Source organism: Pan troglodytes, chromosome 13 (assembly GCF_028858775.2).
Source record: "Pan troglodytes isolate AG18354 chromosome 13, NHGRI_mPanTro3-v2.0_pri, whole genome shotgun sequence".
Taxonomy (NCBI): Eukaryota; Metazoa; Chordata; class Mammalia; order Primates; family Hominidae; genus Pan; species Pan troglodytes.
The window spans coordinates 101,891,592-102,035,770 of record NC_072411.2 but is presented as its reverse complement, the minus strand read 5'-3'; the positions used below and the strand labels follow the sequence as shown (position 1 = coordinate 102,035,770).

Genomic DNA, 144,179 nt, shown 5'->3' with positions numbered 1-144,179 from the left:
AATTACCCTACCTGGTCAGCGAAGCCACTAGTGAGGCCACTTTGACTAACACTGAGGGTCTGTGGAGGAGGCTAAGGAAGAAATAAGATTAGAAAGGTGGAGCAGGTCTAGCTTTTACTTCCAGGAAAGGTGATGAGGATCAAGGGAGAGATGTGATTACAGGTGTCCTTTAGAAAGGTAAATCAGGGCTGGGCACAGTGGCTCACTGTGAAACCAAGATGGTGAAACCCGGTCTCTACTAAAAATACAAAAATTAGCCTGGCGTCGGGGTGGGTGCCTGCAATCCCAGCTACTAGGAAGGCTGAGGCAGAGAATTGCTTGGACCCTGGAGGCAGAAGTTGCAGTGAGCTGAGATCACGCCACTGCACTCCAGCCTGGGCGACAAAGTGAGACTTCATCTCAAAGTGAGACGTGAGACTCACTTCACAAAGTGAGACTTCATCTCAGAAAAAAAAAAAAGAAAAGAAAAGAAAGATAAATCAGGCAGCAGCATGCAAAACTGGCTGGAGAAGAAATGGAGTATTGGCAACACAGGCAGAAGTGCATATTCACTATTAGTAAATCAGTAGTACATTTCCACATTACCCTTATGCTCTTAGTCTATCAGAAAGAAGTATTTGGAAGTTGAGTTCAATAATATGAAAGTCTTCTGAAAATTGAGGTGCTTTAAATATGTAATATTAATATTAATTATTCTCATTCATTCTATAGTATTATATTTAAATACTTAAAGTCTCTAAATCATGATCATAAATTGGTATCTACAATCCTTATCCTGTAGGTAATTGAAAGCTTTGAAGAACTTGATCAAAGTGAATTCTTTCACCAAAGATCTAAGAATAGCCAGAAGATGTTCAATTACAGAGGCAGTCCAGGCATATCTGCTTTTCCTCCCCTTTCTCTCTTTGCACTGTATCCCGCTCTACCCTATGCGGAGAGTTTGGATATGGAAATTTTGGAAGGGTCCTATTAGCTACAAGGACATAGCCTCCTATGGGAGAATCTGTCTTTTTCAGGATATGAAATCAGTTTTATAATTTTAAGGAAATTTTTGATACCTACATTTTTAAGGAAATGTCATTCTTGACTCTGCTTAGGCTATGCACAGGAGCAGGCCGGCGGAGAACAGATTTTCCTCGTTTTAGGAACTGTTGTTAGTAATGCACTCTCCCAATCACCTGCATCAATGAAGGGGAGCCAAAATGGAAATAATCCCAATGGTAGATCATCCAAAAACACATGGCTCTTTAGTTTGGAAGTACATTCAATTACTTTTTCTTGCAGCTAGGTCTTTCTAAATCTGTATTCCCTGGTTATTGCTAAAGTAATTTGCTATCCCTAACCACACACTAATTCATAATGGGAAGAATGGCCCAGGTGGGCTGGTTGGCAATGGTGCATCAGCCTGAGATTAACCATTTGCCACAGATAATTACAAATGAGTAATTCAGAGCCAGATAATTGAGAATTCTTATATACCATATATTTTGTCTCAGGAGGCCAACTGTAAAATTCCTGTGATTTCTATGATTCTATGTGCATGTGTGTGTGTATAAGAGAGAGAAAGAGAGAAATTAAGAAGAATTTATGATAATTTTATGGTAATCCTTTAGCACTAAAAGAGAATTACTAAGGCCTTGCTTTTAGGAATTGAAGTAACATCTTTAGCTGCTTTCTAACTTTGAAAATGTGAGGATTTTGATTTTTTTAAAAAAAAAATCAACCATAATCTTTAAGTAAATGACTTTAATGTCACATACCAGAAAGGGAACATATAAAGATGAAGCTTATCATTTCTCAACTAGTTTCATCAAGAATTATAATTTTCAATGGGTAAACTTTGAGAGAAACTATACTATTAATCGTTAAACTCAAGAGTTTTATCAAAGCCTCAAACATTATCACTGGCAACAAAAGACTGAATGTAAACATAGTTAATTATTTCTCTGGCTTTACCAAATACCATTCTGAGGTACTGAAGATACCTATTAAGATAGACATAATTATTATTGAAGGATATTATTTATTTATATATTTTCCATAATACCTATAAAATAAATAAGTTAGAGGAAATCATAATCAAAATGTGTATTAAAATAACATTGTCAATAGCTATTGATATTTGTCAATAGCAGTCAATAAATTAAATAATTACAAACTTGTCAAAATTTGGTATTGGAGATGATTGTCCTTTACCCAACTATCATTTCCTTGATGCCCATACCCCTTCTTAGAGAGCGTACCTGGCACTGCCTGGAAAGAGCACTAGAACACTGTGTCCTTGCCTATCTGAGAGTGTGAGCCCATCACACTGAAGCTGAGCCCATCACATTCTCTCTCCTGGTTTTGGATGTGCAGACTAGAAACACCATTTGTAATCAGAGGTGGGTGCTGCTCTTTTAGGAGCACTGGTAATGGGAGTTTTTCCAAAGACAAAAGAATGAAACAGGTGCAGCAGAGACAAGGAACCAGGGGCCAGAGGGACAGGAAGAAGAAGAAAGTGAGAGTAAAAGAATTTTACTGATAACCTTCTGGTTCTATAAAATTTTTTAGTTCTTGCTAAAACTGGACACCTTGAGATGCTGTATCCTTACAATAAACTTCTCTGTAATTAGCCGAGCTTAAGTGGATTTCTTCTGGCAACTATGCATATGAAACTGCTCTACCACTATGTTAATTTTCAAGTCTTCTAAAGATGGCAACAACTTAAATTTCCCTGCCAGAATTTTGGAGAGAGGCAAGCAAATCTGACATCAGAAATGTAGTTGTCTCACTTATGGTTTAAATCCTGAATCAGTTTAGGGAAGCAGTGGGTGAAGATTATTTTTAAACAGCCCACAGTCAACTTATCCTACTCAAAAGTATGACCAAAACACTGAGGAGGCAGAAGAGATAAAGAATTTTTATTTTCTGATAAGTAGTGGTTATTTTGACATAAAATAATTATTATATGAAAGTCCTTTGAACCACTGTGACTTGGATTGACAATTAGAGAAAGAGAGAGAGTGAGAGAGAGAATAGAGTGAGTGTACATGTGGCCTACTGCATGAAAGGTAAATCAGCAGATTCTTGAATCAACCGTCTATTCTATTTCTATGATTATGTATTGGTTTAAAAAAGACTCCTTCTTAGTAAAGGCAAGTGTTGACTAAGTTATGTGTGTCACAATAAAAGCCATACACCTTCTTTTTGGCCTGTTAAAACAAGGTTTAAGGAAAATGAGGAATAGTTCAAGCCAAGAACATCTGAGCAAATAATCAAATAAGAAAAACAATTAAAAGTTTGGGATGATATTAACAAACTGAGAAAAAAACACTGAGATAAGAATCTTGGGGGGAAATAGAAAGCACAGTAAAAAAATAAATAAATGGGGCGAGAGTTAAGATGTGAAAAGACTCAGAAGACCTTCATTCTTACAGTAACACAAGAAAAGTCATAATATAAAATTATACTTACATATGAGACAATAGAAAAGTGGTAGACCAAAGAAAACCTTGACAATCTAATTTTTAATAGATCAAAACCTTTCATGGGTCAGCAGAAAGTGACAACATCCTCTAGGGTAAGTTCTGTGTCTAGATATAGGCAGGCAGATGAGAAGACGTGCCATAAACTTGATAAGTGTATCAGGTAAGAAGAGGCCAGCTGATCTATTGGCAATGGTGAAGGAAGGCAGGATGGACTGAGGTATGGAAGACCCCTTAAATGCAGCATTTTTTCTTGGCATAATAATTCTCCCCATTCTCTTCCACAATTTGTTGAGAAAAGCTGGGCATGCTGTACTAGATAATAAGAACTCGGGTAAATAGTTTGTTAATTTTAGAGTTTATGGTAATCTAGCTAGAAATTAGACTTTTTAATGTTTGCTGTAGCTATAGATGCCAGAAGCTTCAAATTCCTCTGGCATCTTTGTTTTCATCTCCCTTTTTGACTTTCAGCTTCCCTAGGTATTCCTCCTCAAAAAGAGTTGTGTTGTACAGCTCTTTCAGCTGTAATCCACTGTTATAATACTGGAGCCCCGCTGGTGTGGTGGTAAGCCATGGCGGATAAGGAGCATTCTATACTCTTCTAATTAAATCTCTGTGTTTTATTGGGCCTGTGTCTTCTACAAGTTTTTCTCCGGTGGTAAAGACCTTTTTCCCTCTCTTGCCTCCACTCCTATCCCTGACTGCTCCAATCCCAATCTATTTTCTTAAAGCCTTGACCCTTGTTGACTATGTCTTTCCTCCTTACATGAGACAGGAAGACTGGAGGGAGCTTCAGTGGGAAGAATATCCTTCCCCCAATTGGGATAAAGTTCTGAAAGATTCTTTCCCCATGGAGCATAGGCCATTGTTAGGGAGAGGTCTCTGGGTATATTTCCTATTGGGATATTTCTGGGTATATTTCTCACTCTTCCTCTTCTCTTCCAGAGCTACCAGGGGATCTTCCTTCGCCCTTCACTGTGAGAACCTGCTGAGGTCCCTGAAAATACAGTCCGTGAAAGTGCAGGAGCCACCTAAGACTGTGATTCCCAGGAGTTTCTCATTCAAGTCCATACTCAGCCTCCAACAAAATTTATCAAATTTACTGTGTAAAGGTTCTGTCTACTTTATGGCTTGAGTACCTTCTGCTTCAGGTAAGAAGCTCTTGGCTATGTTTCTCTGGATGTCTCCCAGATTTTGGGGAGAAGGGTTGCCTATAACCTCAGTTCTCTGATGTGTCCAATAAGAGTCATTGATTTTCAGTTTTCCAGCTTCTTCTTCTTGTAAGGATGAGAGTGATGATTCAGGCTGTTAACACGTCAGAACTAAAACTGGAAATCACATTTATATATTTTCATCCAACAACTACAAAATACACTTTCATTTCTAGTACACATGGAAGATAGACCATGGCAGTACATTTAAAGGATTGAAATAATACAGAGTATTTTCTATGATCAAAATAGAATTAAGTTAGAAATCAATAATAAAAATTGATACATGAAAAATCTACAGTATTTGGAAACTAACATTAACTTCTGAATAACCCATAAGTCAAAGAAGAATCAAAGGGAAATGAGAAAATGTTCAAATTAAATTAAAATGACACAACATATCAAAATGCATGGAATAAAACAAAAGTAGGGCTAAGGGAGTGTATTAGTTAACTACTATTGTATAATAACTTTGCCAAAAATATAGCTATTTAAAACAATATATAGTTATTATCTCACAGTTTCTGTGGGTCAGCAGTGTGGGCATGACATAGCTGGCCTCTGCTCCAGGGTGTCACAAAGCAGCAATTAAGGTGTTAGCCATGGCTGCTGTCTCAGCTAAAGACTTGACTGGAGAATAATTTACTTCCAAACTCATGCAGTTTTTAGCAGGATTCAGGTCCTTCCCATAAAGAAAACTCAAGGCCCAGATGGCTTAACTGGTAAATTATATCTTTAAAGGGGAAATAATGCCAATCTTACATAAGTCCTTTCAGAAAATAGATGAGAAAACAATACTTCCCAACTTCGTTGTGAAGCCAGAATAACCCTAAAACCAAAACTGGCAAGTACATTACAAGAAAAGAAGTAACAGAGAAGTAAGTTTTAACAAAATATTAACAATATAACTCTAGCAATGTGCACATAGGGTAATACAGCACAACCAAGTGGGGTTTATCCCAGGGATTCAAGGTCAATTTAATGTAAAAGTGTAACTCATCGTGAGGTGCGGTGGTTCATGCCTGTACTCCCAGCACTTTTGGAGGCCAAGGCAGGAGGGTTGCTTGAGCCCAGGAGTTTGAGATCAGCTTGGGCAACATAGGGAGATCCTATCTCTACAAATAATTTAAAAATTAGCTGAGCATGGTGGCACACACCTGTAGTCTCAGCTACTCAGGAGGCTGAGGCAGGAGGAACACTTGAGCCCAGGAGTTCAAGGCTGCAGTGAGCCGTGATCTCACTACTGCACTCCAGCCTGGGCGACAGACCAAGACTCTGTCTCAAAAAAAAAAAAAAAAAAAGTTCATCACATTAACAGAATAAAGGAGAATCACCATGTAACCTTCTTCATAGATATAGAACAATAATTTAACAAAATTCAACTCCTTTGTAGTAAAATCTCTCAGGAAATATAAATAGAAGGAAACTTTAATAATCTGACATGAAAACTCTATGGCTACAAAAGACTTAATAGTGAAATTTTGGATACTATCCTTCTAAGTTCAGAAATAACAAAAAACAGTTTGTTCTTATCACTTGCATTCAGCATTGCACTGGAAGTCCCAGCCAATACTACAACATGGCAAGAGAATAAAATAAAATGCATAAATATTGGGAACAAATAAGTAAAACTCTTTATTCACAAATGATATGATTATATACCTAGAAAATGCAAAAGAATCTACAAAACTCTGCTAGGTCTCACAAGCGAAGTCAGCAGCAAACAACTGGAAGAGAACATTTTTTAAATGATGGATAGTAGCATCAAGAAACATAAAATACCTAGGAATAAATTTAATGACAGATATACATGTTTGCTAGACTGACGACTATAAAACATTGGTGAGAGAAAGAAAATCTAAATAAATGGAGAGCCATACCATTTTCACAGATTGAAAGATTCAATATTGTGAAGATATCAATTATCCCTTGTAGTAGTTTCTTATGGTTGTTTAATAATTTACCAAAAGTTTAGTCAGTTGAAATAATACAAACTCCTTATTTTACAGCTCGGTAGATCAAGGAGTCAGATGTGGGTCTCACTGGGCTAACATAAAGGTGTCAAGACTCTATTCCTTCTGGAGGCTCTGGGGAAGAATCCATTTCCTTGTCTTTTCCATCTTCTAGAGGCCACCCACTCTCCTTGGCTCATGGCCTCTTCCTCCGTTTTGAAACGTCAATAACAGCATGTCAAGTTTTTTTTGTATTGCATCATTCTGACTTCTTTTTCTGCACCCCTTTTCCATAGCTAAGGACTGCTGTGATCACATTGGCCCCATCCAGATAAGCCGGGATAGCCTCCCTATTTTAAGGTTAATTGGCTGGCAAACTTAACTACATCTGCAACCTTAATTTCCCTTTGCCACATAGCCTAACTTATTTACAAGTTCCAAGGATTAGAATATGAACGTCTTTGGCAGGGGGTGAGGGGAAGGGAAAAATTATTCTGCCTGCCATTTTCCTCAAATGATCTGTAAATTCAATACAATTCCAACAAAATACTGGCATACCCTTTTGTAGAAATTGACATGCTGATACTAAAATGTATGATGAATACTAAACAACTTAGAACACTTGACCCTTGTGCAACATGAGGGTTAGGGGCACCAACCCCCATGCACTTAAAAATTTGCATATAACTTTTGACTCTCAAAAAATTTAACTACTAACTGGAAGCCTTACTGATAATAGTCAATTAACACTTATTTTGTTTGTTATATGTACTATAAGAAACTGTATTCTTACAATAAAGTAAGCTAGAGAAAAAATGCTATTAAGAAAATCATAAGGAAGAGGTAATACATTTACAGTACACATGGTATTTATTGATACTGTAAGTTTGCATTGTCTGTTTACAGGATTGATTGTCTGTCTGAAATAGTGGGTGACCATAGCTGCAGACCTCAATCTATGGTACATATCAAGCAATTCGACTTTTTCTCGTAGTGTGATAATTTTTCTCTGCTTCTTGGGAGTGCTTCCAGCATCACTAGTGGCACTTTGTATGGGTCCCATGGTGTTACTCAAGGTCTATGCTGTTGCACTAAACTCATTGAAAAATATGCAAGAACTGAGAGAAATCACTTTCCACTGCAATTTGCAATATACTGAAGAGACAAACTGCTCATGTGGAGATGATTAGCATCACATGGCATTTTAAGCAGATACTTGCAACATTTGAGCTCATGGAAATAGCAACAGGAGGTAGCTATGAAATTATGACAGTAGTACAATATGTACAACAGTGAATTTTATGTAGTTGTGATTCAATACTGCATCTTTACATTTGTGTACATTTCTCCGGACTGTGAGTGGCACCATCTATGATCTGTAAATGCTTATATGCATAAGTTTTGATAAATTCTAACTTTCTATAAAAGATCTATGTGTATTTTATGGTAGTAAAGGATAAAATAGGTTAGTATCTATGTATGTTCTATGCCTTCATGACATATCTAACTTTTTCTTAATTTGGGGGGTATTTCTAGGCTACGTGGTTCTTCTGTAAGTTTTTTCAAATTGTCACAAATCTCCAAAAGAATTTTCAATATATTTATTGAAAACAAATTCATGTTTAGGTGTACCTGTGCAGTTTAAATCCATGTTGTTCAAGCATCAAAGGTACTAAACAATCTTGAAAAGGGTAACCAAATCTGGCAGGCATACACTACCTAATTGCAATATTGTCAGTAAAGCCACAGTGATTAAGAGAATGTAATACTGGTATCAGAATAGACTAATAGATCAATAACAAATGGTGCTGGAACATTTGGATATCCGTATGGGAAAAAGAAGGACCATGATGAATACCTTACATTCCCAAAAATTAACTCAAGATAGATTGCACACTTAAACTTAAAAGCTATACTATAAAGTCCCTAAAAGAAGACACAGGAAAATATCTTTGTGACCTTGTGATAGGCAAAGTTGTCTTAAAATGTGAAAAGACCTAATTCTAAAGGAAAAAAATTGATAAACTAATAAACTGGATACAATTTTTAAATTCTGCTTATCAAAAGACACTATAAAGAAAATGAAATCTGAATAATAAACTTGGAGGAATATTTGCAATACATGTATCTAACCATCATGAGTGCATGTTGCATCACCAAGACCCCTCTCTGAGACTAGAGGATTATGTAATGAGCTCCTTAGAAAATTGTTGGCTGACAGCTCTCAGTTGACAACTCTCTTCAAGAATTGCCTAGGCTGAAGATGTCACACCTCCTTTTGGGGGTAGTCCACGTCTAATATCTTATTGACTCAGGAGTGTAAATGTTTGGTCCTGCACTGCAACTTAGGAAAATTCTGAAGGCCCACCAGGTTCAGAATTTCCTATGTTGTGACTACACAGGTGGCCAATTTCTCCCTTTAACAATCTTCCTTTTTCCTACGGATGTTGATCCCAAGAGCACTCCCTAATACTTCTCATACATTTGCCTCTCCATCTGCTTCCTAAGAAACCCATTCTGAGAAGCATTGACAAAAAACATGTGTCCCTGATAGATAAGTTACTCCTACAAATCAATAATTTTAAAGTAAAACAACTAAAGTTTTAAAATGGGCAAAATACTTAAATAAATACTTCACAATAAGGGATACACAAATGGTTAATAAACTCATGAAAAGATTGTCAAGATTATTAATCAACAAGGAAATGCAAATCAAAACTACAATGAGAATACCCACACACCCATTAGAATAACTGAAAAATAAAAGTATTAACAATACCAAGTGTGGGAGATAACATGGAGCAACTGCATCTTTCATACATGGCTAATGGGATTGTGAATTGAGGCAATAACTTTGGAAAACTACTTGAATGTTTTACAATGTTTACAATATACCTACCTCATAATCCAGCAATTCCACACTTAGATATTTACCTACAAGAAATGAAAACATTTATCCATGAAAAGATTTAAACGAGAATGTTCATTACTGCTTCACTTATTAATTTAAAAATAACCAAATTAACCATCAACAAAAGAATAGATAAAGAAGTTGTGGCATTTTCATGCAATGGAATACCACATAGCAATAAAAAGAAGGAACTACTGATAGATGCAACAACATGAATGAATCTCAAAAACACTCTGTTAAGTGAAAGATGCTAGACTCCCCAGAATGACATACTGTGTGTTCAGTAACAGGCGAAATTAACATATGAAGGTAGAAATCAGAGCAGTGATTGCCTGAAGAGGAGGGGCTATAGACCTTGAAGAGAACTTTCCAGAGTAAGAATTTTCTAGGGTGATGGCAATGTTCTATAACTTAATTGGAATATTGATTTACAGGGTCATATATTTGTCAAAATTCATCAAACCATACACTTGAGATCTGTGCAGTTTACTATGAGAGGGAAGATACTGTTTGACAAAAGAATGTAAACAGAAAACTGCTAATAAAACATCAGTAAGACAGGAGAATAGTGGTGGGAGACATTCAGAGAAACATGCTCTGTTTCTTGGCCAGTTCCAAGGCTCCTAACATATCTGCTTTCCCTGGAGAGCCTGATAATAGATACTTGCTATGAAATTCAAGCACACATGAAAATTCAGAACGTGTTCATCTTTATCAACGGTAATAGTTTTGAGGGCAAAACATGCAGTCAAGTGTAGTGCTGCACTTAGAAGTGCCTACCCAGCCACAAAATGCAGGGTTGAAGCCCAGCTCTGCCTCTGTTTATGAGATCTAGACCAGTTAGTTATCCTCTCAGCTGTAAAATGGGGATAATGATAATAATTGCATCCACTTAGTGGGGCCACATTGAGGATTAAATGACTTAACACATGCAAGCCTCCTAAAAAGTGTTTGCCATATAATAAGTGCTTGATAACTGTTAATATCGTATGAATTCTAAAGTGCATCCTCCTGCATGGATTTGCTATTGTGCAAGTTTAAAGATATCCAAGCAGAAAAGGATATATAGATCTTTGAAAACTTGAATCTGCTTGTATATTTCTCTGAAAATGTCACTGGCACCATTGTGGCAACCCAGCAGTGATGGTTTCTATTCAGGGAAGAGGCGGTTCTGAATTCAATAAGGTTTTTTGCAGAGAATCAAGAGGCTGTGGGTTCTGGTCAAGGTTTCACTGTAGTGTCTACCAAAGTGGGGTGGTAAAGGACCTATTGTGTCTAAAATCATTTCTTCCCACACCAATGATTACAAAGTTAACAGCTACAGTTAACTGGCTGTAGCTGCAACTGTGGCTGCTTGCTTTCTTCAAATTATGTAAACTACAACCAGCCAGAATACTAGTGAAATATTGAATAGTACTTTTGCTTTTATTGGTTTATCCTTTATTCAATCAAAGTCTGTGAACATCTTCATTTCACTTCAGATTTTAGCAAAGATATCCATTAATTAGACCTCAAAATAACTACATTTCTACAAACTAAATTGCATTAGCCAGCTTATATTACCGGCAATAGTTTTTTAGTCTGAAATAAATATATGGTACCATCCCAAAAATCTGATGTAGTTTTCTTGAAAAAATTTCAATTTCCTAGTAGTATACAGCAATCCAGAGATGTTACTTACTGATATAGAGCTGCTGTATAATGTATCTTATTGAATCAGAATTATTTCCCAGTTGATTATTGGATGCATAAATCCAACCAAAATTATCACCTATCAACCTGAAAACATTAAACTTACAGAGCCAAATGGATCATCTGGCAAATCATAAATATGGCCATGGCATCCAAGTACACATCAGCACTCTGTTGTCTTGAGTCTAGACTTGGGGGAAACGTTAACTCTTTCAGGTGGCCAATAGAGTAGGGCAGCTGCATTCTCCTAGAAACAACTCCATGTAATTAGGTTTAGGAAGCCAAACTGCCCTTCACATCTGAAAAGGCACCCTTCCAAGCAGTACATGGCAAAAAGTCTCCTTCAATTTTCCTATCCTCTCTCCCCAGGAGCCAGTGACCTCCAGAACTGTAGACAAAGCAGCTTTTGCTGCATTTAAAACAAACAAATAGCACAGGAAGGTGACTCAGTGTGATCAAGAGAATATTAGGCTGTTCTCACTGATCATAAGAATGTAAAGTTGAAACCTCATTAATATGCTGTTCCTGCTTTCCTCCTGAGAGAAAGTTGAATTTGGGGTTACCAGAAGGCAGAGCCATTTCAGGGTGAAGCAAAGTGGGCTTTTGTTTCATTTTGTTTTTGTTTTAGAGTGGCTTGTTGAGTCCTCTATCATTCCTCTCCTCTCTATGCCCTATTGTGATTTTCTGTCCTGTACATACACTTACATAGAGAGTAACCAAACATCTTATGTATTTCTAGACACTTCTTTCAAATATGTTATTTCCTCCATAAGCATACTCATATCTATCAGATCATGTTGCCTACTTTTTAATTTGAAAACCAAGGTCACCAAGATGCCCATGATGAAAACACTGCCCCATTCTATACTGAGTGTCTGTCTTCATTCCCTTATCATTAAGCGTGGCAGACATTTTGCTACATTGGTATTCTCTGCCATTGTCTGCATGTTAGTTAACATTCTTTTGGTTCCAAGTGTTAGAAACAGTCTGGCTAAGTTAAGTTAAAAAGGTAACTTATTGAAAGGATGCAGAGGCAGCTCCCAAATCTGGGGATGAGGGGAACAGCCAAGTCTGCTGGCTGAAACCTCAGCAGCAGGAATCCGTGGACTTTCTCTCTAGAGTGCTGCCTTTGATGTGCTTCAGCTCTGAGTAATCCCATCTTTGTGAGTCTTGGTTCAAAATTCCAAACTGGAGATTCCAGAGAGAATCTGATTTGCTCAGCTCAGAACAGGTGTTCACCACTGTGTCAATCGGCTAGTGACAGAGGTGAAACCCCCTCAGTAAGATATGGCTGCTGAGGATCTCTCCTTTGCCTGTCTGGGGCAGGTCCCCTTCAAGCAAAGTGACACCAACAGGCATTTAAGCTCAGGAACCCCTCTTTGTATATTGCTTTGAATAGAACCATGCCTCGAAGCATTTCTTTAATACTTTGCCATAATACTTCCAACAATGGTTAGGAGTATTGTCTCTTCATCCCAAGAGAAAGGCATGTTTTTAAGTCTAAATATTCCCTTGGCTTTGAAAACATCATTTGGCTCATCTTGAAGTGGTAGAGAGAGTGCTGGGCTAACAATGGGTTACAATAGACCTACTGAGCATGCCTGACCAAGTTTTGAAAAAGAAAACTTCCATAATCAAGTAAGATACATCCATCTACCAAAAGACATAATTTAGGGTGGAAGAAAGAAGGGCTCTTTTAAAATGCCAACCGGTTAGTTTATGGCCTGTATCAGTGCTGCAGTGGTGGAAAAGGAAGGTGTCAAAAAAGTAAAATAGCTGATTTACTGTCTACAAAAGATTAACAGCTTGCTAGGCCTGGGTGAGTATGGAAGTAGAGGCGAGTGAAATGTTCCCATTGGAGACACACTGATGAAAAGGAGCTGGGTGAGCAGATTGACCAGCTTCTTTTTGTTGTGAGGAAAAAGTTGCCATCCATCATGATTGAACTCTTCATTCTAGGGAAGTGTTTGGAAATCCAGATTGTTTAAGGTTCATTTCCACAAACTGAGATAAACAAATTATTCTGGGACTAAATAATAAGCAAATTCCTACTTTCTGTCTAAAAGAGGGATATCACTGACCATCAGTCTCCTTTGAGGATTTATTCAAGTCGCCCTTTTTGGAGTAGGTGACACCAACATGCCCAGGAGGCTATAGTTTGGTAAAGGCAAGCCTCAGTAGAGTTGATATGGCCAAACTGTGGGTCAAACCAAGGAAACAAGATGTTGGCTGGGACTGGAGGAAAGCCAGTTTCAGAGCCAGAGTTACCTTTTCTGGGCCATCTGTCCGAATGCTGGGAGAGGCCATCTGGGAATTGCAGCTTCTTCTGGTTGGAAGCAAGAGGTTGAGAATCGGCATCTGGGACAAGACCACCATTCAACCCTCCCAACCAAGCCTAAGCCCAGAGCTGGAGCATGAGGCACTGAGCATAGGACAGTGTTTCCATATGTTCGGAACCCAAGGCCATTGACTGGAATAATCTGAGGAAGTCATAAATACGTAGATAAATTCTAGCACATGTCAAAATAAAAGCTAATAAGCAAATGTTTTTCTAAAGTCATGAAAAAGAAAATCACATTCTTTATTAGTGTGCTGTCAAAACCTGTCAGTCTCATCTGGTTTTTAAGCATATAAGATACAGAATCTATTTTCCAATATCGAATCCATCTTTCTTTTACCAATGACCCTGGGCATGAGTTCATGTAATGGTTTAGTCTTGCTCATGTTTAACCTGCACTCCTCTGGCCTCTGAAAAAATTCTATCCTGATAAGCTTGTATTAGGGCAGTGCTTCTAAACCCTATCAGACCTAATGTCCCCTTTTAGAGCACATATTGTACGATACCTTCTTTATTAACTTGAGATTAAAATCACAGATGATATATCTTACCTTCAAACATAATGTTTTAAAAATCAATATAATGCCATAACTGTAATTTAAATAAGAAATAAAAGGAACATAATGTATAATAAAATAACATATCAATATGGAGAAGCTCAGACATGGCTTCATTAGAAGACAGAATGAAGAAGTCAGATGTTTGTGCCTCTATGTAGAGTTACTATGATTGCAACAGCTAAAAATGCCAACAGACAGAGGTGCAGTGTTGGCAGCTCAAGTGCCCCAAGCAATATCGTTGCCAGTGATACAATTTTCTGAAGTGGCTAACAACACTTGGTTAAGTTCCCAACAAAGCAAAGTATAATCTTCCCTCCACTCACATGGTAGTTGCACTCATGGAAAATTCAGTATATATTTAAACTGTACCCAAGATAGTCTGTGTTTATATAAAAATCGAGTTAGGCTTTAAGCTTAGATAATTGCAAACAGGTTTTTCACCTACATTGCTGTCTTCTGGGACATCTAAAAGTCATGGCAATCATGCATCAATTATTCACTGTGCAAGATCATCCAGCACATTGCGGTACATAGAGAATCCTTGACACTTACCTAACTAATGGCAATTACAGCCCTCAAACACTGTGAAAATCAAAATGTCTCCCCCATATTTCCAAGTGGCCCTTAAGGGAAGGTGTATCCCTGACAGCCACTGTATTAGGGCATCTTACTACAACTGAAAATATAAGGATCATTTAATTAGCCCTTTTTGCAGTATGAAGATACTATATTGTTGAAAACCAAAGTCATGCACCAAACTATACAGGCCAAACCTACCAGGTTGTAATCAAAAGCTCAGGATGGAAAGTGTTCACACATTTTAGGTTGCCTCATCCACTGGAGAGATTACAAACATGGTTTCAAATCCTAATCTGCCCTATACCTGTAACCTTCTAGAATACTATGTGTCTGCAGAATAAGCATTTAATATTAACTATCTGTGACTTATGTATTATCTAAGTGTTAAGCCCTTTTCTAATGTATCTTGTATTTTGTCACAGGAACTCATATAAGACAATGGACTGTGAACTACTCCCAGGCAGTAGAACCATATCCTAATCAAGAACATTTGCTGCCTCCAGGCAAGGGGGTCTTGGCAACATGTGCCTAGTTAAATTTCAGAATTGCCATGACCCAGTGACTTCTCTTTGCCTCCTCTCTATAAATGAGAGTGTTGGTTTGGCTCATCCTTTCCCTGTATCACATTGAAGGAAGGTATTTATAAGTGGGGAGAGGGGATGGCGATAACTTGTCTTTTTAGTTTATAGGTTTCCAGATCAAGAGGAGTTGCACTTGAAGAGTGAAACCTCATCTGCAGTTGGACCTGATTTGGAGAATGAAATCATGGCCATCAAGTCTGCTGCCATAATAAGATGAGATTTTTGATGGACCTGAAAAGACTGCAGTAGATTTGCAAGGGGGGGAAAAAAAAGAAAAGAAAAGCCACAATTTCTTTGAATTTCCTCCCATTGCCATTTGGTCCTGTGACCTGCATTTGTCAATGGGACATTAGCAAATGTGATGCAAAGAGACATTTGAAACACGTGCACATTGGGATTCAGAATTGCTGCTTGGAAACTATGCAAGCAATCTTGAACTAGCCTCTTAGAAGAAAAGAAGATGTGGAAGCAGGCCATGGCCACCCATCCTGCCCTCAAGTGGATTGCAACCACATGAGTAAGCCTGGGTCAGACCAGCAGAACTGCCCATATGAGTACAGCCCAAAGGGCCAACTTACAGAATCATGAGCCAATCAATGATTATTTTAATCAGTACATTTTGGGGATTGGTTTGTTACACAGTATAAATTAACTGCTACCGTAACTCTACAGCACTTTAGGGATAGCAACCTCAGCACCATGAAGAGTCAGAGGGAAGTTCCTGGTGAGTCCTACAAAGACTTCATTATCTGACTCACTGGAGATATCAAAGATACCAGCTTATGAGAAGGAACACTGGCGACTCTGATTACTGACTTATTTTATACATCCAACATTTGCACATAAAGTTTCCAATCTTGCTAAGTTATCAGTTTCTGAAACTGCCTGAGAAAAAAGTAACTGCATGGTCCACTACACCTACCTGACATTTTTAGGCAGTTTTTCTCACTTTAATTTTACCTTTGGCTTATGAAATCTTATATAATGGATCAGTTGTGCTCCATAAAAGCCTTGGAATTTTATCAAATTGCATGTTGTTAGTTGACCCCTGTGCATCTCTCTCCATTATCCTGGCCCACTGCAAGGAACGTGCGATTAAATGTCATTAACCAACCAGAACTAAAGAAGCTTCATAAATAGACATGCTAACCTTTGACCAAACGCAGTTCATAAACTCTTTCAGGAAAGAAATGCTGGAGATTTCTTATAGCATTTCTGGTTCTGAGTTAAATTGGGACTATGTGGAGTGGAAAGGGTACTAAACTCGGAGTTAAAAGGCCTAGCTTCTTGTTTAGATCCTTCCTTCTCTTTACTGGGAGATCTTGGAGTTATTTAACCTCACTAAGCCTTGGTTTTCTCATCTGCTAATGGAAATGATGAAGCCTTCCCTGCCCACCCTCACAGGGTAGATGTGATGAATACATAAAGTAAATCCTTTGTTTGCACATATCAGCATCAGGTGCTGACTGGCCCACAGAGACTTTGCTTTTAAATATTTTTAATGATACTATTTCACCTATACACAGTACTGTAGGAGGAAGGTCATAGTGGCAGTGCTTACTGGAGAGAAGAGAACCCAGTCTGAAATGCTGTCAATGCAAAGCCCTCCAGTCCTTGGTGCTGACTGTTAAAAAGAGGCCTGGACCCTCCTGGTGTCTGGCCTCTGACCATGCTGTGGAAGGCCTTTCTGGCATGCGTGGCATTGACTCATTAGATCAGGACTGAAATCCCCATTGCTATGTCTGCAAAATGCACCTCTGCCAGAACGATCCCTGTGCTTCTTGCATACACACCCTAACATTTGTGGGAGCCAGAGGACAAATGAAAATCCATATGCCTGATACCTAAATATTTAAAAGGATCAAGGAATCTAACAGAGCACTTAAATAAAATATATTATATCCTCATATCTTGACAAATACACTTCACACTGACCTTGAAGGCTAGTTTTGAATTTAGAACTCCTCAGACTTCTCAGAGTCCCTTTCCAGGATATGGTGGGCCTTTCTTTTCCATCCCACAGTATGAGGGCCTCAAGATCTCACGTGTGGACACCCCTGTCTCCATGTCCAAGCTCCATCCACACTCCCTACAAGTGTCTGTTGTTTTGGCCACCGATCAGATTGAGGAGTACATTGGGGGAGCCTGTCCACACTCAGAAGGACAGACCTGTGCAGAGGCTCATGCAAGCCCTGAAAATTGGCTCAGGACATTTGGGCAGAGACTTCCGGGGTCTTGGCTACTGAGGCATGGTCTGGAAGGGGAGGCGTCCAGTGGCCAGGTTCCCTTGGTCCTGCAGATTCCTCAGCTATTACTGGAAATCCAGAGGCCTCTAGTTTTCAGGTCCACTACTCCTCTCTGTCCAACTTCAAAAGCAAGCCATGACCCGAGAAGAGAATGGGCTGGCAACCAAGGGTGACATTAAAAGATATTTTTAACCAGCATGGCATGAGTACCATCCAATCATCTAACCATTACACCAGCAAAAATAGACACGGATGATGAGAAATTGCTATGGCCATAGTTCTACTTAGAACTGGCATTGCTCTATATCTGACATTTATCCTTGGCCTTCTCCCTCTCCCTGCTACCTTGGCAAGGCCCACACAACTGATATTCTGCTTCGGTTGATTTCCTGGGCTGGAACCCTTTCCTGATCCTTAGTGTCTTTGACTGGGGCAGGCTCTGATACTCTTCCAAGTTCTTCCCATCTCCTTTCCCCAGGATGCTAAATCAAGAAGATGATCTTGATGCATAGTGTCATTACCTGCCTATGATAAAACTGCTGCCTGGATCCCACCGCTACCACCTACCCACTAGCAGGGGGACCATGGAATGCTGTGGTTATTCCTCCCCTTCACCCTATGGGCATTGGACAGCTGTTGAGACATACAGATTGAGTTTGACAAGATGCAAACACAGAACAATAGGGAACAAGGGTGTGGCTTAAGCAGGATCCTGTACTTCTGGTATCTGCCCTATTTCCAGCCTTGCTGATTCCTGGCTTCAGGTTCTGTGACCAGAGGCTCTTCTTCATCCCATGCCTCCAGCCTGGAATTTCTGCATCTGGCATCTCCTGCTCCACTCTCTTTCCACCCTAGTTGTCTCACCTGGTTTGCTCTTTCCACTCTTCACTTCTAGCAGAAGCTCTTTCCTGACTTCCTTTTGGCCTGTGCTCCAGCACTGTCTCTCTCTGAGTACCCGGCTAGTCGTCTCCCATCCCAAGCTCAGCTGGCATTCCTGATACCCTCCATGGGGCAAACAGGCCCTTTTGTCCCAGGAAGTGTCACATAGACACCCTGGCCCTCGGTAGAAGTACAAACAGAGGCCCACATACCATATGTCTAAATATTTTTAAGTTATACATTAAGCCAACCAACTGTTAAATAAAACATGTCCTATTCTCCTACTTTGACAAATATACCTTCACAGTGTCCTTGAGGTCCAGATGGAAATTTTAATTTCTGGGACTCCTCAGAGTTTTACGCCAGAACATAGAGACAGTGAGAACCAGCCCCCAGTCTTTGGCCCCACCCTGCTGCACAACTTCCTTTTCTTTCTGACCTGGATTTGCCCCACATGGTGAGGGGCCTTGCAAGGACAAGTGTGCACTTCCCAGCCTTCACAGCCAAACTCCACCCACATTCCCTGAAGAGAGCTGCTCCTGGCCCACCCTGTCCTCAGAGTGACCAGCCCTAGAAGTGGGCCTGAGACTATCAGGACAGGGAATTCTGGGGTCTTGGGTACCTGGAATATGGTCTCAAAAGGAGGATGTGGGCTTTGGGGTGGGGATGCTCCCTCAAGCTTCAGGCCTATGGCAGGAGCTCCTCTTTCCCTGGCCTAAGGGCTGTTCTGAGAGAGAGAATGAAGAAATTTGGGTTTAGATAAGTCAAGTTGGAGGAGCTGGTGAGAAACCTGTGTGGAGATGTCCTGCAGGCCTTTGGAAATGTCCATGTAAAGTTTGACCAAAGAACTACGCACAGTAGAAACCTGAACATCACTGAGCTGGAGAAATGGGATTGCGTGGGCTTTCCCACACCAGCTGATGATGGAATAGAGTTGTTTAAAGGCAGCACAGCTTCTCAGTGCCCGAAATCACTGCTCCTCACAATGCAAAGGTTGTTGCCTCTCCCTGTCTTGGTAAGGATGTTTTAGTGAGACATGTGGCTTTCCAGGGGTCATTAGGGACATGTGGAGGTGCCTAAGGTAGAGGTTGTATATAAGATAGATTAGAGTTGACAGTGAGTGCCAAAAGATATAAATGGCTTATAGTGGCAGTTCAGGCTGCAATCATGATGCTACAATCTCTAAGGATCCAGGCTCCCTGTATCTGAATAGTATTTTCCATCTATTCTGAATAATAATTTCCACCTCACTGTTCAAGGTAGTTGCTGAAGCTCCAGTCATCACTTCCACATTCCAGCCAGTGGGAAAGAAGAGCGAAATATACACCTCTCCCTTGTTAAAAGAAAAACTTTAGCCAAATGAAATTTAAAAGAATTTAATTGAGCAAAGAACAGTTCCTGAATTGGGCAGACTCCTGAGCCAGAGTAGGCTCAGAGACTCCAGTGCAGTGCAGCCACATGGTGGAGAAGATTTATGGACAGAAAAAGGAAAGTGATTTACAGAAAATAGAAGTACAGAAACAGCCAGATTGGTTACAGCTCAGAGTTTGCCTTATTTGAACATGGTTTGAACAGCTGACCACCTTTGATTGGCCAAAACTTGGTGATTGGCACAAGAGTAGGTTACATTCTGTTTACAACTTCATTTAGAGTACAGTTCACGATGTACAGAGAAACTTTTAGGCTGAACTTAAAATATGTAAGGAGGCACCCTTAGGCTAACCTTGATTTAATACCTCTTAAGGCCATTTCTCAGAAATTTTACATGGCAGTTCTATTTTCATCTCATTGTCTAGAACTTAGATACATGACTACATCCAACTGGAAGAGGCTGGGAAATACAGAGTTTATTTCAGCCAACGAGAATCCACCCCCCACCCCGGACATTCCTAGCTAAAAATTAGGGTTTCTATTACTAAAGAAGTAGATAATGGGAACTTAGGGACAATTATCTGGTTTTGCCACAGGTTGGAAGAGCAGAGATGACAGAAAGAATTGCCTTAGCAACATGCTGTTTCGCTTCTGATGCTCTGAAATCCTTGGTGGTATGGTCATCTTTAGGTCCTGGTCCTTCCACTGCTATTAGGAGGGTGTGGTCGAAGCCTCCCAGCTCCCTTAGTCCCATTTCTTTTTGGGTAAAGCCTGGAACAGCAGGCTACTATCTAGATGCTGGGTGAGAGTCACGTCTTAATTTGTCCTTGCACAGCTCATCAAAGGCTATTTCTCTCTTTGAATAAGCTGTAGCTGTAGCCATTATTATGCCCGGAAAGGCTGTGAAGTTCCACGGATCAGCAGTTTTGGTAGTTGACTCTGCCTGATCAGATGTAGAGCAAATCATAAACTATTCAACATGTAAACACTGGAGGATGTGCTCTGCATGGGTAATGCACATGAAGTTTGGTTTGGCTCAGTGGCTCCTGTGAGGGCTTTAACCCAGCCCAGCTGGGTGGAAGTGTGGTTTTAAAGCCTCTCAGCCCAATATGGCAAAGTTGGGGAGGGAGAGGATGTTGAAATGATGGGGGAAAGCAGACAAATAAATAGAAAGGGGTCTGTTTTTCATAGAGGAGTCTTCCCTTTGAGATTCTGTTCTCTTCCTTCCTGAAGCCCCTCAAACTCAAGGACTTCTGTGGAGTCCATTGAGGAAAGTCTTTGGAATGCTGTCACACAACAGTCTAGGGAAGAAAAGATGGCATTATGAATTCCTTGAAGAGGCAGCAAAGCCATCACTCCAGCCAAATCCTAGCACTAACTTGCCTCACCCACTATTTTACCAGAAGAACTTTCTAGTTGATCTGTTTTTTGACCTGTTACCACTCACCGGAGGCCCAGGAAGGGAGAACACCATTCTGGCCAATCCATGGGATTTGGAGTCAGGCAGATCCAGGCTAAAATTCTGCATCTGCTATTTACTAGTTATGTAGTTTTAAGCACATTAACTTTCTGAGCCTCCATTTGCCTACCTGTAAAATTAAAGGGGGAGAAAACTACCTCACAGGATTTCTGTGAGGCTTAAGTAATATCATATGCATAAAATCCTAGTTCAGTTCCAGCCCTTCAGGCACACAAGCTATAATTTCCTTCCATCTCCTCTGCTGGGAACACTGAATCACAAGTAGGACGTGCCATTAAAACCTTATATCTAAGAATCCTTGCCCACCCCCAGTCCCCTTCTCTACTTTCCCTTCTCTTGCTGTTCCTGACTCTCTGGTAGAACCCTACCCTTATCCAATTCTGTTCTCAGCAGTTACAGGATGTCCTTTAACAGCTGCCTGACCCTCGTCAATTTCCCCCTTCCACAGAGAGACTTATGGAGGAAGTCTTTAATTTCTCTTACCACAAAAAATTGCTTGCTAGCTAAATGCTACCTCAGCCCAGACAACCTGGGCTTGGCCAGTCCAGGGTGTCAGTCTATCCACAGTTGTAGATACATGCTGTCCTCAAGCCTCATTGTCCTCTGAGCCTGAGGGCCCTCTGGACCACTCCATGAAAGTCTAAACTACTGAATTGAAAATGACCAAAATCTTCTCCTGGATCAGAACAGGATGGTTAAATGGAGAGACCCGAACTTTCCTTCTTGGCTGTGGCTTCTGTTTACAGCTGAAACCCTCTCATTCCCTTCTCATCAGTCTCGGCCAATCACATCAGCAGGCACAGAGCAGCCCGGCTGCGCCGAGTTCAGTTAACATTGGAAGCCTTGCAGTGGCGGAAAGAAATCTTGCTTCCTCAGTAAGACAAATGTGGTAAGACCTACATCTGCCTATCTTCTTCTTCCTCCCACCGGAGCAGGAGGTGCCCCCAAAGGCAACTCTGCTTGGGCTCAAGTCTCAGTCCTTCATGCTGTCTCCCTAGTTATACCTTCTCCTTTTTCATTGCTTCCCTCTGGACTGAATCACTCCTGACATCATAGGTAAACATACTGTATTATTTCCCATTTAGGAAAACACCAAAACAAAAATAAAGACCCTCTCCTGACCCCACATTACCCTCCAACCGCTCTCCCATTTCTCAAAACCTCTTAGAAGGATTGTGAGCACACTGTCTCCACCTTCTCACTCCTGTTCACTCCACAGCACAATCCAATCCAGTTTCCATTCCCTTTGCTCTGCTGAAACTGTTCTAGTCAAGACCTCCAACCATCTCCATACTGACAATCCAGGGAATTCTTTGGACCAGATGATGTCATTGGTTTGCTTAAAATTCTTTAGTCTTCCCATTGGGCTTAAAAGGACATCCAAACTTCATTTCTTGGCCTTCAGAGCCTTTACTGGCCATGGTCTAACCCTTAAACCTCATCTCATGACCCTTCCCAACCTTCTCGTGAAGTTTTAGTCTTTAGTCATTGGCCTTCCATGGATTCCAGAGATTTTCCAGTCTCTTTCTGCCTCAGGGCCTTTGTGCCTGCTACGGCTTCTGCCGGGAGTGTTTTTCCCTTTGCTTGCTGTGTGGAGGATTCTTTCTAAGTCTTTAGGCCTTAAGAGTCACTTCCTCAAGAGACCTCAGTGACTACTCTACCTAAAATGACCCACTTTGGTATTTTTTATTACATCACCCCATTTTTAATATTGCATAAAATCTATCATTATTCTGACCATTTATGTATTTAAATGTTTATCATCTCTCCCCATTTTTCTCCCTACTCCCCCCTCACTAATGTAAACTCCATGAAGTCAGGGACTGTGGCCGTCTTGTTTGCCATCATATCTTGCTAGATCTGGTATGTAGAAGTGGCTCTATACTTATTGAATAATGAATGAATGGCTCAAATGTTCTCCACATATGAAGTAGCATGTGGATTCTTGAGATGTCTGGGCCTACTTTCACAGTCATTTGAATGTTAAGCAACTCAGATTATCAGCAGAGGTACCCGTTCTTTGCTATTTACATATAGTTGAGAAGAACTCCCTTTCCTGCAAAAGTGCAATACCCTCCTCAGGATGTTTGTGAATGCCTGGTGTCTTAAACTCTCATGAGCACTTGTGGTTTTAATTTGCTGCCCCTGTAAATTTTCAATCTCATTCACATCTCATCTCATCTCATGCAGCTGTTCTTAGCTTTCTGCTCCAACATGACCCAGATGAGTCTTTCTCTTTTTTATTGGCCCCAGATATCACCGATCAGACATTTGAGTATAGACCAGTCTTTCTTCAAGTGTTGGAGCATTGCTGGGGACAAAGAGGCAGCCAGGGGCCATAGTGTCTATACCACAACACTAGGAAATAAACAACTTTAAATTTTAATATTAAATATCTTAACAGTCCTTTTGGGCTGGGCTCAGTGGCTCACACCTGTAATCCCAACACTTTGGGAGGCCAAGGCAGGGGGATCACTTGAGGCTGGAATTTGAAACCAGCCTGGGCAACAAAGTGAGACCCCATCTCTACAAACAATTTTTTAAGAAATGAAGTGGGCATGGTGTCATGCACCTGTGGTCCCAGCTACTTGGGAGGCTGAAGCAGGAGGATCTCTGGAGCCCAGGAGTTTGAGGCTGCAGTGAGCTATGATCACAACACTGCACTCCAGCCTGGGTGACAGTGTGAGACCCTGTCTCAAAAAAAAAAAAAAAAAATTCCTTTAGTTACCACCCCCACTGCCCTCCCTCTGGTGACTTTTTGCTGGTGACATTTCTCAGCCCCTCTTCTCCTTCTCACTTGCTCTTCATCATTTCTTTTGGAGAGCAGTTTAGTTCTATGTTCCTGTTCTTTCAAATGAGAGAGGGTGATGAGATGGGAACAGGGAATAAGAGAAGAAAAGGAATATTTGCCTTTCGAATAATAGAAGGCAATCTACTCCTAGAGAAATAGTCCAGTCCCTTAGAAACAGAGCAGCTTCAGGCTGTTGTGATTTTAAAGAGCACTTTTTAAAACTCCACTTTACCAACACATTTTATGCCCCAAGTGAGGGAAGTATATTTATTGCTATATGTTGCTATATGTTCCTACGTTACAAGTCACACACACATACACACACAGAGATGCACAATCATGTGTTGCTTAATGTTGGGGATAGTATCTGAGGAATGTGTTGGTAGGTGATTTTGTCATCATGTGGACATGATAGAGTGTACTTATACAAACCTAGATGATATAGCCTACTACACACCTGGGCTATATGGGACAACAGCCTATTGCTCTTAAGCCACACACCTGTACAGCATGTTACTGTACTGAATACTGTAGGCAGTTATAGCACAATGGTGAGTATTTGTGTATCTAAACCTATCTAAACAGGAAAGGTATGTTAAGACAGTATTAGAATCCTATGGACCGCCATCATATCTGTGGTCCATCTGAAATGACTGAAAGGTCATTATGCAGCACACGACTGTGTGTGTGTGTGTGTCTGTGTGTGTGTGTGTTTATGTGTGTCTGTGTGTATGTGTGTGTTTATGTGTGTGTGTAATTTTGGTTGTTTTCCAAAAAAGCTCCTGTATAGGCCAGAACCTAGTGAACCCAATTCTCAGTCAGTCATACCTTCAGAGTCTGAGTAAAAATTCTTGATTGGGTCTGCCAGCCTCCCCACCCTCACCCCTTCATGCTGAGACCTGTTACACCTTGACTCAGGTAGACCAAGTAAAAAGCCTAGTAGGATGATCAGGGGAAAGGATTTAAAGACATCAACACATGTTCCAGTTAAGATCAGCCACAGAAGGTAAGAACATTTTTGTTTGGATTTAACGTGTGGAACACCAATAAGAATGGTCTGACTTGATTTCCAAAGAACAACTTTGAGCACCTAGAAAACCTCACACATCTTAGAAACAATAAAGACAATAATAAAAGGACTGTGCTACTCTGGTGAAAGAGATTGAAACCACTCTCTCTAGATAAAAGCATTTGGGAAAGTCATGTTTAGATTACCCAAGGGCCATAATAGCTGACTCGCCAGGGCTCAGAGCAAAGTACACTCTCAGACTCCAAGATTCTCTTTTGCTCTAAGTACAAGTTGATATGTTCTAGACCTTTCAGGCCAAAAAAACTTGGTCTCTGAATACCGATGAATTGATGCTTTAGAGAGAGCTCTGACCCATGCCAGCTTGCTTAACTTATCGAGAATGGAGTATAAATGGAAGCACCTAGCAGTCCCCAGCACCTAACTTAATGCCTGTTGTTAACAAACATTCACAAAATAAATGAATAAATGAGTTAAATATACACTGTCTGGCTAGAGTCTTTGTTTTCTGGTCGAAAGAAGTAGGTATAAGTAAATTAAGAAGGTAGCAAGGATTAATAGCAAATTTGGGCTCTGCACATGCAAACTCAGCCATTCAGATGCATAATCCTAAGGAAAGAGAGTTGAAAATATAGCTGTGTTCTCAAAAGATAATCTTTGATCATGGCCTGGACCCAGAGAAGAGATATCAGGGATCTGAGGATATAGATGTATTCTTACCACATTTAAGTACATCTAGAATCATTTGGTGGAGTACAAGGAGTTCTCAACTTTGGCACTACTGAAATTTTGGGCTGAATTTTTTTTGGTTGTGAGAGACAGTCATGTGCATTGTAGAATGTTTAACAGCATCTCTGGCCTCTTCCTACTAAATGCCAGTAGCACTCCTCCCCCAGCTGTAAACAACCAAAAATGTCTCCAGAAATTGCCACATTTCCCCTGGGGGCAAAATAGTCCCAGTTGAGAACCACTGGTCCATGTTCAGATGGATCGTATGATCTGAAAAGTCTTAGATGCCACAAAAGAAAGAAAGAAAGAAAACTACATTGGTAATAGGTTGCTTTATATTCCTGGCATGAGGACCAGCACAAAGTATTCAAAGGCCAGAATGTGTAATCAATCTAGCTTTAGCTTCAGAAATAGACAAAAGATCTACAGGATGAAGCCTGAAGCTCACTAGAGATTTCCAAAGGAAGAAGGAGGTGAATTAAATATGATTAGATAAAATAATTCATGCAACTGTGACAGGATTTAATTATGGGTGACTGCAGTCTATGCATGTGAATCAAGAAAGTGCCAAAAGCACATCGCGCAATGATGACTGAAATGATGCTCATCATAAATGACTGGCTCGTAAACTAGGGCTTGCTGGTTGGAGCATGTGGACCAAGCTGCATCTGGTAGCAGCCTTAATCAATAGGCAGCTCTAGGTAAGCAGTTCAGGAGTTGCTAAACTGATGGTGTCACTGGCCCATGGCACTGGGATGAGAGTGCTTTATAAATCATCTTGACATCCATCCAAGCACTAGAAAACCCAAACTGAGGTTTCGGATCTTAGGTTTAAAAGAATGTGGCAAGTGCTTAGATAAATGGAGTGAAGAGAAATGATAGGGATGAGACAGCAGTGGAATGTGCTCTGCCCATGTGAAATAAACTCCAACATTGTATTGCCAACATGCAAATTTAGACACCGTGAAGGAGTCAAAACAGTTAAGGAAATCAGCCTAGAAGGATCTTGGAGTGGGAAAATGATTACAATGCAGAGCCCTCCCAAGGAAAACAGGAAACACACTGCACTGCGGAAATAGCACAAAACCTTTCTCAGACAATCTTACATGCAAGTGGAAACTTGAAAGGAGACACAGAGCCACACACTCTCACACAAACACTCGGTAACCACATAACAGCTGTCTGATGCAGAGCAGGGTTTGTGAATATGTCTTTGAAATTATCAGTGGCAACAGCTGAAGAAGACAGATGCTGCGAAGGCTTCTTCTCTGTTAAGAGAGACTTTTAGAAAAGATCTGGGAGACCACGGACCTCATGATTTCAACAGCAGGGGGAAAGTGTTTTGAAGCTGTAAGCCACAGCTTGAACGTAAGAATCCTTAAAAAAAGTTATGTTTAATGACAAAGAAATCAGCACAAATTTTCAGTGGTGAAACTGTCCTGCAAACCTGTGAGGTTAAACTGCAAAAGAAAACATTAATGGATGAAGCAGCCTATCCAAATAATTTAAACACCCTTCCGGAAAGCATTTGACACCATTTTTCATAAAAAATCTAATCTGCAAAAATATATTCTGGCATTTACAAGGCAAGCTATTTTAACCACAATGAGAAAAAGAATCCCCCAAACCAATTTTGAGATAGGCTATCGTATTACAGTCAATACTGTGGCCTGGCAGGAAGAACACTGAAGCTCATTTGAAATACTGTGTGCAGCTCTGATAAGGACATAAATATGGAGAAGGTGGAGCAGAGAGCAACCAAGTGATAAAGAGACTCAAAGGAGACATACTTTACATTAGCACATATCTTGCAAAATCAGCAACTGCACAGCACTTGGTCAGCAAAGAAGGGGATTTATGAGAGAATTTCATTGAGATGTTAAGAAAAAATCTGAAAGGATTACAAATGATAAAGCAACAGGGCTGCTTGACTTTGAATATAAAATCAGGGTCTGCAAATTCAGGTGAATTGAAAAAAGGTTTTTAATGTTTTTTGTTTGTTTGTTGAGGAAGAGCTTGGAGTTGTTGACATGGGGAAAGGAGCCTTGAGCAGTGCTGAATGGGAAAGAGGGACAGCAGAATAATTGTCAGAACTGTGGAAAGGTTAAAGGAAGAAGAAAATAAATGTTATAGCATCTTTGACATGGCAGCATAGAATCGTCCCATCTTAGACTGGAGAAACAGATGCTTTCCTTCACAGATCCACCTCTGAGTTTTATAGAGAGAGATGTTGCTCTTCTTGGGTCCACCTCATACTGGTTTTGCGTAATTCTGATCTATGATGCAGAAAGTAACTTGTTTCATTGTGATGGAAAATCTAGATCCCATAGATCAACTTCTTAATGCTCTTTCTGGCTTTTCTCTTCCATTATTTCAAGTCCAAGCCACCATTCAAGGTTCAGTTCAAATTCCATCTCCTCTGTGACATCTTTGCCGATCTCCCCGGTGGAAGTGAACTCTTCCAGCATGTACACCTTTCATATTCATTTGGCACTTTTTAACTGCCAGGGAGGGGCCCCCACCCAGATTATAAGAAATTTAAGGGCAGGGACAATATCTTATTTGTTTGTATGTTTTCCCTTCATACTTCTCACGCACTTTTTGGTAAGGGGCTCAAAAATGAGTTAGGGCTTGGTTAGTAAAGGACATAGAAGCATCTTATTACTTATTAATAAGCATGCTTATTACTTATTAGTTCATTACACCTTATTATCCTAGGTCTTGGTTTTCAAAGACAGCCAGGCAGTGAGGATCGGTGTGATAATAATAGTGGCTACCATTTATTGTGCACCTACTGTGTACCTAGCATCAGTTATATCGAGAGAGAGAGAAAAAAAACAAGAATTGCAGGGAAAACATGCCCTTTTGAGTGGTGAAAAGAAGCAAGAATAGAGAGCTGAGATCCAATCTAAGATGTGAAAATGGAAGAAATCGGTTTTCTTAGAAAAGAGAAAAATATTTTAAAGTGCTAAAGTATAGTTACATTTATTTTAAATTATTTCATTATGTTTGTATTATGTGATCATACTCTACCATATATATATGTGTGTGTGTGTGTATATATGTGTGTGTGTATATATACATATATATCCATGTAAACATGTTTTTTAAAGTTCTAGAGGGACAGACACCTGCTGATAGCTGTGGTTTCCTCTAGGGAGTGGAGTAACTAAGTGACAGATACTCAAAGGAGACATAACTTACATGATCACGTTCAGTGTGCAGCAAGAAAAGGGGGTGATATCATTGAGGACTTTCTGTTGGCCTCTATTTATGTATTATTTTTATAAATGCATATTCATGTGTATACCAGTAAGAAGAAATACAGCACTTCGATTATTTTATCAGTGAGAATTAGAATTCAATATAAAGAATTTTTAGCTAGAGATTAAAGAATTGACAAGGCAAAAAAGGGGCCACTGAAATGTAGCAGAAATAGTAACTGCAGAAAGTAGTCACCACTTCAGGCTGGGGAACAAAGGGAGAAGGTTGGGCTTGTTAGGATCTCAGAGGACAGATTCTGATCTTTGATAAGCGGGTGTCCGCAGAGGCTGGGAAAACTGCGCACTGGAATCAACTGCCTTTGCTGGGGTGAAGGGCTATGGCTGGGAAACCCTAACAGGAACAGGAAGCAACTGGTTCTTTCTCTTCCTTCCACCATGCTGTCTCCCCTTGGCGCCCTCTAATGGAGACAAATGGCTGAGCTTCCTTCTAAGTCCCACGGGCATGTGTGTGGCTTATTGATGAACCTCCCAATTAAGCTGTGCTGCAAACTCTACCGATCTAGGTGGATGACATTAACAATTCAGCTCTATCATAGTCATAGGAGTCAGAAGTAGCCCTAAAGAAGTTAGAAATGAACCCGGCGCTTATGTATATAACTAGGTACGTTGGTTTGGTAGAGAATACACAGAAGACCCCAATTTTTTTTAATTCTATTTGTGGCCCTCTCCACTAATTAACTGGACAATTCTATATAAACCACATAATGTCTTTCAAAATAACCATAGTAAGAATTAATTCCAGTATAGCACTTAACGATGTGACAGACACTAAGTGTTTTATGTATGTTAACTAATTTAATCCTTGTGACAACTCTACAAGGAGCAGGACTGTTAAGTAACTCATCCAAGGTCACTAATAGTAAGGGGCAGTCCGGGAAGTGGGCCCGACCATCTGATATAGAGATTATCTCTTTATTATCAAGCTTTGCTGCCTCTCACTTACATTGGGCTTATCATATGCCAGGTATGGCTCTACTCCCTTAAAATATAGAACAATCCTCTAAGGTAGGAACCATCATCCCCATTTTACAGATGAGGGAAACAAAGCCTGAAGGGCTATGAAACCCTCTGGCCTCCATTTCTCTGGCTGTCAAGTAAGGAGGCTGGACCAGCAGAAGTAAAAAGCTGGTTCTGTTAGACACTAGGAAAGAGCCCAAGTGTCCTGGCTCAAACACAACTAGAAAGAAAGACTCCCTTTATGTCTTTATAGACCCCCTGACCTCAGAGGATTGATGATAAAACAGTCTTGTATATGAGTACTAAAATGGCCAACTCAACAGAGGTTTTTATTCCCCGCTGTCTATTCTCCTGCCAGGAATTAGATGGGAAATAAAAAAAAGGGAATTAACAGCTTTAAAAAAAATCATTTAGGAAAATCTGTTTCTTGCTGTTGGCAAGTAGCTCTCTGGTCATAGCTGCATCTGAGTATATTCAGACTCCCTTAACATTAAACGGGAGTGTGGGGGTGAGGGATAACACACCCTTTTTATTGCTTTGCTTTTTCCCATTTTTATTTTCTGCTTGACTTTAATAGTTTCAGTCTAACACCAGCCTTTGAAATGGGTTAGTATTGTCACAGTGGAAAGGCCCAGAGCCCAGGGAAGCTGAAGACCTTGCCTGAGGACACCCACCTGGTGAGAACTGAGCTGGGATTTGAACTTGTGATTTTTACCTAAAGTGACAGTATCAGGACTGCCAAGACAAAAATTGATCTTGTGTTAGAAATTCTGTTTTTTAAATAAAAACTTTCCTATCACTGTGTAAGCTTATAACTCCTGACAAGCCAAGGATAGGGACATTGTTAAACTGCCAGCCCCTCAGCCAAGTGAGCTGACATCATTGCATCCCTGACAGACTCATGATAGCAAGTCACAGGCCATCCACGCACCATGCTGATGCCATTTGAGGTCCATAGGTGTTTAACATCCCCAGGACATACACACCACATGAGGGAACGGGCATGTGGAATATGGCAGTACCTGCAAGAGCCACAGGAATGGAGTGATTTTATAAGGATGGACACCTGTTTTCTTCGAAATGTTCCTATGCAGCGGGGGAAGAAAGTCCTCCTGGGCAAAAGCAAGTCCTCTCTGTTCTCCACCAACAGATAACTTTACCACACTTTTATAATGCCATTTTGGGCTTATAAAAATGTTCCTAATATAATCTGCTGGGAAATTGATGGCTTATGGCAATGACAAGAAGCCTGCCTCAGAATGATCTTAATTCATCATTTTGAACATCTGTAGAACCCCCTAAATTAGCCTGGAGAGGAATGAAAGTGAAGGGAGGAGAGCAAACCTTCCCAGGGAATGGGACTGGTATGATGCAGATTCCTGCTAATTTACTCTAAGAGTTGTTAAGCAGAAACAGCGGAGAGAGCTGCTCCTATTTCAACCCTTCCCTTCTTCAGATAAGCCAGAAGGTCTTAGAGAATTCTACACTCCTCTACAACACAGCTACCAAGGGTATTATTCAATACCCCCTCAAACTTGAATATGAATTACTTTAATCAACAAAGTCAACAGTTAATTGAATCCAGCACTGTTGAAGGGAGATTGGAAGGAGGTGGGGTTACTTAGATCAGGGTTACAATCCCACAGCCCTCACTGGATATGCAAATCTTTGCAGGTATTACACATTTTGTCTGGGTTTCTTCATTGAACAAACAGGGGTAATAATGCCCATCTTATTGGCTGATGAAACTATTAGCCATGATGCTTGGCAGTGTGCAATTTACAACATCTGGATAAAATTTTAGTGTATTCAGAATTATGTTGACTGACTAAATTTTAGTGCATCTAGAAGGCATGGCTATTGGTTTCTTATGGATGTCTTAACAAAGTACCACAAACGTAAAACAATAAAAGTTCTAAAGCAACAGGAACTTTTTCTCTCATAGTTCTGGAGGCCGGAAGTCTGAAATCAAAGTATCAGCATGGCCATGTTCCCCCTAAAGGATCTAAGGAAGAATCCTTCTTTGTCTGTTACAAGGAGGCTCCAGGCACTCCTTGGCTTATGGGTGCTTAACGCCAATCTCTGCCTCTGTCTTCACATGGTCTTCTCTCTGTGTCTCTGTGCTCTATCCTCTTCTTAAAACATCACCAGTCATTGGATTTAGGGCCCACCCTACTCCACAGTGATTTCTTCTTGATCCTTAAGTAATTACTTCTGCAAAGGCCCAAATAAGGTCAAATTCTGAGTTGCCAGGTGAACATGAATCTTGGCAGACACCATCAACCCACAAGAGCTGATTAAAGGGGTTAAATGAGAAGGTGCAGTTGAAGTGCCACACATATTACCTGCACATTAGGGTTTTTAATAAATAAAGGGAGTGGCTTTTGTTTTGTTATTATTGCTGCTGCAGGGATCATGATTGTTTTTCCAGGGAATGGAAGGAAAAGGTTGGATTTGGGAGTGGAAAGGCAGGCCTGAGGAGTAGATGAGGAGGGAGCAGCATAAAGACCCAGCGGAGAGAAAGGAGGAGCCTGAGAAAGGGGGGAAGAAAGGGCTAAGGGGACAGTCCTTGCCTGGGCTTGCCCGGCTCCTGTGCCCTCAGATGCCAAGGCCTGGATAAGCAAGCAGGGTTGGTCAGGAAACCTGGACACCTCACCCTGGCGCAGTCTGGCACAGTCTGGTCCTGTCCCCATAGGGTGGTCCCACTTCCCTAAGAGAAAAGAAATAGGAATATGCAGAAAGAAACTATGTGTAAGTTTCCAATTCTTCCTCTCTGTCTGTAGATATTTCAGAGTTTTTCTTGAGGGAGTGGGAGAAGAGTAGATTCTAGAAGGAACACTCTCAGAATGCTAGACCTTCTTGCTGAAAAGCAATGAATCTCAGTGCTGAGCCTGCACAGAAACTCCTAGGCTTTCAGAAGATTCCCGAGCCCTGGAAGTCAATCAAGCATAACAAAAATTGTAAAAGCAGCTGGAAACGCTGGGCCTTTCCTTCCCAAGGCCAGGATGACAGGCATCCTGGATGTGCTAAAATTTAGTCAGTCAACATAATTCTGAATACACCAAAATTCTACCCTGATGTTGTAAATTGCACACTGCCAAGCATCATGGCTAATAGCTTTTGAAAATTTTTTATTTTTTGATTTCAGTAGGTTTAGGGGGAACAGGGAGTATTTGGTTCCATGAATAAATTATTTAGTGGTGATTTCTGAGCTTTTGGTGCACCCATCACCCCAGCAGTGTACACTGTATCCAGTGTGTAGTCTTTTATTCTTCAACATCCCTCATCCTTTCCCCAGAGTCCCCAAAGTCCAAGGTATCATTCTTATGCCTTTGAGTCCTCATAGCTTAGCTCCCACATATGAGTGAGAACATAACGATGTTTGGTTTTCCATTCCTGAGTTACTTCACTTAGAATATTAGTCTCCAATTCCATCCAGGTTGCTGCAAATGCCATTATTTCATTCCTTTTTATGGCTGAGTAGTATTCCATCATATATATATGTTGATATTTACTCGTTGATACATATGTGTGTGTGTATATATATATATATGTACATATATATATATATATATCAACGAGTACATAAAGACACTCTGGTATATACCAGAGTGTCTTTATGTACTCGTTGATTGATGGGCACTTGGGCTGGTTCCATATTTTGCAATTGCAAATTGTACTGCTGTAAACGTGTGTGCAAGTATCTTTTTATATAATGACTTATTTTCCTCTGGGTAGATACCTAGTAGTGGGATTGCTGAATTAAACGGTAGATCCACTTTTAGTTCTTTACAGAATCTCCACACTGTTTTCCATGGTGGTTGTACTAGTTTACAATCCCACCAACAGTGTAAAACTGTTCCCTTTTCACCACATCCACGCTAACATCTATTATTTTTTAATTATGGCCATTCTTGCAGAAGTAAAGTGGTATCACATTGTAGTTTCAATTTACATTTCCCTGATAATTAGTGATGTTGAGCATTTTTCCATATGCTTGTCGGCCATTTGTGTATCTTCTTTTGAGAATTGTCTATTTATGTCTTTATCCCACTTTTTGATGGGATTGTTTGGCTTTTTTCTTGCTGATTTGTTTGAATTATTTGTAGATTCTGGATACTAGTCCTTTGTCAGATATATAGATTGTGAGTATTTTCTCCCACTCTGTGGGTTGTCTGTGAACTCTGCTGTTTATTTATTTTGCTGTGCGGAAGGCTTTTTGCTTAATTAAGTTCCATTTATCTTTGTTTTTGTTACATTTGCTTTTGGGCTCTTGGTTGTGAAGTCTTTGTCTAAGCCAAAGTCTACGAGGGGTTAATAGTTTTAATATAAGTGTGGGACATGTTTATGTCACTGGAAAAGATGGAAGGGCAAGAATTGAGTCATGACTAAAATTATTGAGCACAAAGATTCCCTTTAAGACTGACTTCTTTTCTCCAGAATCCATCCTATTGGCCTCTCAGCCAGGTGTTAATTTTTTTTTTTTTTTTTTTTTTTTTGGTACCATGAGCCCTTTTGCCAGTCTGCGGAAATCCATGGGCTCCTTCTCAAAATAATGTCTTAAACTTAATAAAACTAAATACATAAGATTACAAGGCAAACCAATGATATCAAAAGACAGTTATTAAAATATCAACAACAAAAACAAATTTGTGATATAATTCTGTATGTGCTTTTTTATTAATACATTAAATGACAAGATCCAGCAGTAGTCCTATAGCTACTGTAATTTTGAAGTCATGAGATATAAATGGTATTTCAAGGTATCTGCAACAACCGTAGTGGAATCTGTAAATATCTGTAATTTGTTGCCTATATTCATAATTGAAGAAAATGCTAAATTTCAGTTGGAGCTTAGTGAAAATAAACATATAGCGTTTTTCCCATCCAAGTTCACAGAATTTTATCCATGGAGATTTGTGCGCACCAAATTTAGAACCCCTGCTCTAAGCAAACTTTTCAAAGGCATCCAATTTTTGATGGGGCTCTACCAGCTAGCCTGAGCACCAACAGATTTATGTTTGCAAAGGACGCCCCCTGCAGGCCAAAAGGCTTGGGCTATTCACCCGAAAATTCATTTAATTTGCCGCGTTAGAAAACAATAGGTCAGGCAATTAATTCACTGACTCACATCAAGAAATGGAGAAAGGAAGACTACTTGTCAGCGAGGCCCAGGGGCATCTAATCAGCATAGATTTAAAAGCCCCTTTTGGCTTAACGGGAAAGTGCTGATGACTTGTGCTGTTGGTTATTAGCACAGGAGAACAAGATTGCTAACCCGGCAGGCTATTGCTAAGGGGGCTGCTTTCCCTGCTTCTGGTCAACAGCAGGGCGGCTCCGCAGATTGCTGAAAGGTTAGATTTCCCAATGCGCTGTCTGACCAAGGTCTTTAGGATCTGCTTTCAGTGCTTGGAGCTTGGAGCCAAGAGGAAAGGAAGGAGAGAGGAAATGAATTCAGAACTTACTATGTGCCAGAAACCTGCTATTTTCGCTTAGGCTATTGCACTGAGTTCCTAAAGCAACTCTATATGGAATTTATTATTATTGTTACTACTATTTACAGAGGTAACTGAGGCTCAGAGAGGAAAGTCGTCACTTGCCCATGGTCACTCTGAGTAAACAACTGTGTGGGTTTGAGTGGGTAGGGAGCCCATTTGCTGTCCAGTCTCTGCCACCAGGGACACGGCAGTGAGAATCCCACAGCACTGCCCACTCCTGTTAGCATAGAGTTCTGGAGCCTGGTTTGAATTCCGGACTTCCCCACTTACTAACGGTGTGAACTTAAGCAAGTAATCATGTGCCTCAGTTTCCCAATCTGTAAAATGAGGATAATAGTAAAGACTAAATGTTTACTATTATTTTACTAAAGTTACTATTACTTTATTAAATAGTAAATACTAAATGTTAAGCCTGTAGAACAGTGCTCAATACCTGTAGGCATTCAACAAATGATAGCTATTACTGCTCTAAGACAATGTTGTCTCCTGACAACCATAGCAGCTACACAGCAGCTAACAGCCTAAACCAGTACCTCTCAACCACATGAAATTTTGTCTCCTAGGGAACTTTGACAGTATCTGGAGACATTTTGGTTGTCACCACCAAAAATGCATCTAATGAATAGAGGCCAGAGATATTGTTAAACATCCTAGAATGCACAGCATAGCCCCCCCACAGTGAAGATTTGTGTGGTCCCAAATGTCAGTAATCCAAGACAGAGAAAGCCTGCCCAAAACTGAACACCAGTGAAGTAGAGACTATTTTGCCAGACATAAGGAGGTGCTAAATTGAAACTCTAATTGAGGAGAAGGTGCAGACAATAAAAAATAAAAAATGAACTATTAGATGATAATAAATGCTGTAGTAAAAATAAAACAGGGTGGCAGGAGAGAGTAATGGATGTGGTTTCTTTGGATGGAATGGTCAGGAAAGTCTTCTTAGAGGAGGTGGCATTTAAACTATAACCTGACTGTCAGAAAGTGATCAGCCATTGAAGATCTGAGCAAAGAGCACAGCTGGCAGAGGGAGCAGTTCCTGCAAAAGTGTCAGGGGAAGGGCAACTTTGATATGACTGAGGAACAGAAAGAATAGGAAATTAGAGTAGTGGGAGGGAGGGAGAGAGTCAAATAAAATTCCGATAAGGCCTCAAAGAATGGCTTCCTTTGGACGAGGCTACTTCTTGGTGTATTCCCTCAGGAAAAAAAATGTCTCAAAGTAATTGACTATAACTAAAATATGTGATTTTTTAAATGTGGTATAATTTTACATTGGTTTTAAAGTTGTTTACTTTTTGTTTCTGTTTTGCTTTAAGGAGTAATAACAAGAAGTCTCTTTCCCAGCACTGAGTTAGTTAATATGGTCAATTATTGATTTGCTTACTTCTGGTTTGAGATAAAACCACATTATGTCTTTCTTTTCTCTGGAGTATAGGGGATTATTCAGATGTGGTATCATAAGAAAGGAGACAGAGCAGTTTCATTTTGCACTGTTGAAGCATTTCAGCTGCCCTGAGTCAGATGTAAGACTGCAATGCACATTTTGAAAACCAGTAATGCCAGGATGGGGGTGGTGGGAAGGGCAGGCAGGGTGTTCTCTTAAACCCATGAACTTTGTCCATAGCTACTCTGCACTTAAAAAGTCAGAAGCTAGGGGATGAGTCATAAAAGGAAATCACCATCTAATTCTTGCACTGGTCTTGGTGAATTTCTTTACATGAAGGTAAAAAGTACCACAGGATTCTTTGCCTACATCTCATCTAAGGTATTACTAGTAAGAGAGTAGAATAATAGTCACAGGATAACCATGCCTACATCTCACATAAAAGTGAGCCAGAGTTGCAATTTACTAAGCAAGTAAATTTTGATAGAATGTCCAATAAACTGATAGGTTTATAATAGGGAAGGAAGCGGGGAGGAGGTTACTTTTGAAGATGGGATAAACTGTATCCAGGGTCCTCTAGACAGGAACCTGTATGTGGTATAAACAACACGATGTGAGGGTCAGAGATCTGGACCTATCATTTGGAGCAACCCTTCAATGGCTCTAAAATCAAAAAGTTTTCTCTGGGTGCTCTACTTCATTTAAGTGTTTTAAATTACCTGGGAACAGACACATAGAGCAGTGAAACAGAATAGAGAACCCAGAGGTACGTCCACACATCTACAGTGAACTCATTTTTTGACAAAGGTGCCACGAACATACATTGAAGAAATGATAATTTCTTCAATAAATGGTGCTGGGAAAGGAGATACCCATATGCAAAAGAGTGAAACCAGACCCCTATCTCTCGCCACATACAAAAATCAAATCAAAATCAACTAAAGACTTAAACCCAAGACCTCGAACTATGAAACTACTACAATAAAACATTGGGGAAGCTCTCCAGGATATTGGTCTGGGCAATGATTTCTTATGTAATACCCCACAAGCACAGACAACCAAAGCGAACATGGACAAATGGGATCATTTCAAGTTAAATAACTTTTGCACAGCAAAGGATACAATCAACAAAGCAAAGAACAACCCACAGAATGGGAGAAAATGTCTGCAAACTACCTATCTAACAAGGAATTAATAACCAGAATATATTATATAAGGAGCCCAAACAACTCTGTAGGAAAAAAAAAAAAAACTAATAATCTGATTAAAAATGGGCAAAAGACCTGAATAGACATTTCTCAAAAGAAGACACACAAATGGCCAACAGGCATATGAAAAGGTGCTCAACATCATTAATCATCAGAGAAATGCAAATCAAAACTACAATTAGATACCATCTCACCCCAGTTAAAATGGCGTTTATCCAAAAGTCAGGCAATAACAAATGCTAGCAAGGATGTGGAGAAAAGAGAAGCCTTATACACTGTTGGTGGGACTGTATATTAGTACAACCACTATGGAGAACAGTTTGGAAGTTTTTCAAAAAACTAAAAATCCTACCATAGGATCCAGCAATCCCACCCATAGGTATATACCCAAAAGAAAGGAAATCAGTATATCAAAGAGATATCTGCACTTCCATATTTATTGCAGCAGTATTCACAATAGCCAAGATTTGGAAGCAACCTGTATCCACCAGCAGATGAACAGATAAAGAAAATATGGTACATATATACAATGGAGTACTATTCAGCCATAAAAAAGAATGAGATCCTGTCATTGGTAACAAGATGGATGGAACTAGAGGTCATTATGTTAAGTGAAATAAGCCAGGAACAGAGAAGTAAGTTTTGCATGTTCTCACTTATTTGTGGGAGCTAAAAATTAAAATAATTGAACTCATGGAGATAGAGAGTAGAAGGATGGTTACCAGAGTCTATGAAGGCGGAGATAGGAAAGTGGGGATGTGATAGGAAAGTGGGGATGGTTGGTGGGCACAAAAAAAATAGTTAGAAAGAATGAATAAGATCTAGTATTTGCTAGCACAACAAAATGACTAAAGTAAAAAATAATTTAATTGTACATTTTGAAAACACTAAAAGAGTATAATTGGATTATTTGTAACACAAAGGATAAATGCTTGAAATGATTGATACCTCATTTACCCTGATGTGATTATTATGCATTGCATGCCTGTGTCAAAATGTCTCATGTAATCCATATATTCACCTGCTATGTACCCACAAAAATTAAAAATAAATTAAAAACTTTATTTAAGAATTAGCTTAGCAAGGCCAGGCATGTTGGCTCACACCTGTAATCCCAGCATTTTGGGAGGCCAAGGTGGGCAGATTGCTTCAGTCCAGGAGTTACAGATTAGCCTGGGCAAAATGGTGAAATCCCATCTCTACAAAACAAAACAAAACAAAACAAAATGCAAACAATTAGCCAGGTGTGGTGGTGTGTGCCTGTGGTCCCAGCTACTCAGGAGGCTGAGGTGGGAGGATCACCTGAGCCTGGGAGATCACCTGAGCCTTGGTGAGCTGTGATTGCACCACTGTACTCCAGCCTCGGTGACAGAGTGAGACCCTATCTCAAAGAAAAAAAAAATAGCTAGGCAATATTTAGGGCTATTTCCAGACCGCAGTTAGAAGCCACCATGGTCTGTCAGTGAAGCTGGGGAAAGCAAGTCTGTCAGCTATTTGGCAGGGTCTGTGTGGCTTCATGACTCAAGTAACCCAATTAGGGCAAATTGCTAGAAGCCTACAGCCAATATTCATTCTCCCCCTCCTCCTCAGTTTTAGGACCTCTAGTTTTATTTGAGGCAACAAAATGTACCCAGCTAAACAACTGTATTTCTCAGCCTCACCTTCCCAATTACATGTGACCATATGACTAATTCCTGGCTGATGAAATTAAGTGGAAATGTTTTTTGTGCCTTCTGGGAAAGCATCTTAAAAGACAGCTGATGTATATACCCCTTGCCTGTTCTTTTCTTTCCTCCGTTCTGCTCCATGGAATATGGATATGAGAGCTGGAGCTCTACAAGCCATTTTTTAATAGAAGGACACATATCATGCCCTAAAGAAGATAGTTGTGACTAGAAGGAGCCTAGATCTCTGAGGACTCTGTGGAGTTGGCATACAAGCCCCAAAGCATCATATCTCTGAATCTCTATTAGTGTAAGAGGAAACAACTACTTCTATATTATTTAAGCCATAATATTTAAAAGTTTTTGTTTCGTGCAATTATTTAATAGAAGTAATCCTAAACAGTATGCCAATCATTTGCATAATCTGCCCACATTGTGAAATTAAAATGGCCAATATCAAGTACTCTTATAAGGTCTTATGTAAGTTTCTTAAAATTTATTTTGAGATAATGAACAATTTATAATAATATTGACATGACCAATTTTGTTGTTGTTGTTGTTTTAGAAACAAGGTCTCACTATGTTGCCCAGACTACTGCTAACCTCAAACTCCCACACTCAAGCAATCCTCCTGCCTCAGCCTTCAGAGTAGCTGGGATTACAGGCGTAAGCCACTGCTTCCTCCTAGGTGATCCCATTAATCTAATGAGTGTGTTAGCACACCTTAGCAGATCTCATCAAATGGAGATAATAGATTCAAGGGCTCTATAGCCTTTCTCACTTAAACTGGTTTAGACATCTGCAATCATTGTTACACTGAACGAGTGATTCTCATCTCCAGACCCCCATAGCAGAGTAGTCAATAATGCTCAGTTAATAATGTGTAACTAAAACACCTGGAAAGTCTCTCTCTTGCTCTCTGTGATGTAATACTGTGTGCTTTTTCTGCATGTGGTAATCATTATTGCATCTCACCAAATACTTCTTACCCTCTGCCTTCCAGGAACATGGCAGATTTGTACTTCCTGGGTCCCTATGGTTGAGTGAGACCATGTTCTGGCGAAATAATTGTATCACTTCCAGGTTCACCCTTCAGAGTTGTCTTTTCCATTTGCTATCATAGCCGGTAGTGGCTTCCCATCAGCCTGTGTCCGGGGAAGAAGATGAGCTGGCACTGAGCAGAGTCCCCAGGTGTCTCTTACTGAACATACAGTGTGAACAAGAAACAAACCTTTTTGTTTTGTTTTGTTTTGTTTCAATCCACTGAGATTGAGAAGCTGTTTGTTAATGCAGCATAATCTACATTATCCTGACTGATACACCACACAGTCTTCCCAGGATGGGCATAATTACAGAGGCACTGAATGATATAATCTGTGGTTCCAGCAGGGATATGGGTAAAATTTCCCTCCAATTTGACCCATGCAATTAACCACTTTTACATCAACAAATTATATTCATAAAATATTTTTGTGGAGCAATTTCCTAAAACACATCTATGTAGAAAAATCTGTCAATAAGCAAAGCAATCTTCCCCTTCCTTAGCGGCTTCAAATCCTACCAAACTACAGCCAATCCTGGCATTTAGATTTCATATACAGTTAGCTCCATCGTGTGGAATTTAGAAAGAATGACATTTGTTACAGGACCATGAAAGTGAGGTCAAACATCCAATAATACCATATACTCCTTGAGAGGGGTACTGTACATGATTTTAAAAATCACATCCAGCTTGCTAGGGTATCAAATCAAAAGCAAGAGGGAAAAAGTTCCTGCCATGTGAACTAGGAAGTTCAACAGAAGTGAGGCTCACTCTTATTTATCTGGTCAACTAATATTTACTGAGCTCCACTTTGTATGAGATATTGTTTCAGGGCCTGAAACAATATCTTTGTATGAGATATTGTTTCAGTAGTGAACAAGATAGGTAAAGTTCTTCCCTTAGTTCCAAAGACAATGGGAGAAATAAACAAACACATCCTACAATGTCTGATCGTGATAAGTGCTATAAGCCAAAATAAATCAGGGTTAGGGCATAGAGAGTGATGGGGAAAGAATTATTTTAAATAAGGTTGACAGAAATAAAGGCAAACAATCCACATTTAGCTTTCCCAAAGTTATTGTAGGTAAATGATCCAAAATCTCAAACATGTATAAACATTCTCTTACAGACATAAAATGAGAAAACACCTCAAAATGCTCAAATCTTGGTTTTCAAATTCATTGCCCTAAAAAAAAAAAAAAAAAGACTCCTTGGAGAAATGGCTGATTCCAGCTCTGAGGCAGGAAATGGACAAGAAGATCCTGAAATGTATTGTTACATTGGAAAACACAGGCGCACTCAAAGACTAACAACAGAGTCATGTTCATCTTTAATCTGTCACACAGACAGATTACAAGGACTCCTGCTGGCAAAACTGGGGCATATTTAGGCATCAACAAGAATAATAACTATAATTGATACTACATTGGATGAATAAAAATCCATGAGTTTAGGCTGGGTGTGGTGGCTCATGTCTGTAATACCAGCACTTTGGAAGACTGAGGTGGAAAGATCATTTGAGCACAGGGGTTCAAGGCTGCAGTGAATATGATCCTGCCACTGCACTCCAGCCTAGGTGACAGAATGAGACTTCATCTAAAAAATGAAAGAATTCATGAGTTTCTAGTGATATTTAAGAAAAATGAAGGGATAGGGCTCTGTTGTATCAAAGAATGCCAATAGGTATTATAGAATTAAAGAATAATCATTTGGCAAATTATAAGGTAACACTGATTCATATAAGGATCATCTTCTGTATTAATTTCTTGTTGCTTATGTAACAAACTACCACAATGTAGTGGCTTAAAACAACACAGATTTATTATTTTGCAGTTCTGGAGATCAAATGTCTAAAATGGGTCAGTGTGGCTGCGTTCCTTCTAGAGGCTCTGGGGAGAATCTGTTTCTTGCCATTTCTTGACTCTAGATGCTGTCCACATTCTATGGCTGTCATGGCCCCTCATAGTTCCAACCTCTGCTTCCATCATCACATGTCCTTCTCTCTGACGCTGACCCGCCTGCCTCCCTTTTATAAGGACATCTGTGATAATATTGGGTCCGCCCACATAATCCAGCATAACCTCCCATCACAAAATCCTGAATTTAATCATACCTGCAAAGTCCTATTTTGCCAACTAACCCCTGGAACACATGTTCACGTGTTCCAGGGGTTAGTATGTGGGCATCTTGTGAGCAGAATATTTACCAGGTATCAAAGTATCATCTCACAGATTACTTATTAACTATAAAGAGAAAAAAATGACTTTTACAACTGAGGGTTCTCATAATCACCACTCTAAACAATGGGACAATAAGAAATTAGGTACTGCCTGATGTTATATAATAGGAGGTCCGCAAATCACTTATATATTCTTGCCAAAAATGTTTCACCTGAATCTAATCAACTCTTTCGCCCTAATTTCCAGCTTACAGAAATGATGCCATAGAAAAACAAGCACATTCAAGATATGGGACATGCTGTGTGTCTACCATTCTAGACTTCTCCAAATTGCAGTGCCATAAATGAGGATGGGGATATTCTAAATTTTGAAACAAGGACTAAAGAGACATAACCAAATGCAATGGGTAAACCTTGACTGGATCTTGAATTAAAAAGTCATTTTAAAGACAACTGGTGAAATTTTAAATTTAAGTATTAGCTGATACTATGGAATTATTGCTAATGTACATGTGGTTATATAGGATAGTGTCCCTTATCCTTTGGAAACACATATTGAAATATTAGGGTTGAAATATTAATACATGATGTCTGAAGCTTACTTTCAAATGCTTTCAATGAAAATATTTGGTCAAACACTATTCTAGATGTTTCTGTGAAAGTAGTTTTTGATGAGATTAACATTTAAACCACCATACGAATGTTAAATTTCTCTATATATGTTTCCATAGATATCTATGTTTCTCTCTCTCTCCATAGATATGAGATAGATAAATATAAGTTTTGTTTCTCTGGGGAACTCTAATACAATACCCTTCTTTCAACTTTTCAGTATGTTTGAAATTTTTTCTAATGAAAAGTTAGGGAAAAAATGTAATTCAGATAATTTTTTAAAAACATTCAGGAGTTTTTAAAAACATTTTCCTGATCTAGCCAATGCTGACATTCAGGAGTTAAGTACGTTATTTTGTAGCTCATAGCTATTCTTCTAGGAGAGAAAATTAGTCTTAATGAAGAATAGTCTGAGGAGCCTAGCCAACTAAAAATAAACATCACCTGTTAGTTTGCAAATATTTTTGAGAATTTATTGTCTTAGTGGCTATGCTCAGTCCTGGGAAAAGAATGGTAAGCCACCCAGAAGTAGTCCTTTCTAACTTCTTCCTGTGTCACTATGTGTCCCATACTTGGCAAGCCAAGTTCATTTGGGTCAAAGTAGAATACATCTAACTAGTTCTTGATTTTAAGAGAATCTACAGGTTTTCTGATCAGGGAGCCTGTATTGATGATATAGCCACTTCAGTGAAAGCCAACAGTGACAGCTTCATATTTCAAAAGTCAGACAACTCCAGTGAACATGATATAAACTCTTTTCTTCCTCTGTAACCAACACAAAACACATTTAGAAAGCGTATTTAAAAACATGTCAAGTTCTCAGAGAGAGAAGAAGAATGGTTACCAGAGGCTGGGAAGGGAAATGGAGGTGGGGTGGGGGAGTGGGGATGGGGATGGTTAATGAGTACAAAAAAACTAGTTGGAAAGAATTAATAAGACTTACTATTTGATAGCACAACAGGGTGACTATAGTCAATAATAATTGTACATTTTAAATAACAAAAAGCACATGATTGGATTGTTTGTAACACAAAGAATAAATGCTTGAGGGGATGGGTACCCCATTCTCCATGATGTGATTATTACACATTGCATACTTATTTCAAAACATCCCATGTACGTGCACCCCATAAATATATAACCCTACTATGTACCCACAAAAATTAAAAATAAAAAAATTAAAAATAAGAAAATAAGTTCTGCTTTGGCCATAATAAACATTTATCCTGATGCCTTAAACACTAGACAACTCAGCAGATTACATGAAACTACTGTGCTCAAACACTGGACAGTAGGAAGCACAGTATTTTTATCTGTGAAAGAAGAGAAACGAACAAGGCAGGTCCTATGATAACCCAAATTTCTGTGTGGGGCACTTTCTAGACCACCCAGCCAGGGAAAAAAATCCCCAGCAGAACATGATAAACTTGCTGAATTGAGGAGACAGACATGGAAGGCTATGGAGTCTGAAGAGGCCAGAGGTGTAAGGCAAATGTTCAGACAGGAGCAAGCTATGCGGAACAAAACTTCAGAAGTTTGTATAGTAATTTCCTTGAGTTTTTAGTGAACTCTAAGCTATGAACAAAAGCTATAGAGTGAGACTCTATAAAGTCAAGCAAAGAGTGACTAGAAGCTGTGAAGTGAACAGTTCTCAGAGAGCCTATAGTGCTGGGAATTCATTTGGGTTCCCTAAGCCAGCATGGAGAGTGCTGTCCTGTTTGATAACTCAGGGCATCCAGTAGAGACCCCATAAATTACTCCATACAAATGGGGCTACACTCTTGGTAGAGTAAAAACTAGTCTAGATAAACCCTAACAAAGCTTAACAATAGCCTCAAAAAAATCAACCTGAACCCCAAATAACCTAACTGGCTACCTAAGAGAACACAGTTCAACATTCTTCTCAAGGCAAATACTACCCAATGATACCCAGATATTCCATGACAGAAAATTCATAAATTCAGCGTCCAATAAAAAATTACTAGACCAGGCCAGGCCTGGTGGCTCACACCTGTAATCCCAGCACTTTGGGAGGCCAAGGCAGGAGGATTGCTCGGTCCAAGAGTTCAAGACCAGTCTGGGCAAAATAGTGAGACCTTGTCCCTATTTATTTTTTAAAAATTACTAGACCAGCCAAAAGCAGGAAAATGTGGCCCATAACCAAAAGAAAAATCACTTACTAGAAAGAGATTTTAAAGAAAGACAACTTTAAAACAACTGTTGGGCCAGGCAGAGTGACTCACACCTGTAATCCCAGCACTTTGGGAGGCAGAGGCAGGCAGATCACTTTAGCTAGAAGTTTGAGGCCAGCCTGGGCAATATAAGGAGACCCCATCTCTACAAAATCTACAATAATTAGCTGGACATGGTGGCATGCACCTTAGTCCCAGCTACTTGGGAGGCTGAGGTCGGAGGATCACTTGAGCCTGGGAAGCAGAGGTTGCAGTGAGCCAAGATCACACCACTGCACTCCAGCCTAGGCAACAGAATGAAACCCTATCTCAAAACAAACAAACAAACAAAAAGCTGTTATAACTATGCCCAGCAAGTTAAAGGAAAACATGAACATAGAGAAGCTATGAGAAAGAATCAAATGGAACATGTAGACATGAAAACTAACACATCTGAAATAAAGCTGACACAATTCCACTCCCACCTTTCACTAACACAACACACTCTTCCTCAAAAATCCCTGTAAGATCAATGGTTTGCTCTGCTTGACAAGACTCCTCCCTTACTAAGGTAATAAATCAATTCAAATTTGGGGTTTTATATTGATTTTCAGTGGTGGTCTCATATTTTGACAATTATGAGGTTCCACCAAGGTTATTTTGATGACTCTAACTTAAAAATAAATAAAGGTGTCCTCATCAGGTCCCTTTGTGTCCAGATTTCATTTATCCTTTGGATTTGTTCCAAGTATATTTGTCTCAATATTGATCTGTACTCTGACTCTCAGTGAGCATGTATTGTTGAGTTTATTTTGTTAAATGAGGATTCCTATCAAAATAGTTCTTTGTAGATGGCATTGTCAATATTTTGGCCATTAATTTCATTATTCTTCAAGCGTGTGCTTGTTTTGCTTTAGTGCATCTACTAGTACAAAGTCTTGGCTCAGGACTTTTTTTTTTTCCTGTTTCTTTGTCTTTCATAGTCATTTTATTTCTTGGATATATAAGGGGGTTCTACATAGGGAATGAACAAAGGAATAAGTCCATTCAGCCTCCAATTCATTCCAAGTTGAGTCCAAGGACTATGAATTAGAGGTCCAGTAGACAATGACAAATTCATGATCAAACTTTGCCTTTTGTCCCCTAAACACCTTCATAGGGACACTTCCTCTTTTATCAATTAATGAAAGGCCATTTTGTTTAGTCCATATGCCAGGGTAAAAAATTGTCATGTCATTCATTGCATAGTCCCTTCTTAGCCCCAGTTGGTAGGTAACCCGAGAGGCTATTCTTTAGCATATATTTTTGTTTGACTATAATGGCTTCTTTCTTGTTTGTCATGAATTTTTCTAAATTAAAGTCATAACTTCTTACTGGCAGAACTACTTTTTATATGAATTCTCACTAAAATACTAACTCATGTGCTCACCCTAGTACAGCAAAAATATTTTTAACTCAAAGTAGCAATGATTATCTTGGGGGACATTCTGATAGTCAAAATTAATACATTTAAGCAGAGCTCTAGAAAAATGAGGAAAACTAATAATATTCACAATTCAGTAGTCAACTTCTTTGGTGTGTCGAGATCTCAAAACAAACAGTTGATGAGAAGATAGTCTCTTTCAAAGACTCTCTAATTTCCTATCATTCAAGCCTTCTGAAACTATGCTCCGTATATAGATGATATCGAATTCTCATCACTCAGTCATATTCTTTCAATTCCTTCTACTCCTGGCCTCCTAAATGTCTAAATGTGATACCCTTTCCTCAGGACTTTTCTCAGAAAAGGTCATTGTATAGTATTCTCCTTAGACTTGCTAGAACAGAAAGCAGGATCAATAGAAGCTGAATTTAAACCTTGGTCTAGAGCATCAGTAAGACTAACACAAATTCGCTGCAGAATTTGGAATTTTGTTAGATAGACATTATTTTGGACTATTTAATTTATATAGCTTGCTTAATTGCTAGTCTCTCAAACGGGAAAAATGGTTAAAAGCAGCAGGATGGGAAACACCAGGAGGAGATTTTCATCACTTAGCTGTGTATAAGTGAAGAAAATGGCTTTGAGAGGGAAAATAGATGTATATATAGTACACTATATAGGGACATGCAGTTTTTCCTTTACGGATAAGAACAGATTCAACATTGTAAGCAAAGTGAAGACAAATTAATACAAGACTTTAAAGATGGATTTTAGGAAAGTTTCAGTTTGAGTAGACAGTTGGAATAGCCCCAATATATGAAATGAAGGGAACCTTATCTGTCATTGTAATGGGCTGAGACTCAAAACAGGGGTCTTAAACAGCAATTGCACAATGGAATGGAAAATTGCCAGTTTAGGAGAGTTCCAACATGTAGCTGAACATTTTCAATGAGCTTTAAAAAGGAAACTAGCTGAAAATTAAACCAAACTTATCACCCTTCAGATAAAGTAACTGGCTCCAAGTTAAAAATAATACCAAAAGTCCTCTGTTCTTTAAAAATAAAGAGCCTATGGCTAGGAACACCTGTAGATGTTGTAAGCAGAAAAGCCAGTGAAGGAAACAATGGGCGATATTTTGAACAAAATATGAAAGAAACAGAGTTATCCAAGATTTGTCCAATTATGCTGCTGTAAGAGAAAACTCAGCACCCAGCAATTTTCTGTCATTCCTCTAAAGTCCCAAGGGGAATTGTCTATAAATACAGATGGACAACAATGCAGCTTTTATGTTACTAAACATGCCGCCTATCTATCATTAATTCTACTTCCGTAGAATATCAGATTGCTCAGAAAAACATTTTAAAGTTGAAGAGCCAGAGGAAAGATGAATTGACTTGTACTACAAGTTCAGAAGAGGGGAAAGGGAGTTTTGTCTTAAAGTGAAAATGTTTGGTTGTGCAATAATGTGAAAGAAAATAGTAACAAGCAAACTTGAGGGTGTATGTAAGTTGTAGAAGGCTTGATGAAAAGTGGACTTTACTTGGCCTTGTTTTACTAAAGCAATTCAGAAGTGGGACTTTCTATCAATCCCAAATCTTTTCACCAGACTCAATATTTAAATGTTACTTTGGGACTACTATGAGAACATTCCTTTCTTCTTTGTGACGTAAGTCCTATCTTACATGGAATTTCCAGATAAAATAAAGCAGAAGGGTTATTTTTAAGGCTCCCTAAAATTTTCCCTCATGTATACACTTACTAACTGGTCTATGCATTGGAAAACTTTCACTATATAAAATTCAAGAAATAACTACAGAATTATCTATGGTCCACAGATGAGGTCAGAATATTTGCAATAAAGGCCATAAGAATCCATTGACTCATTCAAGGTTATCATAAAAGTTCAGTTATATAGGTGTGTGAAAAGATAAAGCTCTTCTCCCTAGGGGCCATAACTCAACAGCATGAAAATTGTCAAAGAGCCATTGCATGTTCTCCTTGTTTCAAAGATATTGTAGTCTCAGCTAATTTTGTTAAAACCTTTTCAGATCATCTTTCCCAATCTGTGAACTGCCTTTTAATTATCTTACTGATGTCTTTCAAAAAGTTTTAATTTTAATAAATTCCAAGTTATAAATTTTTTTTGTTTCATGGTTCATGCATTCTATATCCTAAGAAAATCTTTGCTAATCTCAAGACAGCAAATGTCTATTTGTTTTTTTTTTCTAGAATTTCTAGGTTTAGCTTTTGCTTAGGTCTATCATCCATTTTAAAATCTAAATTTTGCACTAAAATTATGTATGTGATGTAAAAGTTGAGGTTCATTTCTCATATGAATATATACTTATTCCATTTGTTGAAAAGATGCTTTTCCTCTTTGCTTTGGTGCCTTTTTGTTTTCTTTTTAGACAGGGTCTCACCCTTTTGCCCAGACTGGAGTGCAATCACAGCTCAGTGCAGCCTCAACCTCTCCAGGCTCAGGTGATCCTCCCATCTCAGTCTCCCAAGCACGTGGGACTACAGGCACACACCACCACACACAGCTAATTGTGCCTTTGTCAAAAATCAATTGTCCATATATGCATGGGTCCATTTTTGAACTCTATTCTGTCCATTGGTCCTTAACATTTCTTATAAAACATGTCCATTGGCAATAAATTCTCTCATCTTTTCTCTGAGTCTTCTCACTTTTTGAAGATTTCTGCTGAATATCATCAAATTCTAGGTAAACCGGTTATTTTTTCAGCACTTTTAAGATGGCATGCCAAGGTCTCTAACTTGCTGTTTAAGAAAAATAGGTAGTTATTCTTATCTTGGTTTCTCTGCATGAATGTACCTTTATTTTTTTCCTCCAGCTGCTTTTACAACTTTCTCTGGTTTTCAACAATTTCATTATGATGTACCTTGATCAGACTGTTTTCTCTGTGTTACCTTGTTTGTTGAATTTCTTGTAATCTGTGGGCTTATAGTTTTCATCAACTAGGACACTTTTCAGCCATTATTTCTTAACATACTATTTTTGTTTCCACTACTCCAACTTCTAGGACACAAAATACAAGTATATTAGAATAGTTGATATTATCCCATAGGTGGCTAAGACACTGTCCTATTTTTTTCTCTCTCTTTGTATCTTAGCATGCTTTTAAATTCACTGATTTTCAGTTTTGTAGAGACCTATCTGCTATAATTTCATCTATTCCTTCTTACCTAGCTAGTGACCAAAGAGGCCAAATAGCAGCAGTGATTAAAAAATAAATGAATAAATCTTACACATACTTAAAATAAAGGTATAAGGCCAGGCACAGTGGCTCACGCCTGTAATCTCGGCACTTTGGGAGGCCGAGACAGGCGGATTGCCTGAGGTCAGGAGTTCGAGACCAGCCTGGCTAACATGGTGAAACCCTGTCTCTACTAAAAATACAAAAAAAAATTAGCTGGGCATGGTGGTGCACACCTGTAGTCCCAGCTACAAGGGAGGCTGAGGCAGGAGAATTGCTTCAACCCAGGAGGTGGAGGTTGCAGTGAACTGAGATCATACCACTATACTCCAGCCTGGGCAACAGAGGGAGACTCCGTCAAAAGAAAAAGTGTAAATGTATTAGCCACAAATAAAATATTTAAGAACTATTAATTTAGAAATGTGTAAGTAGGCTGGGTGCAGTGGCTCATGCCTATAATCCTAGCTCTTTGGGAGGCCGAGGCAGAACCACTTGAGGAGTTCAAGACCAGCTGGGCAACATAGTGAAATCTCTATAAAATTTTTTTAAAATTAGCCAGCCATGCTGGTGGATGCCTGTAGTCCCAGCTACTCTGAAGGCTGAGGCAGGGGGATCGCTCAAGCCCAGGAGCTCGACGTTACAGTGAACTATGATCATGCCACTGGACTTCATCCAGGGAGACAGAGCAAGACCCTGTTTCTCAAACAATTTAAAAAATATATAAAGAAATTTGTAAGTAGTTTTTTCAATACCTTCTTTATTATGTCTATAAAATTATATGTAGCATTGGAAATGTTATTGAATATGACACCAACAACGTGCTATTGTATTTTTTTAATTTTGACTTCTTTTAAAGAAGGTGATAACAATCTGTGGAAAATGCTTTTACTGTATCATGCCAATATACTGCAAGGAGTATTTCAAAATAATATAAAAGTAATTCACAGACTTAGATTAAGTGAAGATCAAATGACCCCAAAATTTTTCTTCCTTAGTTTTTCACAGCAACTGCTAAAGTCCATAAGCTGATTTTTCCAAGAAAATTATTCTAATAATTTTGAGTGTTCAATCCGTGCAATGGTCCAGTCAGGCTTTACTCCTTGTGTGAACTCCCTCTGAAACCTAGGAAAGACATTGCAAATAATGTAAATCTTACATCAGTCCAAGTATGTGTTAGATAACTATGTAATTTGCAAGTGTATATTTAGAAGAATTTTTGGCAACAAGCTAATGGTTAATATTAAATCAAAATCAAAACAAAAAAAAGTTTAACCTACCCATTCAATCACAATAAATATACCCACAAAATTGAAGTACATTCTCAAGTAATGTAAGTATTTTTAATGGACTAATCTATATTCAACGTCTACCAGCCCCTAAGAGAAACTTGGATATATGTGTTATATAAATAACACATATAGCTAGTATGTGTTAAATACTAGCTATAACACATGCCTAATATGAGGACAGATAAACTGGACTCTGGTGATGCAAACAGCACTTTAAATACATAACCTAGGATACAGGAAAAAAGCTATTTTTCAAATAGCACTGTTACCAATTTAGGAATAAATAGTGGAATTTAGTTTACATACATTAAATCAATCTTGAAAATAACAATGTTTATGAAGTACCCATAGTCTTAGTAAGAAACATCAGAAAAGATAAAGTTTAGTATTGACGACAGTGCTCTTTAAAAATTATTTCTTAACAGGCAATTCAGTAGATTTAAATTAAGTATTTAAATATATAGAATATTTTGGGTAATTACAAATAAAGCAAAATTTAAAAAAACACATTTAAGAAGAGCAAAAAAAAAAATGAGGATATAATTCTCTTTTACCTTAGTAAAACAGCATACATTTTATTTCTTAGGTCATTTTTGGGGTTTGTTATTTTGAAGCAGATTTGTGTAACTCTGGCAACATATCTTTTTAATAAATGTTAAATTATATCTTCACTGACTTGCTCCAGCAGTTCACTGTTCTAGATTTTATTCGCATAAAAATACAATATAATGTCTCTTTTACGTAAGTTGCTAACTTCCTACTATACAGTATGTGCTTAAGGGCAGTATCCCTTCAACTTTGTATCTGAACCTCTATCAGAGCATGTGGGCACACAGATGACCAACAGATGTCTAGTGAATAAATGGTTCATGTACCAATTATGGCAGATTTTATTTTCCAAAAATGGCCACAACCATATCTCCCCTCCCATGTGCTCTTCTGCTATGTGGCCTTGCTGGTTTTTGCCCCCAAAAATGGGGGAGTCTTTCTATACCCTTTAAACTATACAGATCCTTTGACTGCTTTGACAGGTAGACTATGGCAGAACTGATGTTCTAATTCTGGGCATAGCCCTTTACTGGTTTAGCAGCTTCCATTTTCTGCCTCCTAGAATTCAACCACTATGTGAAAGATATGACTAGTCTGAAACTACCACAAGTCCAAGCCACAAAGAGTGGCCCTGGAGAATACAGAGTCATGCAGAAGCCAAGGAGTACCAAGGTGCCACCCATGCGAGTTAAGAAGTCACTGTGGAAATGAATCCTCCAGCTCCTGCCACTCGTGTTGATGCCAGGTGAAGCAGAGAAAACCCCCTAACTGAGCCTATCCAAAATTTCTGAGCAGTGAAATAGCAGGCAAAGTCAATGGCTGTTTGAAGCCAATGAATTTGGGGGTAGTTTATTAAGCAGCAATAGACAGCTAAAACATCATTTAATTAAATTCAGCAACATTACCTCTTTCTAATTTCTTAACTCTCCTGTTTCATATCCAGTGTGTCTTTCTGACCTTTTCTCTTCATAAATAACTTGTCAAATTTCAATTCTTTTCTTCCTAAAGATCTCTTAGTTCTCATACCTTCACACTACCTTCCATTTTCTGAAGAAACAATGAAATCTGATTAAACTTACTCATAGCTTGCACTAAGAAGTTGTTTAGTTTCCACATTCTGATTCCCCAACTTAACCTGGAATACACTGGCTCCTCTTAAAGTTTCACTGGGGATGTTGGCACTGGTTAGATACCAAAAGCACATCAGGATGTTAACAAACTTCCTTCCTTAGAGAAAAAACATATACACACATACGAATACAAATCAAAATAATCTATCATCCATATAAACAAAATGAAATCAGAAATTGGCAGCAGTTATACAGTTGTTACAGGTCAAATTTTGTGCTTATTCTGATGTGACTTAAAATACTTGTATTGATACTATTTTATTTTTAGAAAACTGTCTTAGGGTTTATGGCATACTTGCCCTCTTCTCTGTATCTCAGTAATAAAACTACTACTTAACTGAGCACGTACTTTACTAAGTATACTACATGGATTATTTTCAATTAGTGGCATTTTCTTTTTCTTTCTCTTTTTTTGACAGAGTCTCACTCTGTCACCCAGGCTGGGGTGCAGTGGCGCAGTATCGGCTCACTGCAACTTCCGCCTCCCAGGCTCAAGCGATCCTCCCACCTCAGCCTCCTGAGTAGCTGGGACCACAGGCATGCACCACCATGCCCGGCTATTTTTTCATATTTTCAGTAGAGACTGGGTCTTGCCATGTTGCCCAGGCTGGTCTTGAACTCTTGAGCTCAAGTGATCCACCTGCCTCAGCCTCCCAAAGTGCTAGGATTACAAGTGTGAGCCACCGCATCTGGCCAGGCATTTTCTAAGATTATAATAATCTCCTGACAGATACCTGTTGTCAAACCAAAAATGAGGAGAAAAAAAAATATTTTTTGCTGCTCAGTAACTATCTTAACTTCAACTGCCAGAAAGAGTAAAGGCTTCCTATTCTACCCAATTCACCTTACTGTGCCTGGTGATTCTGACAAACTCCTGATGCAAAAATTAGTTAGTGACCATGGTGCTGAGATGCAATTTGAAATATTAGGGAAGAGGAAAATATTTATCACTAAAAATATCTTTACAAATATTTCAAAATAATGTGTGCATGAAAAATTTTATCATCACTAAGAGTCTTTTTCTTCCATCTTGGGAAGTGTATAAGCAGAGGCTACATTTCCTGTGTGGCTGGCACATAATACATATGCAAATAGAGTCATCCCTCGAAATCCACGGAGGATTGGTTCCAGGACCCCCCTGTGGATACCAAAATCCACAGATGCTCAAGTCCTTTATATAAAATGGTGTAGTATTTGCATAACACACATCCTCCAGTATACTTTAAATCATCTCTAGATTATTTATAATACCTAACACAATGTAAATGCTAATGTAAATAGTTGTTATACTGTATTATTGAGGAATAATGACAAGAAAAAAACTGCACATGTTCAAGTACAGATGCAACTATTTTTTTAAAATATTTTTTACCCTAGATTGGTTAAATCTGTGGATGCGAAACCCCCAGATACAGAGGGCCAACTTTGTATGTATCAGGAACAAACAGTGAATTATCAGGAATGCTATAGGGAAAATGTATGCCTCAGAGAAGAAGAACCAGATAACCACTAAATTTCCTACCAACTTTTTTCATTATTCTCAAATAGATCCAATTTGGGAGTTCTGCAGTTAATCTTTTCAAATCGTCTTTAGCTGACAGTATCTAATTTGATTTTCTTTTACCCCTCATTCCTTCCATATAAAGTGCAGCTTTAAAATACTCAATTGTTTCCTTCAAGTTAGGAAATCTGAAACATAAATATTTTCTATTTGAGACGTGGGAGCCGCTCAAACTATTTTCATCAATGTAAGTGATGATGTTCTCTACTGTGAATAAAATAGTAGCAGAAAAAAGTTCTAGATAGAAAGGCTTAAGAAATGATGACCATATCTCAACTCTTTCAGAAGTAGGTCTTTAAAGAATGGATATAACATTTTCTTTGAAGTTCTATAAATACTTGTCCTGACAAAACTCTACTATTTTGTGATTATCCACTAGTTTAGCTTATCTGGACAATTATGGATCATTTCAAGTTGACTATGCTCTGGCATTACCTTTCTCATCATAGTAAATGGAGATGTCTCCTGTTGATGTAAATACAATTTCATCTATGTTAGCAGCAAGGGCATTTTTATGGTTGTCAGGTAGTGAAGTAACCTTTTCTTTCAATGCATGTAGCACCTAAGTTTGAAAAAAGCAAGCCATTAGTTCACTGATACAATTTTTGAAAACTTTCAAAAAGTGATCTTTATCATGGAATACATTTTTCCAAACCTATTTTTAAATTTACTACCATATTTACTCATCCTCAAAAGCAAGGCTGAAATGTATCTCATTATTCAACTAGGTAATTCCTAACAGAACATTCCATATAAGAGCAATTGGAAGACATCATGATTACTTCATTATGCCTTAAGTAGCAGGAGTTATTCCATGCTTTTATATGACCCAAAGTACCCATAAGAACAGATACACAGACTCTACTTTGGATGCTGGCACACACACTATTTTTAAGCATAAATAAGGAAAATGTGCATCATTCTATTGCAAGAGAATAGCATTTATTTTTAAAGCAAAATGTAAAATATACTTTACCTCTTTGGCCACAAGTTCTTCCAACAGATCAAATTTACACTGTGACAGCAACTTGGATACATGAGCAAAAGCCTTGAAAAAAATATTAAGGGAAGTGTGGGGATTATTATTTCAAAATACCATACCATGTTCATATTTAAATGGCTAAGTGTAATACAGACTATTTTATGGTAATAGTGATAAACAACATCAAATATTAATTTATCAAGGCATGACTCTTGGTTGACTTTTCATATATGGCCTTCCCACATATATAGCAGTAAGTGACTTGACCTTTAATTCTGGATCCACTCTCAGGACCGGGAAATGATAGTGTGTGGTGTACAATCTAGATGTCTCAATAAAAATCCTCCTTTATATTTCTTTTTAAAATGATGAAGTAAACAATCATTTGGCAGTTATATGACCTACCTCTTAATCATGCATAGATAGCAGTTGGAAAGGAGAACAGTCGAGACTGCATTGGGAGTCTGGAAATCTGGGCTGTAGTCTGAATCTCAGTATGGGAGATAATGTAGGTTTGGGAAAGTGGGAGAGAAGGTCATTAGTTTATATGGTCTAAAACAGTAGATCCTAACTTTGAAGTATGAAATTCCATTTTCAAAGAGGGAAAAACCCAACTGCAATTCTCCTCACTGCTAGCAATGAGAAAGCAAACTGTGAGTTAAGATCCTACCTGTCTTCAGGGAACTTTCAGTCTACTTGGGAAAGGACAAGTAAACTGACAAGTTTAAGAATTTTGACAGGGATAAGAACAGGATGACTTGGGAGCATACAGAAGAGCCTTCTAACCCAATCTGGGAGGATCAGACGGCTTCCTAAAGGAAGAAACATCTAAGCTGAAATCTAGGCTGCCAGAGGATGCACAGGCATGTCAGATATGGCATGTCAGAGAATACTGCCTAACTGTTATAGGATGAATTGTGCTCTCCTTCCCCCAAAATTTATGTTGAAGCTCTAACCCCCAGAACCTTGAAATGTGACTATATTTGGAGATAAAGCCTTAAAGAGGTGATTAAGTTAAATGAGACCATCAGGGTGGGCCAAAATCCAATCTGACTGGCATCCTTATAAGAGGAGCAAATGTGGAGTAAGAGCCACCAGGAGCACGCATGCACAGGGAGGACCATGCAAGGACCCAGCAAGAAGACGGCCATCTGTAAGCTGAGAGAGGCCTCAGGAGAAAACAACCCCTCCGACACCTTGATACTGAAATTCTGGTTGTTTGCTTTATATAAGCAACAATGCATACAGGCTGGCTGATGAATGGGGTGGAAATACTGCTTAATAGCAAGGAAGGAGGTGAAAATAGCTAACAGCTGGAGGACCACTAGGACTGGAGTGACCCCAAAAATGCTGCATGCTCCTCCGTGTGTTCAGAGGAAACAAGTACTGAGGCCTGATGCCTGCCCATGGTGGGGAGATGATTTCCATTCCTTACTGAAACATAAATGAACTGGTACCATCATATGTGTTATGAGGTGGACAAGCTCATATATCATCAGTGGGCATTGTAAAGAACAGTAGGATCAATACAACTTGCCACTGCATGGACAAAAGATGTTGAGAACTGACAAGAGCAGAGGTTTATCAATTATAATGCTGAGTTAAGCATCTTAATCAAGTTTGTTCTTTGACTTTTTTTATATAAATATATATAGTAGTCAAGAGTTGACTCAGAGAAGCAGGCAGCAGGAGTTAATACTGACACTTATTACACAAAGTTGAAAACATTTGATTTACAACTGATTGGTCTTATAAATACCAATGGCCATGATTATGGAAAGAATCTGAAATAAATTTGGAGTAAAATATCAATACCAGTATACAACCAATACTGTAAAATGATTACACCAATAGCATGGTTTTAAGGCATATGGAGGTATGAAGCAGGAAATAAACTTTCTGACTTCTATTGTGGTTTTTTTGTTTGTTTTTGTTTTTTGAGACGGAGTCTCGCTCTGTCACCCAGACTGGAGTGCAGTGGCGCAATCTTGGTTCACTGCAACCTCCACCTCCCGGGTTCATGCAATTCTCCTGCCTCAGCCTCCAGAGTAGGTGGGACTACAGGGGCTCGCCACACCTAATTTTTGTATTTTTAGAAGAGACACTGTTTCACCATATTGGCCAGGCTGGTCTCGAACTCCTGACCTTGTGATCCACCTGCCTCGGCCTCCCAAAGTACTGGGATTACAGGCGTGAGCCGCCATGCCTGGCCGACTTCTATTGTTATCAGCAGTTCTGCAATGTTTGGGAACGATACAATCTGTAAAGGAGTCCAAAAAAAAAAAAAAAAAAAAAAAAGCATGTACCCACAAAATCTACAAATAATTTCAGGACCCAAGTGAACATATGTCACAAGGGTAAGGCAAGGTATAATCAGCCATTCAGAAACAGGTACGTAACTAACAAAGTCAGGGATAAGAATCTCTAAAGGCTAAATATTTTCTGTGTGCAGGGTGCTGTGCACTTAGCCACCAGGCAGTCTCAGCAAATCCTTTGAAAGGGTAAAATTGCTCATCTCCAGTTTAATCTTTACGGAGTATGGGGTGGTGTATTGGTCGGCTCTGTCTAATAGCTGGCAGGAAGTTCTGCTCTTCTACCCAAGGTGACGTTACAGCACTTTGGAAATGTTATCTCAATTATTCTTCAATCTTACCCATTTATTAATGTATTCAGCAAACATTCATGGAGTGCCTACTATGTGCCAGGCATTGTCTTGCCCACTTTGTAAATTTGAAAATTATGTTCAGACAAGATGAGCCATATAGCTTTTTCTTTCTGAGACAGGGCCTGGCTCTGTATCCCAGGCTGGAGTGCAATGGCACGATCACAGCTCACTACAACGTCCAACTCCTGGGTTCAAGCGATCCTCCCCTTCAGCCTCCCAAGTAGCTGAGACTACAGGCGTGTACCACCATTCCCGGCCCAGAAGCTTACTTTAAGTCAAGCAATGGCTGGAAGGCTCTATGTCTGGGCCACTAATCACGTTTGATCACTTGTATCCCAGTGAAGAAAACTCACTGCTAAGCACTTCTGCGAGCAATAGTTGAACTCATTAGAGACGGATAGGTCAATCAGGGAAATAAACAAACCTGCTTCGCTCCCTCGGAGAACTCTGTGATGCTGAACTCTTTGTCGAAATAGGCCCAGATAAGGAAGGCCTTAATTCGAGTCCTAACCCAGTTGATGGGGTTGGAGAATCCCAGGACGATCATCTTGGTTTTCTGGTGCTGCTGGGGCTTCTCCTCCGTGCTGTAGCTGCGCTGAGGGCAGGCAGGGAAAGAAGCGAAGGCTGCGGGGAGTCCCGGGCTGCTGAGCACTGGCCACCGGGAGCCCTGGGCAGGTAGCGCCGAGGCTGCCAAGGCCCTAGCGCTTCGTGGAAATAACGCCGCTCCCGAGCCGAGGCGACAGCGGCAGAAGTAGCAAAGTGTGGCCGACGGCAGCCTCACCTCGGCCACAGCGGGAGTCCGGAGTCGGACGGCCCCGCAGGGCAGCGACCGAGAGTGCAGGAACTGGGGTAGCAAACGAGCGGCCAGCGCCATTTTTATGACCCTTCACCCCGGTGCCTGCCGGTGCTGTATGGAAAGGAAGTCGGTGGGACACCGCCTCAGCGGTGTCGGAGAAAAAGACTGGAGAGCAAAGTGGACCTGTTGCTGCAGCCTCTGGTGAGTCGGCCCCGTTCCCGCTCTCCAGCACGCAGCCCAGGCCGAGGCCCTTCGGCAACTCGCCCCGCGCTCGGACCCAGCCACTCTGGAGTCTGTCGGCCTCGCGGACCTTTTCTCTGCCGCTCGTGTTTCCGGGCGGATGGCGCTGAGGAACGCTTTAGAACCGAAGTTCCGAAGACCTGGAAGAGGGCAGGCGTGAGCAACCATGGCCGGGCAGCACCTCCCGGTACCCCGGCTGGAGGGCGTTTCTCGGGAGCAGTTCATGCAGCACCTCTACCCACAGGTGAGGCCCTCGCGCGGGGCAGAACCCCGAGAAACCAGCGAGAGACACGTCTTTACCTTTCGGACAGCTGGGAACTGATTTTTAGAGACCCAGGGTGTGGGAAAGAGGCGCAGGACGGCAGATCACTGGTTGGCCCTTAGACCAAGGGAAAGGTGCACGGGGGACGCCGACTGGCTCCTCTATTGAAATTTCCGGATAAAGTCCCATGTTTCTGGGGAGCAAGATGATGGCGGAGAGCTGAGTGCGAGAGGTATTTTGCCTAAACTCTTTACTCCGCATCTGTCAGTCTGCTCCGAATAAATGGATTTGAAGGCACAACTTTTCACTCCACTGAGCCGAAAAGGAAAGCAATGGGATTCCGCCGGAAAACTACTCGTCTTGAATTCTAACTTACTTAGGTTCTGGTTCCGACATTGGAGTCTTTTATACCTGTAGTTAGAACCTTAGGTCTTTAAAAGAAAACTCAGAGAGAAATATTAGGGAAACAAAAAGTGCTTTTACTTGCAGTGCTTTACAAGGGAGTCCAGACTTAAGAAAAACAGAAGGTATTAAAAGGAAAAACCCACAGGATTACAGTAAGTCAGTTTATGGTAGGAAAAATACCCAGCAATTTTCTTACCTGATATTTACATTTATAAGGGTGGTGATAGAATTACAGTTCTGGGGCCGGGCGCGGTGGCTCACACCTGTAATCCCAGCACTTTGGGAGGCCGAGGCGGACGGATCACTGGAGGTCAGGAGTTCAAGACCAGCCAGTAGAAATCCCATCTCTACTAAAAATACAAAATTAGCAGGGCGTGGTGGTGGCCCATACCTGTAATCCCAGCTACTCGGGAGGCTGAGGCAGGAGAATCGCTTGAACCCGGGAGGCGGAGGTTGCAGTGAGCCGAGATCGCGCCACTGCACTCCAGCCTGGGCAACAAGAGCTAAACTCTGTCTCAAACAAACAAACTACAATTCTGAGTGTTACAAAAGTCGGATGGGCCGGGCGCCGTGGTTCATGCCAGTAATCCTAACATTTTGGGAGGCTCAGGTCGGTGGATCACTTGAGGTCAGGAGTTCAAGACCAGCCTGGCCAATATGGTGAATCCCCGTCTGTACAAAAAATACAAAAATTAGCCGGGCGTGGTGGCGCACGCCTGTATTCCCAGCTACTCTGGAGGCTGAGGTCGGAGGATCTGCTTGAGCCCGGGAGGTCGAGGCTGCAGTGATCCATGATCCTGCCACTGCTCCAGCATGGGCGAGAGGGTGAGACCCTAGCTTAAAAAAAAAAAAAAGGCGGGGGTGGGGGGATGCGGGAGGAATGAAGTTTTTCTTTTGATAGCAACCTACGGGAGAGGATTCAAGCCTTTATTAGTTTGGAGACTTGTACTAGATGGGTTGTTCTTGCTCTCCCTGTCCTTAGACACCCCCCATCTCAGAATGTGCTAGAGGTAAGTTGCCTAAAGGGCAGTGTTGTGAAGATTAGGGTATGTGGAAGTGCTTTGTAAGAGTCATAGCAAAAGGTATTTTGTAATTTAATCTCTTCAGACAAGACATACAGCACAAAGCATCATTACATTTTAAAAAGTCGAAAATTACAAACAACTTTCTCTGGCCATGGGCAGTAAAACTAGAAATTAATAACAAAATTGGAAAAAAAGACCTTTCTATCTGGAAACACTAAAAAGTATGAGGGGGCATAGTGCTATGAGTTTTTTGTTAAACATTTTCTAATAACTCCATAATTAACACTGTATATTGTACAGGTACATGAATAGATAGACCAAGGGAGTAGAATAGAAAGTGCAGAAATACCTATTCCTATGGAAATTTAGTGTATAATAAGCATGACATTTCAAAAATCAATAGGGCACAAAATGACTTTTTAAAAAATTGACTGTTTTTTCGAGGCTTTATAGGTTCACAGCACAATTGACTAAAGGTACAGAGATTTCTCATGTCCTTTCTGCCCTGACGCATGGATAGCCTCCTCCATGATCAACATCCCCTCATTAGAGTGGTATATTTGCTACAATTGATAAACCTACATTGGCACATCATTTTCTTTTTCTTTTTTTTTGAAATGGAGTTTTGCTCTTATCGCCCAGGCTGGAGTACAGTGGCACAGTCTCGGCTCACGTTAACCTCTGCCTTCAGGGTTCAAGCGATTCTCCTGCCTCAGCCTCCTGAGTAGCCAGGACTACAGGCACCCGCCCCGATGTCCGGCTAATTTTTGTATTTTTTAGTAGAGGCGGGTTTCGCCATGTTGGCCAGGCTGGTCTCAAACTCCTGACCTCAGGTGATCCGCCCATCTCAGCTTCCCAAAGTGCTGGGATTACAGGCGTGAGCCACCGCGCCCAGCCTGGCACATCATTTTCACCCAAAATTCATAGTTTATATTAGGGTATACTATTGATATTGTACATTCTATGGGTTTGGGCAAATTTATAATGAAATGAATCCACCATTATGGTATTATACAGAGGAGTTTCACTTAGAAAATGATAAAATTCGGTTTATATCTCACACTGTACACAAGAATAAACTCCAAGTGGATCAGAAAAATGTAAAGAAATGAAACTACACAAGTTGTGAGTACACTCGGCAATACAAAAAAAAAATGAAGCTACACAAGTGCTAGAAGAAAATATGGGTAAATTCCCCTATAATCTAGGTCTATGGAAGGCATTTCTAGCTATGACTCAAAATTCAGGTGTAATATTAGATTAAAATTTGACTGCATGAAACATTTGTATGCCAGAAACACTGTAAGCAAATTTGAAAGACAAATACAAAGTGGGAGAAAATATTTGCAACATTTATCTCATATAAAGGACAGTAAAAGCCCTTGTATGGAAAGAACTTTCTAAAGAGGGTAAAAGGCTGAAAATCTGGTAGAAAAATGAGCAAACGATTGAGGGGGGAAAACAACATTAAAATGGCCTTTAAACTAGGACGTTTAAGTTTACTCATAAGAGAAATAAAGCTACACTGAGATACAACTTCTTATATATCACATTGGCAAAAATTTAAAAAGCTCTGGTAATACTCTCTTGGTGATGCCCTGAAGAAACTGGCACACTCAAATTTTATACCAAATGGTACAACTCTGTTGGCATATCTAACTATGTTCACTTTATGACCCAGTAATTCCTCATTTAGGAATTTATTCTGGAGATATACCTCCAAAAATGTGTAAATATTTACGTAGTGTTACTGTACTTGCAAATTATTGGAAATAACCTAAATGCTTATGCAGGCGAGAATAATTGAATAAATTATGGCCCATTTACACTGAGGTATACTAAGATGTAAAAAAGAATAAAGGCGATATCTGAACTGATAAGTGGTGATTTCTAGGATATATTTATGATTTTTTTTTTTTTTTTTGAGACGGAGTCTTGCTCTGTCACCCAGGCTGGAGTGCAGTGGCACGATCTCAGCTCACTGCAGCTCCGTCTCCCGGGTTCACGCCATTCTCCTGCCTCAGCCTCCTGAGTAGCTGGGACTACAGGTGCCCGCCACCACACCCGGCTAATTTTTTTGTATTTTTAGTAGAGATGGGGTTTCACTGTGTTAGCCAGGATGGTCTCGATCTCCTGACTTTGTGATCCACCTGCCTCAGCCTCCCAAAGTGCTGGGATTACAGGCGTGAGCCACTGCACCCAGCCATATATTTATGAATTTTTTAAAAGCACACAACAGAAGAAAATATATGGTAAGCTACTATTTATGTAAAAAACAAAGGGAAGAGATAATGAAATATATGTTTTTGATCACTTTGCAAAAAAGAAAGGAATAAGCCAAAAATTAATGAGATCAGTTATGCATAGGGGATGTGTGAGTATGAAATGGAAGAATGTGGATGGGGTGACTTTTGTATAGTTTTGATTTGGGGAATCACATGGATGTTTTACATTCTAAAGTCATAATAATAAAATCAACAAGGATGAAAAATTATTTTTTAAAAGACCCTAATATAGAATATAAAAAGTAACACATGAATCTGTTTAAGTGGGAGAGGGAGAAGTTACCCAAGTCACTTTTTTTAAACACAATAATTATATGTCCTCAATCTAAGACACAAAAAACTGAAAACAAACTGAATTCTAGTTAGTACAGTAAGTCCTCATTTAACGTTCTCAGTAGGTTCTTGGAAGCTGCAACTTTAAGGGAAATGACCTATAATGAAACCAGTTTTACCACAGGCTAATTGATACAAACAAGAGTTAAGTTCCAGTGGCATATTTCTGGTCACAAAAATATCACCAAACTTGTAAATAAAGACCCAAAACATTTCTAATCTTAAACATTGAAATAAACGTGAGCTACATGTACATTTAAGAAGGATTAATAAAAGTAAATAATTACTCAATTTTTGGTGAATTGTTATGTGACAGTGGTCATAGTAGTGGTGGGTTAAATCAAGGAATAAATGTTTAGAAATGGAAAATTGTAAGGAGCGCCTCCTACCACTGCACAGTTCAAAACAAGTGTGACAGGTTTGCTGATTGCTTTCATACCGCCTTGTTTATTGTGCACTTGTATGATTATCATATGCTTTACAAATTTTTGTTTTACATACTTTGTATTCACTCCTTTCTTCATTTTCCAACCTGCTTATTTCAGTTCAGGGTCACAGGTGGCCAGAGTCTCTCCTGGCAGCTCAGGGCACAAGGTAGGAACCAACCCTGGACAAGATACCATCCCATCTCAGGGCATGCGCACGTGCACATACACACACACATACACACACACACACCCACATGCACTCACTCATACTGGGACCATTTAGACATGCCAGCGTACCTAATGTGCACATCTGGGGGTTGTGGGAGGAAACCAGAGTACCCGGGGAAGACCCACGGAGATGTGAGGAGAATGCAAAAACTCTACTCGGACAGGGGCCCTGGGCAGGAATTGATTTTTTTTTTCTCATCTGTGTTATAACTTTATTTGAGGACCTGTTGTAGACATGTTTTTTACAGTGGTGTGACCTAACAGTGGCAAAAGCAAATTCTGTGAATACTTCTTGTGAATTCTGGGATTTTGCGAGTGATTAAACATTGAGGATAATGGGAACTAGGTTTCCCACTGCTGAAAATGGGAATTACAAATTCAGTAGATTATAATGAACCTTGAAATGTTTATGGTTCATACGTACACCTGTTAGGTATATGTGTGTGTGCATGTATTATATATATGGACATATATGGAGAGAGAGCTGAATAGAATAGGTATATGCATATATGGGGTGTACGTGTATATATATTTGTGCGATATACATAGACCCTCACATATATCCTAACTCTGTCCACTGAGAAGAAACCAGAACTACTTTAAGAAATGACTGGTCACAGGGCTGGGCAGAGAAAGTATAAAAGATGTCGGGTTCTGTTATTTTGCCATAATGTAAGGAAGTGCCCCAGTTAAAAAGTCACAAGAAGCATCTTGAAGGGGTTTACTGGCCAAATCTGGGATAATTTGGGTATCAAAATTATACCACTAGATACCACTAGATTATTACCCAGTAAATAAAATAATTCAATGGAGAATTTAGAGCTCATTTCGATATTAGGATGCCAACTAATAAATGTAGAAGAAATGATGGAGTTTAGAAAAATCACTGTTTTTTGCACTCATCATAGCAAAACATCGTGTGCTACCTGATGTGGCATGCTGAGAAGGTGACACCATTCCTTTTGTGGTACATTCCTTCTCCAAAATGTGTAACTTGAGTCTAATTATGAAGAAACTTAAGATAAACCCAAATTGAAAAGTTTTCTACAAAATAGCTGGCCTATACTCTTCCAAAATGTCAAAGTCATAGAAGATAAAGAGGCTGATGATTAAACATTTCAGATTAAAAGAGACATAGCAACTGAATGCAGTGTGACATCTCAGATTGAATTCTGGGTTAGGAAAAAATAAAGCTAAAGGAAATCATTGGGACAATTAGCAAAATTTGAGTATGGACTGTAGATTAGATAATAGTATTATGTCAGTGTTTTGTTTTTTGTTTTTTTGTGTGTGATGGCGTTTCACTCTGTCGCCCAGGCTGGAGTACAGTGGCGCGATCTCAGCTCACTGCAACCTCCGCCTCCTAGGTTCAAGCAATTCTTCCATCTCAGCCTCCCGAGTAACTGGGATTACAGACATGCACCACACTTCAAATTTTCTTTTTCTAATTTTTTTTTTAATTTTTAGTAGAGATGGGGTTTCGCCATGTTACCCAAGCTGGTCTCCAACTCCTGACCTCAAGTGATCCACCCTTGGCCTCCCAAAGTGTTGGGATTACAAGCGTGAGCCACTGTGCCCAGCCTACATCAGTGTTAAATATAATTTTGGTAATTATTCTGTGGTTATATAAGAGAATGTCTTTGTTCTCAGAAAATACACTTAAGTTTTTAGAGATAGGGATCATGGTGTCAGCAATTTAACCTTGAAATGGTTCCAAAAAAAATAAATTATGCTTAATTTAATTTCAATTAACAATAATATGTCCTTCTCTTGAAAGTAAGAACAAATCATAAAGCAAATGTGCAAAATGTTAACAGTTGGTGAATTGGGGTAAAGCATTTACGGAAATTCTTTGTAGTGCTCTTAAAACTTTTTTATGTTTGAAATGACATCAAAATTAAAAGTTACAAAAATATTTGACTATAAAGTACAAATTTTAGTCATTATATATTGATGGTCTTGCAGTTTTGTTTTGTTTTTCTAATCTTAAATTTTGTTCTAGATATTTCACATGGCCCCTCTTCTTGTTTTAGTGACAGCATGAACTGTCAGAAGCTTTGAGTTCAAGCATCTTGGGAGCAAGAGTCAGATCTTACTTGTTTTTGTCTCCCTGTTGCCAAATACAGCTCTTGATGTGTTGTTGGTTTTCATGAATTTTGTTGTATATCTTTCCCCACTTACAGAGAAAACCTCTTGTGTTGGAAGGGATTGATTTGGGGCCATGTACAAGCAAATGGACAGTGGATTACCTAAGCCAAGTTGGAGGGAAGAAAGAAGTAAAGATTCATGTTGCTGCAGTTGCACAGATGGACTTCATTAGTAAGAACTTTGTATATAGGTATTTTCTTCTGAGGTTTACTCTGGGGATACAAATAACTTTTTAAAAACTTTTAAAATATTTTTGCATTATTATACAAAGACCATATGGCATTTCATCTTTTGGCTGGTTTGATGTAATCATGGAATAGCTTACTGATTTTTAAAGAGTGGTTTTTAAAAGACAAGAGTTCTGAGTTTACATAATTATACAATGACAATTTTTTATTTTATTTTTTATTTTTTTTGAGACAGAGTTTTACTGCGTCACCCAGGCTGGAGTGCAGGTGTGTGATTTCGGCTCACTGCAACCTCTGCCTCCTGGGTTCAAGTGATACTCCTGCCTCAGCCTCCCGAGTAGCTGGGATTACAGTCACGTGCCACTATGCCTAGCTAACTTTTGTATTTTTAGTAGAGACGGGGTTTCACCATGTTGGCCGGGCTGGTCTCAAACTCTTGGCCTCAAGTCATCCACCTGCCTCAGCCTCCCAAAGTGCTGGGATTACAGGCATGAGCCACCATGCCTGGCCAACAATTTTTTAAATAGGGTATATACCCAATACCTTCTGGAGTCATGGAAGGAAGATAAAATTTCTGTAACTAGGGTTAGATTTCATACGAAGTTGGATGTGCCATACTCATTCAATGCTTGATTAATTAGTTGATCCTACCACATTAGTAACTGTTATCTAGAATAGGAAATTCTAAAAGGCTCATGTTTTCTTTTTCTGTCCTCTCCAGAAAACCAGGACAAGCTATGTTTGGTATAATCTTTCATCATCTTAGATAACTTTTAAAAATCATACTTAATTTTCCCTTTTGATAAAATAGTCTTAAATACCTTTAATTTCTCCCATGACTGTTATTTTATGCTGTGGAATTTCTTAAAAGTAAATAAGAAATAGTCAAAAGCTGCTGATTGTCTAAAGATGAAAGTTTTAAATGCTGTCATCTTGCAGATTTCATTTGCTATTTATTCCCATGAGTTTCATTTAAATTGTTAAATTAAAAACAAACAGCTTTCAAACTCTGAGCATGTGAAGTTCCCAGCAAATTCAGTCTATTGAAAAACCATGTAGTTCACAAGACTTCAATTTAGAGATGAGTTAAATAGAGCTTCTAATGTCCACAGCCATTCCTTTCTCATTAGAGTTTTCCAAGTTCATATAGCAGCTGCCAAAGCATTGCTCAGTTTTTAATCCTTTGAATATTCACCATAATGGTTTTAGTTATTAATAGTCCATGAATTGAATTTAATTGACTTAAGTTTTTCCAAGTGTAGGAACTTTTCATTTTTTATCAAATTAAAAATGCCAGAATGATGAGTGTTTTTCAGCTGGCAGTTAATGATGTTTATTTTCCAGGGAGTCCAATGCCATAACAAATGAGTACTGAAACTTCATCTTGAATTGCCTTGATGTTTTGTCATGTCTTTTTAAACTTTTCAAAAGTTGTTTTTGAAGCACATACATTATGTAATAGTTCCTATCGCAGCTTCCTCCAAGCCTTTCACTAGAGCTACTAAAAAGTTGCAAGATTATTTTTTTTAGTGCAACCAAAAAAATAGGTTTAGTCATTTTTAGCATTTACCAGGCAGTAAGAAAGAAGGAATGCATCCAGGCCAAAGAGAGACTAGAAAGTAAGAAACCCTGCAGACACATGTATATTATTATTATCACTTCAAATTGAGGTTGCTTTTATGCCTTATCAAACATTGGAAGATTGATACGTTAACAGGTATGAACTTTTACTTCTTTCTTATTGGTAGCGCTCATTGTTCAGAGTCAGGAGAGTCTGGACAAAAGAACCTTGTGTGGTGAAAGGATATTGTTGGCATTCTTCTGATCATAGATTTTTAAAAAAAGTCTCATCATGTAAGGTTTGCCACATCTTCCTGTCACATCCTGTAATTCCTGTCATCATCGTGCTCTTGTTTATTGTACTCTCATCAGTTCTGATCTTGATTTTATAAAGCAGCCTTTTCCAAATGGGGAATAAGACAGTGAAGGGCTTTCTTCTTCTTTTTCAAAATGTTGATGACTACTTGCGTGCTGCAAAAGGGTACATTATCATTGTTGTTAACCCCACCATCTGTCCTTTACTGAGTACTTATTATATATCAGCTACTGTGCCAAGCAATCTAGGTTATATTACTCATTTAAACTTCAGAACAATCTGTGAGGTAGATATTTTTAATAATAATTTCACACATGAGGAAAGAGAGGTTTAAAAATATTAAGTAACTTCTCCAGGATCACATAGCTTGAAGTGATGGAACCCAAGGTGTTTACTCTAATTTCCCTGACTCCACGGAGCCCATGATTAAGCCTTCTTTGACATTACCCTCCTTACTGGTGCTGCCAGTCCAGACAAATGGCACTTTAATAACCAATGCCCTTGTTTTTGAAACATGGATAGGATAGATTTTTAAAAAGCCAAAGAACTTCCCAATTTACATACCTAATTTCTCCCTCATCTGGGCTTAGTAGAAGCTATGACAGGTACCATTACCTAGGAGAAAAGGTTGCTGGTGACACCCCAGTTCTGCTTATCTGGGCTGAGCTACTCTGTCTGCTCTTTCAGGGTCACTGTTCTGTTCTGTTTTTCTAAAGGTCTTGAAACACTTTTGTGTTATCCCTGGTAAGAAAGCTAAGCCTGGTTAAATGCAGCAATTACAGTAGTGGCTATGGTCCAGATAAACTTCCCCACTGGCCCAGACTCTTCAAAGATGCTTTGAAGAATGAAAGCAAGAAGGAATGAAGGGTGTATGGTGAGGTCAGAGATGGGAAACATTGAGTAGGAGAATGCCAAGTAAATTTGTTGATATTAGTTAGTCAGACACTATTTATAGTCAAAGAAATAGTACTCTGCATTGGTCTGAGTAGATGGCAGACCCCTTTTCTCTCCTGCAGTGCTCACTCTACATAATTACCAGCAGTGGCCTCAAGTTCAGACTGACATACAGAGCACCCACCAATCCATAACCTGGCTTCAGATTCCCTTAGCTTTTTGCGGGAGGATATAAGGCAGGAAACGGCATTCTAGCAGGATAGTATCAGTGGAGTCTTTATACAAATCCAGGGAATATTTTTTTTACTCATCAAGTTACAGCTTAGTTGTAAGGGAATGAGACAATGGAGGTAGTATAGAAACACCTGAGCTTAGGTAAGACATATGGTCCATAGAAACCGGTAGCTTGAAACACCCCATGAACTAAGCTTCTGCGTTCCTCCAAGGGCCATACTCAGTTAGGAGAGTTGCACTACACACAGGAAAGCCAAATCATCTGCTTCTGAACAAGTATTTGTAGTCCACTTATAGGCCACCTGGTGCAAACATAATTCATCTATCGGGTTATTTTTACGATAAACAGTGTTACCTGATATCACAACTGACATTCCACATTTATCTTTAATTTTTTTTATTTAACATAATTCATGGGTTCACACCATGTTTGTGTTTACCCAGTATATTTCTGGGAAAACAGTGCAAGGAGAAAGTAAGCTGGCCCAAGGTCATCTTCTCATAGAGAAGGAGAAAGTATTTAACCTTTTCTTTCGACTTTCTCAGTACAGAGTTCAAGTGGGAAGATATTTAGTAGTAAGACTGAAAAGATTACAGCTTTTAATCAGAAGTTTGGAGGCAGGAGTGTAGTAGGGGTAGCAGAGGAGAGGATTTTGACCTAGAGGCTTTTGAGGACTTCATTGTCTTGTTACTTATACAGTATCACCATCATTTATAGAGCAGTACTTTTGATTCTAGACAGTAAAGGAATAGATGCAATCTGGAGTAAGAATATCCTTCTAGCTCAAGAGTGTGATGTAAAGGAAACAAATTTTGCTTCCACAGTGTTCAGCCCTGTTCATCAGGATGGAAGGAGACAGGCATTTGGGCAGAAATTTTGAAGAATAAAAATTGGTCACTTCACTGGAATTCTCCTTGAGCTATTCCTCAGAAGCCTTAAAATGATAGAGGGTGGTGCAGCAGGATGAGAGCAGTGTTACTGGCTTCTGTGTTCTGTGATATGCCAAAAGGGAGGAATATGGGGGGTGGTTATCTTCATGGGACCATTTGTGTACTGTGTCTTCCAAAGTAGCACTAGTAGTTTGCCCCAGTCTTCACAAGATTTGTTTTGCCATGACACTTAAAAACAGGTAGCAATCACCTGAAAGTCTGTGTATTTACAAAGGTAATCAGATACCATAGTAACATTTTTCTATCATAACTTGGAATAGAATATTGATCTATTGAAAGATCCATCTGTATCATAGATTTTGAAATCTTTAATTCCAAAATTTCAGACAACTTAGATCAAGTAAACATACTGCTCAGTAAGTTTTGAAAAGTTAGAATTTCACATAATAGGTTATAATAAAAATTACAGATATTATAAAACAGGAGATTATATCCAACTCCAGCAAGCCTTTATGTATAGAGATTAGATTCTTACTAGTTGATCTGTTATTATTAAGTCCAAGGATTCCTTTGTGTTTATTTCAGAACTTTACCTTTTGACCAGTTGGTCCAGAGGGCAGCTGAAGAGAAGCATAAAGAATTCTTTGTTTCAGAGGTAATTGCTTTTAACATTTTTAAAAGAAGGCATTAATATCTATATACTACATGGATTTTCTTATGAAAGAATAGTAGATACACAAGAGCAATAGCCGTCTCTGATAGACATTCATAAGATTTGGTTGGATGCACCAGAGACTGTAGCTCTGCTATTTATTAGCTCTCAAACTTTGGCCAAATTATTTTTCTGTACTTCAGTATACTCATCTGTGAAATGGGGGTGATAATAGTACCTATTTTATAAAGTGTTTGTGAGGATTAACTAAATAAAATAGTAAAATACTTAGCAGTGTGCCTGATGTATAGAAATTACGCATTAAATGTTAGCTATTAATGTTACGTCCTTTTAAAATGCTTTGGTCTGATATGCCAACTTCAAATGCTAATGGAAAACTTCATTTTCATATCTATTGACTATTAGACTGTTTCTGTATTCTTGTTATCAATGTGATTTCTATTGTGTATATTTGCTGTAATATTTGTTCAGGATTAAATGCGGAAGAATTCTACTTAATTATAGTCTAGCTTTAAATAATTCAATTTAAATACCTTGAGATAAGGCATCAAGGCCTTGTATATAAATATGTTTTTAAAAATTTCCTGTGTTGGTCGAGCGCAATGGCTCACGCCTGTAATCCCAGCACTTTGGGAGACCAAGGCGGGTGGATCACCTGAGATGGGGAGTTCGAGACCAGCCTGACCAACATGGAGAAACCCAGTCTCTACTAAAAATACAAAATTAGCTGGCATGGTGGCGCATGCCTGTAATCCCAGCTACTCAGGAGGCTGAGGCAGGCGAATCACTTGAACCCGGGTCGCAGAGGTTGCAGTGAGCTAGATTGCGCCATTGCACTCTAGCCTAGGCAACAAGAGCATAACTGTCCAAAAAAAAAAAAAAAATTCACTGTGTTATTCAAAAGCACATTTTAAAAACAAATTGCTTTTTAATCTTTGAATGAAGCTGTTTTCTGCATTTGAGCCAGCTGGGCTGGGGAGTTTGGTTCTAAAAGGTGCTGCATTTTTACAGTCCTCTTGTCAGGTGATAGTTGTACTAGATTACTGCCACAATCCCCACAAACTCTGTAGGTCTGTGATTCTGTAGTATAACCAAAATGTCTTTTTAAATGGATTCCATTAGCTGCACCTGAGAACTGTTTTATAACTTTATAGCCATGCTTTGAACATGTATATTCAGTTGCCCTTTGGTACTTTCATGTCTAAGGGTAATCAGTGGTATATATTTAAATAGCCATGAAATGTGAAGTAAAAGAAATAGACACGTGGTAAAAGATTAAAGTCTAAAAATCATGGAAACTATGTAAACAAGATCAACTTGAACTGTCAGTTTGGTCCTCTAGGAAGCAGATGCTGAGATGGAATTAGGAGTACAAAAGGCTGGCCGGGCGCGGTAGCTCACTCCTGTAATCCCAGCACATTGGGAGGCGGAGGCGGGCGGATCAGGAGGTCAGGAGATTGAGACCATCCTGGCTAACGCGGTGAAACCCCGTCTCTACTAAAAATACAAAAAAATTAGCCAGGCATGGTGGCATACGCCTGTAGTCCCAGCTACTTGGGAGGCTGAGGCAGGAGAATGGCGTGAACCCGGGAGGCGGAGCTTGCAGTGAGCCGAGATTGCACCACTGCACTCCAGCCTGGGCTACAGAGCAAGACTCCGTCTCAAAAAAAAAAAAAAAAAAAAGAAATGAAAAGAAAAACAAGGAGTGCAAAAGTCTTGTTAAATAGGAGAAATAACTGTGAAAGGAAAGGGGAGGAAGCAGGATTGGATAGGGGAAGCCATGTAGATACAGATCTGACAGTCTCTGCCAACTCATCCTGGAACTCCTGAGCAGACTGCCTATGAGTAAAGTCCTGCATTGGGTGGCAATGTCTAGGTCTTTTACCAGCTTAAGTCACTGGTTGTGACTACCCCAAGAAGAGCATGACCTAGGTTCCAATCCTGAGGTGGACCTGAAGAAGTTAACAGCTGGTAGCTCTAAGCTAATCACACTCCTTACAATTAAGCAGTGAGTTCTTTCTTGAAGGAATTTCTGAGCAGTGCACTTCTGTGTCTGGTGCATTAATTTTATTTTTTAAATCTTGAAATGTTAGAACTAGTAGAAAACCCTTAGACTTTCGAAGAACATTTTGAAACTTATTAGCCAGTAATTTATAGAATCTATGTGATGTGGTGCTAGCTAAAAACAGAAAAGCACTGAGAGTTCAATTAAAACCTCAATCATCAATTTATGTCTTAAGATAAATATTATTATCTTTTGAAGTTTATGTTATAATTCTCAGTGTTGGGTGAAAGAGGCAGAATTCTGAGTTTGGATTGCCCAAGTGCTTGACTTGGTATATCTCACTTCTCTAACAGTGAATGTTTTATAATTCAAACAGTTCTCTAGTTAGTTGGTGAAGGATAAATAATAATTTTTGGCCTCGCACAGTGGCTCATGCTTATAATCCCAGCACTCTGGGAGGCCAACACAGGAGGATCACTTGAGTCCAGGAGTTCGAGACCAACTTGGACAACATAGCGAGTCTCCTTCTCTACAAATAGTAAAAATAATTAGCTGAATGTCCCAGCTACTCGGGAGGCTGAGGCAGGAGGATTGCCTGAGACCAGGAGGTTGAGGCTGCAGTGGGCGTGATCGCATCACTGCACTCCAGCCTGGGTGACAGAATGAGTCCCTGTCTCAAAACAATTAATTAATTTAAAAAATGTAAATAATTTTTTTAAATGATCAGTTTACGTTTACTACAATGAAATTATATTTTTCTAATTCATACATGAGCTGAATCTTAAGCATTTGGCTTGAGAATTTATAGACAGGGATAGGCTTAGCTTGATAAAATGCAGTGTTCTCAAGTTTAAAAAAATATATTATTAAAAGCATAAGGTATTTATCTGTTACTATATATTTGTATTATATTTACTAAGTATTAAGACACTATTAAAATAAGAGTCTAAATAATTTGGAATATAAAGACTAAATCATTGTAGCTTTAGAGATGGTATGTATATGTTGCCTTTAGAATTTATTTTACTTATTGTTTTATGGATCCAGTCACTATCATGAGCAACATATTAAAGACATTTCTTCATATGGCCACCAGAGAGCATTAGTAGAAAGGGTAAGAGAACTGAACTTTTTTTTTTTTTCTTTTTTGAAAAGGTCTTGCTCTGTCACCCAAGCTGGAGTGTAGTGTCACGATCATAGCTCACTGCAGCCTCAGCCTCCCAAGTAGCTGGGACTACAGGCACGTACCACCATGCCCAGCTAATTTTTTGTAGATGGTGTCTCACTCTGTTGCCCATGCTGGTCTTGAGCTCTTGGACTTAAGCAGTCTTCCTGCCCTGGCCTCCCAGAGTACTAGGATTACAGTTGTGACCCACCACGCCCAGCGATAATTGAACTTTTTAGAAAACTACTTAACTGGGTCAGATTTTAAGACTTGTTTCCTAACTTTACTTCCTAATATTTTTGAAGTGAAGGTGTTTTATTTTTTTCCGTAGTTCTCAGTACATAATTCTTTTTTTACTTTTAATTATTATGAATACATGATAGCTATACAAATCCTAGTATTTTTACATTTGAAAAAGTAAAATATTGCTGATGTTATTTTTCTTTGGGGTGTTTAAGGATGAGAAATACTACTTACGGTCACTTGGAGAAGACCCTAGAAAGGTAAGAATTCTAAATGTAAAACAATTCCCTAAAATCTAAATGGATGTATGTATGTTAACTGGCAACACTGTAATTTTTATACTTACTGCCTGACATATTCCCTGTTCTATCCTTTTCCATTCTTTTCTCAGTGATTTGTGCCCCTGAATAAGAAGTAAGATGATTAAAAAGTGATTACTTAGTATTCAGGTAGGCCTGTAGAATCTTAGTGTTTATAGTCATCTAATCCCTATACAATAAGAAATCTCTTCTACTGTATATTTTATAGGTGGCAACTCAGTTAACAAAATATTAATTTGAAATAATTATTAGAATCCTGAATAGTTCATTGTATAAGTTTTGACATGTATTCAGAGTCAAATTAGTATGGCTGCGATATTAAGGAGTAGTCCCTAAAATGATCAAATAAGGTTATTTTTTCCATTTATGTCACCATTTAGTTGTTTACCCTCTCTTTTAGTCCCCTCCCTCAGTAGAATTCACAGGTTTTATGTAGGTGATAGCTAGTAATGTTAGTTCAAGGTGTTGACTCCTGAATATTAGAGTGGATGACAATTGTGTAATTCTTGCTTAAAGTAGAAAGAACCTTTCTATTAATGAAGCATATTGAGCTTAACAGTAGTGATACTATTAAATCTGCAGTCTTGTTACACAGCCTGGTATTTCTTCATTTGAAAGATCATGTATCGGCCAGGCAAGGTGGCCCCATGCCTGTAATCCCAGCACTTTGGGAGGCTGAGGTGGGTGGATCACCTGAGGTCAGGAGTTCAAGACCAGCCTGGCCAACATGGGGAATCCCGTCTCCACTAAAAATACAAAAATTAGCTGGGCGTGGTGGGAGGTGCCTATAATCTCAGCTACTTGGGGGAGAGAGAGAGAGAAAGATAGAGAGAGAGAGATCATGTATTGGCACATGGTCACATCTTAGTATTTTAAAGCAGTGAACAAAGTTTTGCCCCAGTCTTCCTTAATATCATAGAGTCTAATCTAATTTTTTCTTTTTTATGTTTCTGTAAATGCAGGATGTTGCAGATATCAGAAAGCAGTTTCCTTTGTTGAAAGGAGATATTAAGTTTCCAGAATTCTTCAAAGAGGAACAATTCTTTTCCAGTGTTTTTCGAATTAGTTCACCAGGATTACAACTATGGACTCATTATGATGTATGCTACATAAATGAGAAATTTAAAGCTACAATAGATCTTTAGCATTATAGATTTAACAGTCACAGTTTCAACTTCCTATAGGTTACCCTAAACATCTGTGTAATTTGCTGAAACATGACTTTTGAAAATAGGTGCTGTGCAAAGCAGTGATACAGGAATGAATTATTTTGCTAATGGCAAAGCCTAGTTGGTTCCTCACATTTGTATTTCCCTGTGGTCCTATTCTTGATTCATCATCATATATATACCAAGTTTGGTGAAGTGATTTTTTTTTTCCATGTGAAAAATGGCCACCAGATAATGGGGGAAATTGTATTGGAAAAAGCGATAAGCCTTTAGTATGAGGAGGTATAAATGATACACATGACTCTGGCTACCCAGAGATCCATAACTCTCTGGGTCATGCAGAGTTATGTTATTCAGGAAAAAGGCTGAAGCTTGTTGAGTCATTACCAATTGTAAGAATTTGGGGATATCTGAAGATCTTAGGATATATATGCTTTGAGAATGTCAAATATCTGCTGTATTTGTAGGGCAGCAAAAATGTGTACAATATTGATCTTGATCTGCTGGGCGCAGTGGCTCACACCTGTAATCCCAGCACTTTGGGAGGCCGAGGCGGGCGGATCACGAGGTCAGGAGATCGAGACCATCCTGGCTAACACGGTGAAACCCCGTCCCTACTAAAAATACAAAAAATTAGCTGGGCATGGTGGCGGGTGCCTGTAGTCCCAGCTACTCCAGAGGCTTAGGCAGGAGAATGGCGTGAATCCAGGAGGCGGAGCTTGCAGTGAGCCGAGATTGCACCGTTGCACTCCAGCCTGGGCAACAGAACGAGACTCTGTCTCAAAAAAAAAAAAAAAAAATTGATCTTGATTATTTATGGTGTTATTTTGTTTGCTTAAATTTATGTACACATCTATAAGCGTTTTAAAAACATTAAAAATACTAGTATGGTATATGGTTTGGTGTTGGGAAGTAGAGAAACTTAAGGAAGGTAAAGGAATATCTAACAAGTTTCCAAAGAAAAAAAAATTTTAAGTTCTAAATCACAGTATAACGTTTTATACATGTGTTTTGTAATTCAGTTGAGACCCTCTTGGGAGGATTTTACCATAGTCAGTAAATCTGTAATTATGAAATAGACATGAACTCTTAGCATATTTTACAGTTTTATATGAATAACATGGTGAGAAAATCATGTGGTAATACATTTTAACTATAGTCTATGATGATGATGATGATGATTGTTGTTGTTGTTTTTTGAGACAGAGTCTTGCTCTTTCACCCAGGCTGGAGTGCAGTGGCACGATCCTGGCCCACTGCAACCAGTCCCTCCCAGGTTCAAGTGATTCTCGTATCTCAGCTACCCAGATAGCTAGGATTACAGGCATGCACAACCACACCCGGCTAATTTTTTTTTAATTATTTTTAGTATACATGGGGTTTTGTGACGTTGGCCAGGCTGGTCTCAAACTCCTGGCTTCAAGTGATCCGCCCACCTTGACCTCCCAAAGTACTAGGATTACAGGCATGAGCCACCATGCCTGGCCTCTATGATTATGTTTTAAATTTTGAGTAGTATCCCCTTTGCCTTGAATTATAATAGAATGTAATATATAAAGCTTTTATTATAAATTAAGTCAGAGGAACGCTAGTTTGAATTGTATAGTTATGGTTTACATAAGTAAAGGGTTAGTACTAAAAGGAAGAATGCTTAGGTAGAAGTAAAAAATCGCGAATATATCTTACTTAGTGCTTATTTTAAATCCTTAGCTGAGAATTATGTGACTCTGCCTTTAACATTTTTTCACAATCTATACCAAGAAAGTATACCATTATGTTCATGGGAAACGATTGCTCCAATAATAAATATATATTAAGAAAATCTGTCATAAATCACCATACTGTTTGCAGAAAAGGAAAAAAAAATCTGTGAGATTATATTCCTATAGAAATAATTTGAAAATCAAGATACCTATAATGAAATTATGGTTGAACATATATTAAGAGTGTAGCAGCAGTTGCAACAGTACCTTGTATTTTCCTAGCATCTGATTTTTCTAAGTGCTTTTACTCTGTTGTCTAATTTTGGGCTTATAGCATTCCTTAACAGATAGTAAATATTAACCAAGGGGAGCCTTAAATAGGCTTAACTATGCTGTCAGTTAATGGTGAGGCAAAGGCAAATAGTTTTCTGACTCCACATTTTCTAATTTGCCAAGTCTTCCCATTTTAGGGCAGTACTGCAGAAATGTCTTGAAGGCCCAGTTGTATATGGAATACAAATGTTTTTATTGTTAGGTAACTGTAAGAGTCTTAAGTAAGTCAAGTCTCATTAAAGGATCGGGTTTGCAGTTAAAGTTTAGAATGCCATTGGTTCTATTTATTTGAATTTTAGATAATGATTACCCATATGCTTTTATTGGTCTTCAGGTAATGGATAATTTGTTAATACAAGTGACAGGAAAAAAGCGTGTTGTACTCTTCAGTCCTCGAGATGCCCAGTATTTATATTTAAAAGGTATGGGATTTTTTTAAGTTTATATTTCAAAAGTCTATTCAGTTACTCTTTTTGAGAAATCTCTTGATTCTTATAGGAAAAGAACACTTCAGTACTTAATCCTAATTGTATTTGTGTATATATGTAATAACACGTTCAAATTTGAAATTATCTTATTACGTGGGTATCAGTCATCAGAATTAAAGAGTGAGTCATTGAAAATTGTCTTAGGTGTCAGTAGCATAGTAATTCTCACAGTGTTGGTACAGTAAGTAACTGGATAGAAAAGAATAAATTTTCAAATTTATATTTGTGATTACTTTTTTTAAAATGCTAACTTTGCTGAATCTATATTATCCCTTTTTGGAACTTTTTAGGTACTAAATCAGAAGTACTGAATATAGATAACCCAGACTTGGCTAAATATCCACTTTTTTCCAAGGCTAGAAGATATGAATGTTCCCTTGAAGCTGGTGATGTATTATTCATTCCTGGTAAGATTTCTAGACCTCACTAATGTGCTATTTATAAAATGTGTACTCTGTCACTCATCCTTCATGTGATTTTTTTTTTTTTAGTACAAATATATATTTGTTATATGTATCCGGTCCTATACAAGATGATTTTTAGACAAAACTCTGTGTGTGTGTGTGTGTGTGTGTGTGTGTGTGTGTGTGTGTGTGTGTGTTTAAAGCAGGCCTAGGCAAACTTATTTTAAGTTAACAGCCCTTGTAGTTTTGGCCTATAAGTTAACAGGTCTTGCACTTTTGGCCTCAAGCAATCCTCCCAACTTGAACTTTGGGAGGCCAAGGTGGGAGGATTGCTTGAGGCCAAAAGTGCAAGACCAGCATGGGCAACATAGCGAGACCCTGTCTCGACAAAAATAAATAAATTTAGTCAGGCATGGTGGTGTGCATCTGTACGTCCCAGCTGCTCGGGAGGCTGAGGCAGAAGGATCTCTTGGGCCCACGAGGTTGAGGTTGAGGTTGAGGAGGTTGATGCCATGGCATCATGGAATCACTGTACTCCACTGTGAGCAACAGAGTAAGACCCTGTCTCTGAATAAACTAAATTAACAGTCTTGCTTTCAAGGGCAACCTATAAAAATAATATTATACTCTATTTTACTAAGTGACATCAAGTAAGACACATTTTTTATAGCTTTTATTTATTTATTATTATTTTCAAAGTGGGACACTTTATATCTGGGAAAAGATTATACTTGTTGGTTTTCTAAATTATTTTTTAAAAATAATATTATACTCTATTTTATTAAATGACATCAAATAAGACACTTTATATCTGGGAAAAGATTATACTGATTGGTTTTGTAAATTATTTTATTTTAAAAATATTTCTGTATTTTAGAACTGTGTCACTTAAATATTTACCAAAAAAAAAAAGAAAAGTATCTTTCAAGGCCAAAACAGATGAAAGATTTCATATTAAAATGTTATAATCTCAACACCTGTAGTATCATTTGTGTACATTATTTTTCTATACAGTCTGGATTTGTGTCACTTAATTTCTTTGTTCAATTAATAGGCATTAGTTTGAAAGTCCATAAAGTTCAACACAGCAAGGTAATTAACATCTGTAATTAATACTTAAAAGTGAACTCTTGAAGATTATAAAAATCATAATTAAAATTAAAGGGATGTATTAACAAATTCTATTTACAGTTGTAGTTCCATATTTAAATTAATCTATTAAGAATCATTAATACTTTTCACTGATAAAAATAAGTAAATATTAATAAAGATCCATATTTGATGACTTCTTTTGGGACTAGATTATAAATTCCTTGAAGACAACTATGTTTTGTTCATCTTTGTCTTCCCCAAAAGGGCCAGATATGATATAATGGCTTTCATATAATTGATAATTTATAAAAAGTTGACTTTTTATTCTTATTTTCATTGAAAGCAACCAATGTATTAGTCTTCAAATCTATTGCCATCTTTTAAATTTACACTTTTGGTTTTTGTATCTTGGGAGCATGATTAAGGTCTATGTAGTTTTCCCTTATTCTTCATACAATTGTTTTAAGAAAAAAAAAAAGAAATACTGAACATTTGCATATATTTTTAAACAAAAGCAAAATTCCTGTCTTTGGGTTTAAATTCAGCTGAATGGTTAGCATTTTCTTCCTATTATATTGAATAAGGGAAAAAAAGATTCTGAAAGAAAGTGTAGTTAAGATTAAAACCATGTTTGAAAATTAGTTTTCCAAATCAAAATGTTAAGCTTTTGTTTTTCCTTAAACACTCTTAGAATAAGTTTCTAAAATTTAAATCTCCCTTTCACAGGATTAAAAGGGTTTTTCCTGTGATTAGTGTTCCATCTTTGTTATATTGTGGTATTGCTTTAGTATTCCTCTAGCACCTATATTCTGAAAATGTTTAGATTCAATTGAAATAAAGTAAATTTCCCAATAAAAGGAAAAAAATTAATTAGGTATATAATAAAGTTTACTCATCATTTCCACCACCAAAATATTTGCTGTAGTTTTGTATACTATTTATAAAGGAGCTGAAAGAAATATAAGATGATTATAATTGCATTCAAAATATAAAACGAGGAGGCTATAATGAATACGAATTTAAGCAAGTTAGAAAACCAAATTGCAGCTTGAACAGGAAGTCTTTAGGGACAAAAGTATTATAATGAATCAGAAAAGGTCAAAGATACTCCTCAAGTAATTGAAATGTTCTGTGTACCAAAAAATAAACACTTTGATGTGGTTGTATGACTCAGGAAGTATAAACAAGTAACACAAAACACAGCCCTAGATTAGAGAACTGCAAAACAAATATATCTTTATTATGTCTTTCAAGTTTAAAGGAAAAATTGCTATTTCTAAAGGTTTTAAAAGTAAGGGTTGTGCTATTGACACTTTAAATTTGTTGGCAATTCATAAAAGTTAAAATGATTCTGTTAAAAGCCTGGAGTGTGCTAACGAAGGGATCTGGTTACAAGAATTATTTCTTGCATTGGCTATATGCAATTCGTGATATTTCACTGACATTTTGGGTTTTTTTTTAACTGTAGGTTTTATTTTTAACTTGTTTTTTAAACTTTCTCCAGCTTTATGGTTCCATAATGTAATTTCTGAAGAGTTTGGAGTGGGAGTGAATATCTTTTGGAAGCACCTTCCATCTGAATGCTATGATAAAACAGATACCTATGGAAACAAAGATCCTACAGCAGCATCAAGAGCTGCACAAATTCTGGACAGAGCCTTGAAAACACTGGCCGAGTTACCAGAGGAATATAGGGACTTCTATGCACGACGAATGGTCCTACACATTCAAGACAAAGCCTACAGCAAGAACTCTGAGTAAATAATGAAGTGAATGCAATGCACATCAACACTTTAGTAAGGTATAACGATATAAAGATTTTGTTAAAATAGTAAAGATACATCAGATTTACAGATTATGTAAGTACGAAGGGGTGTTTATGTGGATTCTACTGGATACAGATTGTTATAATTAAAGAATGCTGTGCTGGGACCACTCTTTAACATTCAGATGCTGACCGCTAAAAGTCCAACTTAAAATGACTTAAAAACAGTAAGAAAATATATTGATTCACGATACATGAAATCTATTGACAGAATGTGCTGCAGTGTTTCTGATCCAGTGATTCAGTAATGTCATCAAGAACCTTGGGAACCCGCCTCCACACCCCACCCCCTTTTCAACCACAACATTGGCATCATCCTAAGGCTGGCTACCCTCATGGTCATGGGATGATTGCCAGTAGCAGTTGGAGCCTTGTGCATCTTCATTTACATGCAGCGGAAGAGTCAGGCTGGATTCTAGGGGCCCTGTCCTAATATGAGAAAGCTTTCCCAGAATTCACTTTCCATATCCTTAGGTCTCATTGCTCTAAAGTAACTTAGACCTGTCCATCCCTGAGCCAGTCACTGGCAAAGGGTCTAGAATAACCTTTAGGGCAGTCAGGTCCACTGGAGCTGAGAGTAGAAGTGGAGGCAACATGAGGGATATATGGGGACAGAAAGGATAGTTTTTTTTAAAATCATGGTTCTGATAGGAAAAACATGAGCAACCCACAATATCTATTACATTTGCCTAGAAGCAGAATTTTTTGAGGAACTTTAAAAAATGTACAGATACTTAGGTCCCAACTTTGTAGACTGATTCAAGAGTGTTTGGGATTTGGTATAGGAACTTAACAGACCTCACAGGGTGTTCTGATGCATAATCAGAGCTGAGATCAACTGGAGTTGATGATAGTGACTTGGATTATTAGTTTTGTGATTAGTGCAAAACAAATGTTTAATCTGATCTTGACTTTTCTTGCCACCCAGTATGTCAGGTCTGTCTTTTTGGTTTTTGAATGTTAGAAAATAAATATTTTAATTTATACCTATGTCTAAACCTTAGCCTAGTTAAAGATTTCCCAACTATTTTTTCCACCTATCCCTTTTTTAAAAGAAAAATTACTTAAAGAATGAATAAATGAGATCCTAAAAGTGTTGTCATCGAAGACAGTGAGCCATTGTGTGTGGATCTCTGCTTTTCTTTGTTTTGTACCTAGTAATTATATTGCAGTGTCATTGAAGACCAGATAATCTTCACTGAACATAAATGTGTTCATCTAAAGGAATCTCTTAGTACATCAATTTGGTGCATTTTAATTAGAGAAAATCATTTTCTCTATTGAAGAGAATCCATCCACTCATGTCCTATAAATTATAGTAAATAAGGAAAAGCATATATAACATTCTGAATTTCCTAGGTGTCTTTGGAAACAGGTAAGTTACTCAGGTGAATAAAGGTGAAAAAAGTCTTGTCAGAAAAGGAATGATTATATTAGCCAGATTTAATTACCAGATTTTGATCTTCATTAAGCAAAGAACTTCTTTACTGATTCCTTGTCCTTCAGTAAGGAAAAAGACAAAACTCTCCTTAGTTTACACAATATTTATGGTCAGTTTTTAATAAATCTTGTTTTTTTTCTTAACCAGCAAGAGAATTGATACAAAGTATAAATCCAGAGTCATGTAGAAAACTTGGAAGTATTAATAAAACAGATTAGTTTGTGCACTGAATAGTCATCTTAATTGATTGTTTAATGGAGAAGCAAACTGGATGACCTTAGACAAAATAACATTTATCTATGAAGCTTATTTTCCTCATCTTTAAAACAGAACTACAAAAATGCAGAGAGTTCAAGGGCAGGCACATAGTTGATAACTGGTGCTAGTTCTTCTATTTAATTATATTCCGTCTTTGTTGAGAGATTTGAGGTAGCTCCTGTTGCAGTATTAATTTATAATATTTAAAAAGTTAGAGAACTTTCCTTTGGGATGTTTTAAAATTATTTCCCTGGTCATAATTAATATTAGGGTCTGTTTATTTCAAATACAAAATATTTTAATCTTTTCTTCCTACTGGGTTAAGACCAAATGAGATGTTTGTTTTTAATGTATAAAATATTATACAGTGTATGTTAGCTGCAACTTCTCAGGAATTCTGAATCTTAGAACTTTTTTATTGAAAGAGATCTTAGAAGCCATCTAACCAACCCTGATTGCTTAATGATTGTCTGGGTTCACATAGCTATGGGTGATAGAAACCAGGATTAGTTGTGACCAGTAATTCTTCATTCTTTCTCCCTAATGTGCAGCACATCTCCAGTACTTCTGAATAGATTACACAGCTTTTCTTTGGCTAGTTTGGGGGCTTGACCTGATGCAAAAAGGAATTTTTTTCCTCTGCCAACAAAATTTCTCACTGCACTGCTTGCTACACAGACAAGATTCAAAATAAAAGTAATGGTGGGTCAGGTGCCGTGGCTCATGCCTGTAATCCCAGCACTTTGGGAGGCCGAGGTGGGCAGATCACGACGTCAGATCAAGACCATTCTGGCCAACATGGTAAAACTGCGTCTCTACTAAAAATATAAAAATTAAATGTTACATGAAAAACATATTTGAAACTGTACTGCCATTTGTGTAAAACAAGGTATGTGGTGTGTGAACATCTTATTTGCATATGCATATAATTATCTCTAAGGATGCACGAGAAACCAGTGATAGTTATGCCTCCAAGAAGAGGTTCAATTAGGTGGGCTGATTAGAATCTACAGTTTTGTATTATTTGGACTTTTGTTCACATTATCCTTTCAAAATACATTTTAAAAATACTATATGCACTGAGGTGGGTGGATCATCTGAACTCAGGAGTTCGAGACCAGCCTGGGCAACATGGCAAAACCTTGTCTCTACCAAAACCACAAAAAATTAGCTGGCTGTGGTGGTGTGTGCCTGTAGTCCCAGCTACTCAGGAGGCTAAGATAGGAGGATCACTTGAGCCTGGGAGGTGCAGGTTGCAGTGAGCTGGAATTGTGCAACTGCACTCCAGCCTGGGTGACAGAGTGAGACCCTGTCTCAAAAAAAAAAAAAAAAATTATATGCAGAGCTGGGGAGTGGTGGTCCACACCTGTAGTCCCAGCATCTTGGGAGGCTGAGGCAGGAGGAGTGCTTGAAGCCAGGAGTTCAAGTTCAGCCTGGGCAACATGGGGAGACCTGTCTCAAAAAAAAAAAAACTAAACAGAGTGTAATTATTAGCATTTCATAACATTATTTGTCTTGGTATTTGAATACATTAGAATTCTATTTGTCCTGTAATTAATTTCTAACTCACTTTGATAAAATACCAAAACAAAGGAAACAAAGTCAACAAAACTTAATTTGTATCCTTCATCCTTTTGAACAGCAGCTATGTGAACATTTGGAAAGAACCTTAGTAAGGCGGCTTTTCTATCACCTATAAAAAGTTGCCAACAGACATCAAAGGAGTTGACAAAAAAAAAAAAAAAAAATGCAGGAAGCTGGAAGGCAGGCCTGGATGGAATTGGAACTGTGCTGCTGTGACTCCTTTCCCCAGTGCTAAAAAATAGATGTAGTCAGGAGGAACTAACATAGATTGGCAGTCACCCACACATCTCTGGTGTTACCTTAGTCTTGTTTCAAGCATACAAGCCACAAGTTTTTGGGTGTCTTAAATATACCTAAGTTGTAGTCACTATTTATTTTTTTATTATACTTTTAAGTTCTAGGGTACATGTGCACAACGTGCAGGTTTGTTACATATGTATACATGTGCCATGTTGGTGTGCTGCACCCGTTAACTCGTCATTTACATTAGGTATATCTCCTAATGCTATCCCTCCCCCTCCCCCAACCCCACGATGTAGTCTCTTTCTAAGTTCCATTAAACAGAATACTAAAATGACCTTTTTTGGTGACTCTTGCCTGTCTCTACCACTAACTGGCTTAAAAGCTGCTGGGTCTCTTCCTTTGTAAAGAGCAACATGAGTTTACAGATGAGGTCTGTCTATATCTCCTCTTATGTTTTTCTCTTAAAGAAAGAACTTCAAGTGAAATAAAACAAAATAGCTCTTTTATGAATACTACCTTTTGTATTTTACCTCATAAGATTTAATGTATTAAACATTTCTATACCAACATGCTGGGACTTTGTATTGTCTGTCCTATATCCTCATTGCCTAGACCCTCCTTGACTTTGGTGGTTACTTAGATAGTACATGAATGAAATGAAAAATAGATTACACCATACCCTAACCAAGTCTTGTAAGAAGCTAAAGGACTACAAATCCCTGAGATGATTAGCACAGAAAAGAGAAAAGGATGAACTTGTTAGAGGTTTTGTTCTCTATGAAATCCAATAAAAGAAGTGGATATAGTGCAAATTTTTATGGAGCAATTTTAAAGGGAGAAGATATGTATTTGTACAAAAAAGGTTCAAAGTTGCTCATTTGAAAAGACATGGAGGATAATGAAAAGATGTACAGTAAGTCCTCACTTAATGTGCATAGGTTCTTTTAGAATCTGTGACTTTAAACAAAAAAGGACAAACAGCAGGTCCTCAACGTTTTGTTCGTTGTCATCTAGTTAAAACAATGATGAGAAAAAAATTGGTTTTGTTATATCGGTTTGCTTCAAGTCCCAGTTTCCAAGAACCTACTGATATGTTAAGTGAGGACTTACTGTATACAAACCCAACTTAGCAGGGTGGAGAAATGGCTTCCTTTATAAATAATCTGAAGTTTTAACAATGCTAATAAATATAAAGCACATCCAAACAAACTTCTGTGGATGATCAATTTTAATACAATTATACATTCATGCTGTGGTGGTAACAACTTTCACATTATTTGTAGGACTACTTTTCTCAACTCATGACAAAGGCACAATCCAAAAGTATAAATTAACATTACAATAAGTTTTAAACAAATGTGGACAAAGGACCAATCTGAAGTATTAAACAGAAAACATCTGAATATGGATCAACTTGAATATATTTTCATTCCAGAAAATATTTTTTCTTTTCAACACTGTCTCATTTTGCTATGATGGCAGTTTTGTGTACCTGGTGAGTTACTCTTAATACCCATTCAACATGTAACAATTATAATTAAGCATTCACATACTGGATAGACAACCTAGATTTTTAAATATGTCTGATTTTTTAAAATTATTTTTAAATGAATTATTCTGCTAAATGTCTTACTTTTCCATTTCAGTTAATCGTGAAAATAAATGCTTTTTCTTCCCCTTATAGAATTCAGTAACTCAGCTATTTTACTTTAGATACATGTGAATTTAACCAAGGATTATTAAACAAATAGAAAAAAAGCCATCCAATCATAGTGCTTAAAGGCAATGTAATATGTAAAATGTTAAACTCAGGCTGATTTATTTCCTTGATGGGAATTTTTGGTCTCAAAAGAAACAGGAGGTATTTAAAGAAACTGAAGCAACATAATACTACTTTGTCTTTAAAAAAAAAAAAAAAGCCATTTAGAGATGCTGTTCTGCAGTTTATAAAATTAAGTGTTAAAACACCAAAAAGAGATGTTATTTTTAAACATTTGTTAAGAATCCTTTCTCATGAGTCTCTGAATATTTGGAATGTATTTATGGAGTCATTAAAATATAATTCTGGGAAGAAACCAAGAAATTAACATTTTTATTCTATATGGCTTTATAAATCTAGGTCTTCTGGGTCATTAAGGTATTAAGCTTCAGTGTCTTTTTTTTTTTTTTTTTTTTTAGTCCTAAAACAGCATGTTACTTCCCTGCTATTTCATTACCTGCAAAAGCTAATTATTAATAAACAACAAACTGCTCACCTTTTATTGTAATCACCCAATTACAATGTCAATGTTGGTTGACATTCATTAGATCTGGATTTCTCAAAGTGTATTTATCTAGGTCAAGAAAAACGGGCAGAAGGAAACTTCACCCAAATTATGTAGCAGTGTTAAGCAAATTCAGTTTTTGAGCCAAAATTAAATCATTTGTGTCTTCAAACTTTCCCTTGTAACTTTTCTTATAGCAATGTAATTTTGCATTTTGGCCAAAGAGAGCTATTTTCTTTTGGCAGACAAAATCATGCTTCTGGAGAAACATTGACTTAGATCTATGGAATCTGTTTCCTTTTTAATAGAGCTCTAACAAATAGAGCATTATATATTTATTTTATCCAAGTTGATCCTTTCAAAAAGACTGATATAATGAAAATTTTGAAATTTGCTCTGTAGTACATTTTTATCCAATATACATAAATATGCTCAATTTAAAGCAATTTTCCAAAACAACTGGTTTTTGGACAAGATTCAAGAAACCCCAGAATGTCTTATCCAAAATAATGATAAACTGACAATTAAAAATTAAACAATAGTGCTTAAGTGTAATTTTGGTTTTTTTTTGTTTTAGAGATGAAGTCTCACTATGTTGCCCAGGTTGGAGTGCAGTAGCTAGTCACAAACACAATCATGGTGAACCACACAGCCTGGGCTCAAGCAATCCTCCTGCCTTAGCCTCCCAAGTAGCTGGAACTAAAGGCACGTGCCACCACACCTGGCTATGTTTTTAAAAACCACCTTTACACTATTGTACACTTGTGGACATTTGGAAACAAATATATGTTGACTCTCATGAGAAAAGTACTTGGTGACACATTAAAGAATGAGTCAAGGAGTTTACAAAAACACAAGAGGCAGGGTGCAGTTATTCCAAAATGATAGAAAACAGCATCGTACCTTTGCTTTTGTTTGAAGAGAAATGAAAATATTTCCACTCAAAATAGCTAATTACTGTTAAAATGTCACCAAATTAGTTTAAAACATTACTCAGAAAATCAGTTATTTCCAACAGTAACAATTTTAGTTACCTTTTATAAGAACAATGTTGTAACTTTCATTTTAAGGGTCTTATATCTCCTCAGCATTATTACAAACCACCTTGTTAGATTTCAAATTAACTAATTCTAACTCAATCCAAATTAATAACTGCTCACATTCACAAGCAAAAAATACTATTGCACATTACACTCACATTTTAGGAATGTGTGCCTCCCCCCATACCCCAAAACTGACAACGCAGCTATGAATTACATCCCATTATCTGAATTTATAACACTCAAAAGTGCTTATGTTCTTCCACTGAACAAGTTCATTAATATACCTGTAATCTCAAAATACTTCATGAACCCTGAAGTGATTCTCTATGGAAGGAGCTTCCTTTGTAAAATGAATTTGGCTAGTCACCTGCATACCAAGATCCCCAAGTATCTGAACAAATTTCTTGTGCTCCTTTCCAATCCAAGATCTCATTGGATCACGTACTTGGTAAGGTGTTACATGAGTGTGAACGATAATTCCTGTTTGTGCAAATTCTTTCAAGACTTCTGGATAAGTAACCCAAGTATTGCTTCCTCCAGAATGACCACCATCCAGCCAATACATTGTTCTTATGCTTTTGATAAAAGCATCTATGTTCTTGTCTTTCTTGGCTTCTTTCAATTCAAAAAGCAACTGATTCAAAACAACACAACCTTTACTGAATCCAATCAAAGTAAAAGATGCGTCATTTAGTGATGGTGGATAAAAACTCATGGCAGACTCATCAGATTTTTCACAGGTCCTCACTTTTTCTCCCTGGCAACCATTCGTAGTATGAGAAGGACTGGATCTACAGTTAGATGCTATGGAGTCCTTATTCCAAACATTCAAACTTTTCTTTGATAAACTATTCTGACTTAAATTAAAAGCATTAACTAATAACATATAAAGGTGCTTAAAAGCTCCAAAGTCAGTATTGTGTTCTGGGGCACCAAACATGTTACTTTTCACAAAATTGTCATAGCAGCTGAATTTGTGCAAATGCATTCGGGAACATTTTATCACCCAAATATAACTATTGGGGAACCGGTGGGCTAAAATGGTAGCAACATTTTCTAGACTCCAGTTTTCCCATTGATAATTCTCAGGATGACGAGTCATAATTTCATGGTAATTCTGAAAGGTAAGAAAGATGAAATAAGTATTAAATACATATTTACATAAAATGATTTCCACAAAATAGTTTCCATTTTTATTGTGGAGAAAGGATGTTACAATGACCTATGGTTAATGTACACTAGAAATGAAAACTATAAATTTGTCATTACTTTCTAGTAATAAGATTTTTGAACCAATTACTTCTTCAGTTTAAGCCTGAAATCTATCAAGAGACAAGGAAGTAAGTTATACCTACATGAAACAGTAAAAAGTTTTTAGAAATTTAATTTTGAAAGGTTATAGGTATGTTTAACAAATTTTATTTAGCATATACATATAATCAATTTTCCTAACACATCAACTGAAAATATAAATTTGGTTCACTAGATAGACTTTTTGACCAACATAGAATCTTAAAATATTTCCCTAAGTTGCCATTCTATACCCCTCCCTCTTTGGATTTCTCTAGCAACCTGAACACTATGTTCAATTTCAGATTTAGTATTATACACAAGGCTGCAATAAACATTATAGAAAACTCTTTGTACACATCTGTGATTATAGCCTTAAATTCCTAGATATGGAAAAACTGGGTCAAAGAATATTTGTAATTTAAGTCTGGATTTCTATTCTTGCCTATTCATATCCTTTGCCCCTCATTCCCCATTTTCTGTGTGAGACAGGATCTCTGTCATCCAGGCTGGAGTGCAGTGGCATGATTATGGCTCACTGCAGCCTTGACCTATCAGGCTCAAGCAATCCTCCCTCCTCAGCCTCCGGAGTAGCTGGGACCACAGGTGCATATCATCACATGTGGCTAACGTTTTTATTCTTTGTAGAGAGAAGGTCTCACTTTGTTGCACAGGCTGGTCTCAAACTCCTGGGCTAAACCATCCTACCTCATTCTCCCAAAGTATTGGTATTACAGGCATGAGTCACCATACCCAGCCTCCTTTGCCCTTTTGTATTTACACCTTATTTATAAGCATTCTATATATACTAACCACAACTTTTTGTTTAGGTCCTAGGATGTGCATATAAATTGTTTTCCTTTTAATTTTACTCATACTGACTTTTTTTTAAAAGGGAGGTGATTCATTCAAATTTATTCATTTGTTCTATAAAATTTACTGGATACCTACCAGTTGGCCAGGGAGCAAAACAGACTAAACCCTTGTTCACATGGAGCTCACATTCTACTGCAGAGATACACAATAAACAACTCCACAAATAAATAGAGCAGCACTGTCCAACAGAAATAAAACATGAGCCACATTTAAAATTTTCAAGTGCCAGATTTTAAAAAGTAAAAAGTTAACAGGTGAAACTAATTTTAATCATTTCTTTTTTGAGCTAAATATATCCAAAATATCACAATCTCAACATGTAACCAATATTAAAAATTACTGGAGGATTCTTAACATTCTTTTTTCCTTCCTAAGTCTTTGAAATCCAGTGTGTATTTCGTACTTATAGTACATCTCAATTTGGATGCTAAATTTTCATCAGAAATACTTGATCTGAATTTGAATCTCATAAAATTTACAGCTGAAAAAGTAAACTCACATACCCAACTTGTTCCAAATATACTTAAAAGTTTTTCCATTAACTGAACTGGGTATCCGTTATTTAATATACATTTAAATTAACCGAAATTACAGTTACAAATTTAGTTCCTCTATTAAATTTAGTACCTCAAGTAGACTAACAACATTTTAAGTAGTCAATAGCCACAAGTGATTAGTGGCTACGATATTGGACAGTTCAAAACATATTAGACTTATAGCTTGGAAACATTTCAAAAAATATATATATTAGATGTTGGTAAGTACAACGGAACATAATAAAGCAGGAGAAAAGGAATACAGGTGGAAAATTATTGCTTAACACAGAATGGTCAGGAAAGGCTTCTCCAATAAAGTGATAGTTTGAAAGGACCTGAAGGAACTCAGAGAGTGAACCATGTGGGTATTTCAGGCAGAAGGAACTGCAACTGCAAAACGCCCTGAGGTGGGAGCTTGCTGGACATAACCCAGACACAGCAATGAGGTCAGTGTGGCTCCAGAGGAGTCAACAGTAGCAAATGTGATCACAAAGGAGGGCAGAGAGATGGTTTGGGGAAAAGGAGAGGTGCTGATCAGGCTTTTTAAGACACCACAAAGACTTCGGCTTTTGCTCTGAAAGGATCTGGAGCCAAGGGCTGATATATGCTTTGAAAATATTACTCTGGCTCCTAATAATGAAGGGGCAATAGCTGATGCAAGGAGACCGTTAAAAGGCTACTGAAATATAATCCTGATAAGAGAAGGTGGGTTGAACCAGAGTAGAAGTGGTCAAGTCCTGAATTTATTTTGGAGGTACAGTCAACAGGATTTGCAAATGGATTGGATATAGAAGGTGAGAGAAAAATAAGATAAATGGTGTGAGTTTTCCTTATTGCTAATGGTGATATACAGTATCTATCAGTTTTAAATACACCTTCCTTTTGACCTAGTAATTCTTCGAGAAATTTATCTCATTGATATACTTACATATATGCATAAATAAATATGTATAAGGATATTTATTTCTGCTTCAAAAGAATGAGGCAGCTCTATGAGTACTCCTATGGGTTGTAAAATAAGGACTAAAAAATCCAGTACACTATGCAACCATTTGTATTTTTAAAAAAAGCCTGAGGCTGGGGGCGGCGGTTCACGCCTATAATCTCAGCACTTTGGGCGGCAGAGGCAGGCAAACCGCTTGAGTTTGAGACCAGCATGAGCAACATGTGAAATCCTGTCTCTACAAAAAACAACAACAACAAAAATTGGCAGGGTGTGGTGGTGTGCCCCTGTAGTCCCAGCTACTCAGGAGGCTGAAGTGGGAAGATGGCTTGAGCCCAGGAGGTGGAGGTTGCTGTGAGCTGAGATTTTGCCACTGCACTGCAGCCTTGACAATAGAGTCAGACCTTGCCTCAAAAAAAAAAGAAAAAGAATAAGGAAAAAAACACATAAGTATAGAATGTCTCTGGAAGCATATATATATATATATAAAAGCATATATATATATATATATATATATATATATATATATATATATATATAAAAATAACAGTGGCAGCCTTGGGGAAGGGAAATGGGCAACTGGAGGGAATGGGGTGAAAGAATTACTTTTCAATGTAAAACCGTAAATAATCTGAACTTTTAGCAACATGCACATTTTCTCTATTTAAAAATAAAAACTAGTAAATACTACAAAAATTCTATATACAAAGGTACAGGTAAGATAGAAAAATCATCCATATAACCAATTAAAAATAATCATTAAAATTCTGATGTCTAGCAGTCCAGTTTTCTCTAGCATACACATATACAAGTATGTATACAAGGAAGCATTCTTCTCCCCCAACAAGCAATAAGCTTATACATAGTTTTCACTTAAAAATATATTATAGGCATGGTTCCATATCAATACAGATTTGCATCATAATTGTTAGACATCTAAGGTTAATACCAATTTACACTTTCACTGGAAACATAAAAGAGTGCTTATTTTCCCACATCTTTACCCATCCTTAATGCTAATGGCTATTAGCATCAATTTTTTAAAATCCTTGCTACTATGATAAAATGATATCTTACTTTTGATTTAATTTGCATGTTTTGATTCCCAATCAGGTTAAACATTGTTAACTGGCAGTTTTCATTTTTCTTTTGTTAATTTTCTGTTCATGTCCTGTGATAATTTTCCCACTATGATGTTCAATTCCTTCCTAAGTTATATTTCACTAATATTAGTAGTTTGCCATATATGTTAAAAATACTAATTCCCAGGCCGGGCACAGTAGCTCACGTCTGTAATCCCAGCACTTTGGGAGGCCGAGCCAGGCAGATCACGAGGTCAGGAGATGGGAGACCATCCTGGCCAACATGGTGAAACCCCGTCTCTACTAAAAATACAAAAATTAGCCAGGCATGGTGGCGCGTGCCTATAGTCACAGCTACTCGGGAGGCTGAGGCAGAAGAATCGCTTGAACCCAGGAGGTGGAGGTTGCAGTGAGCCAAGACCGCGCCACTGCACTCCATCCTGGGTAACAGAGCAAGACTCCACCTCAAAAAAAAAAAAAAAAAAAAAAAAAAAAAAAAAAAAAACTAATTCCTAGAAGGCCATCATTTGACTTTTTTTTTTTTTTTTTTTGAGAGGGAGTCTCAGGCTCTGTCCCCCAGGCTGGAGTGCAGTGGCAAGATCTCGGCTCACTGCAACCTCTGCCTCCCGGGTTCACGCCATTCTCCTGCCTCAGCCTCCCGAGTAGCTGGGACTGCAGGCACGCGCCACCATGCCTGGCTAATTTTTTGTATTTTTAGTAGAGATGGGGTTTCACCATGTTAGCCAGGATGGTCTCCATCTCCTGACCTCGTGATCCACCCGCCTCGGCCTCCCAAAGTGCTGGGATTACAGGCGTGAGCCACCACGCCCGGCCCATCATTTGACTTTTTATGGATTCTGCTATTGCTTTCTGTGCAATTATTTTATAATTAATGATATATCCAATTATCATGAAATCATAGGCACTTACATCTCGAAGGGCTCATCTAAATCCTTTTTATAGTTAAGGAAGCTGAGGTCCTGGAAACTACAGTTATTTATATATTTATTTAGTTAATGAGCCAAAATGAACCTAGATTTTATGACTCTCAGTTTAGTTCTACCACATAGAAGGTGCTCTAAATCTAGAAACATGATATTTTCCTTGATTAGCCCCAGGTTCCACGATTAGAGGAAGGAGAATCCTTATTCTAAGGAACTGTATGCAGTAAAATGTAAAGATGGAATCATTACTGTGTGTCAAAGCCCAGATCTGAGAACAATGGAAACACACTTTCATATTCTAAAAAGAGGCACCAGACACCCCTCTAGGAGTTACTAAGAGGTAGCCCAAACTGGTTCTGCAACCGAGGCTGTTACCCACGGCCAATCTACAGAAAAGGTTAAAGACTAAGGAAAGAGAGAGATTTCTTTCAAGAGAGTTTTCATCCTAGTTGGGAATGCAATGCACTACTATCCCCATAAGAGGTAAGGGGTGAAAGGCCATGCTTCTCATCCCCAGTGAGGCAGGCCACAAGAGAATCTCTTGAGAGTTTAAAGAATGCCTACTACTCCAGTTAGATGCTTGCTGACCTGCAAAAACTCAGAGACCCACTCCAAACTGCTATTGAAGTAACGAACAATGGATTTTTAGGAAATCTTGACATGTGTCTCTAAGAGTTGGTAGACAAATGATATTCAAACTAAGTGTTCTGCCCTTAGAGCAGAGTGAACTTCTGCTATGGTTTGAATGTGTCCGCCAAAGTTCATGTTTTGTAAACTTAATCCCTAAAGCAACTATGACTAGAGGTGGGATCTTTAAGAGGTGATTAGGTCACAAGGGCTCTGCCCTCATGAATGGATTAATGGTTCTTGATAAAAGGATGAATTTGGCTTCTCCTTCCCCTCGTCCACTCCCTAGTGCTCTCTTGCCCTTCTGCCTTCCACCATGAGATGACAGGGCAAGAAGGCCCTCACCAGATGTAGGCCCCTCCTAACCTCCAGAATCATGAGCTAAATAAATTTCTGTTTATTATAAACATAAAGTGCACATCTGAAGTAAGCAGGCTAGAATGACCAGAACAGGGTCCAGCCTAAGAGAGCTGCCTGATAAAGCACAGGAAGCTCCAAGGTACATGACCAGGAGACACCACTTAGGGCATGATCGTCTATAGATCCTAACCTTTAGGAAAGCAAAACTTTTAAAGAGTTAAAACTGGAAATAACTCAAATGTTTATGAACTGCTGAATGGATAAACAAAGTATATATCCATACATAGAATACTACTCTGTAAATAAAAGGAACAGACTACTGGCTGGGCACAGTGGCTCACGCCTGCAATCCCAGCTCTTTGGGAGGCCAAGGCAGGAGGATCACTTAAACCCCGGGGTTTGAGACCAGCCTAGGCAACCTAATGAGACCCTCGTTTCTACGAAAAATTTTAAAAATTAGCCAGGTGTGATTGTGCATGCCTGTAAGTCCCAGCTACTTGAGAGGCTAAGGTAGGAGGATCGCTTGAGCCTGGGAGGTTGAGGCTGCAGTGAGCCATGATCATGCCACTGCATTTCAGCCTAGGTGACAGAGCAAGACCCTGTCTCAAAAAAAAAGAAAAATGAAAAAAACTACAGATACAGGTAACAATATGGATGAATTTCAAAAGTATTAAATAGTGAAACAGTCACACACAAAAGACTACACACTATATGACAAATTAACAAAATTCTAGAAAAAGCAAAAACCATAGTGAAAGAAAGCAGGTTAGTGGTTGGGAAAAGAAAACTGACCATGAAGGAGCACGGAGGTACTTTTTAGGATAATGGAGATACTCTACAACATGATTTTGGTGGTTACATAATTCCAACACTTGTCAAAATTCACAAAATTGTACTCTTACTTAAAATACAAGGGCCGGGCACAGTGGCTCACACCTGTAATCCCAGCACTTTGGGAGGCCCAGGCGGGCAGATCACTTGAGGTCAGGAGTTCGAGAGCAGCCTGACCAACATGGTGAAACCCCGTCTCTACTAAAAATACAAAAATTAGCCAGGCGTGGTGGCACACACCTGTAATCCCAGCTACTCAGGAGGCTGAGGCACAAGAATTGCTTGAACCCGGGAGACGGAGGTTGCAGTGAGCCGAGATTGTACCACTGCACTTCAGCCTGGGCAACAGAGGAAGCCTCCGTCTGAAAATATAATGATAATAAATAAATTAAAATACAATAAAATAAAGCGGATACATATAATTATATACCCAAGGCTTTAAAAAGATAACTCAAAATGGAAAGCACCTACTTTAAAAAAATCCTGATCACCCTTCAAAATCATTATTGCTAGATAAGAAAAACATAGGTACCTAAAGAAATACAAAATACTATGGATATATGGTTTGGTTGTGTCCCCACCAAAATCTCATCTTGAATTGTAGTTCCCATAATCCCCACATGGGAGGGACCTGATGGAAGGTAATTGAATCATGGGGCGGTTACCTTCCTGCTGTTCTGGTGACAGTGAGTTTTTACAAGATGGTTTTATAAGGGGCTCATCCCCCTCTTTGCTCTCATTCTCTTTCCTACCACCATATGAAGAAGGGCATGTTTGCTTCCCCTTCCACCATGACTGTAAGTTTTCAGAGGCACCCCCAGCCCTGTGGAACTGTGAGCCAATTAAACCTCTTTGCTTTATAAATTACCTAGTCTTGGGTATGTCTCTATTAGCAGCATGAGAATGGACTAATACAGTAAATTGGTACTGCAGAGAGTGGGGTGCTGCTATAAGGATACCCAAAAATGTGGAAGCAACTTTGGAGCTGGGTAACAGGCAGAGGTTGGAACCGTCTGTAGGGCTCAGAAGAAAACAGGAAAATGTGGGAAAGTTTGGAACTTCCTAGAGACTTGTTGAATGGCTTTGACCAAAATGCTGATTGTGATTTGGATAATGAAGTCTAGGCTGCATTGGTCTCAGACAGAGATAATAAACTTTTTAGAACTGAAGCAAAGGTCACTCTTGTTATGGTTTAGCAAAGACACTGGCAACATTCTGCCCCTGCCCCAGAGATCTGTGGAACTTTGACCTTGAGAGGGATGGTTTGAAATTGGAACTTATATGTAAATGGGAAGTAGCACATAAAAGTTTGGAAAATTTGCAGCCTGACAATGCTATAAAAAAGAAAAACCCATTTTCTGAGGAGAATTTCAAGCAGCCTGCAGAAACTTGCATAAGTAACGAGGAGCCAAATGTTCATCACCAAGATAATGGGAAAAATGTCTCCAGGGCATGTCACAGATATTCAGGGCAGCCCCTACCATCACAGGCCCAGAGGCCTAAGAGGAAAAAATGGTTTTGTGGGCTGGGCCCAGGCCCTCGCTGCTTTGTGCAGTCTTGAAACTTGGTGCCCTGTGTCCCACCGTGGCTAAAATGGGCCAACGGATAGCTCAGGCTGTTGCTTCAGAGTGTGCAAGCCCAAGCCTTGGCAGCTTACATGTGATGTTGGGCCTGTGGGTGCATAAAAGTAAGGAATTGAGGTTGGGGAACCTCTGCCTGGATTTCAGAGGATGTATGAAAACACCTGGATGTCCAGGCAGAAGTTTGCTGCCAGGGCAGTATGGAAAAGAAATGTGGGGCTCTACACTTCCCTACTGGGGCACTGCCTAGTGGAGCTGTGAGAAAAGGGCCACCATCAACCAGACCCCACAATAGTAGATAAACCAACAGCTTGCACCGTGTGCCTAGAAAAGCTACAGACACTCAACACCAGCCATGAAGGCAGCCTGGAGGGGGGCTGTACCCTGCAAAGCCACAGGGGTGGAGCTGCCCAAGGCCATGGGAGTCCACCTCTTGCATCAGTGTGACCTAGATATGAGACATGGAGTTAAAGGAGATCATTTTGGAACTTTAAGGTTTAATGACTGTCCTATTGGATTTCGGACCTGCATGGGGCCTGTAGCCCCTTTGTTTTGGTCCATTTCTCCCATTTGGAATGGCTGTATTTACCCAATGCCTGTATCCCCATTGTATCTAGGAAGTAACTAACTTGCTTTTGATTTTACAGGTTCATAGGTGGAAGGGACTTGCCTTGTCTCAGATGAAACTTGGACTTAAGACTTTTGAGTTAATGCTACAATGAGTTAAGACTTTGGGGAACTGTTGGAAGGGCATGGTTATGTTTTGAAATGTAAGGACATGAAATTTGGGAGGGGCTAGGGGTGGAATGATATGGTTTGGCTGTGTCCCCATCCAAATCTCATCTTGAATTGTAGTTCCCATAATCCCCATGTGTTGTGAGAGGGACCCAGTGGGAGGTAACTGAATCATGGGGCAGGTTACCTTCATGCTGTTCTCATAATACTGAGTGAGTTCTCATGAGATGGTTTTATAAGGGGCTTCCCCACCTTCGGTCTCATTCTTCTCCCTCCTCTTGCCATGTGAAGAAGGACACATTTGCTTCCCCTTCTGCCATGATTGTAAGTCTCCTGAGGCCTCCCAGCCCTGTGGAACTGATTCAATTAAACCTCTTTCCTTTATAAATTACCCAGCCTCGGGTATGTCTTTATTAGCAGTGTGAGAATGGACTAATATATATGGCCTTAGCTTTCTTGTAATTCAAATGATAAAGGACAAGTACAGAATTTTTAAAAAGGACATACAACAAAACATGACTGCAAAAGGAACATCAAGAAGTTAATAGGAATTAAGAGGACTTAAAATCATATGAAAAACCAGTTCCAATTAACAAACACCAAATAATGAAACAGTATCAAGATAGGTGAAGCTTCAGGCCAGGTGCGGTGGCTCACATCTATAATCCCAGCACTTTGGGAGGCTGAGGTGGGAGGATCACCTGAGGTCAGGAGTTTGAGACCAGCCTGGTCAACATGGTGAAACCCCATCTCTATTAAAAATACAAAAAAAAGAAAAATTAGCCAGGCGTGGTGGCACGCTCCTGTAGTCCCAGCTACTCAGGAGGCTGAGGCAGGAGAATCGCTTGAGCCTGGGAGGTGGAGGTTGCAGTAAGCCAAGATCACGCCACTGCACTCCAGCCTGGGCAACAGAGCAAGACTCCATCTCAAGGGAAAAAAAAAAAAAAAAAGATAGGCAAAGCTTCTAATACTATCTTACAAAATTCTGTTTAGCCCTATTCTGTTCAATATTTATTCAAATTAAGAATAAAGCTATAACAAGAATGCTCAGCGAGGTGTGGTGGCTCATGCTTGTAATCCCAACACTTTAAAAGGCTGAGGCAGGAGGATCACTTGAACACAGGAGTGGGCAACATAGTGAGACCCTGTCTCTGTAAAAAATAGTAATAAAAGAAAATAAATAAAGAAAATAGAATGTCTATAGGCATTCTAAAAGCATCAACACAATAAAAAGATGGGCTGTACTCAGCAGCAAAAAGTTCATAAGGATAGATATTAGGCTCAAAAGAATCAAGTACAAAAATACAGATGAAGAAATCAGCCTAACAGCATTTTATAAAATAGCCAACACATTTCAAGTATTTCATGCATTGTTCAAAGCAACTAAAAAATACTCATTTATACAAGTCATCTACTGCACACCTACAACATGCAACTCTCAAGCATCACAGATTGTACTGGTGAACAGACGTAAGCTTATATTTTAGTGGCAGAAGGCAAACAAAACTCAAAACGAAAACTAGTATAGTAAATGCAATGGGTAAAAATAAAGAAAAAAAGTTGATAGGAAGCCTATATATACTATGATTATTAAACAGGATGGTCAGAAAAGGCCTCAGAGAGGCAGAGTCTTGAGCAGACCTGGAAGAGGTGAGGTAATAAACCTACAAGTCATCTACTTGGAAGGCTGTTCCAGGCAGTTTACAGAAAGCTTTTTAGGTATAGTGTGCCTGACATGTTTGAGCAACACCAAGAAAGCCAGAGAGGCTGGAGAAGAGTAAACAGAAAAAGGAGACCAAGTCAGATAGGTAACAGGGTGGGAAAAGATAGAAATAATGAAAAGGCTTGCAGGACAGGATATTAACAGGAAGGACTCTGGCTCTTACTCTGAGTGACATGGGAAGTGACTGCACAGTTTTGAGCAGACGTGGAATGATTTGACTTACATTTTTCAATGGTTATTCTGATTACTTTAGATACACTGAAAAGGTAAAGCCACTAGATTTGATGAAATGAGGTATGAAAGACAGTTCTAATGGATGACTTCAAGATTTCTATCTTGAGCAACTAAGAAGGTAAAGTTTCCATTAATGACATGAGGAAGACTGCATAGGGGTAAAGATACAGAGATTTTAGGTTTAGGATATCTATTAAATATCCAAAAGGAAATAATCGTGCATATAATTGGTTGGCCTAAAGTTTGGGGAATATGTGTAGGCTAGATACATAAATGTTGAGGGGTGTCAGTGTACAGGTAGTGAGTAAAGCCATGAGACTGAAGAGAGTGAACACAGACAGAGGAAACATGGAAGAACAGACGACTGGGATACTCCAATAATTTTTAAAGTCACCAGAGAGATAAGAAGGGACCAGAACTCATTTAGTATCCACACATTTAATCTCCATTGACACCTTATAAACTATTATTCTTATTTTGTAGTTGAAGTAGCTGAAACACAGAGAGATGTAACAATTGTCCAGGGACTTTATACCTAAAAAGTTCTAAAGCAGGGTTCAAAGTCAGGCAATCTGGCCTCAAACTGTATGTAAGACTTTTTAGACTTCCTCTGAAGACTTGTACTATATATCCTGGCTGGCACACTTTAAAAACACTTAGGAGGTGCTCAATAAATGTAATCATTATCATCATCATTATTTTAGGAATGCATGCAGTAATTGTTCCACAAAATTATTCTGGCAGTCATAGTCGGAAATGTCACGTTATTTTCCCAATCTGAGCCACAAGGGCACCAAGTAAGTAAGTGACTTTTTTTTCTCTTAAATCTAAGTACTAGTTGTTTTTTTTCTTTATTCTCTTTTTTTTCCTCCAGTTTTTATTAGCAGTCAACTAAACCAGTCAATTGTTTTGAGGGCAAAAGAAAATAATATATATTATAAAAATATATATTATATTTTATATATAATATATTATTTATTTAATATATTATATATATTTTATATATATAAAAATTATAATATATATTTTATATATATATAAATATATATAATATATATTTTATATATAATATAATATATAATATATAATATAATTATATATAATATATATTTTATATATAATATAATATATAATATATAATATAATATATATAATATATAAAATATATATATAAAATAATATATATTATTTTCTTTTGCCCTCTAATTGACTGGTTTAGTTGACTGCTAATAAAAACTGGAAAAAAAAAGAGAATATATATATATCTATATCTCTATATATATCTCTATATCTATATCTTAATCATTATCTGACTCAGAGCACAGTTTCTAAGTATGTCATTTTAAGGCACCAATTTTGAAAATAAACTAATGTAGTTTCATAGTATAAGAAACACATGTAGGCCGGGTGCGGTGGCTCACACCTATAATCCCAGCACTTTCAGAGGCCAAGGCGGGCAGATCACTTGAAGTCAGAAGTTCGAGACCAGCCTGTCCAACATGGTGGAACCCCATCTCTACTAAAAATACAAAAATTAGCCCAGTGTGGTAGCGCATGCCTGTAATCCCAGCTACTCGGGAGGCTGAGGCACGAGAATCACTTGAGCCCGGGAGGCGGAGGTTGCAGTGAGTCGAGACTGCGCCACCGCACTCCAGCCTGGGCAACTAAGCAAGACTCCGTCTCAAAAAAACAAAAAAGAGAAACATACCTAGCTATGTTCTAGCTTTACCTGTCTAGAACTTTCTATGATGATGGATTATTTTCTATGATAATGCTATATATCTGTGCTGTCCAATACAGCACACACAAGCCATCTGTAGCTACTGAGCACTTGAAATGTAGCTAATATGACTAACTGGATTTTTAGTTTTATTAATTTTAATTAATTCAGATAGCCATATATGGCTAATGGCTACCATATTAGATAATGCAACGTTAGATTAAGACCCAGTTTTCAGGGCAACGTAACCACGGATATTTACCTGCAGCTGTAAAATAATAAACATAACATGCAAAAGCAAAAGCACAAAAGAGGTGAGCATAAAAACATTGACATGCTTAATAATTATTGTCCCTTTTCTTCCACCCATCCCCACTCTTTTTTAGGGTTACTGGGTGTCATACCTTTGTAATGTTTGTTTGTTTGGTTTTTAATTACTGCCATCGTTTTCTAAACACTACGTGCTAACTTAATTTGAAAGCCATCGCTATGTCCCCTGCCCAACACACACACACGGTCCTCTGAGAAACCAAATTATAGAATAAATATACAAGATGCGTGTCACTCCCTGTCTCAAATTCCGCCTCTTGGAAACCTGGACCGACAGCTGGCTCTTTCGAGATCGTAGCCCTCGTCGGACACCTTCCCCATGGGGTTCTATGGACAAAGGGCGCCAAGGGCGTGGAAGGCACGGTTTTGGATTTCGTGGAGTAGAGGAAGAGCCACCCTCAGTGAATGTGTGGGTGTGTTCAGGCAAGGAAAGGAACCAGGCAGCAGCCACGAGGGAAGAATCAGTGACCGCGTACGTATACACGAGAGGAAGGAACAGATACCCAGGCAGGCCCTGAGTTACCTGCACATCCCCAGGGAAATAGAGGACGTGATGCTGGGGCGGCGGCTGCGGCTCCTCCTTCGCTGGGTCCCCGGGGAGGTCCTGCCGCTCCAGTCCCTCCCCGGCCGCCGCCAACAGGAGCAATTCGTTGCTGCGCTGCGGATCGGCTCCAGGCACGGTGGAAAGCTGCAGGCACTGACGGCGGCGCACCTCGGCCGAGAGGGAGCATCGCGCGCCGCCGCTGCCGCCCGGGTTCATGGTTCTGGCCTGAGAGCAGGACGAGGCGTTTCCGATTCCGAGCTGCGGCAGCAGGAGCAGCAACGGCGGCGACCGCAGGAGCCTGAACCCCCACATGGGTCGCCGCCGCGAGAGCGGTTCGGCGGTGGAGGGTGGCGGAGGGGTTCCTGAGGGAGGGACTTCAGCAGGCGGCTCAGCAGGCGGCTCAACGGTCGGCGGCCGCGGCCCGGCCGGGAGCCGGCGCTGAGGCGACGACGTCAGAGGCCGACGTCCGCGCGCAGCGTGCGTAAGGAAAGGAAGGGAGGGGTGTGGGCGAAATCGGTCTTGGGATCCCGGAGAAGACGGTGGGCGTGGCTTGAGGAAGGGCGTTTGTGATTGGTGGGTTCTGCCGCGGCCGGGAAGTTCGAACAGAAGTCTGGGGAAGAGCCGGCGAAGAGCAAAGAGATAACACAGTACTCCCAGCTATAGCAAGCGGCAGTTATGGAGCATGCGCAGCAGCAGGGGCGGCCGCAGGTCGCCGTTCAATAATACGTAATGTATAGACTTTTGAGTATACGAAGCTCCCTGTTTCTGTAGGTTCACCTGAGGTTTATCTGGTCTTTCAGGGCTTAAAAGGGAGACATTCCCAAAGACGATTCCGTGGGAAGTCTCCTACAAGCCCCGAAGGAAGGGAATCTCTCTCCTCATACCTTGAGTTTCCTGAGTACAATTATTATAGATATACGAAGATCTCTGTGCTCATGGAGAATTTGTGGTTAGATATGAAGCTAATTCATCTCTGTTTGGGAACAGGGTACATGATCTAGGACAGGAAAAAAACGGGGCGAGGCATTACGCATTACTTGGTGTTTTGCTATTTGGAGGTTTTCAAAAACTGAACAGTGTAGGAAAGTCATGTGTGTCCAGCAACTATCTGTGGCCAGTTGAGTAGGAATAAGATTTGGCGAAATGTATGCTCAGGCCTGTACTCCCAGCACTGTGGGAGGCCGAGGCGGAGGATCACTTGAGTCCAGCAGTTTGAAACCAGCCTGGGCAACATAGGGAGGCCTTGTCTCTACTAAATTTTTTTTTTTAATTAGCCGGGCGTGGTGGTGCATGCCTATAGTCCAAGCTACTGGGAGGGCTGAGGTGGGAGATTGGATCGCTTGAGCCCAGGAGTTGTATGCTGCAATGAGTTGTGATCCCACCACTGCACTCCAGCCTGGGCAACAGAAGCAGACCCTGTCTCAAAAAATAAACCAAAAACAAACAAAACAGGGAAATGTGTGCGAGCGAGGATGAGATCCAAGTACTTGTGAGACAAAGCACTGTAAAGAGAATAATTAATGAAAATTACAAAAAACTACAGCCAACATTTGTTGAGGGTTTACTATAGGCCAGAAATCTAAGCACTTTATATATAATTGTTCGGAGTTTATATATGTGTATTTAAGCACACATACTGTTTTCTTTGGTCTACATATGCAAATAATAACAAATGGCTTGGAGTAGGAACATAAATGAGCAAATGATAAAATATGATTTATATATATGTATAGACTTGGTGACTTAGTATGCTAACCTACTCTGGTCTAAATTGTTGCATTCCATCTGACATCAAAATATTGTTATCAATCAAAAATTATTCAATTAATTACTAAGGAAATCTGCCGCTTTCTAAAATAACTGGTTAAAAACAAGTAGAGGTTAGTTATACAATAATTAGTATATAATGACATTTAGGCAACCTGACGTCACTCTGTTTTGCCAATTGCAAACATGTTACTTTCCATTGTTAGATAGAGGATTGCTGAAATGTTATCTAAAAGTCCAAACATGTACATGAATTGCAAATGCAGCTTTTGATTTGTGGTCTTGTTTTTAGCTTGACCTTATAATGAAATCTATTTTTATTTTTAAGTTTATTTTTTTAAGACAAGATCTTGCTTTGTCACCCAGGCTGGAGTGCAGTGGCACAATCTCAGCTCACTGCAATCTCTGCCCCCCAGATTCAAGCGATTCACTTGCCTCAGCCTCCCTAGTAGCTGAGATCACAGGCGTGTGCCACCACGCCCGGCTAATTTTTGTATTTTTTTAATAGAGACAGGGTTTCTCCATGTTGACCATGCTGGTTGCGAACTCCTTACTTCAGGTGATCTACCCGCCTCAGCCTCCCAAAGTGCTGGGATTACAGGCAGGAGCCACCATGCCCTGCCTTAATGAAATCTATTCTTATTGAAGAGAGTGGAGAATGTGTTTTAGAAGGAAAATTGTAGCAAATATTAAATGCCACAAAGTTGTCTCAGTATCGCTAAGATAATTAAGGTCTTTGAGAAATACAAGTAAGAATTTAAAGAGTAGAGTAAAGAAACAGACTAAAGTAAGCACAAATGTTTCCTTACAGTCAAGGGATTTGTACAGCCCTGTAGGAGACACCTCCAGAGAAAGTAACAGCTCTCAATTGATTAGCTGAGGTATGTATGTCATTTATGGCAAGTCATTGCCGTTGCAATTCCTTCTCACAGGTCCCCTTGATATTACTGTAATACCTGTTTTCTGTCTCCATCCCCTCTGTCTTCTAGGAGACCGATTTTGTAAATCACTACTTTTCTAACAACACTGGCACAGATGGCCAAGCATTCTCCCTTTTCTCAGAGCTGGTTTTCCATCCCGGAAAGAGGACTTACATATACAAAGTTACTCTAATCAGTTGTGTGAGTTTTCTCTTCTCTAACTGATAGGTTCTGCACAGGGATTATATTAATGCTTATAGTGTCCAAAAGGCTATAGCTCACCTCTGAACTCTTGAGAGTTCTCAAGGGATCCTGCTGAGCTCTCAGACCTTTTTAATGCTATTCAATATAATAGAAAAGTTGCAAAATTGGAAGGAATCTGAGAAAGGCTAATTTACAATGGAAAGGACAGCATTAAAAGGCACAAACTCCAATATCTACAGGGACCAGGTCTATATTATAAATAGTAAAATTGGCCACAAATAAACAATAGGGAATGTAAACACTGGCAAACTAGAGAGATGTCGTATTTGAAGAAGGCAGTCACTATTCACTGCTAGCCAGTTGTAAAATGAAGGCAACATTTTGCCAAACCTTCAAACTTGTTAAGAGATTTCTCGACACAAATCAGATACAGATTTTTATGTTTCATTTGCCAACTTGTAAATGTTGACAACTAATTAAATTTGCTTGTAAAACACCATATTAAATTAAATGCACACATAGGCCATATTTGGCCTAGGGGCCACAAATGTGCAGCTTCTCTACTGAAAGGTGAAATGGGTGGATACAGGAAGGCAGGAGATGGGGGAAAAAATAGACAAGACAAAAAAGACCGGGCACAGTGGCTCACACCTGTAATCTCAGCACTTTGGGAGGCCGAGGCAGGTGGATCACTTGAGGTCAGGAGTTCGAGACCAGCCTGGCCAACATGGTGAAACCCTGTCTCTACTAAAAATACAAAAATTAGCCAGACATGGTGGTGGGCACCTGTAATCCCAGCTACTCGGGAGGCTGAGGCAGGAGAATCACTTGAACCCGGGAGGCGGAGGTTGCAGTGAGCCGAAATTGCACCACTGCACTCTATCCTGGGCAACACCGTTTCCTAAGAGTCTGTCTTTAAAAAAAAAAAAAAAAAAGCGGGGGGGGGGGGCGGGGGTGGGCGAGCAGCAAAAGCCCTTAAATGTGGCTTTCTGTGAGCAGTTGAGAGGGAGAGGAGTGGGGAAATGATTTTGAGAAGTTCTGTGAGATTTTAATTGGATCCCATTTGATGTTCTTTAAGAGATTGAAAAGTTTTAGTTTTAAAAAATTATTCTTGGTTTTGAATACGTATTTTTTTGTGTTTTAATAAGCTTGTTTGCCAAAACTGGGCCTTGAGAGGAACAGGCTTCATATGAGGTATGTCACTCTAGCATGTAATTTGGCCCCCAAAGTGCTTGATAAAATAAAAATTAGAGAATAGAGCCATTTGGGGATTTGAAAGCTTATTCTTTGGCTAGTTTCACCAGCTAAGCAACACCATGTACCCTGTTCCTGTGGTATATAATTTATTAGACACCTACTTCCTCAAAATGCAAATCACTACATGTCAAGACCTTATAGATTATCTTTACCACTCAATGAATCCTCAAATGCAATAATTAGCTAAAAATACTTGCATATATTGTACTTTACTCAATGTTAAAGGGTAGAAAAAATTGAATCAATTCAAAATACAGCAAATCCTTAACAAAATATTAACAAGCTGATATGGTTTGGCTCTGTGTCCTCACCTAAATCTCATCTCAAATTGTAATCCCCACATGTCAAGGGAAGGAGGTGATTGGATCACAGGGGCGGTTTCCCCCATGGTGTTCTTGTGATAGTGAGTGAGTTCTCACGAGATCTGATGGTTTTATAAGTGTTTGACAGTTCTTCCTTCACACACTTCTCTCACTTCTGCTGCCTTGTGAAGCAGGTGGCTGCTTCCCCTTCTGCCATGATTATAAGTTTCCTGAGCCCTCTGCAGCCATGCAGAACTATGAGTCAATTAAACCTCTTTCCTTTATAAATTACCCAGTCTTGTGTATTTATTTATAGCAGTGCAAGAATGGACTAATACACAAGCCAAATCCAGCAACATATGAAAAGAATTATACACCATAAAAATGTGGGATTATCCCAGGAATGCAAAGTTGGTTTTTAATCTCTGAAAATCTATTAACATTATATACCATATCAATATAATAAAAAACAAAAATGACATAATCATCTTAATGGGCACAGAAAAAGCATTTGACAAAATCTAACACTCATGATTAAAAACACTCAACAAACTAAGAGTTGAAGGGAACTTCCTCAGCCTAATAAAGGGCATTATGAAAAACCCAACTAACATACTTAACGATAAATGACTGAGTGTTTTCCCCCTAAGAATAGGAAAAAAATAAAGATGTTTACTCTTACTACTTCTAATCAATATCATCCTGGAAGTTCTACCCAAGGCAATTAGGCAAGAAAAAGAAATAAAAGCTGTGTAGATTGGGAAGGAAGAAGTAAAGCCATGCAGATGACATGATCTTGAATATAGAAAATCCTAAGGAATCCACTAAAAAATTATTATAAATAATACACAGGTTCAGCAGGATGCAAAATCAATACAACAGTCATGTTTGTATATGCTAGCAATAAAAATACAACAATTCCATTTACATTAGCATCAAAAGGTACTTAGGAATAAATTTAAAGAAATGCAAAATTATATAGTGAAAGCTACAAAACATTATTCAAAGAAATTTGAAAAGACCTCCCATATTAAATGGGAGGAAATGGAAAGATCTCCCATATTCATGGATCAGAAGACTTATTGTTAAGATGACAATTCTTTTCAAATTGATCTACAGATTCAATGCCATTTGTATCACAATTCCAGCTGCCTCTTTTGCAAAAATGTTTAAGCTGATCCTAAGATGTGTATGGAAATGCAAGGGACCCAGAATAGCCAAAACAATCTTGAAAAAAATGATCAAAGTTGGAGGGCTCACATTTCCCCATTTCAGTACTTACTACAGAGCTACAATAATCAAGACAGTGCATATTGGTATGAGGATAGGCATGTAAAACAGTAAAATAGGATCGAGAGTCTAGAAATAGACCCTAAATTTACGGTCAAATGTTTTTCAACAAAAGTGCCAAGATAATTCAATGGGGAAAAAAAGCCTTTTAACAAGTGGTACAGGGTCAAATGGATAGACACATGCAAAAAAAGGAGTTGGATCCCTTCTTTAAGCATTCAAAACTCAAAAGGGGGTGTAGAACTAAATATATGAGCTAAAACTATAAAATTTTTAGAAGAAAAAAATAGAAGTAAACCTTCATGACTTTAGCTTAGCCAAAGCCTTCTCATATATCGCACCAAAAGCACAAGATTAAAAAAAAAAAAAAAAAAGAGGCAAATCGCACTTTTATCTAATTAGAAAAAGTTTAGTGCTTCAAAGAACACCAATAGAAAATGAAAAGACAGCCCACAGAATGAGAGAAAATGTTTGGAAATAACATATTGGTTGTGTTAGTCCATTTTATATTGCTGTAAAGGAGTACCAGAGATTGAGTAATTTATAAACAAAGGAGGAGGTTTATTTGGCTCACAGTTCTGCAGGCTATAAAAGAAGCATGGCACCATCATCTGCTTTTGGTGAGGCCTCAGGAAGATTTTACCCATGGCAGAAGAGAAAAGGAGCTGGCATGTCACATGGCAAGAGAGGTGGCAAGAGAGGTAGCAAGAGAGAAGGGAAGAGGTGCTAGGCTCTTTTTAACAACAAGATCTCATGTGAGCCTACAACCACTGATTACCATAGGGAGGGCACCAAGCTATTGGCTAGAGATTTGCCCCCATGACCCAAACACCTTCCATTAGGTCCCCCCTCCAGCATCGGGGAACACATCTCAACATGAGATTTGGAGGGGACAAACATCCAAACTATACCATTGGTTGAAGGATTTATATCCAAAGTATAAAAACCACTCTTACTACTCAGTAATAAAAAGACAACCCAATTTTTTAAATGGGTAAAGGATCTGAATAGACATTTCACAGAAGATATACAAATAAACAATAAGCACATGAGAAGATACTCAACACTATTAGCCACTAGGGAAATGCAAATGAAAACCATAAGAGATACCACGTTATAGCTACCAGGATGGTCATAGTAAAAAGACAGATAATAAAAAATGTCAACAAAAGTTGGGTATTCATGCATTGCTCATAAGAATGGTGTAGTGGCTTTAGAAAGCAGTTTGATAGTTTTCAAAATGTTAAATGTAGATTTATCATGTGACCCAGCAATTCTACTCTTTGGTATATATTCAACAGAAATGAAAACATACAACCACACAGCAACTTGTTCATAAATGTTTATAACAGTACTATTTATAATAGCCAAAAAGTAAAAACAACACAAATGTGTATTAACTGATAAATGAATAAAAAATGTCATATATTCATACAATATATTGATATTATTGAATAATAAAATATTAATCAATAATAACAGAAAGGAATTAGTCCGGGCACAGTGGCTCATGCCTATAATACCAACACTTTGGGAGGCTGAGGCAGGAGGATTGCTTGAGCCCAGGAGTTCAAGACCAGCCTGGGCAACATAGTGAGACACTGCCTCTATTTTTTTTAAGTAATTAAATACTGATCCAAGCTACAACATGGATGAACTATGAAAACATGCTAAGTGAAGGAAGCTAGTCGCAAAAGACTACATATTTTATGAGTCCATTTATATAAGTGCTCTAAAAATTGCGTATCTATAAATTCAGAAGTTAGATTAGTGATTACATAGGGATGGGGAGAAGAGGAACTAATTAAAACCTGGTCATTAAGTCCACTCAAGGGGAGAAGAATTAGCCTCTACCTTTTGAAGAGGCTCTACCTTTTGAGGGGAAGAGTACCAAACTCTTGTAGACATATTTTAAAACAACCATACCCAAGCTCACTCTAGACCCATCAGAATTCAGAGAACTTTGAATTTAAGCACAAGGTGAATAAAAAGAAATAAGGTACGGCCATTCACAGTGGCTCACGCCTGTAATCCCAGCACTTTGGGAGGCCGAGGTGGGTGGATCACGAGGTCAGGAGGATCACGAGGTCAGGAGTTCGAGACCAGCCTGACCGACATTGTGAAACCCCATGTCTCTACTAAAAATACACACAAAAAAATTAGCCGGGTGTGGTGGTGCGCTCCTGTAATCCCAGCTACTTGGGAGGCTGAGGCAGGAGAATCGCTTGAACCCAGGAGGCAGAGGTTGCAGTGAGCTGAGATCACGCCATTGCACTCCAGTCTGGGCGACAAGAGAGAGACTGTCAAAAAAAAAAAAAAAAGAAAGAAAGAAGGTAGACTTAGCTAAGACTAGATTATTGTCAAGTCCAACAGAGCTTAAAGGTTAAAAAAATGATTGTATGAGACTAAACATAACCTTTATCTTGAAAAACCTGGGGAGCCACTGAATAATTTTAAATAGGGAAACTCATTATCAGATCTGCACTTTAGAAAGATCACTGTTACAGCAGTATGGAGAAGAAACTGAAGGAGGCAGAAATGCAGTCAAGGGAAGCCAGTTGGACCGCTACTTCAGTACTCCATATATGTCTGTTATCTATTGTCACAATAATGCTGTATATTTAACAAACCAATCTCAAATTCAGTGGCATAAAACAATAGTATTTATCATTGCTCATGAACCTATTAGTCAGCTGGGCAGTTCTGCTGATCTGGCCCAGTATCAACTGATCTTGGCTAATCCCTTTATTCAGCTGACAGAATGGCTAGGGGCTGGCTTATTTATTATAGCTTCACTTGCAAGTCTGGTGACTGGCTAGCTATTAGCTAAGGCAACAAAGGTAACTAGACTACGTATCACTTATTATCCAGAAGAGTAGTCTGGGCTTATTTTCATGATGGCAGTGCCTAGGAGAATGAGCAACAGTGAAGCCAAGACTTAGAACTTGCATGTTATCCAGCTGCTGCATTCTATTAACCAGAGCAAGAAATAAGGCCAGCTCAATTCACGGAGTGAAGAAATAGATTCCGCCTCTTAATGGGAGAAACTGCAAAGTCACATTGCATAGGACATGGATATAGAAAGGGTTGAAGAATTGTAGCCATTTTTAGAATCTACCACAGTCCACTCTCTGGCCACAATTATTCACATCCCTCCTTATGATCCCTCTTCCTACTCCAAAATATGATATCATGGCATTTGAGAAAACAGCAGAAGCAGGAAGGTCACTCTCATCTTCCCCCTCATTTTTCTTTCCTGGAGCAACCATAAAACTTAATTTCCTGACCTTCCCCTGAAGAAGATCATATGACTCTCTTGTCAGAGGTTCCTTTCCTATTTTCGGAGGAAAGGAACATCCTTATCTCTGAAGGCACAGGGTCACAGAGAAGGATCTGAACAAACAAGCCTTGCTAAGTTCCCCCCAGTTTATTACTGTTAGGTCACATCACCTTTCTCCATACTTCTCAGCTATCCACTTCTTCATCAAACATAGCATAAAATTATACAAACTTCCCTGTTTATTTGAGTCTACATTTCTGAAAGCTCCTGTGTCACGTTAGACTTATATTAAAGAAATTTGTATGTTTTTCTCCTATTGATCTTTCTTTTGTTATAGGGGCCTCAGCCATGAATCTGGTGATTGATGAGAAAATAAATGTCTTTTCCCGTACACTCACATAGAAATACATTCACTTCTACCGCAAGACACCCTAATTCTCGTCCAGTCATGGTTTCATACTTCAGAATTTCATGTTCTGTATCAGGTACCAATGTGGCAGCACCTCCTGATATGCAAATCTATAAAGTGAAAAAGGTTACCTGTCCCTCATACACTCAATATTTAGTGGTGAAATAAGGAGTGGAAAATCACATAAATACTTCCATTCAGAAAGAGAAAAGTTAGCACACTTCAGTCCTTGGTTCCGAGCAGTTTTGAAATTCCTCTAGACACATGTTATCAGATCCCTCTATTCCTGGGAAAGGGAATATTCCTTGATTGGGGCCCAGCTTAGGTCTCTGGGAGTGGCTCTGTATTCCATTGTGTCCTGTGAGTTTTGGCTCTAGATTCTGAGCAATATATTATGAGACACCTTTTCTTCTCCATCGTCCTTTGGATACATCTTAAGTAGCTCATGTTGGCAGCTGACTAACTTTCTTAACCTGCTTTCTGCCAATGGCAAATTAGGGATCCAGAGGTCTTTTTGCATATTCGAATACTCTCAGTCCTTTTAAGGGCATGCTAATAGCTTTTTTACCTATAAAATTTACTTAAAAATTGTGTGTGCTATGTATTTGATTATAGTCTATGTCATGCTCCAAAGCTCACAATCATAATTGTTTTTTTGGTTTTGGGGGTTTTTTTTGAGACAGGGTCTCACTTTTTTGCCAAGGCTGGAGTGCAGTGGCACAATCATGGCTTACTGCAGCTTTGACCTGTGAGGCTCAAGCAATCCTCCCACCTCAGCCTCCCAAATAGCTAGGACCACAGGCATGCACCACGCTCAGCTAAATTTTTTAAATTTTTTTGTAGAGACAGAGTCTCCCTCTGTTGCCCGGGCTGGTCTCAAACTCCTGGGCTCAAGTGACCCTCCCACCTTAGCCTCCCAATGTGCTGGGATTACAGGCATGAGCCACTGTGCCCAGCCTCCATAATTGTTTTTAAGACATGCCTCTCACCAGACATGGTGGTGTGTGCCTATAGTCCCAGCTGCTCTGGATGCTGAGGCAGGAGGATCACTTGAGTTCAAGAGTTCTGGACTGTAATGTGCTATGTCAATTTTGTGTCTGCACTAACTTCAGCATCAATATGGTAACCTCCAAGGAGCAGAGGACCACCAGGTTGCCTACGGAGGGGTAAACCAATCCAGGTCAGAAACAGCAGGTCACAACTCCGGTGCTGATCAGTAACAGGATTGCACCTGTGAATAGCCGCTGCATTCCAGCTTGGGCAACATAGTGAGATCCCATCTCTTAAATAATAATAATAAAGCATACTTCTGTATATAGAGATTTTTACTTTGGGAAAAGGTTTCTGTGAGACCATGACCCTAAAATTCCAAAACCCCTCTGCCCTGCTGATAAGGTCTAATAGTTATACTTTAGTTCTTTCAAAGACCTGTATGAAGGATCTTGTATTTATACCCTTGATCTTATCTGTGGCTACCAGGCTATATTTTAATTGGAGAGACTGGAGATAGAAAGTTTTATTTTCCAACATAAGAAGTCCTGGGCCCTTAATACTCCCTTTATATTTGGTTTGACTACTGGCCATTTTTAACTCTTGTCTCTTTCTTTCTGTATCTTTTCATACACAACTAGGAGCTGATACCATCAGCATTCTTACTGAAGAACTCCTTAGTGAAATAGGGAAGTTCATAAAATGCTTGTGAGAAGATGGAATAAATAGGAATTTCTGTATTCCTCCTGATAAGTACAACTAAAGACCCTGGACATTATTTATAAAACAAACTGAAGAAGACTCTGAAAGATAGAGAGGAGAAAGCAGACCACCTAGGGACCTCAGGACTCAAGGAACAAAACGGTAGTGATACCTTGGGTATTCTTTTTGCGTCATATATTGCAGAATTGGAGCTGAAGAAGCCAGCAACTCAGAAATGCCACTAGGCATAGACCAAAAACAGAAAGAAAAAGAAAATCCTCAAAAAGAGCTTGTAAGCCAGGCGCAGTGGCTCCTGTAATCCCAGCACTTTGGGATGCTGAGGCGGGCAGATTGCTTGAGCTCAGGAGTTCAAGACCACCCTAGGCAACATTGTGAAATCATGTCTCTACCAAAAAAATTAAAAAATTAGTTGGGCATGGTGGCATACGTCTGTGGTCCCAGCTACTCGGGAGGCTGAGGTGGGCCTGGGGGGTGGAGGTAGCAGTGAGCTGAGATCGTGCCACTGCACTCTAGCCTGGGTGACAGAGTGAAACTCCATCTATAAAAAGGAACTAGGAAAGCTGGAAGCAGTGGCTCACTCCTGTAATCCCAGCATTTTGGGAGGTTGAGGCAGGGGGATTTACATTAGGGCTCACTGTTTGTATTAGGTTGGTGCCATTAAAAAATGGCAAAGACCGCAATTACTTTTGCACCATCTAATATTTACATTCTATGGATTTTGACAAATGTGTACTGCCATGAATCCACCATTACAGTATCATACTGAATAGTTTCACTACACTAAATATCCCCTGTGTTCCACCTAGTCATTGCTCCCCTGGAGACCTCTGATCTTTTCACTGTCTCCATAGTTTACTTTCTCCAGGATGTCACGCAGATAGAATTAGGTAGTAACCAGCCTTTTCAGATTGGCTTCTTTCACTTAGCAATATGCATTTAAGTTTCCTTCATACCTTTTTGGCATTACAGCTCATTTTTTTATTGCTGAATAATATTCCATTGAATTTATGAATCAGAGCTAATGTATTCTTTCACTTATTGGAGGATATCTTGGTTGCCTCCAAGTTTTCAGCAATTATGAATAAAGCTGTTATAAGCATTTGTGTGCAGGCTTTTGTTTGAACATAAGTTTTTAGGTTGTCTGGGTAAATACCAAAAAGTGCAACTGCTGGATTGAATGGTAAAAGTATGTTTAGTTTTCTAAAAAACTCAAACTATCTTCCAAAATGGCTATACCATTTTGCATTCTCACCATCACTAAATGAAAGACTCTGTTGCTCTACATCCTTACCAACATTTGGTGTTGTGAATGTTTTGGATTTGGGCCATTCTAATAGGTGTGTGATAATAACTCATCGTTTCATTTTGTAATTCCCTGATGATGTATAATGTTGAGTGTCTTTTTATATGCTTATTTCCATGTGAATATTTTCTTTGGTGAGGTGTCTGCTTAGATCTTTGGTTTATTTGTTAATTGGGCTGTTTGTTTTCTCACTGCTTAGCTTTTAAGAGTTCTTTAATCATTTTGGATATCAGGCCTTTGTCAGACATATGTTTTGCAAATTTTTTTTCTAATCTGTAACTTGTCTTCTCTCTCTCTATCTCTATCTCTCTCTGTCTCTATGACTAGGTCTCACTTTGTTGCCCAGGCTGGTCTTGAACTGGGCCCAGGCAATCCTCCCACCTCAGCCCCCCAAAGTGCTGGTACAGACGTGAGCCACCATGCTCAGCCTTTTTTATTCTCTTAACAGTGAATTTCACAAAGCAGAAGTTTTCATTATAAGGAAGTCCAACTATCAGTGTTTTCTCTTATGGATTGTGCTTTAAGTATTGTATCCAAAAAGACATCACCAAACCCAAGGTCACCTAGATTTTTCCCTGTTTTCTACTGGAACTTTTATAGCTTTTCATTTTACATTTAGATCTGTGATACATTTTGAGTTAGTTTTTATGAAAGATGTAAAATTTGTGTCTACATTTATTTTTTATTTTGCATGTGGATGGACAGTTGTTTCAGCACCATTTGTTGAACTATCTTTGCTCCATTGTATTGCCCTTGCTCCTTTGTCAAAGATTAGTTGACTATATTTGAGTGGGTCTATTTCTGGGCTTTCTATTCTGTTTCATTGATCTAGTCAGTAGTCTTTTAATAATTTCGATCCTCCCAAAGTGCTGGGATTACAGGCGTGAGCCACCGTGCCCAGCCAAGTTTCCCTATTTATGAATGAATTCAACATATAATTTGGTGGTGGTGCAAAGTAATGTTTCAAGATCTCAAACTCTCTAAACCTATTAACCTAAATAGTTACTTTCTCTTGCCAGTTTAAAGAGGTGCCCTTTCCTCTTCTACTGTATAAATTACCAAGACCCATCTTTCTCCTCATCTGCAACAGCCATCTTGCCAAGAGAGCCTCTGCTGCCCAAGGAGCTCTCCCAGGAGGTTCTGTCATATTACCAGAGGGTCTGATGCTACTAGAAGATAAACAGCCCCTTCTCACACTGCCAAAATTGGGAGAGATGTGCTTCCAAAATGAAAATTGGAATTTATTTATTCTTAGAAACAATGTTAAAAGATAGGTACTTAGTACATCATGTATTAAATGGCTTCTTTATGGTCTACTCTAGGAAAATAAGACTGTTTATGGCACTTTTATTACAAGTTCTAAACAAACTTCTCTTTGGAAAAATCTTGCAAATTAACTTGGGGGCTTCCTATATGTACTGGTTACCAAGGAGTGGGGAACAGTTCACCTCAGCAAGAAGGAATATTTTATTGCTGACATTGTTTAGAATTGATATCACATGATGATTATCATTGAAAAGCAGATCTATTTTTAGTCTGTTTTACTATTGTTTTTAAATTTTCTCCCACATAAGGCATCTTGGGTTGCCTGCTCCCAAGAGCTGATGGTTTTACTCTCCCCACGGCCCCACTACTTTGTACACCACTGCTTATATGTGCATTAGAAGCTGGGAAGTGGAAATTAGAGTTCTGTTGTAAAAAAATAAAATAGGCCGGGCGTGGTGGCTCACGCCTGTAATCCCAGCACTTTGGGAGGATGAGGCGGGCAGATCACGAGGTCAGGAGATGGAGACTATCCTGGCTAACACAGTGAAACCCTGTCTCTACTAAATATACAAGAAATTAGCTGGGCGTGGTGGCGGGCGCCTATAGTCCCAGCTACTCAGGAGGCTGAGGCAGGAGAATGGCGTGAACCCAGGAGGCAGAGCTTGCAGTGAGCCAAGACCGCACCACTGCACTCCAGCCTGGGCAACAGAGTGAGACTCTGTCTCAAAAAAATAAAAAAATAATAAAAATAAAAATAAGATAAAATAAAATGAAGAATTTGGAAGGATAAAAGCCTGGCATGAATCTCTGTTCTCCATTTTACCAACAAGACAATTCAGGGCTAGTAACATCCTTTCTGAGCCCCAGCTTTCCCTTCACTAAAATAGAGTTAAATATCTATTTTTGTGAGCATTAAGTAATGTGATTTAAAGCATCTGACACTTAGCATATACTCTTAACTAAAATTGATTTTCTCCTGTAGTAAACATTTTCATATTTTCTGGTAGCTCAGGATGTTTTGAATATATTTGCTATGTTTAGGGAATTTCCAATCTTAATATAAGTGGTGCTTCCCCAAGGTAAGCTCTGAAAATTTTTCCAGACTCTCAAAGCTAGGGCCAGCACGCCTGCAGAAGACTGATTTGGAAGTTAGCAGCTTGAGAAAGGAAAGATTCTGCTTTGAAAACAATTTGCTGATAAAGGCATATGACATTTGGGATGGCAGTGCTTGCAAGGCCACAACTAGTGCAGTAGTGGCCTTGCTGGGCAGTGGGAGTGGCAGCAGTTACATTTAGTGTTTGGTAGGGCATTAATAAGTTGTGGCGGTGACTTTGTCATTGGACCAGTTTTATGGGATAGTTTTAAGCATTGTTCCTGGAAGCCTAATTCCATAGCTGTTCCTCTAGCCTCCCATTGATTCTCTGAGTCCTCCCATCTCCTTTTAACAAATTCTTTTCTGCTCACTCAGCCAGAATTAGCTTCTGTTACTTACAACTGTGAGTCCTGACTGAAAACATATTTCTTCCTTTGAAGAATTGTTACCTGTAACAGGCTAAGAAGAATATTAAGGTAGAGGGAGTAATTATATAATTTATAATCACTGTAAACAAAGGTGCATAATGCTGGAAAACAAACTCTAGAAAAGTTTAGTGAACTATTATTGAGCAGAAATTGAAGAATGTATCTTTTAAGGAAATTATACATAATATGGGGATATTTTTGCCAAGTTTCTCTATTACTGTTGGAAATAGTTGGAGACCTTAGACTTTTTTTGTCCTCCAAAAGAAATTATCTTAAAACCAGTTTATACAAATACAAATGTATACAAATTTTCAATCCCTGGATATTGATTCTTTTGTTTCTGGGGTTTTGTTTGTTTGTTTTTTTTTATGCACCCTCTCTTGTCTGTCACCCAGGCTGGAGTGCAGTGGTGCAATCTCAGCTCACTGCAACCTCCGCCTCTCGGGTTCATGCAATCCTCGTGCCTCAGGCTCCTGAGTAGCTGAGATTACAGGAATGCACCACCACCCCCAGCTAATTTTTGTATTTTTAGTAGAGATGGGGTTTCACCATGTGGGCCAAGCTGATCTTAAACTCCTGGCCTCAAGTGATCCGCCTACCTCAGCCCCCCAAAGTGCTGGGATTAAGACATGAGCCACTGTGGCAGCGGGCCAATATTGATTCTTTGCAGCAGTCCCAAGTGAGTTTATCAAGTCAAAGCCAGAATCAAAATGAATCAGGCATTATATAGCATATTAAATTTCTAGAGCTCAGCTCAGCTCCCCTAATCTCTTAGCAGCAACAAGCAGAGTGGCAGCTCTCTCTCATTGCAGTAGGGAAATAACAAAGCGAGAGTAAAACTGCTGTTACAAAATGAAGCACATCACCACATTTCCATCTAATGCGTTATACTTCATGAGTCTCCCAGGAGCCAGAAAAACACAACAAAGTCTTTAAAAGTGAATCCAGATGTCGGCCATCACCATAGCAGTGCTTTAATTATCAAAAAACAAATAACTCCTTAGGTACAGTCTAAGCAGGTGTTTGTTCACAGAAAACAGAAGAGCTGAAGAAACAGCTGTGGCATTATATCTGCTTCAAGACTAGGGAAGAAAATTACAATCTAAATGACAGAGAGACTACCCAGGGAGAGCATAGAAAAATCACAATTATTAGAATTTTGCAAGTATTAACCTATATGACATAATGACTGATTAATATTAATTACTCCATTTTACAGATGGTAAAACTAAGTGCCTTGTATTATAGTCATGCCTCATTCAAAACCTGTCAGTCTTTGACAAGTTCACTACATGATGAATTTATTTTACAAGATCCTTTATGCATATCATATAGTATGGGCTTGTTTTTAAAATATATATATATATTTTAACACAAATAATTTTTGTTTTATGAAACTTAGAAAATAAAAATTAGCAAAAAGGAAACCTTTAAACCATCTCTAATAACTGCTAACTTTTTAGATGAGAGGATTTTACATCTGGATCTATGGTTAGGCTTCACAGGATCTGTGAACCTCTGAACTAACTAAAAAATGACAGTATGTTTTTTCCTGGGGTGAGACTGTATATACCTTTCATCAGGTTCTCAAGGGTCTATCATAAAAATTAATAACTCTCCATTCTCTAGATTTTATATGTTTGACTAGAAGACCAAAGATTCATTACAGCTTATTAGTCGCAGCTTGAGAAGGAAGGTGGCCTTTGTCTAAATGTTAAATGGGCCCAAATAAATAGTAATCTCTAAAATTTGGCTTAGCTTTTGTACAGCAATCTTTCAAAATTACTGAATATTAGGAAAATATTTCCTTTCTTCTTTAAGATTTGTTTCTGTGCATGTTTTTGTATGTGCAATCTCACAATTACCTGATGGACAAGAAGAATAAACAGATGCTTTTACAGCTCGCATTGGCGGGAAGTTCTGGCACAAATGAAGTATCTATAAGGAGCAGCAGAGTCAAGGTGGTGATCCTGTGGATGAATAACTGAAACCTGATATACTTGACAGCAGAAAATATAAAGCAAATTGAAAAGGAGAGAGTGTGGAGATAAATAAGAAAATGAAAGAACTGATAAAGTCACTTGGATTAAAAAACCTGGGAGTAAGGGCTTTGTTTATGATTGAACTTAAGAGAGAATTGAGGGACCACCTACCTTTGATGTTAACGAGAAAGTAAAGAGGAAACATATTTAGAGATACCCTTTGGTGAAAAACAGAGATGGATGTGTCATTTGATGCATCACATTATTTATTCAACAAACTCTTAGTGAGAACTTACTGTGTATGAAAGACTGGACTGAAACATATATAAGAAATAATTTTTGGCCCAAGGAATTTATAGTATAATTGAGGAAACAAATACAAATCACTTCTGCAAAGTAGCAGAGACACAGATGAGGAATTGTAATGTTTGTAAAATCAAAGTGGTGGGAGTAGTCAAAAAAGTGTTTAAAGAATGGTATTCAAAATGGGCCTGAAGGCAGAAATCAGACTGGTTGTTACCTGGAAAATAAGGAGAGAAAGGACAAGGCAGGAGAAGAGAACAAGTACAAAGGCATGTGGGGGTAGGAAGGCATGGCATGGGTAGAAAATGCCAGTTAAATTGACATTGTGGGAAAATAACGAGTTTAGTGTGTGTGGGCATAGCAAATAATGACTCTGGTTTCGGCAAAACCCCAGGGGAAAGAAAATGAGATCCTGAACTATGGCAGTAACAGAGGGGAGAGGGAAAAGAGGATTAACTAGAGAAATATTTAGAAACTAAGAATCTCAGGATTTAGTACTTCTTGGGGAAGCCATCGTGAATGCTGGCTCTCAAGCTGCATTATCAACAAACAAAAATATTGATACCTTAAAGTTAAAGTCCCACCCTCCTTTTAGAGACTGTAAGACATAGTTCTATCTTGTCTCACATCTCTACCTCTGTTAATCTCCATTTGGGCCAAGCATCCTCAACATGCCTATTCTCATATTCCTCCAATTACAACCTCCAGGGTCTTCATGTTGCAGAACTCACGGAGTTGGATTCTATGTGAATTGTAAATCGGGTACAAGGTGCATAATGCCCTATTTACCTTTTCCTTAGCTTCCGAATTCTTTCATCATGATCTCCAAAATGCCACCCAGCATGTCTAACTCTGCGATCAACAAAACACCGTATGACCTCAACCTCTTTCCTGAGGTTTCTTGCATTAATGGAAGTTGCCCTGAGCTCTGATGTCCTTGCTTCTCTTGCAGCCCTCCCACGTCGAAGCTGTTTTTTCCTTCACCTTTTTTTTAAAGTATTTTAAAATTTATTTTCATGCCTTTAACACCTTATGAATTTGTGTGAATCATTCAAGATTACATCTGCCTTCCTTTCAAACTAGCTATGAGATATTTGATTCTCCTTGACAAACTGTTCATTCTACACAACTGGCAATCTCCACAGTTCATTCTCTCAGTTGGGTTGATTCCAACCTCCTCAGAAAAGGGTATCAATGGAATAAGGGTTTTTAATTTTTAACTTTTTTTTCTTTTTTTTTGAGACAGAGTCTCACTCTGTCACCCAGACTGGAGTGCAATGGCTTGATCTCGGTTTACTGCAACCTCCACCTCCCAGGTTCAAGTGATTCTCCTGCCTCAGCCTCCCGAGTAGCTGGGATTACAGGCACCCACCACTATACCCAGCTAATTTTTGTATTTTTAGTAGAGATGGGGTTTCACCATGTTGGCCAGGCTGGTCTTGAACTCCTGACCTCAGGTAATCCACATGCCTCAGCCTCCCAAAGTGCTGGGATTACAGGTGTGAGCCAACACGCCTGGCCCAATTTTTTATTTTTTATTATACTTTAAGTTCCGGGATACATGTGCAGAATGTGCAGGTTTGTTGCCTAGGTATACACATACCATTGTGGTTTGCTGCACCCATCAACCCGTCATCTACAGTAGCTATTTCTCCTAATGCTAGCCCTCCTCTAGTCCCCCAACCCCCAACAGGCCCTGGTGTGTGATGGTCCCCTCCGTGTCCATGTGTTCTCATTGTTCAACTCCCACTTATGAGTGAGAACATGCAGTGTTTGGTTTTCTATTCCTGTGTCAGTTTGTGAGAATGATGGTTTCCAGCTTCATCCATGTCCTTGCAAAGGACATGAACTCTTCCTTTGTTATGGCTGCATAGTATTCCATGGCGTATATGTGCCACATTTTCTTTATTCAGTCTATCATTGATGGGCATTTGCCAAGTCTTTGCTATTGTGAACAGTGCTGCAATAAACATACTTGTACATGTGTCATAGTAGAATGATTTATAATCCTTTGGGTATATACCCAGTAATGGGATTGCTGGGTCAAATGGAATTTCTGGTTCTAGATCCTTGAGGAATCACCACACTGTCTTCCACAATGGTTGAACTAATTTACACTCCCACCAACAGTGTAAAAGCATTCCTGTTTGTCCACATCCTCTCCAACATCTGTTGTTTCCTGACTTTTTAATGATTGCCATTCTAACTGGCATGAGATGGTATCTCATTGTGGTTTTGATTTGCATTTCTCTAATGACCAGTGATGATGAGCTTTCTTTCATAAGTTTTTTGGCCACATAAATATTTTCTTTTGACAACTGTCTGTTCATATCCTTTGCCCGCTTTTTGATGGGGTTTTTTCTTGTAAATTTGTTTAAGTTCCTTGTAGATTCTGGATATTAGCCCTTTGTCAGGTAGATACATTGCAAAAATTTTCTTCCATTCTGTAGGTTGCCTGTTCACTCTGATGATAGTTTCTTTTGCTGTGCAGAAGCTCTTTAGTTTAATTAGATCCCATTTGTCAGTTTTGGCTTTTGTTGCCATTGCTTTTGGTGTTTTAGCCATGAAGTCTTTGCCCATGCCTTTGCCCTGAATGGTGTTGCCTAGGTTTTCTTCTAGGATTTTTATGATTTTGGGTTTTACCTTTAAGTCTTTAAGCCATCTTAAGTTAATTTTTGTATAAGGTGTAAGGAAGGGTTCCAGTTTCAGTTTTCTGCATCTGGCTAGCCAGTTTTCCCAGCACCATTTATTACATAGGGAATCCTTTTCCTATTGTTTGTTTTTGTCAGGTTTGTCAAAGATCAGATGGTTGTAGATGTATGGCATTATTTCTGAGGCCTCTGTTCTGTTCCATTGGTCTATATATCTGTTTTGGTACCAGCACCATGCTGTTTTGGTTACTGTAGCCTTGTAACATAGTTTGAAGTCAGGTAGCATGATGCCTCCAGCTTTGTTCTTTTTGCTTAGGATTTTCTTGGCTATATGGGCTCTTTTTTGGTTCCACATGAAATTTAAAGTAGTTTTTTTCCAATTCAATGAAGAAAGTCAATGGTAGCTTGATGGAGATAGCATTGAATCTATAAACTACTTTGGGCAGTATGACCATTTTCATGATATTGATTCTTCCTATCCACGAGCATGGAATGTTTTTCCATTTGTTTGTGTCCTCTCTTATTTCCTTGAGCAGTGGTTTGTAGTTCTCTTTGAAGAGGTCCTTCGCATCCCTTGTAAGTTGTATTCCTAGGTATTTTATTCTCTTTGTAGCAATTGTGAATGGGAGTTCATTCATGATTTGGCTCTCTATTATTCATGTGTAGGAATGCTTGTGATTTTTGCACATTGATTTTGTATCCTGAGACCTTACTGAAGTTGCTGATCAGCTTAAGGAGATTTTGGGCTGAGATGATGGGGCTTTCTAAATATACAATCATGTCATCTGTAAACAGAGATAATTTGACTTCCTCTCTTCCTATTTGAATACTCTTTATTTCTTTCTCTTGCCTGATTTCCCTGGCAAGAATTTCCAATACTGTGTTGAATAGGAGTAATGAGAGAGGGCATCCTTGTCTTGTGCTGGTTTTCAAAGGGAATCCTTCCAGCTTTTGCCCATTCAGTATGATATTGGCTGTGGGTTTGTCATAAATAGCTCTTATTATTTTGACATACGTTCCATCAATACCTAGTTTATTGAGAGTTTTTAGCATGAAGGGGCATTGAATTTTGTTGAAGGCCTTTTCTGCATCTATTGAGATAATCATGTGGTTTTTGTCATTGGTTCTGTTTATATGATGGTTTACTTTTACTAATTTGTGTATGTTGAACTAGCCTTGCATCCCAGGGATGAAGCCAACTTGATTGTGGTGGATAAGCTTTTTGATGTGCCTCTGGATTCGGTATTTTATTAATTGCCAGTATTTTATTAATGATTTTCGCATCAATGTTCATCAGGGTTATTGGCCTGAAATTTCTTTTTGTTGTTGTATCTCTGCCAGGTTTTGGTATCAGGATGATGCTGGCCTCATAAAATGAGTTAGGGAGGATTCCCTCTTTTTCTATTGTTTGGAATAATTTCAGAAGGAATGGTACCATCTCCTCTTTGTACCTCTGGTAGAATTCAGGTGTGAATCTGTCTGGTCCTGGGCTTTTTTTGGTTGGTAGGCTATTAATTACTGCCTCAATTTCAGAACTTGTTATTGTTCTATTCAGGGATTCAACTTCTTCCTGGTTTAGTCTTGGGAGGGTGTATGTGTCCAGGAATTTATCCATTTCTTCTAGATTTTATAGTTTATTTGCATAGAGGTGTTTATTGTATTCTCTAATGGTAGTTTGTATTTCTGTGGGATCAGTGGTGATATCCTCTTTATCATTTGTTATTGTGCCTATTTTGTTCTTCTCTCTTTTCTTTTTTATTAGTCTTGCCAGCAGTCTGCCTATTTTGTTGATCTTTTCAAAAAACCAGCTCCTGGATTCATTAATTTTTTGAAGGGTTTTTCATGTCTCTATCTCCTTCAGTTCTGCTCTGATCTTAGTTATTTATTGTCTTCTGCTAGCTTTTGAATTTGTTTGCTCTTGCTTCTCTAGTTTTTTTAATTGTGAAGTTAGGGTGTCGATTTTGGATCTTTTCTGCTTTCTCCTGTGGGCATTTAGTCCTATAAATTTCCCTCTAAATACTGCTTTAGCTGTGTCCCAGAGATTCTGGTATGCTGTGCCTTTGTTCTCACTGGTTTCAAAGAACTTATTTATTTCTGCTTTAATTTTCTTATTTACCCAGTAGTCATTCAGGAGCAGGTTCTTCAGTTTCCATGTAGTTGTGTGGTTTCGAGTGAATTTCTTAATCCTGAGTTCTAATGTGATTGCACTTTGGTCTGAGAGACTATTTGTTATGATTTCTGTTCTTTTGCATTTGCTGAGGAGTGTTTTACTTCCAATTATGTGGTCAATTTTAGAATAAGTGCAATGTGGTGCTGAGAAGAATGTATATTCTGTTGATTTGGAGTGGAGAGTTCTGTAGATGTCTATTAGGTCTGCTTGGTGCAGAGCTGAGTTCAAGTCCTGAATATCCTTGTTAATTTTCTGTCTCGTTGATCTGTCTAATATTGACGGTGGGGTGTTAAAGTCTCCCATGATTATTGCATGGGAGTCTAAGTCTTTTTGTAGGTCTCCAAGAACTTGCTTTATGAATCTGGGTGCTCCTGTATTGAGTGCATATATATTCAGGATAGTTAGCTCTTCTTGTTGCATTGATCCCTTTACCATTATGTAATGGCCTTCTTTGTCTTTTTTGATGTTTGTTGGTCTAAGTCTGTTTTATCAGAGACTAGGATTGCAACCTGTTTTTTTGTTTGTTTGTTTGTTTTTTGCTTTCCACTTGCTTGGTAAATATTCCTGCATCCCTTTATTTTGAGCCTATGTGTGTCTTTGCACATGAGATACGTCTCCTGAATACAGCACAACGATGGGTCTTGACTCTTTATCCAATTTGCCAGTCTATGTCTTTTAATTGGGGCATTTAGCCCATTTACATTTAAGGTTAATATTGTTATGTGTGAATTTGATCCTGTCATTATGTTGCTAGCTGGTTATTTTGCCCATTAATTGATGCAGTTTCTTCATAGTGTTGATGGTCTTTACAATTTGTTATGTTTTTGCAGTGGCTGGTACCGGTTGTTCCTTTCCATGTTTAGTGCTTCATTCAGGAGCTCTTGTAAGGCAGGCCTGGTGGTGACAAATTCCCTCAGCATTTGTTTGTCTGTAAAGGATTTTATTTCTCCTTCACCTATGAAGCTTAGTTTGACTGGATATGAAATTCTGGGTTGAAAATTCTAAGAATGTTGAATATTGGACCCCACTCTCTTCTGGCTTGTAGGGTTTCTGCAGAGAGGTCTGCTGTTGGATGATGGGCTTCAGCCCTTTGTGGGTAACCTGACCTTTCTCTCTGGCTGTGCTTAACATTTTTTCCTTCATTTCAACCTTGGTGAAACTGACAATTATGTGTCTTGGGGTTGCTCTTCTCAAGGAATATCTTTGTGGTGTTCTCTGTATTTCCTGAATTGAATTTGGCCTGTCTTGCTAGGTTGGGGAAGTTCTCCTGGATAATATCCTAAAGAGTGTTTTCCAGCTTGGTTCCATTCTTCCCCTCACTTTCAGGTACATCAATCAAATGTAGGTTTGGTCTTTTCACATAGTCCCATATTTCTCGGAGGCTTTGTTCATTCTTTTTCATTCTTTTTTCTCTGATCCTGTCTTCATGCTTTATTTCATTAATTGATCTTCAATCTCTAATATCCTTTCTTCCACTTGACCAATTCGGCTATCAATATTTGTGTATGCTTCACGAAGTTCTCATGCTGTGTTTTTCAGCTCCATTAGGTCATTTATGTTCTTCTCTAAATTGGTTGTTCTAGTTAGCAATTCCTCTAACCGTTTTTCAAAGTTCTTAGCTTCCTTGCACTGGGTTAGGCATGTTCCTTTAGCTCAGAGGAGTTTGTTTCACCTGTTTTTTCTCTACCCCTGAGTATCTTAGGGCTAAGAGTTGGAATAGATGTCTTTGTGTCCCATTGTTGCTTTGAAACCATTTTGCTGCCACCTTCCTATAGGTTATCTCTTTCCTCAAAATTCATTCCCTCTTCTTCCCCCCTTATTGCTAATATTTAATGTCCTCCCTCCCCTTTCATCCACTGGAAATTTTAGCTTTTGGTTCATAGTTCACGTTTCACCTCCTTCTGCTTAAAATTTTTTCCTTGCAGTTAACCCATTCTACACCTGCTTTCTCAGTTCCTTGATCTCACCTCCAACACCTTTTCTTGCATTTCATTCTGGGCACACTCCCATAGCCATTTCCCAAATTTATCAGAACCGAAGTCTGCACTATCTCTGAAATCTTGGCTGAAATATTCGACTTTTTGATTAATATCCTTTTATTTTGTGCTTTTTTTTCTGTAGAACTCCTATAGCCACAATTTGTTGATTTAATGCAGACTCTCAATACCTTAACCCACTGATTTTCATTATCGATCAACCTCTTCTTTATTCTACCTTCCTATTTGACTAGCTTAAATTCTATGGGTGATTATTATGACTCTTTTGTTAATACCTAGCTTTACTTCTTTATTCATTCCGCTTGGAGAGGTAGAGAAACTTGTCTGATTGGAAAATTTGGGAAGAATATACTGGGCATGGTTAGCTCAATTTATTCCTTTTACCTGTTCTCTGCAGGTGGGTAATAAACCCATAAATTTCTCTGTAATCCTCTGACCTTGTGCCAAGATGGGAAGAGGTTCTGCCCTGGTGCAGTGCTGCACTGTGGGTGGGTGAATGTGCTAATTCTGGGGTTTGGTATTAGGAAACTCATTTGCCCACACATGTAAAGTATATTCATTAATATATCAGCTTAATAAAGGTGATAATTTGGCTTCTTCTATCTTATTTCTTTGTCTCCTTTCTCAGTTGTTCAGAACTCTAGCAGGGAAGATTTTGGTTAATTTAGTTTCCTCAAAGTCCTCAAATTCATATCTCCCTTCTCTCTTCTCTATATTGTTAATATAAACATGAGCAGTATTTTATGAATTATTCTGCACTTTATTCTTTTCGCTTAATTATATATCTTAGAATTCTTTCTCTATCATTACAGACAAATTTACTTATTTCTTTTAATAGATACATGGTATTTCAATATGTAGTAGTACCCCAAAAATGTATCATTTATTGAGACAGTGTTGCTATTGATGAACATTTTGGTTTTCTGTCATTTGATAATACAAAGTGCTACAACTGAAATTACTATATATACATTTTCTGTGTGCATGAGAGGAGAGGTTTTTCTGTGTGCACTTTAGGAGAGGTTTCACACTAAATTCATAATTATAAACTTCAATTGAGACAGTTAACATGACCTGGAAATATTATTTTATTTACCAAGTAAGTGCAGTTTTCCCCTTTGAGTCAATTATTTTATACCTTCCTTCCCACTCACCTGATGACAATATTTTATATTTAATTTGAGGGAATTCATCAGAGAGGAGCACTCTCATCTTCCCACTATCAAAATTTGTAAACTTAACTATGTATGCCATCTTTTCTTTCCTTCCCTAGCAATGAAGGATATGTTCCTTCTCCCACCATTTGTGTTCTGGATCCTACATCTACTTTCCTCAAGCCCTTCATCTTTTCAGTTACGCCTTCCCTGTCCTGTATCACCACTCTTTCCCATCCACATTTAAAAAGAATGCTTTTTAAAGCCTTTCACTATTGGTTATCCTCTAGCTACCACCATTTCTATGAATCCTTTCACAGTAAAACTTCTGGAAAATTAGCTTTATTTCTCACTTCTTATCAATTCTTCAACTCAGTCCTGACTGGTTACTATACTCATCACTTCACTGGCACTTCTCTTATTAGAGTCATCAACGATGTACACGCTGTCAGATGTAAAAGATATGTCTGTGTCTTCATTTAGCCCAGCTTCTTAGCACCTTTTAAAATACTTAAAGACTTTTTCCTTGAACACTCTTTTTGGCTGTCTTCAGAGAAATTGCGGAAACCATATTCTCTTGGTTTCTCAACTACTTCACTACCTGTTCCTTCTCAGTCTGTTTATCTTTCTTTACCTTTTCTCTAAATACTGAAATAAATTACAGTTCAGTTCTAGGCTCACTCTTCTTCATACATTTTTTATACATTTTCTTCCTAAGTAATCTCATTAATTACCAGAGTTCTTTTTTTTTTTTTTTTTGAGACAGGATCTGTGTTGCCCAGGCTGGAGTGCATTGGTACGATCATAGCTCATGGCAGCCTCCCCCTTCCCGGGTCTCAGGTAATTGTCCTGCCTTAGCCTCCCAAGTAGCTGGGACCACAAGCACGCACCACCACGCCTGGCTACTTTTGTATTTTTTGTAGAGCCAGGGTTTCATCATGTTGCCCAGGCTAGTCTCAAACTCCTGGATTCAAGCCATCTGCCCACCTCAGCTGCCCAAAGTGCTGAGATTACAGGTGTGAGCCACTGTGCCCAGCTTTATTACCAGTGCTTTTAATTCCCATCTATAGACTGATAAGTCCAAAATTTATATCTCCAACTCAGAATATCTTTTTTTTTTTTTTTTGAGACAGAGTCTCACTCTGTTTTCCAGGCTGAATGCAGTAGCATGATCATAGCTCACTGCAGCCTGAAACTCCTGGGCTTAAGTGATCCTCCCACCTTAGCCTCCTGAGTAGTGAGGACTACAGGTTCATGTCCAGCTAATTTTTGTATTTTTGTTTTTAAATAAAGACAGGGTGTTGCTACAGATGTTGCCCAGGCTGGTCTTGAACTCCTGGCCTCAAGTGATCCTCCCACCTAAGCCCAAAGCACTGGGATTACAGGTGTGAGTCACCATGCCCAGCCCAGAACTTTTCTTTTCACATATTCTGTTATTTAGGTAGAGTTGTATCATACGAGCATTTAATTTACATGCTGACTTTGAACGCTCTTCCTAATGTAAGTTTTAAATTTTAACTGACATATCCACTTGGGTGTCTCACAGACACTCAATATGTCCAAAATGGATATCTTTGTTTTCCCTTAAACCTGTCCCTACTACCTTCAAACTTCCTTGTCTCAGTCAACCAATCCAGCATCCTCCCAAATTCTGATTACCAAGATTACCCATAAATCTTGGTGTGATATGTACTTAAAATAAAATCCACACTTCTTACCATGACCTAAACATTGTATGACCTACGTGTTATCCATATTTCCAATGTCATCTCTTTCCATTTTCCCTTTTGCCCATGGTGTTTCAGCCATACTGGTCTTTGATTGCCTAGAACAACCCACCTCTGCAGCTTTAGGGCTTTTGCCTTTCTCTGCCTGATTCACTCTTCTGCTGTTTTTTGGCTAGGTCCTTATTTTTTCAGGTCTCAATTTGCACCTGTCTAAAGTCTTTCCTGACTTTTCTATTTAAGGTAGGTTATCCTCTTCCCACTACTATATTCTTATCTCAGCCTTTTGTGGAGTTTAACTTGAATGTATTGATCTAAAACTCAAAGAAGAAGGCATGTACTAATTAGGGAAGAATGCACATGGGCATAGGTAAATTTAGGGAACAGATGGTGTATTCGTCTGTTCTCACACTGCCAATAAAGGCATACCCAAGACTGGGTAATTTATAAAGGAAAGAGGTTTAATTGATTCACAGTTCCACATGGCTGGGGATGACTCATAATCATGGCTGAAGGTGAATGAGAAGCAAAGTCACGTCTTACATGGCAGCAGGCAAGAGAGCCTGTGCAGGGGAACTCCCGTTTACAAAACCATCATATCTCATGCGAACTATCACAAGAACAGCACGGGAAAGACCTGCCCCCATGATTCAACTACCTCCCACAGGGTCCCTCCAACAGAATGTGGGAATTATGGGAGCTGCAATTGAAGATGAGATTTGGGTGGGGACACAGCAAACCACATCAGATAGACAAGATATTGAGTTTCCTGCGAAGAAGGAAACAGGGCTATCAATTGAGAGTAGGGGCCTTGAGAATGGTAGAACTTTGTAATAGCTACTTGGGGTGAGAGGTGAGGTGAGATAGGGCATTTTCACCAAATAATTGGCAGAGTATTGTGTAAGAGAATTGGCAGAGTACTAAGGCTCCAGCTGAGACCAGTGTGAATTTTTTCCACAAGCTCAGGTGTGCAAAAAATACCACGTTATTTTTTTAAAGGCAATTTAAAATTAATTCTAAACCTCAAGTTAATGAGGGTGGAGGGTAATCCATTCTCAGTCATTATTGGGACTCCCAGAGTTGTCCAAAAGCCACAGGTATTGTGGAGCCCCCTTTTGACATCCAGATATAAATTACCAATCAGCTCATAATGCTTACTGCTGAAATAACCATTGCTACCAACCCTTGACCAGCCCTTTAGATCCAATAACTCTGCTGCCTGCTTGGGGAATAGAAATATGTTTCTAGTTAGTAGTTCCTGTGCCTCTAGTCCAGCTTTCCTACATATCCTCTGATGTCTTACCACATCTCTGGTACTAACATTCTGGGATCTGACAACTTCTGACCTTTCCCAACAAAAGATGTAATATCATGGTTATAACTGTGCCTGGAGAAGCAGATAAAAAGAAAAATTTAAATAGTGTTCTAAGCCAGATTGGAGAGAGTCGTGGAGCATATAGTTAACTCTAATAATTCGCTAAGAGATGAGCTGCAAGCTAGTGGGAAGTACAGAATCCTATTTTGCCAAATCAGGTAATTAAGTTTTGAAAACATTTACTGTAAAACTTTATAAAATGTGCAGTTTGAAATATGTTAGCAACACATTTCCTGGGAAACTAAATTCTAGAGGATCAGCTTGAGTATAGTCTCAGCAGTTGACGCAGCAAGCAGAGCTCAGCTGCAGTGGATTAAGGATGGCTGCAAATTCTTTGACATTCCTCCCATGGAGAAATGGGGTCTAATTCCTTAATCCTTTAATCTAGACTGGATTTAGTGACTTGCTTCATCAATGGAATACACTCAAATAACATTTTGGAATTTCTGAGACTGTCATAAAAAGCTGAAGGGCTTCTATTGGGCTTCCTGAAATGCTCCCTTTTGGATCCCTGAGCAGCCATGTGAGTTTAACTACTCTGCAGGAGAGAGTATGTGAAAAGGAACCTACCTAAGCCCAGCCTCCTTGTCATCCACAGGAAGACACCAGACAAATGAGTTACACTGTTTTGGACTCCCCAACACAATCCAGCCACCGGCTGAATGCCACCAAATTACCTTCTAGTTAAAGGTTTATGGAGCAAACGAATCACCTATTCAATATCTGCTTGAATTTCTGACTCAAAATACATCAGGTATAAAATGATGTTTTTTTTTAAGCCATTAAGTCTTGGGGGAGTTTATTATAAAGCAATAGATAATTTTGAAAATAAATAGAACAAGCTGAAGTCCCAATAAGAACTCCATGGTTTCATTTATTTCTTTGATAGAATGGTCTTGGAAGTAACATCTAATTTTGACTGAGGTATCATCTCTAACCAGTGATCTATAAAGCAGTTTGGGATCTCTAGCCTGCCCATGATCATATATATATATACACACACACACACACAGAAACATATATAACATATATATAAACATATATATGCGTATATGTGCCCCATAGTTAGGTAAGTCAATTTACAATGATGAAGTAAATCGAATTCATAATAATAACGGTTAGGTTTAGTGATAAATTTTGTAATTACTGCTGTTATGTTTGTGGATTTTTTTTCTTTCTTTGAGACAGGTTCTTGCTTTGTCACCCAGGCTGCAGTGCAGTGGTACAATCATGACTCATTGCAGCCTCAATCTCCCAGGCTCAAAAGATCCTCCCACCTCAGCCTCCCAAGTAGCTGGGATTAGAGGCATGTGCCAACACACCCAGCTAATCTTGTATTTTTTGCAGAGACAGAGTCTTACTATGTCACCCAGGCCCGTTTCAAACTTCTAACCTCAAGTGGTCCTCCAACCTTGGCCTCCCAAAGTGCTGAGATTACAGGCATGAGCAAACACCCCCAGCCTGTTATTTTAAGTATTTAAAAAGTTAAAGAGGATTTGATATATTAGCTTGTGGTTTAAATTAGGAAACTTTAAGACAATTTGATGCTAGACTTAAGATTTTAATTTGAAATATGTAAGATAATTAAATGTTTAAATAGTGCTTGAATGTTTAAGATAGCCCTGATTGAACACATGAATGAGTTTCATTCATTAGACTAATAATAGTTATAAATCTTAGATTTTGCTTATTGAAACAAGTCTGCCTTGTTAGTTGTTTGAAGTGGCTCAGATAAACATATATCTTAAATTTGTCAATATAGTTTACAATGGTTAAGATAATTTTTTTGTAAGTGGGGGATTAACTGTTTAAGGAATTTTAATTTTGAACTTATAAATTAATTGAACATTAATCAAGAATAAATGAAAGGATTTTTATCCTCCAGCAGATTGGTAATGATTTAAAAAGTTGGGAAGATGAAGACCATGTTGCTTGAGGGAATGTAAAGCAGTAGAATCATTTGAAACACTATTTGGCATTCCTTACAACCCAGTGATTCTACTCCTAGATATTTACCCTAAAAAGATTCCTACATGTATACACTAAGAGATGTGTCCAAGAATGTTCACAGTACCCTTGTTTGCAATAGCAAGACAAAACAAAACAAAAACTGAAAATAACCCAAATGTCTATTCACAGGAGCAGGGTCATATAAATTGTTATTTATTCAAATTGTGGAATATTATAAAGCAGTGAAAAACAAGTTAACTATAACCAGATGGAATAACTTTGGTGAGTCTTGGAAATATAATGTTGAGTTAAAAAAAGCAAATTACAAACAAATGTAAAACATGACACCATGTAAGTTTGAAAGCAGACAACTGAACAATATGGTTTAGGAATACACACATACATTTGTGGGCAAAGCTATTATAGAGAGATCTAAGCACATTCTACCAAGAAAAAAAAAAAACCTATTATGGAAAGCAAGGGAACTGTAAATATGAAAATAGAAAAGGTAGTTGTTTTTGGAAGGAGTGGCAGAGGAAGAGAATGTAATCAGGAGGGGCTCAAAGGACCTAAAAGGCAATGTTCCTTTTCTTAAGCTGGTTTGTGGCTACGTGGATGTTTATTATTATTATTTTTTGGTTTTTCTTGAGACAGGGTCTCGCTCTGTCACCCAGGCTGGAGTGCAGTGGTACGATCACAGCTCACTGCAGCCTTGACCTCCCAGGCTCACGTGATCTTCCCACCTCCGCCTCACAGGTAGCTGGGACTACAAGCCCTTGCCACCACACCCAGTTCATTTGTTTATTTTTTGTAAGGACAGGCTCTTTGTGTGTTCTCAAGTTGGTGTTGAACTCCTGGACTCAAGCAATCCTCCTGCCTCGGGCTCTCAGTGTGTTGGAATTACAAGCATGAGCCACCACACCCAGCAACTGTATTATTCTTTAAATCATATATGTATACAGTTTTATAGGGCCGGGCCCATGGCTTATGCCTGTAATCCCAGCACTTTGGGAGGTCAAGGCAGGTGGATCACCTGAGGTCAGGAGTTCGAGACCAGCTTGGCCAACATGGTGAAACCCCATCTCTACTAAAAATACAAAACATTAGCCAGGTGTGGTGGCAGGCACCTGTAATCCCAGCTACTTGGGAGGCTGAGGCAGGAGAATCGCTTGAACCCAGGAGGCAGAGGTTGCAGTGAGCCATGATCACACCATTGCACTCCAGCCTGGGCAGCATGAGTGAAACTCCATCTCAAAAAAAAAAAAAAATATATATATATATGTATATAATTTTATATGTGTCATTTTATATATGTGTGTACACACATACATACACATATATTTTTCTGTAGTATTGTAACCAAGCGGCTTAGCTTCCAACCATGTTTTAAAACTTCTTTTCTTTCTTCCTTTCTCCTTAGTCTCATGATGTAGCTTTGAGACAAACTACAATTGTTTATTTCTTCCTCTTGAAATATAGCCTCAGAATGTGCTGTGAACCTCCACTGCCTTCCCTTTCCCACTTTATGCTCCTATGCCTTATGCATATTTATTAACCCAAATGCTTGTTAACGCACACCATGCTCACTTACCTGGTCATATCTTTAGAAGCCTCAGGGGCTGGATCCTGACATGAACCAGACACCTCCAGAATTCTATCCCAAGCAAAAGATTATTTCAAGGCCAGAACTCACTCCCTGCTGGAGACTGACTACAAGATCCACTGAGATTGATTTGTAACCTGATTGGGCCCACAGTGATGCTAGCCCCTTCACCAGATGGAACAATAATTCCAGACAAGCCATCAGAGCAGGTCACACCACTTGACACCTTCTCGCCCCCTTGCCTCTCCTGCATTCCAAACCCCTCTCTTTAAAATCCCCATGTTCCCTCCGTAAACTGGACAGTGCCAATTGTTGGAAATAATTCTGGCACTCTTTTCCTTCTTAGCATGGATAAAAAGATTCACCCTCTTTTTATCACACCTCACTCTTGTTATTTTGGCTTCTTTCTACAAGTGGTGAGCAACCGGGCCCCCTTTGCTGGTTATAGTATGAACTATTTTTTTTTTTTAATCTACAATAAAATAAAATACATTCATTAGATTTCAGAGTGGTGTTTAATGGTTTAAGAAAAACTAGTTTTACATTTGCAACTTGAATATATTAGATATTATTAAAAGCACCACAATTGTTAAGTACTGCAGTACCTTTTCATCTTTGAAAGCCCTTTAGAACATTTGAAAACTCCACTGGCATAGTTGATACCTTTCTGGCTGTCTTTTCCCCCTCCCCATTGGGAGCACCTACCATAATATTGATAGAGTCAGGAGGCAGGGAAATTCTTAGCAGAAGAGGGTGGGTATCTGGTGAGGGCCCCACTCTCAAGCCTGGAACCTGGCCCAAAGTGTGAACATGCATTCCTGTTTTCCTGCTCAAATGTTGCCTTTTCCAAAACCACCCATGGCCTGCCCCACCCCCATCCTGTGCCCATAAAAACCCCAGTCTCCACCAGCAGAGAGCAGAGGAGAGGAGAAGCAGCTGGATGTCAGAGACTGCAGTTTGACGTTGGAGAAAAGCAGCTTGACTTCAGAGGGACAGCTTGACAGCATGGATTCAGAGAGGAGAAGATCACCTTCCTGCTCCGCCCCCTTTCCAGCTCCCTTTCCCACTGAGAGCCACTTACACAGGCAATAAAATCCTCTGCATTCACCACCCTTCAATTCATTCATGCAACCTGATTTTTTTCCGGATGCTGAACATGAGCTCAGGTACCATGGGTGCAGATGCAAAAGGCTGTCACACTGACCCTGTGCCCTTGCTGGCAGAAAGCAGCTGCCTCATGCAAAAAGGCAGAGGGCCACTGAGCTGTCAACACGTAAGCCATCTGCAGATGGCAAAGGTAAAAGAGAGCTGACTGTAACACTCCTGGGGCTTCAGGGGTCACCAGTTCCCCTTGCCTGGATGCTGCTTCAGGAACCACACGGAGTTTTGCTCCTGCTGGTGCCCAAAAGCACTCACGCCAGCTCCTGCACCCACTCACCTGTGTGCTCCCTCCTTTGAGGGGTTGAGCACAACCCCTCACAGTTTGAGTAAGTGGAGTTTGCCCCTGTGAACACCAAAGTGGCTGGCTAACTCCAGAGCCCATACTCCAGATCCTGCCTGTGAAGGGATCAGGGAAAATTTCCTGCTTCAATATCTTAGATGAATTTTGGCTTTTACAAAAGATAGAGCTTGTTGAATATAAGTGACTTTTGCTTTTAAACTAAACTAAACAGCTACACAACTCTTCTGACAAAGGGAATACACAGCATGGCTTCTTGCTTGAAATGTGGGGGGAGAGAAAACGGGGAAATATAGGGAGGACAGGCACAAACTGATAAATTAACTTTCTATAGATGTTTTATACTTTTATAATTTTTCCACATTCAATTTTTTTTTTCAGGATTTTTAGCGTTTATGTAATCTCTTTCTATCAGCATATAGTAAATAACACATTCATTTAAAAACCCCATATCCTGTCTTAATAGCATTCATAGCCAGAAGATTTTCTTCTCTCACAATTTTTTTTTTTTTTTTTTAATTTGCTTAAAATTGGTCTATCCCTGAAAGTCAGTCTTTCATCCTGGCATCTGAGTCCATGAAAAAGCCTTAAGTCATCCCTAGTGACTTTATAATCAAATTCCCTTCAACCAAATCCTTGTGTGGGCATTTGCTGACTTAAAAATTTCCCAACTGTGAATTGCCCTTTAGGTTCTGGGTTCTGTGCTCTCCCTTCAGAAATTGTTTAGTGTTTTTCCTTCAGCAGAATTTTCTTTTTTCATGGATCTTAAGGGAATAATTAGGCATGATATAAATTCCAGAACCTCTTTACCGTTCTTTTCCTGCATTTGACATTCAATTTTCCTCTCCTATTTATTCATTCATTGTGTCCCTGTACCTTTTGCTACTTTTCATTTTGACTCCTTTTCTCTGTGTGTAAATGTTCATTCCCTGATTCCCAAAGTAAACGCATGACATTTAGTATAATATTTGGTTGCTTTTCTGCCCCCACATTTCTGCTGCATCTTTGTTTTGCTTGTCTCCAGCCCTTTTCAGTTTGTTTGTTCATACCTTTCTCATCTCAAACATAATTTATCCCTTTTACCAAACATTTTCTCTTGGTGTTACTCCTTTTTAAGCTTTGATTCTCTTTTTGTTTGTCACGACTTACAAAAGTTTCATCTGGGACAAAAGCAATAGATTGGCTCTCTGAATTCTCATTTGGTATTTTATGATAAGGAAGAATTAGTTATTATCCACATTTTACAGGTGCCTAAAGAAGATATAGAAAGGAAAATATTAACATCGTGCCTTAAACCATATGTTAAATCCTTTTTTTTTTTTTTTTTTTTTTTTGAGACGGAGTCTCGCTTTGTCGCCCAGGCTGGAGTGCAGTGGCGTGAACTCGGCTCAGTGCAAGCTCCGCCTCCCTGGTTCACCCCATTCTCCTGCCTCAGCCTCCCGAGTAGCTGGGACTACAGGCGCCCGCCATCACACCCGGCTGGTTTTTTTTGTATTTTTTAGTAGAGACGGGGTTTCACCGTGTTAGCCAGGATGGACTCGATCTCCTGACCTCATGATCTGCCCGCCTCGGCATCCCAAAGTGCTGGGATTACAGGCGTGAGCCACCGCGGCCGGCCTGTTAAATCTTTTAGAAAGGCAAACTAGAGCAGAGAACTCCTACCCCCACATCTATTACAACCTGGTGCCCCATCACCTGGGGCCAGGGACCATCTTCATTAAAAGTTGTCCTTTGTGCCTTTCTACTCCAAACTCACAGATTTACAGATTTGGGCCCTGGAATCTCTATTTTTAAAATAATTTCCAGGGTTATTCTTAGGCATAGTAAAGTTAAAAAAAAATTAAGCCACTGATCTAGCTCTGCCTCCTAAGATAGCTGAGGAACTGATCCTTTCTGTGCATATACAATGTGTCTAATATAGTGCTCCATTTTATTCTTACATATGCATATTATAGCTAGTCAGGAACAAAATGACTTTAAACACTTGCCCCCAGGCATGGGTGTAGGAGCATGACTGAAGTTCTATACTCATAGTTGTTCATTTTTTGAGACAGAGTTTCACTCTTGTTGCCCAGGCTGGAGTGCAGTGGCACGATCTTGGCTCACAGCAGCCTCCATCTCCTGGGTTCGAGTGATTCTCCTGCTTCAGCCTCCCAAGTAGCTGAGATTATGGGCACCCACCACCACACCTGGCTAAATTTTTTTTTTTTTTTTTTTGTAATTTTAGTAGAGACAGGGTTTCACCATGTTGGCCAGGTTGGCCTCTAACTCCTGACCTCAGGTGATCTGCCTGCCTCGGCCTCCCAGTGTGCTGGGATTACAGGTGTGAGCCACCATGCCCAACCCCACAAGGGGTTTTTAAGGAAAAAAAAACCTTCTAAGTTGTTTAACAAGAATTTACATTAAAGTAACATGAGCTATTGATTGGCTATACATTATCCTGGTATTACAAATTCCAGGTGCAGAAACATAAAGACAATGGGTGAAGCAGCTAGTCAGGAACAAAATGACTTGAAACAAATGCCCTCAGGCATGGGTTTGGGAATGGGGATTAGAATGACTGAACTCCCATTCTTCTCTCTGGGCCTGATAAATTGTGCATTCCTGACATAGCTTAGACTGCTCTGAACTATTTTTCTTTTTCTCAGTACATTCATTGCAATAAAAAATATAAATATTGCAGGAGCACAGGGAACTTTATCCTAAAATATGGCACCCTGGTATGATGAGTATTTTGAATTAAAGTGCCTCAGAAATCAACAGACTCTGGAAAAGACTTTTCTCCTGTCTACATGAAGACCAGAGGGACTCACTAAGGAGAACAATTGTTTTTTCTTTCTCTCCCCATTATTTCTTTATTGCCAAAAAGACAACCAAGAATGTAACCACACCTGAACACATTTTTTCATAATACCTGTCTCTCAAGTTAATCTCTACTCCTAGATCATTCATTCTCCCTAATAATCAGTTATCATCCCTCAACAGAATTTCCTATATTCCCCATCTTCCCTCTCTCCTTTAAAATAAGGCTATATAGGTATTTGGTTTCCACTGGAATATGGGGTAATTACTCTGTGGTTCTCCTCCATGTGAACATTAATAAATTTGTAGGCCTTTTCTCCAATCAATCTGCCTTTTGTCAGTTTATTTTTAAGCAAATCTTTTAAGGTCAAAGAAGTGTTCCCTTTGCCCCTACAGGATTATAGAAAACATTCTGTGTTTCAGTGGAAAACTGCACTGTCTCTTAGCATGCCCTTCTGGGTTACTATTGGATTCTAGCCTTGTTCATTGTCATTGAGTTGTTTTGCAGCTCTCTGTAGCCTGTTATTCATAGGTTTGTAGATCTGTCCTGTCTGCTAGTGACCATGGCTGAAATTTTAAAATTGAAAACTGACTTAAAACGTACCAGTTCAAGACAAAGTGCTGTTCTCTTCCCAGTGGGTACAAATTATTGATTTGAAATAAAAGTAGACAAACAAACAGAAAAGACTAACAAACCAGATATTCTGTCACCTCCTACCCAACAGAGACAAGATCTCCATAAACTTTTTATTTGTTTACAGAGATCACCAAATAATCTGACAATAAAACCAAATTCCCAATGGGAAATAATTTATTGGCCATATAGAAGCCAAAACTAAAGTCACCCTAGAGCAAAATTTAAATGAGAAAAACAGAATCTGTTAAAGCCTAATGAGTTCTTCTTGCCCAGTGCACAAGTAAAGCCAATACACTGAGACAGTGGTGTTGCAGCAAAGAAAGAGTTTAATTACCACAAGGCAGCCAAACAAAAGAATGGGAGATAATTTTCAAGTTTGCCTCTGAGAATTTGTGGGCTATGGTTTTTCAAGGATGGTTTGGCAGGCAGGGGGCTACGGAATGGGGAACGCTGAATTGTTGGGTTGGGGATGAAATTGCAGGAGTGTAAAAACTATCTTCTTGTGCTGAGTCGGTTCCTGGGTGGGAGTCACAAAACCAGTTGAGTCAGTTTATTGGTATGGGTTATCGATCTGGGTGGCACCAGTTGGTCCATCACAGTGTAAGTTCTGAAAAATGCCTCAAACACCAATCTTAGATTTTACCTTAGTGATGTTATCTATAGGAATAATTGGGGAAGTTACAAATCTTGTGACCTCCAGCTACATGACTCCTGAGCAGTAAGCAGTTATGAAAAGACAAATTATGAAACAATGCCTTGTTAGAGTAAAACTCTACATACATCTTAGCAGAGGAAACAATGCCTGGTTGGAGTTTAACTATGCCTACATCCTAATAGAATTCAGGCCTCTACCATAATTCTAACCTTGTGGCTAATTTTAGTTTTACAAAGGCAGTTTTGGTCCCCAAGCAAGGAGGGGGTAACTTTCTTTTTTATTATTATTGTTATTATTTTTTTTTTTTTCAGGTAGAGACAGGGTCTTGCCATGTTGCCCAGGCTGGTCTCAAATTCCCGGGCTCAAGGGAACCTCCCACCTCAGCCTCCCAAAGTGCCGGGATTACAGGTGTGAGACACTACACCCAGCCAAAAGGGTTAGTCTTGGTAAAAGACTGTTATCACCTTTGTTTTAAAGTTAAACTGTAAACCGAATTCTTCCCATAGTTAGCTTGGCCTATGCCCCGAAATGAGCAAGGACAGTTAGCTTGTGAGCTTAGAAGCAAGATGGAGTCAGCTATGTTAGATATCTCTGTCATAATTTTTGCAAGACCTCATCACTTTAAAAAAATAAAATCTCTGTAAGGAGCTCTATTCTGACTGGCTTATAGAAATAACTAAGTTATTATATAAATTGAATATTCCTAAAATTCCAGAAAATAAAGAAATTGAACTTCTAATACTTTTAGTATGCTAGATTTAAGAAGTATTTTTTACTGCAACTAACTAGGAAATGTTTTAAGAAGTCAAATTTGGCTGGGCGCAGTGGCTCACACCCATAATCCCAGCACTTTGGGAGGCCGAGGCAGGTGGATCATGAGGTCAAGAGATGGAGACCATCCTGGCCAACATGGTGAAACCCCATCTCTTCTAGAAATATAAAAATTAGCCGGGCGTGGTGGTGCATGCCTGTAATCTCAGCTACTCAGGAGGCTGAGGCAGGAGAATTGCTTGAACCCAGGAGGCAGAGGTTGCGGTGAGCAGAGATTGTGCCACTGCACTCCAGTCAGCCTGGCTAACGAGCGAAACTCCGTCTCAAAAAAAAAAAAAAAAACCAAGTCAAAGTCACATAATTTAGGTAAGTCTTTGCTAAGCAAGGCTAGTTTAATATTTTTGGTTTAATAACAAAACAGCTATCTTCTATGATTTATCAGTGTTAAGTACAATATAAGCATCAATTTTTATTCTACTTGGGTGTATTCTTTCTAAACTTGTACAGGTTTACTGATCAAATAAGCTAGCACTACTTCTACTTAATATTTAAAGTTATAAAAATTATATATGTATTCAACCAAATTGACTCATTGCTCTAACAAAATTTTATTTTAGCAGCGATTATGTTTCATAGTATGTCAACTTGGAGATAATTTCCAAGATCTATTGATAACTTAAAACCTTAGGCTGATGTTAAATTGAATTAATTAATGGCTATTCATTGAATGCCTAGATAATTTGTAAGTTACTATAACATTGATTATTAAGTATCTATTTTTTTACTTGTTAATTGTTTGTTTGTCAAGAGAGAAATTATTTCTTAGCCCACATAGTCATGTTTCATAGTTCAGGAACACAAGTCAGTGACAAACTTCTAGGCAATTTAACTCAAAGAAATTCTTCATATTCCAGAATTATTTTGTATTATAAAAGATACCAGCCTTCCTTATCTCCTTAAAATCTTTCATGGAATCATAATTTTTGTAGAAATCTGCACATGTTTCCCTTCTTGGTTCAACCACAGCAAACTTATAGAGAGCCACAACCTCCAGGAACACAATGCTCCAACAATATGAAATTGCAGATGTTTGACCAGAAGGTCATGCATCTGAGGTTTCATCAAAGCACTGACAAGCCATGGCAGTTATTGTCCTTGATAAGTACATCAGCCTCAAAACCAGTATCCTTCCTGGCTGATAGAGAAATGAACAGCACCTACTAAGCATACTTTTAAGATTGTGGTTTTGCTTCTTATTTTTATATGCCACAGAGAGACAAACTTGGGGTTTCTTACTGTGTTCATTTTTGCCACCTTGAAAATTGGTATAAAGTATGGCTGTAGAAAGTTGTGTTAAACGTTTTCATGAACTCTGCAGGACTGCAAGGATGCTGGTGTGTAACATGGTTGTCCACCTCTTTTCCCTCCCACTCCCCAATTTTCTATGAAAATAGAAATTATGGCCGGACGCGGTGGCTCACGCCTGTAATCCCAGCACTTTGGGAGGCCGAGGCGGGCGGTTCACGAGGTCAGCAGATCGAGACCAGCCTGACTAACACGATGAAACCCCGTCTCTACTAAAAATACAAAAAATTAGCCGGGCGTGGTGTCGGGCGCCTGTAGTCCCAGCTACTCGGGAGGCTGAGGCAGCAGAATGGCATGAACCAGGGTGGCGGAGCTTGCAGTGAGCCGAGATTGCGCCATTGTACTCCAGCCTGGGTAACAAGAGCGAAAGTCCGTCTCAAAAAAAAAGAAAAAGAAAAAGAAAAAGAAAACAGAAATTACTTAGGTTGAAAATTATAATTAACGTATATAAATGAGACAGTACCTCGGAGCAATAGTTTCGGAGAAATACAGTTGACCCTTGAACAGTGTAGGGGTTAAGGATACTGACTCACCTCTCCGTAGAAAATCCACATATAAATAAATAAAATATAAATATATTTTAGAGACAGAGACTCACTTTGTCACCAAGGCTGGAGTGCGGTGGCACGATCATGGCTCACTGAAACCTTCACCTCCCGGGCTCAAAATCTCCTCCTGCCTTAGCCTTCTGAGTAGCTGAGGCGCCACCACGCCCAGCTACTTTTTGTAGAGAAGGGGTTTTTACCATGTTGCCCAGGCTGGTCTCGAACTCCTGGGCTCAAGTGATCTGCCTGCCTCGGCCTCCCAAAGTGCCAGGATTACGGGCATGAGCCACTGTGCCTTGCCTGTTCTAATTTAAAATTTAAAAAAAGCAAAAATTT

General features: G+C 38.9%; 3 protein-coding genes and 1 long non-coding RNA gene across 8 annotated transcripts; 2 read left to right on the top strand and 2 right to left on the bottom strand.

The window, feature by feature from the left end:
• Positions 1 to 51,188: 51,188 nt before the first annotated feature.
• On the bottom strand, positions 51,189 to 59,501 carry MAIP1 (matrix AAA peptidase interacting protein 1). 2 transcript variants are annotated; one of them, XM_016950286.3, is made up of 5 exons: positions 59,052 to 59,501; positions 55,957 to 56,028; positions 55,416 to 55,542; positions 53,369 to 53,516; positions 51,189 to 51,573 (listed from the first exon to the last, which is right to left on the bottom strand). In XM_016950286.3, the coding sequence occupies exons 1-5, from the start codon at positions 59,499 to 59,501 to the stop codon at positions 51,495 to 51,497; spliced, it is 876 nt and encodes a 291-aa protein (XP_016805775.1). In that variant the 3' UTR covers positions 51,189 to 51,494. The 2 variants fall into 2 exon arrangements, with proteins under 2 accessions (XP_016805775.1, XP_054536022.1); XM_054680047.1 differs by lacking the exon at positions 53,369 to 53,516.
• A 266-nt stretch (positions 59,502 to 59,767) lies between these two features.
• Positions 59,768 to 83,949, top strand: TYW5 (tRNA-yW synthesizing protein 5). 3 transcript variants are annotated; one of them, XM_001169758.6, is made up of 8 exons: positions 59,768 to 59,907; positions 66,813 to 66,967; positions 71,446 to 71,515; positions 75,162 to 75,206; positions 76,229 to 76,366; positions 78,806 to 78,893; positions 79,250 to 79,366; positions 81,960 to 83,949. In XM_001169758.6, the coding sequence occupies exons 1-8, from the start codon at positions 59,830 to 59,832 to the stop codon at positions 82,214 to 82,216; spliced, it is 948 nt and encodes a 315-aa protein (XP_001169758.1). In that variant the 5' UTR covers positions 59,768 to 59,829; the 3' UTR covers positions 82,217 to 83,949. The 3 variants fall into 3 exon arrangements, with proteins under 3 accessions (XP_001169758.1, XP_063647516.1, XP_016805774.1); XM_016950285.4 differs by lacking the exon at positions 59,768 to 59,907 and adding an exon at positions 60,064 to 60,482; XM_063791446.1 differs by lacking the exon at positions 76,229 to 76,366.
• A 3,067-nt stretch (positions 83,950 to 87,016) lies between these two features.
• Positions 87,017 to 104,014, bottom strand: C13H2orf69 (chromosome 13 C2orf69 homolog). The gene is made up of 2 exons (XM_001169670.6): positions 103,448 to 104,014; positions 87,017 to 90,230 (listed from the first exon to the last, which is right to left on the bottom strand). Exons 1-2 carry the CDS (start codon positions 103,778 to 103,780, stop codon positions 89,406 to 89,408), a joined length of 1,158 nt encoding a protein of 385 aa, XP_001169670.1. The 5' UTR covers positions 103,781 to 104,014; the 3' UTR covers positions 87,017 to 89,405.
• A 58-nt stretch (positions 104,015 to 104,072) lies between these two features.
• LOC104005317 (uncharacterized) lies at positions 104,073 to 132,735 on the top strand. Of its 2 annotated transcripts, none has more exons than XR_010150183.1 (5): positions 104,073 to 104,194; positions 106,047 to 106,116; positions 106,225 to 106,356; positions 107,508 to 107,553; positions 132,655 to 132,735. It is a non-coding gene; the product is annotated as an uncharacterized LOC104005317 (long non-coding RNA). The 2 variants fall into 2 exon arrangements; XR_010150184.1 differs by lacking the exon at positions 132,655 to 132,735 and adding an exon at positions 114,529 to 115,708.
• The last annotated feature ends 11,444 nt before the right edge of the window (positions 132,736 to 144,179 follow it).

Coding starts and splice junctions, on each gene's coding strand:
- MAIP1 (XM_016950286.3), bottom strand. CDS start 59,501: ATGGCGCTGGCCGCTCGTTTGCTACCCCAGTTCCTGCACTCTCGGTCG. Junction 56,029..59,051: donor TCTCCGAGGGAGCGAAGCAG/GTTTGTTTATTT, acceptor ATTTTTTTCAAG/GCTTTTGCTCATGTATCCAA. Junction 53,517..55,415: donor CATTTACTATGATGAGAAAG/GTAATGCCAGAG, acceptor TTTTTCTCTAAG/GAAGGAAGTTTGTTAACATC.
- TYW5 (XM_001169758.6), top strand. CDS start 59,830: ATGGCCGGGCAGCACCTCCCGGTACCCCGGCTGGAGGGCGTTTCTCGG. Junction 59,908..66,812: donor TGCAGCACCTCTACCCACAG/GTGAGGCCCTCG, acceptor CCCCACTTACAG/AGAAAACCTCTTGTGTTGGA. Junction 71,516..75,161: donor AAGAATTCTTTGTTTCAGAG/GTAATTGCTTTT, acceptor GGGGTGTTTAAG/GATGAGAAATACTACTTACG.
- C13H2orf69 (XM_001169670.6), bottom strand. CDS start 103,780: ATGTGGGGGTTCAGGCTCCTGCGGTCGCCGCCGTTGCTGCTCCTGCTG. Junction 90,231..103,447: donor ATTTCCCTGGGGATGTGCAG/GTAACTCAGGGC, acceptor CTTACCTTTCAG/AATTACCATGAAATTATGAC.